We start from the raw sequence: 127,682 nt of genomic DNA, 5'->3' as shown, positions 1-127,682 counted from the left end.
GTGGTTTCTGGGAATGAAGGAGAACAAGTAGGACAGCTCCAGGGACACCATGTGGAAGAAGGTCCTGAAGATGTGTGAAAAGGGTCCTGCTGGGAGGGCTGGAGGTGGCTGTGCTGCAGGGGCTCCAGGGCCCTGGAAGGGGGTTGCAAGCCCATCACAAAGGCTCAGTGCAGCTCCTGAATCTATGCCAGTAGTGGATAGGGTGAGTTCATGGTAGGAATTTAAAAGTATGGAAGAAAAAGGAAGCCTGTCCTGCCCTCAACACCAGGAAAGCTGCTTGAGTTTTGGTGAGTACCAGAGGCAGGTAAATGACTTCCATAATCTGAGATGCCTATTCTTCTAATATGAAGAAGAAACTCCTCTTGGAGCTTCAACCCAAGAGTGTAGACTCTTCTCCTTTACATGTTACCAAGGAAAATATGCCTTTTGTTCCCAACTGAATTAACTTGCTGCTCTCCTCGTCCCTCTGACTGCGGCTCTGTCTACCTCAAGCATGCTCAGTATCCACCCAAGTCTCTCTTCCTTCACACTTATTAGGATTTCCACCCAAGTGCCATGCCCTCAGGCTGTCCAGTTCCCCACATTTCACTGTTACAGTGCTGGAGCAGCTGCTGAGTTCACTGCACAAGTAAATAGTGGTGATATTTGCTCCTGTCAGTTTTTCTTCCTGTCTCCCCAGGATCCTAAGTCAATATGTTCCTTTTAATTGCATTTTTTCCTTGCTTGCTTTGCGGTTTATCATCCTTACCTGGATGAGTGTCACGCAGCCACATTTCAGAGGACATTTGCTATATTCACAGCAACTAAAAAGATTTGAGAAAACAAGGAGAAATGGATAGTTTCTGCCAGCTATTATGGCTTTATATTGAGAAACTGGCCTCTTCCCTTTCATACCACTTGAGTTCCTGATTCTGGCCGTGGATGGTAGCCAGCTGTTGACTTGTCTATTTGGTGGCAAACTTACAATTTGCTCCCTTAAGCCTATACAAACAGATATGTTCTCAGAAGATTAGGCAGGAAGAATGTGTTCCATTAGGGATAGAAAGTGTGATACAGCTGAGGAGTGCTATGAAAAGTTACTGATCTCCGTGAATCTCTGATGAGAAAATTCTTGATCTGCCCTTCCCTTCTGAACAAAGCTTTTGTAGGAATGAACTTCAGAGCCCATCTCATCAGTAATGATTATTTTCTACCAGCAGCAGTGCACCTCATTAGTGAATGAAATAATTGTATAAACAGGCTGTGTTGATTTTTTTAGGTCAGAAGCTAGCCAGCAGGTCTATCCTACAAGCAACAACTAAGGTATGATTTGGGAGGAGAAAGAGGGGAAGGCAAAAATCTTGTCACATGGCAGGAGTGTATGTGTGTGTGTTTGGGGTTTTTTTGCAGTGTAAGCTGTTACACCTCAGTATCTCATTCCATTTCTAATGCATGTTGACAAATGACATGTTTATTTTCTGAAGGGATTTGATGTGTCTTCTGGAGAGTCTTCAAAGGTGTACTCTTCTGGAGTACTGCTGTATCAAAGAAAGTATTAGCGGGTGTTTGTCATCTGGGAACTTGCCCTGTTCTAGTACAGAAGGGGTTTTAAAAGCATAGGAAGCTTTCTGAGGACAAATGCTGAGTGTCCTTGTCCTAAGGAGTCTTTCCTAGACAGAAAAACAGGAGTGTTGGATGCTGTGGGAGTAATTCTCATCAGTAGTCTCTTAGCCTCTGCTAGATAGAAGAAACTTTGTGAAAGGCATGTATGTGATAACCTCTTTATGGAAAAAGTTAACTTCGGATGCTTAATAGTTTTAAGTGATATATGCATACAGGACTGTATTTATCTTAAAAAAAAAAAAAAGGAGGGGAAGAAGATGGAGACATGAATATAGTTGTTCCCATGTAGTCCTTTAATACAGTTTTAATTACACTTAACTGTGGTTAAATGATGCAGATATTTTAGGGCACGTATAATCAGATCTTTTAATGTGGGTAATCGAATTCGTGTTTTTACTACAACCATCCTTAGTCTCTGCAGTACAGCTCAATTGGTCATTTGGCAGGTACTGGGCGTCTGTTAATGACAGTCTGCCTGTTTAAACAAGAGCATGCTGTTCTAAGCAAATTAAATTTCTCACTCTTCCTTTTTTTCTAATAGAGATTGATAAGGCTTATAGGAGGATGAAAATCTGTAGTATAGCGATTTCATAAGAGTTGGTTTCTGGGTCCTCAGTATGAATGAACTAGAGAGCAAAAACTTACCTACTGTTGGATCTGCCATTTGATCATTTCTCTAATGTACTTGGATTTCTACAATGGGACAGTGTCAATGCTACCACCAAAATACTGTTAAAATTTCAGCTCTAGCCTTTGTTTAAATGTTGGTTGTTCAGTGGCTCCAGGAAAGATCAGAGACTTGCTTCTGCTCTTTGTAGAATAGTCTTTGTCTCTAAATACTATTGAAAATGTAATTAGGTATGTCAGTCAAATGGCAGTAGGACAGCCAGAAACAGAGATGTGTGTCTTGGCAGATCAGTGGGAGAGGGAGAAGTTCAGTCCCAGTGTCCCCATTCCAGACTAATGTTCTCTGTGCTAGTCCTGAATGCAGCCCTTGAGAAACAGTCATGATTTGTCTTTGTGTTCTGACATAGCTGTTCTTTCTGCTTGCCCATTCAAGAAGTTGTACAAGCCTGCAAGGGTCGTGGAGATCATGAAGAAGGTGTGCCAGATCTTATGGGAGGACCTGCAGGAATGGAATGGAGGTGATTAAACGTTGATGACATGACTTCTATAAAGCCCACATTCTTTAGTGGGAGGAAGAGGATTTTTCAATAGAGAATGAAAGTAAATCATCCTTTTCAGATGTATTAGAATTACTGTGTCTCTCTGATCTGCTTGACAAGATGCCTAGTGTTTGGACAGATCTCAATCTTTTTACGAATATGTACCAAAATGTTAATGCATTGCCATCTTTGCATGTCATATTGAAACTGTAGGCCAGCAGTGCCTCCTCATTTTCATATTGTCTGGGTACATTTTCTTAAAGTAATTGAAAGCTTGTTTTATAAAGAAACAGTGGAGAGGTTTTGTCCGAAGTCCTTTCAGATACACGCTTTTTAGAGAGTAAGCTTTAACGTAAAGTGGATAATGTATTTCTGCAGAAATTCCTTATGGGGAAATATTAATGTATACTTCTAACCCTGTGATAACCTAAAGCAACCAAGGCCGTTTCCAATTTTTTTTTCTTTTTATCCAGAACAGGAAGCATTCCAAACTGTCCTTCAAAACCACCATGTTCAGAGCCTGAAAGGTTTGGCACTTTCCTTCCTCTGTAGGGGATCTTCCATCTGTGCGGCAAATCGCTGTGTTCAGGGTTTTTCACAAAAAAAAAGAACAGCAGTTATAGAACCAAACTTGCACAGGGGAAGGGGTGGGTTGGGAAACAGGGATGACACCAGGATCCTTGCTTACCACCTCTCTCATCACATGATCCTTTTATTTGCATAATCTGACCTGGTCACTTGACAGCATGTCAGTTACAATATCTGCAAACCATAGTTTGTTTATAAACATCTGTATCACATCAAGTCTAGATGTGACAAATTTTCTTTGTGCTTGGGATTTACATTGGTTTAGTGAAACCAATGGTGTCATAAATGGTCAGGTCTCAAGAACTGACAGAGCCTTTAGCTATGAATTTGGTCTTAAGCTGAGCTCTAACCGAGCTAGGGACAAATTCTGAGGCTATGCCCATGCGTTCTGCAGTACTTGAGCAGAAGAAAAACCCGTTTCTTCCAGCTCCCAAGAGCAGCTGCATTTGTGTTTCTACCTGGTGCACAGCTGCTCATATTTATCTCCTCAAGGATGGCTCATGGAGTTCTGCTTTCCATCTTAAGGGAAGATAGAGGTCTCCCTGTATGAAAACTGTACAAAGTGAGTTGGGAGCCCCTAGAACAGACACCCTCAAGCATGCTGTAATTTAGGAATGGGAACTGGTAGAAGGAAAAAGCAACTGAAGAATATAATGGTAAAAGTAGGCATTCTTGTTCTTCATGTAGTACCTTCCTCATGCAGTACCTTTTCTTAAACAAACACTCATCAGCAGTGGGAGGAAAACAAATGTCAATTTCTCTCCGCCCCCTAACTTACAGTTTGACAGCGGTTTTGTGAATTAGCCACAAGTTTGGCCTAAAAAATATCTTCTATCTTAGATCGAAGTGTGCAGTGTTTAATTCCTAAAGGACATGCTTAAAATTCAGTTGTGGTTTGTCAGGTCACTGTTCTTTTAGACATAAATTTAACTTTTTCTCACAGATATTTCTCTAAAAGCTAAAATGAAATGGGAGAGAGAATTGGAAATTAATTATTTATGTTTCTTACAGATTACACTCTTTAGTTTTCTGAAGGGTGCAGGTGTTTCCTCCTTAGCTTCTGCTTTTAGCTCGTAGTTCACTATCTGTTGGATGTTTTCTCAGGATCACTTACCTCTGAGAGTACTCCAGATAACTGGCAAGAGACCAGAGCAGAGAACAGAAGAGGAAGTGAAGTTTGTAAAAAGCTACTTGCAGGAGATAGAAAGCTCTCAAAGTTACAGCTCAAGATTGAAGTTTCTTCTGACTGAAGTGGTTCACTTTAAATGGTAAATGTTTTTTAATAAACAACTTTTTAATTGTTGGTTTGGGTGCTACTTACATTCTGAGCTCACATCTAATAAAAGCTAGATTGGTAATCATGTATATTTGCTTTTATCTTCAGTGCAGTAGTTATCTTCTGAATGCAAACTGGTGTAACAACTCCATGTTCTTGGCTGTTGGCAAAGCTGTTATCACATCTGAGGTATTTTGCATGTGGAAGGAGATGAAGAAAGTGGGACTTTTCTTGACCTTCTGCTGAGAACAGATGATCTGTGGAAAAAGGGCTTTAACAGTTTTAAATCATTATCTTCACAATAATTTGGTGGGTGCACAGGTTTTTCATGTCAGGTTCTAGTGCATATCTAACTTTGAACGTAATACAAGCCATAAAATTACCTCTCCCTGGCCTCCCCCTGTTTTTTTTTGCCTCCTACCACTGTACTCATACTCAGCACTTTTTGGGAGTAGGGGAATTGTTTTAATGCTTTCTCATCTACCACTTTTCTGCCTTTCTCTCATTGCCTTTTTCTCCCATCCAGAGCAGCACAGAAACAAAAATTTCTCTTTTTAAAAAACTGCTCTATCATCCTCAGTTTCCCGTGTTTGGGGATAGATTTCCTCTCTGGTTTATTGTGCTGGAGGTTGATTTCTTGCATGACTGAAATGTAAGATGCCGTTACTTTTTGCTTGAGGAGGGGGAGATACTGGCGTGAGCTCCACTGCCCCCTTCACTCCAGAAGTTCTTGCTGGAAGCACTTGCAGGTTCTGCTTCTCCACCTGCATCTCCACACAGGCCAGCACAACTGTAGAGCTGTGCTGATGAAAGCAATCTTGCACTACATGTACCAGCAAATTACCAGTACAAATAACTGTCCTTCTCTGAATCCAAGTCAGTCTGTGGGTCTGCTCCATTGTGCACCCTACAAATGACTTTGGGCACAACTCAAAGGGGAGCACTGGAGAGGGTCAGGAAGTTCTTAATCTCCAGCTTTTAGGTTATGCTTCTCTATTGGGCACAGGTACCCAGTTGTGAGTGGCCCTGTGCAGGATACAGCTTGTTCCAGGCGGTTTTGCAATGGACCCACTGCAGGACAGCTGAGCTCATCAGTGAAGCTGGTTGCACCTCTATGAAAGCATATTTAAGAAAGGGCAAATGCTGCACAGCAGAGAGGAATGAGACAGAAAGTGAGAGAAACAGTCCTCTGAACACCAAGGTCAGAGAAGAAGAAGAGGGAGAAATTGCTTCAGGTGCTGGAACAGGTATTTCCCTGCAGCCCACGGAGGATCCCATGCTGGAGCAGGTCGAGATTTCCTGAAGGAACTGCAGTCCATGGAGAGAAGCCATGCAGGAGCAAGCTTATGCTGAAGGACTGCAGCTTGTGGAGAGGACCTATGGTGTATCAGGGGAAAAGCATGAGGAGGATGGTACAATAGAAAGGAGCTGTTACAGACTGACTGCAACCCCCCATTCCCCTTTGCCCTGCACTGCTTCAGGTGGCGGGAAGGTAGAAAGGTTGAGGGTTTAAGGTGTGAAGTTGAGCCTGAAAAAAGAGAGGAGCATGAGGGGAAGGTGCTGTTTTAATTTGTATTTTTCTCTCACTATTTTAATCTGTATAAATTGGCAATTAATGAAATTAATTTTACTTACATGGAATCAAGTACTTGAAATTTATATCTGAACTCAAGTCACAGTGGAAAATATTGTTTTCTCTTTAATCACTGCAAGCTGTTATTGCCTTTGATTTTTTTAAGCAGGACACAATGGATCAAATTAATTTTTAAGAAGTTATTCTGTGTGTAGAAAGGAGTACACCTTGTTTGAATCAGGAGTTGCATTTTTGAATGTATTCTGGTTAGGCCTTTCAAGTTCTGCTTATTCACCTTTTCACTAGACTGAATCTCAGCTGCAGAGTCAACCCAGGAACAGGTCTAATCCATTACATTTCTGCTGGAGAACGCTATCAGCTATATTTTTACAGGTTTGAGCATGGGTGAATCATTCTGAGGAAAGGATGCTGCAGCTGTAGGTTATACTTTATCTACTTCAGTAGTGTTGTTCTAACAGATATTAAGGATGTGGCATCTTCACAGCATTATATCTAGCTGTGCTTCAGAAGGGGGCAGAGTTTGGGGTCAGTGGCATCTTTGGTTAAAGTAATATTACAGATTGTTAATACTGCCATTCAGGCTTTTTTTCAGATTTCCCGTTGCTATAACTTAATTTCTTCAGGGGAATTTTGTCCATACATTCCAGTGGTCATGCTGTCTCTGGGATGTGAAGTATTGTAGCCTTGTTTACTAGTTAGAAAAGATTTGTTTGCCATTACTTAGATGATTTACAGAAAGGTTAGCACAGTTGGCTGTCTAGATAAAAAACAGTTTTCCAGAGACAGAATTATTTAAGGCTGCTGAGAAGGCTTAAGATGATGAGAGAGTACTGGCATTTTGAGGAATTGGAGGGCAATAAATTTTTGATTTTATCATTGTTGAATCATAGCATTCACCAAGAGTGGACCCCTGAAGCAGAACTTCTTTTGCACAGGTCAGCAAGCGTTTATCATCTTTGCCCACAGAGTAAGAAGTGAACTAGCATTATTTGCTACCTGACCAGCACTTACTCAGATTCCTTCTTGCTGTTTTAGAATGAATGATTAACCTCTCGCTACAATTTCCCAACCAAATATTTTGTCTGTCGTCTCTGTGATAAGCTGTGTCAGAAATTTCTGAAGAGCAGCAATGGAAAATATTGAGGAAAGTCTCAACAAAGTCTGTATCACGAAGAAAATGTGCACCAGAAGTAACTCCAGCTTTTGAAAAGCCCATAGAACATGTTCTTAAATCCTGGAGCAAGAACCAAGCTGGCATTGTACACCTGAGCACACTCTTATCACAAGTCTCCAAAACTCTCTCAGCAGCACCCGCACAAGTTTGTTCCTGGTCACCCTGAGCAAGGAAAGAAGTCTGTTTAAGCCACATACAGTTAAAGTTAATTTATAGTGTCATTTTACCACATCCCAGTTTAAATGCATTGCTTGAGAAAGCAGTTTAAAAGCACTGATGCAGTCAAAAATTGAAACTCCATTTTTAAAAGTAGAAGTTGGAAAAATAAATCTATGTTCAAGTTTGTAGTTCCCCCTGTTTTGCATTAGAAGGGAGACAGGGGAAATAATATTGCTACTTTCTTATGGCTATCATCCCTCCAGGACTACTGCTGTAAACTTGGTCATGCATACTGTTTTTTTCCAGTGGTAATTTACTTTTCATTTTGATAAGGAAATGTATCTATGTCCTCAACCATTTTCACCTTTGTATTCTTCTGTGGAATACACCTTTCAGATGAAATATTGAGAGTCTTTTTAAGATTCTGATACACTTTCATGTTTATATAACCATTGAATACAACTAGGAGTAAAACTGAATAAAACTATTGTCCCTCTTTCAGTTCAGGTGCTAAGTTGTGTGATGTAATTGGTATGATATGTAAAGTATGTTGGTTGATTGCAGCTGTAATAAATGGTGTGATCTTTGTAAAATTTGTGCTTCTAGGTATTCAGGAGGTTGATACTATTGAAATGTGGTAATCAGAGCCATAGCACTGTGTTCTGAACATTGCCAGGGTAAGCTGATTAAAGTTTTCCATGAAACATGAAGTAGGGAGTAGGCATTTCTGGCAAGGTCTTGATTGGTCTTAAGGGTTATTTTTGTAGCATTGGGCTTAAAGATAAGTAATCAAACCATAAAGACATGCACTTCCATTACATTAAATCTCTTGAGAAGTTTCGAGACCTACTTATATGTGCACCAGGTTTATGCCAGAGAAAGGTCTGTCTGGTACCTTAGTGATGTCCCAGAAGCATAATGATCCTGTAAAAAGTGATCCTGTAAAAAGTGATCCTGTGAAAAGGAAGATAGCTTGAAAGAGATGATTAGTAGAGGTTTTCCTGGACTATGTATATGTGAAGCTATTTGTGGAGAAGTCTTATGCATGAGGAACACAGGGCGGGAATTTTCCTGTGCTTAGATGGGAATCTGTCCATGAGCTTAGCTGAGATTGGGCCACTTGACCTGTGGAGGCCCCTCCAGTATCAATTACTCTGTTCAATCAGTCTGTGTTGTCAAGAGGTTACAGAAAATAATCTGTATGTGTATAGAGTGAACTAGCAAGATGGACAAAGTAACTGTAGCTTCTGATTATTGCACATCTTTATTCTTCCACTAATGCAGTAGTAATTTATTGCATAGTATAAACTGCAAGGAGTGTGCTGTGTTGTGCAAGATATATTGATGTAGGCTTTAGGGTTTTCCATTTTATTTGACCCAATTTTGTGCATGAGCAAATTAACATACTTCTAACATGCGGCTGTCTGAGGAGAAAAAAGTTATCATGAGAGATGTCTATTTAAGCATACCCAGAGAGATGCTGAAATCTCTTACCTAGTACCTTGAAAAAAAAAAAAAGAGGTGATGAACTTTAATTGTCTGGAATGTATAAATTCACATGAGACTCTGCAAGAAATTGGGGACCTAATTATTTACAAATGCTAGGCATTCGTAATGTGGGTGCTTAAAGCAGCAAAACCACCAAACTGATCTGACCTGTTTTCATCCATTGTGAATTTTGCTTCTGCTGTAATAGGTAAATTTGATAGTTTTTGTTCTACAATACTTTAACAGAAAAATATTCTGTTTATTAAATTCTCCATAGATGCTTAGCATGTCTAGATATAGGCCAGGTTATTGCTTCAAATCTAAGACAAACTGGTAATGATCTAGTGACTTGTTTACCCCTGTGGTGACAGAACCTAGTTTTAGGTTGGTGCCCAGAAGTAATAATGCCTGAGAACAAAAACTAGTGTTAACTGATACAGCCTTCTTGAAAGTTTTGCTTCTAAAGACAACTTCCTGAATTGCTTTAAAGCATGCTAATAGGAAATGTGAGGAAGTTTTTCTTGCTGCGTTCATTCTCAGGATGATAAAGGTATGCACAACAGTGTGTGTACTACAAAGAAGATAAATTGACAGTTCCTCTGTTCCTTTTGAAAAAGAGACTTCCAATAAAGAAATTAAAACAACGATTTAATGTAGTGAAAAAGAAGTAATTATTTCCAAATACATTGTTAATCTGCAAAGGACTTGTCCGCAAAGTAGTATTAACGTCAAACATTATTTAGAATGATAATTTAGAATATCCATAGTTATGTTACTGTTTTTATGTTGAAGCAAGCTAACCATGAACTGATAGGGATAAAGAATAACAGGATACTCTTTGGGGATATAGGAAGGGTAACATCCCTTGCATTTCATCCTGAAATAATCCAGTGCTGACAACTTTCAGTGGCAGTTTATTTGACTAAATGGGCCAGTGGTCTGACTAATTTCTGCCAGAAAGGAATGTTAACATTGACTTAAACTACTAGCACAAAAAGTACCATTCTTTTTGGTTTTTTAAATTTTTAATTTTCTATCTTTATCTGTATTTACTTGACTTGGTGTTTCAATATATTGTATGAGGAAAGTGGGCAATTTTTTGATTTTTGGATGGTGGGTTCTCATTGCTAATTCAGGTCTTGAAGTTCTAATCTGCATTTATGACATTATCACTTATACAGAGACAAGCAGTGTCAGACAGGATTACAGAATTAGCACAGAGTGAGGCATTCAAAACCATTTCTGCTGGCTTTTTTTAGGTTTTTGTTTGTTTTGAGTGGCAGTAGATAACTGACTCAATAATAATTACAAGGTCTTTAAGACTACTCTTTCCTTGGAAGGTCTATGGCATGCTGAAAATTTTTTGTCATCTACAGGGTCAAATAAAAGAGATAGGCTGAAGGTGCTGCTGTTTGGAAAACAGTAACTACAGAGCTATTGAGTTTTGGCAGGGGACACAACCATCATCCCTATATCCCGCAGATGAGAAAACAAGGAAGGAAATAGAAGATGGATGCGAGCCCTGTTTTTCTTCTAGTTATCCGCATATTAGATCAAAAGACTTCTAGGAGAATGAGTAAGTAGTGCTGCAAGAGAAAGCAGAGGTGGGAGCTTGGTGATGGCAGCTGTTTGAACTCCTCTAAGTCATCCAGCTGTTTCTGTGGGAGTGAGAAGGTACTTTTCCAGTCCTCCTTCAGGCTGTTTGGAAGGAATAAGTTTTATCCCAGACTGTCCATTCTCTAGGTCTTGGCTTTAGGGGGGAGCAGGTGTCAGGCGATGGTCACTTAGGCCAACAGATTATGAAAGGAGGTGGGTGTTGGACAAGTGCTCTCTGCTCAGACAGCATTAGTAGCAGTTCTAAATGTTGCCAGTTCTTTGTGCGGCAGGTTGCTCTGTATGCATCGAGAGATAGCAAATTTAGGAAGTAGCTATACTTCTGGAGGCTGCAAAAACCTTAAATTTGTGTGTGTATGTATAGTCTCACACAGCATACACACATATATAATTATGTATATAATTTTTTTATCAGAGCCAGTCATTTGTTGATAATAACTTGCTATAAACAACTGTTGGCATGAAGCCGTTTTCAGTCATCCTATAAAAAGCAGGTATCTTCTCTTCATGTGACAGTTCAATGAGACAAGGACCTTAGAAACTGTTCATAGTATGTATAGCTGACCTACACAGTCGTTTAAAAATACATATTTCCTGAAGTATTAGATGACTTGCTTGTGTACTGCAAGAACTTTAAACGTTTAGCGTGGCTGTTACCTTGTATTGCTGCTTCTGTGCTGAGCAGTCGGTCATTGAAATCTACATTATAAATTAGTCACATACTCAGCAATTTGATTTTTTTTTACCTTTGAGTAGAGAATATATAATCCAAGCTGTTTTCAATCTGATATGCATTATAGAAGAATTAGAGGGTTTGTTCTAATTAAATATATAAATTTAAGAAATGTTAATAAAATCAGTAATGGCTGTGGTCAATGACAGTTTTACTTCAGTGAATGTAAAGCCAGACCCTAGGAAAGGGTCTGAATGGTTTGTGAATCTTTAGTGTCTCTGCTGCTTTCTCCAGCCAACATCAAAAAGACGTTTTCAGCTTGTATCAGCTGGTATCCAAGCATTACTTTGTTCTGCAAACAGATCGAGAGAGAGGGGGATTGCAATGGCATGGCCCATGCAGTCATAGACAAGAGATGAGGTGATACATGTAAGATATAAGAAAAGTAGCAATGAATGAAGGAAAGGCAGTGCCAAACTTCTAAACGTAGATGAGCGCTAAGCAATACCAACATTATTAGGCACCCCTTCTTCTGGAGCATCTGCACTGCTAGAATTGTGGTTATCTCAGCCTGACCTGACCTGGTTCTCCCCATCAGCTGGTTTCCCTGCATTTCACCTTTTGTGTCTTTCCCTGCTTCCAGAGTGGAGGAAGGAGGGCACTTGACCTCTTCCAGTCTCCCTGCTCAGCACCATTCTGTTCTTTTCCTAAGAACGTGCACAACAGATTTGCCTTGTGTGTGTGTCATTGGAACTCTGACCACAATACAAGTGCATGAAGATAAAGCGTCTCAGACTGTATGAAGGGAGAAGCAGAAGTTCCAGTACTTTCAGTGTTACTTATTCTACAACTTGCATCATGGAATGAAGTCTGTGGCCCTCCCAGCAAGAATGGACTAGTTTTCCTTTAGTAGAGACAGACTCTTCTTGCACTAACAGTCTCTTCAAAACCGAAACTTTGTAGTGAGTTTCATAGGTGCTTGATCTTTCTGGAGTATTGGTAGCATGAAAGAATACTTTTTCCCTGGTGGACATGTCATGTATGTCAAGGACAAGGCTTTGATACCAAAGACAGGACAGCAGACACTAGTGCAGAGGAGTCATTGGGAAGTGACAAACAACTGAAATCTGCAATACTGGACTGGACTACAGAGTTGTGGCTTTCCCCTGAACAGGGGAGAAGGAACTCTTAACTACTGAGCAGTAGTGTGAAGGTTAGTGTTGCTTCTACTTAATATTTTGGCCAGCAACTATGTGTAGCTGAAGATCCATTTGACCTTGCCTGTCTTTTGTCAGGAGTTTTGCTTCATTCTGTTTGACACTCTTTGCTTCCTCTGTGTTTTGAGAGAATTGCTTTGCCAGAGAGAGAGACTGCCTGGGCCCCTGGCACAGCATGAATACTGTGGTCAGTAGAGCACAGACATACAGGCTTTTTAACATGTTTGTGCTTGTCACCTCCCACCTCTAAAACCACTCCCAAGTGCCACCAAAAAGGCTGTCGGCTGCATCTCTTCTTCTTTCGCTCAGTCTGGGAAAGGAGACTTGCCAATATGCTCTAGATGTAAGATCTAAACCCTAGCGGGGGTAACCCCTTTCCCACTCACATAATTCACTCAAGGGACAGCATTTAGGTGTTCTTGGGGAAGGGGAGCTCTTGCACAAACAAAAGAAACCTCTGTTTTGCTCCCGAATGTGATAAAATGGAAGTAGTGACTAGAGAAAGAGGGTCTCTAAAAACCCAACCTGAATTCTATAAAGGATTATTTCACCCCCCTGTTATCTAAGTTAGTTCATTTCTGTTCTCCTCTTTTTACCTCCGTGGTGACAGTGCTCTTTTTTGCAATGAGCACAGTGGTCTCCCTCCATGGCCAGAATCATCATCTTGCCAGATTAAGCTGATGACCAGGAGGGACTTCTGCAATTTGTACCTATGTTTCATGGATAAGGGTGTGAAATAAGATCCTGCCTTTTCCTGTCCTGTGGGTGTGTTTGCCTTGTAATTCTTAAGGTGCCAGTGCTTAGCTATGTGCACACAACTACCTTCAAGGATTTCTTTTTTTCCAAAAATGAAGAAAAGGGGCAGAATTCCCTCATCTTACTGATATTTCCTTACAATATTTGCTCTGTTCCTTTAGGATGGCAAAGGTAGCAACTGCATTAATCCTTTTTGATACTAGAGGGAGCTCATGGCTTGAGCAGTCAGAGTGAAACATGATTATCTTGGACAATTCTTGAAGAAACACAGATGGGAAGTAAAGTGGCATTGATGACTATAATGCACCTTTTTCTATCACTGGCAAAACTCGACGGGCTGAATTTATCTGCTTAGGAAATTACACACGGCTTTCAGAGACACTCAGATAATGAAATGCTGTAGCTGCAATTTCTTCTATATCTGAGCACCACTCTGTCATGGATGGATTTATGATCACAGCTTCCTCTGAGGAAATAAGCCCCCTCATATTCCCATTAATATATGGGGGGCTGTAACACGGGGAGCACTCATGGTAGTGAAGCTTTCAGACTATAGCTGCCATAGCCACTTCAGTCAGGCATCAGTCTTCTACACAGCTCGGAAAGCACCACATAAGTGTTCTTAAGAAGTCCTGATGTGCTGCGTTTCTGTGCTCAGCCAGTTCCTTGAGGTACAAATGCAGACCTGTCATGATACCTTCTTGCCCACCCTAGCAAGACTTCAGTTGAGAGATGCTGCTGGGTGGATAAAGCTGAGAGATATGCGTCTTAAGTCTCTCTGTGTTGTGCCCTCTCTCCAGCTCTGGCTCAGCCACTAGCAGTCATGGAGCTGGAGAGAGGCTACAGGGCTGAGCTGTGACTGTCCACTGTCTCAGGGTAGGGACAAACTGACAGCAGGCATCTCATGCACATTCCCATGAGATATCATTCAGCAAACAACTGTTCAGTGAGTTTGAGGCAGTGAAAGGCAAATACAACTTGGACTTGTTGTCTTCTCTGAGACAGTGAAGGCTGTCCAGCCTGGTGGACCTAAGGCATCCCAGAAGCTCCTCAACAAGATGATCAGCGATCAGTAGGCTGTAAAGAAGGCTGTTTCTTACTGGCCAGAGGTGAGGAACAGCTCACCAGGTGTCCACAGAAAGCATTAGCCAGAACAGAAGACTGGGAAAGGAAGCTGGCAGGATTTGTACTCTGGAAGAGCCCTACTATGGCAAGGAAGTGTAGAAAGAGCGTAAGCAGCATGACAGTGTTGCTGTGTGCCGGGGCTGGATGATCAGAGGAGAGTGCATGCGCATGCGAAGAGATGTAGGCAAGTGCACTGTGTGTGTGTATATATGCACAAAGAAGTATTCCAAGGGGAATTTTCCAAAGCACCCAGGAGGACACTTGAAAGCTCAAGGTAACATCCTGAAACATGTTGGCTGGCTCTTTTGCCACCTCCCTGGTTTTCTGCACTAGGGATCTGTCACTGTAACAGGGCAGTTGAGAGCAGAGTAGCCACCAGAAGCTGGGGTCTTTGGAGGCTGAAACACAGCCACACTTGAAATGGGCTAGTTTAAATATCTTAGGTAACATCACTTTGCATAATCAGAGCAAATTTAATTTACATTACAGCCATTTAATCATTCAGAGTTCTTGATATGTGGACTTCTAATCCTAGTGAGCATTACCTGTATCCTGTTTAATTATATTTCAACAAATCCTTATTCCTTTCAAAGTAGCTCAGCTGTCATTGTGATGCTCAGTGAGGTTACTGAAAATGCTGGGGCAACAGCAAGTGGGCAATAATATCCCTTCAATGCCTGAGACAAAGCAAAATTAACTGCTTTGCTGAGTTTTGGCAACCAGGGCTCCATGTTAGAGAACTGGTTGGAGAGGAACCTAATGAAGTTCAACAAGGGCAAGTGTAGGGTCCTGCACCTGGGGAGGAATAACCCCATGCACCAGTACAGGTTGGAGGTCGACCTGCTGGAGAGCCACTCTGCAGAGAAGGACCTGGGAGTCCTGGTGGACAGAAAGTTACCCATGAGCCAGCAATGTGCCCTTGTGGCCAAGAAGGCCAATGGCATCCTGGGGTGCATCAAGAAGAGTGTGGCCAGCACGTCGAGGGAGGTTCTCCTCCCCCTCTACTCTGCCCTGGTGAGGCCACTTCTGGAGCACTGTGTCCAGTTCTGGGCCCTCCCAGTTCAAGAGACAGGGAACTACTGGAGAGAATCCAGCGGAGGGCTACAAAGATGATGAGGGGATTGGAACATTTCTCTTATGAGGAAAGGCTGAGAGACCTGGGGCTCTTTAGCCTGGAGAAGACTGAGAGGGGACCTTATCAACAGTTACAAATATCTAAAGGGTGGGTGCCAAGAGGATGGGGACAGACACTTTTCAGTGGTGCCCAGTGACAGGACAAGGGGCAATGGGCACAAACTACAGAGCAGGAACTTCCATCTGAACATGAGGAAAAACTTCTTTATTCTGAGGGTGACAGAGCACTGGAACAGGCTGCCCAGGGAGGCTGTGGGGTTTCCTTCCCTGGAGATATTCAAAACCTGCCTGGACATGATCCTGTGCAACCTGCTGTAGGTGAACCTGCTTTAGCAGGTGCGTTGGACTAGATGATCTCCAGAGGTCCCTTCCAACGCCTGCCATTCTGCGATTCTGTGTGTTTGTGCAGGAGCAGATCTGCCCGCGAGAGGGCGGTGATGCACAGACGCACACTCCAGCAAGGGCTGCTGGTGGCTTGCATGAACACAGGCTTCTAATAGCCTTCTCCTACACGAACTGTTCCTCTTCTAACTTAGTTTATTCTAAATGTGAAGTGTTTAATGCAAGATTAACAAGTGTAATACCACTGGATGGAAGTGCGAGGCTTCTTTGTCCCTTTCCAGTTCAGGGGTGAGAAGTGTTCAATGTCATGACTTTTCTCTTCCACATCAGCAAGGAGGGAGCAGTGTTCTTCTGAGGGGCTGTTGGGTGCTGTCAGGCCAGCATCAACATAACTGGGAGCCTTTAGCCTGCTCTTCACCATAATAGTCACAGTGGGAAAAGTACAATATATCACATAGGAAGGACCATACAGGCGGGCAGATACTAGATATGACACAGAATAATCACTCAAATGCAAGTCACAGTAGGGGGATTTCAGTGGAACATTACAGCCAGAAACATGCTCTCCTGCTGGAGTAGATGCTGTTCAGGAAACCATACAAGGGGGCTCTTGCAAAGGGCTGAAGATGAGAAGGCATTACTTCATAGATATCTGGGTTTAATACTACAGTTTTCCCAACATTAAGTGCTGATGATTACTATGATTGATAACTCAGTCTAGTTTGTGGAATAGAAGATACTAGGGTGCAGAGGGCTGAAGTTTTTCTCCTCAGTATCTTGTAACACAAGTGCATAAAGCTAGACTGCTTTGCTCTTAAAGGATGCAGTCAGTACTAAAACATGCTGTTGCTCTCTTAAGGTGTCACTGTAGAGCGTCCTCTAGCTAAGGCAGTCATGTTCCTTTATCACCTAAGCAGTTCATCTCTATGAACACCAGTAGTATCTATTTAGCTGGATTCCTTGTAAGTTCTGTCAGCCTTCTTTTTCTTCTTTTTATTTGTGCCCTGACAATAGAAATTTAAATGAAAAGGCTGAGACTATTATAGCACATACTATTCCGGGTTTACAAAATGGTTGATCTTGATCATGTTCTTGGATGTACTCTGAACATGAGTACAACGATAGATACAGGGAGTAAAGAGGATTTTTAGCTCTCAGGACAGTATTGTATAGGAGTTGCAAGCTATGGGGAAACTATACCTGCAGGTCACATTTATGCTCTTGCTTCTCATACCATAGAGAAAAAGAGCCTTGAGGCTGCTCTGACTTATATCTGACTGCAGCTGCACCTGAATGGCTACAACATTAGCCAGAGATCTGAAGAATGCAGCACCAACGAAATCTTGCTTCTTTCCCCACTCTGCTACTTGTTAATTAAATAGTAAGATGAAGAGTCCCTATAGAGGAGTGTAGAGGCAGACACTGAAGGTCTGGCTGTAACTTCTGTTCTGAGGAGAAAACAAGAGCAAGTTTCTAGCAGCAGCAACTAACAATAGCCAGTTGTTAGAGACATTTTTTTAAATTAGAGTCAGCAGATTACATTTACGAAAGCTCTGGCATCTTAAACTTCTAGATGGGATCAATTTCAGGTCTCTACACAAACCTTTCCAGGGGAGTTGGGGCAGGGAGTCATTGTTGTATAACATCTGTTCACTGATCTCACTCCAGCTTTGGTATTTTCTTCTTACAGTATTTGCTGCCCAGCAAGGAGCTCATGTAGGCTGCACCTATATTGCACTCGAGCATTGCCTTGTGAGAGATTCCTGAATCTGATCTGGGGGCTCCACACAGTTGTGCTGCTATGCAGAGGGACTGGCCTAGGCTGTGAGTGCAGGATGGCTGTTAGCACAGTGCCACAGGTAGATGAGTTAAGTGCTGTGCAGCACTGAGGTGTCAGTATTACTCCCAGTCCCAAAGCTGGTAGGGTTGTCACTGGCTAGGTTATCTCTGCACTGAGCTGTCTCTCGTAGTATAGATACTTCTCTTGTCTGCTGTATTGAAGGCTTCACAAGGAGAGTGAGCAGTGTCCTGAGACCAGAATCAGGTCAATGACCATAACTGGGAAGCTGGAGAAACCATAGACTGCACCAAAACAGGCCACAAAATGCCAAGAAACTGTGGTGGGACCAGGACAAGGAGAAAAATGGGCCTGGAGCAAAGGCAGGCAGGGAGAGTTCATAGGCAGGGAAAGCAGCACAAAGACATGTCAGGAAATGCCAGTACTAAACATTCAGCTGCATCCCTTAAGGCTGCCTATACCCCCATAGCATGGGGAGACTGAACACAGTGCCCTGGTGATCCCAGTCCTTGGAGCGTTTGGATACAGAAGCCACATCAGACTGGTCAGGACATGAGTTCATGAACAACTTAGTTTCTCTGTCACTGTCAGTGTAGAGTTTAAGTGTTCTCAAATGTATCCTCACAGCAGCATTCCCCTTTCTGAACAGGGAGATGGAAATGTTGAGACAGAAGCAGCTTGCTAAACTCGCACAGGCATCCCATGGCATGCCTGAGGAGCAAAAGCAGAAAGTCACCACCCTGATCTGGCCTGCCTTCCTGCCTTTAAACCTTTCCAAATGCAGCTGCATGGACAGCCAAAAATGTCACACAATTGCTGCTGTCTCACAAGAATAGTAGCCTTGGTCTACCTGGCTGCTAAGCGGGTGAGTACTTCTCCCCTGTACCACTCTCTCTGGCCAGAATGAAGAGCAGAGGGAAGGTGCAGCAAGTGCCAGTTGAGGGCATTAGAGGGAAAGGCTTTTGCTAAGCTGGAAAAGCAAGACCTGTTTTGTAGAGAAAGAAGAGCCGAAAGAATACTAAGACAAAGCAGGGAAGTTACATTGAACTAAACCGGGATATGCTTGCAGAGATTAATAGCTGCTTCCTGTCCCGTATTTCAATACGTCTTCTGCTTGCAGTAGTTTGCAAAAATACACAAATTATTTTCTGGAAAGGTATCTTTTACTACTACTTACTCCTGTTCATTTTCCTCTGGGTTTCAAGGCACAGGTGCAATTGAAAAAATGGCTCAAATCTACGTTAATGAGCTCAAACACAATTCAGGGTGCAATCCAAAACTGCACAGCCAATGCACACCGGTGCATTGTTTTAGTGTGATTCAGATCATATCTCAGTTAGACAGTTTAATTAAGGTGTGACAGGGTAACAGGAGTAGAGTGAAGTAGAGCAACCTGGAAGGAATCCACTTACACTCATTGTCTGTTAGCCTCAAGTACTAGCAGAATTAATACGAAAAAATGAAGGAAAAACTTGGGGGAAAATATCCCTGTACTAAACTATAGGTGCTAAAGAGCAAATCTAAATAGAACTGGCTTGGGGAGGTCCAGTGTAGTCATTCCTTGCTCCCTGCAGGAGCTATACCTGAAGAATAAATTGGACAAAGACTTGCTGACAAGGTGATGACTCTCAGACTGAAGCTTTTGTCCCAAGACCTTACTTGCTGTGTTCCCATCTCTTTCATAGTAGATGCCACTTCTTCAGCTGTACTATTCTGGCTGAATAGAAAGAAGAAGAAGAAATAGACCCACTAGCCTCTCATCGCCCATCCTATCTCCATCACTGCTGCGAGCTCTCCTCCCTTCTGCCACAGGACCATCTCATTTCAGCCTGCCATGCACAAGCTGCTCACTGAGTTTTCCTTCATGCAGGGTCTCAAAACTCCTCTTTCTCATAACAAATTGCTTTGTCTGCCTTGGCCATTTCTCCTTTCCCATGCTGCAATTGCTGCTTCTGTGGGACCCGTATCTTCTAAGCCATAAATTAACTCCTTTTTTTTTTTTTTTTTGCACCTCTCCATTAATTTCCTCTTGCTTTGGATATCTCAATTCTCCCTTCTGAGTTGCTATTTTGGTTTTGTTCAAATATCATCTTTGTTTGCAACACAGCTGACTATTATTTCCTGGTGTCAAAGAAGGATGATATTTAAAAAGACACTTACAAGGCAAAACCCGCACCAATCAGAGGCCAGGTCGTGTGCTCCTAGTAACCCATTACTTTATGTATCAGTGTGTTAACTCCCTCATTTAGATTGCAAAATTCATAGGCAAAAGCTGTTCCTCTGTATATTTTTAATTGATTATTCTTCTAAAAAGAAAAGAGAATATGAACAGAAATCACAGTTTAACGTGAAGAATGAAATGCCGAAAATAGGACTGATTTTCTGTTTCAGAAGTATGATCCTCCAGACACTTCAAAAGAGGGAGAAGGAATACCACTGATCTCAGAGCACTGCAGTAAGTATCCACTTCCCAGCTCTGCTATGGCAAGAAGGATCTCGGGTATTGTTACTTAATTTCCCTGTGACTTAGCTCTCTATATGTAAAGGGTGAGTGCTCTCTCTTGGACTTGCAAGGTTGTTCTGAGATGTTTTGACCCTATAGAGATGAGTCAGCATCTATGAAAAGTTTCTTTTGTTACAGGAGATGCAGTTACTGGTGAAATGTTGAAAGGAAAAGGCCAAAATTATGAAAATCTTAAAACTACCAAGCCCTCAAGAAACACGAGTGAAATCATGCGTGGAGTCTGTTTCTTCAAAACAGTGTCTTGTGGTTTAAGAAGTGAGGAATTTCCACATAATCTTTCTTCCTCTGCTTATGATAAACCTTTAGCACCAGGACATTTCTAAGGGGAGAGGGCTGTGTGGGTGCCTGTACAAAGAAGTTCATGATGCCATACCTCAGCTGAATAAACCCATTTCTCATAACGAAAGAGGCAGCACTGACATTGGGTGGCTCACCAGTGCAGCTCTTGAGCCTGCTTACATGCACACATACAGGTACAAAGGCACGCAGGTGCTGCTTTGTCTCTGCAGTCCATGGGCTGGCTGTATGGTACCACCATCCATTAGGTCGTATGTCATTTGAAGGTGAGGTAGAATAGCACAATGCCAGGGTTTGGCTTCAGTAAAAGACCTGCACAAACTTGGGGGAATAATTTCCTTTTATTGTTCTTTAATTTCCTTATTGGCTAAAAATGAGTCTAGCAGTTCTTCTCAACCTTGTATCCACAATGCCTGTCACGCTATAGTTGAAAAAGGCTATATCGTTCATTATTCATATATGTGTGCATCATTACAGTTCCCTGTTTGAATGCTGTCTTTTGCAGAGACCTCCTGAGACCTCTTGTCCACATTTCACTGTTTAAGTGACCAGCGTGCATCTGACCCTGTAATATTGCAGACTGCCTCAGAAGCTGGCCCCTTAAAACTGGTGTCTGAAGATGGGGACAGTCTAGGAGCCCTCAGAAGAGTTCTAGCTGCACGGTCCTGAAAGTGGCTCTGAAGGATTTCAGATGGAGGTTCATGCTAGGTTTTGCCTCAGTCCATCTCTCTATCACGAGAAAAGCACCCACACCCAGAAGGTAGGAGACATTGGCCTGTGCTAGATCCCAGCTTGCCTTCTCCAGTGGAGCGGGGAGGGGAGGCTGCTCCGGTCCTGCCTTCCCAGCAGCATCTCCCAGTCGCAGCTGCTGGATAATGGACAGCAGCCCCAGGTTTTGCTGCGAGAACTTAATCTGCACTGTCATCCCTCATTACTGCCACTCAGTGCCGTCATGTCCAGCCATGAAGGGTCACAAGATGACATGAGAGAGGTCGGGCGGGGGGTGTATAAAAGGGCCTGGCAAGCACTGGGAAATACGGAAAGGCTAAAAAGAGAACAGCTACCCAAACGATGCTCCCAGCGGCTCGGTGGGGATGGGGCTGAAAGCGGCTGGGTTCACACTAAGTTTTCCTGAAGGTCACTCTGCAATATGGTAACTCCCAGCTCGGCTGTCAGTGCCCATAAAGGCAGCTCTCCTCACAGTGCGGGGGTGGGGAAAGGAAGGAGGTTTGTTTAGAAGCATTAGCGTGCCCCTCCCCCGGCCCCATTAGTGGCCCTTATTAAACCAACACAGACAAAGAGCAAAGATGCCCTCGTTAATGGAGAGTCTCCGATAATTACTCTGGTCTGCCGCTTCTTTTGGGGCCTGAATGGCCTTTGAATAATGTTTCTCTTGCTGTGGTTGCAGACAATACCCTCGCAGACTGCTTTAAGCGGTGCCAATCCCATTAGCAGAAGAATAGCAGAGCTTTCTGGTTGTGTGGGTGTGTGTGCTCACCGGGAGGACAGGGCTCGCAGTGGGAACGGGGCTACGCTGCCCACTCTTTCGCTCACCTCTCTTGCCCTCCACGGCCCAAGAAAGCAAAGCAGGGAAGTGCTGGGCGAAACTCCATCTCAGAAACAATCTCCCTATTTAAGCAGGGCCTGAGCCAGGGGGCTTGCAAGAGCTGTGTTCCCCTCACTGCAGAAGCACAGAGATGGGCATGTCTGCTCAACAAAAGGGAAGGGAAGAGCTGGGAGGCAGAAGACCTGCTGGACTGAAGAAGAGGAGTGCCTCCAGCCTTTCCTCTTGTTCCCCAGGCACAGTTCTCCTCTTGCACCCACACAAGACACCAAAGGGGAGGGAGGCCCAAGAATCTCCAAAATCAGAATCGGGCTGTGCTGCTGTGATACCGTACAGAGGAAATGAGGTGACAGTCATCCCTCTGCCTCCAGTTGAAGTGGCTATACCGCCCAATTTTGGGAGGGTTAATTTTGTGCTGCGCACCCCAAGCAAGAAGCTAATTAGTGTGTTCAATAGGTAGCTATCAACCAAACTTGGAGTTGGAATAACTCTACCTGAGCCTTTCTCTTTGATCTCCCCTTCTGCATGATAAGTGAAAATAGTGTATAGCTGGACTGGCTGTGGTGTTTAATTTAATCATCTGATGATATTTGTTTTCACAAACATGAACTCAAGGAACAATTATCGGAAAGGCTTCATCTTGTGCTGAACGTGCCAGTTAATGGCCTTTCTGTGAGGTAATAGCTTCTATGTAGGGAGTCAGTAATTAAAATGTGTGAAAAAAGGCCCCTTCTTCAGAGGCAGTGGGGAAAGAAGTGGGTCTAACGCTCAGCTGGTGTGAACTGGCAAGTCTGTCAATGGCCGCAATAAATGGGCATTGCTCCTTCCACATTATATAAAGGATGTGTCCAAAGGGTTCTTGAGTTTCCCATTTTGAGAAAGATGTTTGGTATCTTATCAACAGGAGCCAAACTCAGGAATACATGGTACAATGATCTGGTCTTTGGAAGATGATTCTGAAGTACTCATGGGAAATGTTCAGGTCTAAAGAAGAGCACTTGGTCCTGCAAACTCTCCCAACAAGGAAAGCAGCTAAGTTAAATTTCTAGTGTTAATAGAGTAATTTTCTCCCTTTTTCGGTGTTAACTCTCTGGACTTTCAGAACCATAATCTGAAAAGCTAAGAAAAAGCTGACATTTGAGATGTTCCAAGTAGAAGGAAGATGACTTCCTTTATGTCTTCATTGTGTGGACATATAGGGCATGATTTGTTTACTTGTACAGTTGACTACCAGATGGCTGTATGCACACTGTTCAGGTTTGGGACATATGTTCATGGTTGATGAGCAACAGGGACAAAGCTGGAAGTCAAGCTGTGTGGCAGGTTCTGTTGGACAGCCACCACCATGTCTTTAACCAGTATATCCTGCTTGAAACAGCTCGTGATTTCATGTTGAGGGACGGCGATATGCTTAAACAATGAAAATTGCAAAATCTGGAACTTGCATTCTTAAATATATATAGTAATAACAACAAAAAATTTTCCAAGGTTCATGTTTCTTCAGGATTAGAGCATGTTATCCTGCAGCTTTGAAGGATAATGTTGATCATTTATTCTTTTCCACTGGCACACAGACTGCAGGAAGAAAAATCTCTACCAGACTAGAGGAAGAAAATGTAGTCACCTGTTCTCAGATTCAGTTGTTTCAAGCTGTGGTAGAGGGATATTTGATGGATCACAGATATAAAAATGTGACTTAGAAAGGGGATGGAATCTCTTCCTCCTGTCAATAAAATGGTGACAATTGTTTATAAAGTGCTTCTCGGACAGAATGGAAAATTAAAAACTTGAACCCAAACTGTTCCCTAGCAGCCAGTGTACGAAAGGTGCATGTTAATTCCATTTTGCCTAGGAAATGGAAAGTGTTACCCATGCCAGTAGCTTTGCAAAGGGCTCCCAGCAAATAAGAACGGAGTTAGGAATATCTAGAGCTGGGAAAAGTGCTCTTTAGGGGGCTGAGAAGGACAAAATTAGTATCAGCCTCTTTCACTATATGTTCCCCCTCTTTCTTGGGGGAAGACAGTGTTTCCTGCAGATCCCACCAGTGCACAAGGCAATGCTGCAAGGATGGGGGGGGGTCTTGGTGCTGGCTGGCCCCAGGGAGGCACCTGGCAGGGCATGGAGCCCTGGCAGGAGGTGCCTTTCCCAAGGACCCCCATGGGACATGCTTGGGCTGTAGGAAAGAGAGGGGGGCAGGATTAGTGCCTGATTGCACTGGCTGCCTGGGTCTTGACTTGGCTGCTAAGACAACTGCGATTGTTTTGGGCTCATGGCACGTGGTTGCTGTCCTTCCAGATTTATGGCTGCCAAGTGTCTCTGGGAGTCTGTTTCTGAGCAGAAGGGTGACTGTTCTTGAACAAGGCCTCTCTGCTGTCCTCCCCTAAAAAGAAATGGCATCTATGCCCTTCTGCAGCCTGAAATTACTTTTCCAGTACAGGTGGAAAGTGATACATGGGCCACCTCTCGGAAAACTATCTTGAGTATGAGTGTAATGTGAAACACAGGCAATTTCTCTTCAACACAGCAGTGAAATCAGAACCAGGGGAGGGATGGATTTTTACCCTTCTCTTTGACTGCAGTGCACAGTGCCTACCTGCTCTCCTCCCTGACATTCGTGTCCCTGCAGGTGATGGACCAGTGTGCCCTGTGCCTCCCGCATTAGTATGCTGGGCCTGGAAGGGGAATGCATAGTGCATAGTTGTCAGCGAGGCATAGTTCTGAAGCATCATCAGACCCAGTAGTCCTAGAGAGCCTCTTTCCTTCCGAGAAGCCCAAGAGATAAATGTCTTGGTGCCATTTGAGAAAAGGCTGGATGGCAATAAATAACATGGCAAGGATGATACCACCTTGTCCTTTGAGGGATCGCAGTGCATACAGTTGAATTAGAATAAAAAGACTGCTACCCAGTGAAGAAGCCATTCATCTTTAGGAGCAGGACTTGAAATGTATGGTGCTCTAGTAATACATTTGTAAAGGCCAAAATTAATTAATTAATTTTCAGCCAGATAGACTGGTACTTTTTGTTTTGCCAAAGGCTGTCATTCATTCTTGCTGTCACTGAAATGAGATAACCCATAAAAACACAACTTTGTTACTTGTGCCAGTCACATTTTGCTGTGTGAGAATGAGAAGAAAAACTACTGATGGATGGTAACCTAACACCTGCCTCTTGTTGTGGATTGTGAATCCTCTTTATGGACTCAGTTCAGCACCGTATTCTTGGGCAGTTACATTTCCGCACTAACCTGGTCTCTGCTGCTCAGCGCAGCACCGCTGACTCCTGAGACGCAGGCAGTGAAACAGCACAGCGCCCGTGATTTCAAATGTGTATGCGGCGCTACTCAGAATTGGTCTGCATACACCAGACGTCAAAATCCAGGCACATCCCTAATCTACGCATGGGTATTTCTTGCCATGAGGTTATTTTTACAGGACACACATTGTTGGGTGGGGTGCCATGCTACACACCAATGGAATAAACGATTTGTAATTGTCTTGTAAATTTTTGTTTTCTTTGGGTAACAGGTTGTGCCAGAGATCTTTTTGCTGCCCCGTGGCGATACGAATTCACACGCCGTGCTGCTCCTTGCAGCCTTCACGCCTTGGTAAGTGTGCTTGCACTTGGGATTGTTAAAAGTCAGTTTTCCATCTCTCCTGAAGTCAAGTATCAGCTCTCTGCTGATCTGAGCTGCTTTAAACAGGGGAAGGTGCAATTTTACCCCTTATGTTTACATAGGAAACTCTGAGGTTTTTCTAGTATTATTTTTTAAAGGGAAATAAGAAGCTGGCGGGTTACCGGGACACGCGGTGACCGCCGAGCCCTCTCCCGCCGCCACCAGCGCTGGCGCAAGGCCACAGGGTACCCGCGGCTACCGGCGCCGCCCGGGCGGCTCTGCCCGGGTCTCCCCGAGCGCCGGGTCTCCCGGACGGGCGGACGGCGGCGGCGGCAGGAACCTTGGTGCCGCGGAGCCGTTTCCCGCGGCGGCCGGGACGGCTTTGCGGCAGGACGCGGCCCCGCCGCCCGGCAGCAGCGCGGCGGTGAGGAGGAGCCGCACCGCGCCGCGCCGTGCCGTGCCTGCGCGCCGGCGGCTCCGCGCCGCGCCGGGGGCGGGCTGGGCTGGGCCGGGCCGGGCCGGGCCGGGGAGCCCCTCCTCGGAGCACAGGCAGAGCGCGGCCCCCGAGCGGCAGGTAAATACTCCCTTTGGTCTGTGGTCGGTGCGGGGCTTGAAGCGTCTGCGAGGTTGCCCAGCCGGGGCGGGCTTCCCGCAGCCTTCGCCGCGCTGCCCGCCCGCCGAGCGCGTATGCGGGCTGTCTGCGCGGAGCCGGGCGCGGCTGTGTTTGCATTTATAGCACAGACACGGCTGTGGTCATGTGCCCATCTGGAAAGAGACGTTCCCGTGTGCATAGAGAGGCCCTGTGCTTTGGTTTGCCCCCACCCATGGCCGCTCAGCAGGAATTCGCGCTGCTCCCCGTCGGTAGAATCCAACTCCACTATGTGCAGGCACAGCGTGCAGGCATCGCTCTCTATTTCAGTAGCCCAGCGTATGACATAATGCTGTGGTCGTCTTACATTGCAGTAAAATTGCTTCTTTTACGGAGCAAGCACCCAAACACAGCCAGTGGAATTATACCTTCTGGAATCACATAGGCCCAACGGGAGACTATCTGTTATGTGGAAATGTGCGTTAGCTGGAGTATCAGCAGAAATGATAGGATCACTGGCATTGCAAGGTAAGATAAGGAAAGAAACTCAAGATTAGGTTTGTGTAAGGAATCATGACTTGGTTCTGCTCTGTGTTCTGTTCTGCAAATGTGCACTTATGGCCCAGGTCCTGCAAAGATTTACAGACAAGTCTAATTTTAGGCCCTGCATAGTCCCACTAAGTGACTACAAAAAGTCACAGTATGTAAGATTAAGAAAGCATCTGAATCTTAGTAGGACCAATGCTCATATACCTTAAGCAACAGTAGTTCTCATCTTGCCTCTTTCAAGGCTTATTTATCAAAAATTAGTGAATTAAAAATCAGAAATCTAAAATGTGAAACAAGGCAGTAGGGGAATGAAGGATCTTATGAGTTCATAGTAGCTAGATTCATCATTGCTGCAAGACCATATCAGGCTGAAGTCGTGTCAACATTTCAATTTCATCAAGTGTTTTGAGGTTTCTACTGGGCTTCTGCTAAGATCTTCTGTAATAAAGTTATATTTCAGTTTAGAAAACAGCAAGTGTTTGTGCAGAGTGGTCATGTGACTCTGTAGCGGTACATGTGGTTACAGCCACTCTGCAGGGTTAGCTGTGGTGGCAGGGCTGCCAAGACCTGAGGGTGTGGGTTGCTGTTGTAGTTTGCCGAACTTCAGCATTATTTGGATCATTGCTTCCTTTCCTTCCCCTGACCCTCTTCCCTGGTAATTAATGTGCCAAGCCACTGTGGTCCTGGCTGTTTGAAAAACAAGAGGCAGGCTTAGTTTGAGGTTCAGAATGAGTTTGTTATTAAACACTGTATTTCCATCAATGTCAGCATTCAGCCACTAATAGTTATGGGAAATCCATGTCTCACTGTAGAAAGGTTTGTACTGTCCCAGCTGAGCATTTTGGGTACCATGTTTGCAGAGAGGAGTTGACTGCAGTCGTGGTTCAGGGCTACTCAGAAAGCTGTATGCTGCAGTGCCATGATCTCAGGAAACAAATGTCTCCATAGTTCTTGTGGGAGACGCTGTGTTTCTTACCTTCCTTCTGGCTTCTGGGGCAATGGCAGGTGTTATTTCCAGCTGTGGGGTTATGCTGGGCTGTGCTGGAGCCTGATCATTACTTACTGCTTGGTGTGCCTCAAAGACACTATCCTGCAGAGCTAGGTAAAAATTAATTGTGTAGTCTGGCGTAGATGGTGAAGGATTCAGTTGTTATATGGCTATTTATACCAGCTAGTGCTTCATCTAGAAAGGTCCCAAAGTATCTTTTGAGTCCTAGTTATAAGGAGATAAATGTCTTTCTTGGGCAGCCCCCCTTTTGAATGTTCTTCATTGCTTAAATGCAGCCATCTCAGGGTGCAGCAGGACATTGCTGCGCACAACAGCTGGAAGCTCAGCAGTCTCTGTAAATGAGTTGGGAGGAGCAACATCCCCAAGTGTGCCTTTTATTTCTGTTCAGAACTCACAAGGACAAACTGAAAATGTCTTAATTTCTGATCTCTTTAAAGAAAAAAAGTCAAGCTTCTAAGGGATGTATGTTTTTTCCGTTCAGTGTAGTTCTAGGAATTGTGGAGTGGGGAGACTTCAGTTTGCTTTAACCAGAAATCTTGATTTAAAAAAAAAAAGTTTTATCTCTCATGGCATATACAAAGTTTCCCCACATCCTGGCAACAGACAGGCTGGTACACTGTGGCAGATACAGTTAGAATATTAGACTGTGTCATGTTGTTTGTTGTTTCTTGAATGTCCAGTTCAATCATGTTTCCTCTTGTACTGGAGGAGGTTTGCATTGCCCCTCTCGGATACCCTCTTCGCAGCCAGTCTCTGTACTCTCTGTGCTGAGCTTGGGAGGTAGCAGGCTGTTTTGTGGTGTCTGTCTGCCTGACAGAAAAGGCAGTTCTTGTAGTCGAGGGCAGAATGTGAAATGCAAGTTATATGACTTTAGACAAACCTGTATACACAAAGCAAATGAACCCAAGCATAGAAATCATTCACCCTCCCTTGTGTCATTATTTGAGACTGCTCAGGCCAAATCACTGCACTGCTTCATTCTATTTGTCCATGTGGATTTTGTGCCTGAACTGTAGGTTTGAGGTGTTTGCATCCAGACGATGTACAAGGGCAGTGCTAGGACTCGGGAGAGTCTCTGTTCCCCTATGCCTGATGTCCTTCCCTGAGGTCAGCCAGCCAACAGGCAGCAAGTGCAAGGGTGTAGTCTGGATTTTAGCCTGATGTAACCCATGAAGATGCCCACATGCTGATGGGTTTGGCTGGCCAGCAGCCTGGGCCGTGTGTCACCATCGGCTAACTCCCCTCCGGTCAGTCTGCTTTGCCTTCTGTTCCTTTTCTTGCCAAGGGTCCTTCATCCTTCCTGGAGTCCCAGTCCAGCTACTGAGATTTCAAGTGGTTAGTCATCCATGGGAAGTGATACAGCCCCTCATTACTCCGTGGTGCTCCCCAGCCAGGAGGGATGTGTGTCAGTTGGCTGCGAGGCAAAGGAGTCAGTGATAAATATCTCAGGAGAGCTGTACAGCAGTCAGTCTCCAGAAGAGAAAAGCTTTCTGTGGTCCGTCTTCCTCACCTCTGGACACACTTTGTTCTGGTACAGCAGGCTGTTGTGTGCTTTTCAGCTTTGAGTTTCTTGCGTTTTAATTACTGTTTCTGAAGTGCAGTTAAGTTAAAGATAATGTATACTGTAAGCACTGTTTATTATTCATTACTGTGTGCTCATCACTAGATGAGCTGTTCTGTAGCTGTGATGTGTTAGTTCTCCATGGGGCGGGGAGGAAGGATGCCTGGGGAGCTTCCTTGTTAAAGGCGCTGGGTAAGATCAGCAACTGGGGAAAATCTATGCTTCACGGTGCCAGACTCATGTGTCATTGCTAAGGGTCTGCTTCCCCTCACCAAATATGTTGTTCTTCCTTCCTGGTTTCACCTCTTCATTTAATCTTTTCCTGGTTGGTTTGGTTTGTTTTTTTTTTTTTTTTCTGTAGCATGGAAGAGATTGCTGCTGTCTCTTACCTTGACTGCAGTTAGGCACCACGTTAATTGCAGCTGTTCCTGCTCTGTGCCTCTCCCTGGGTCTAGCAGACAGGATGTGGGAGCTCTTCTTCACTGATAAGTGTTGGCAGTCAATTTCGTCCTTAAGGGCAATGAGACTATAGCAAACAGGTGGGTTTGCAACATGGAAATGGTTACGCTCACATTCACAGTTATCTTTAGTGCCTGGCCCTATAGCCAAGCATTCCTGATCAGAAAGCCTCTTTCTCCAGTTTTTGTGAGCTTATCCTGAATATTGTCAGGGGTTTTGTGCAGGAATATCAGTCAGAAGGTATTTATGTGAGACACTTTAAAATTGGGATCGTCTGAAAATTTTAAGCAATTAATTTCTCAGTTGTGTGTTGGGGAAAGAGGCTTTTGAAGAGGGGCTTTAAAAACGTGATCTAAAGACAGTTATCCAGGCCATGTTGAACCAACTATTGACTGTCATATGGCAGCCTCTTTGAAACTGTGATGCCCTGTTCCATATGAAAAGCTTCTTGTAGTTTTATCTTCATTGTGAGGCACTGTAAATTTCATCCGGACATTTAAATGATGTATCTAACAGGCTTATGTGCTGTGTTGCTCACTTGGTGTACACAGCAGTAGGTCACCTGGGGTTTTGGAATCACCTGGGGAGAAGGCTTGCCTTGTGCTGGGGGAGCAAAATACAGCCAGGATACGGGAAATTTTGATAGTTTGCATAGGGACAGTGTCCCAGCTGATGTTTGCTCACTGCAATTGTCCCTTATGAAATTTCTAGTTATCAGTTGCCCCTCCAAATTGAATATGAGAGGCAAGCAGGGGTGCAGCTTTCAATCGCTGCTCAGAGAACTGGCCACTGTATGCATGGGATTCGTAACCACTAGGAGTATAAGTGTTTTGAACCAGGACTGCTTTTTGGTTTCATGTGGATAGCACACAGTACAATGGATATGACTGGGGACATTGTATGCTGAGGCTTTGATCACAGCAGCTGTGATACTGTGCTTCCTGTAGAGCTAAGGGAGACAAGACTTCTGGCTGGGAGAGAGATGTTGATGCCATCATGCTTTGAAAGAACTTCTGGTCAGAACAAGATGGAGAATGTTTGATGAGTAGGCCTTGCAATATTGTAAATAAATAAAGCATCATCTGCTGTCTAGTTACAGCAGGGGGATGCTGGAAAGAGAGCACGCTGCAATACCTTGCATTGTGCTGCCACTGTCAGTTCTTCAACTTTTTCTGCAAGCGTTCTGTACCAGTGATGTATAGAAATGCATAGGCAATGGTAGAGACTTTGTGTGTGGCAGTCAGCAATCCGTGCGTCCTCATTCTCTCTTCTGCCCGTTCAGGTATGCTCACCTGACAAGTACAGCTCAACTTTTTAACTAAGAGGTAGCACTTAAGTTTTCAGTTTCATAAGTTTTTTTTTCAGGGATTCTGCACAGCAGAGCCTGGTTTTCAGGGACTGTCATTGATCTAAGTATGTCCCATTTAGATTCTGGGCAATACTTGGCTGATGTGACCCACATAGCTAGTCAGAAATCCTTGAGGCAGCAAAACCCATAGGCTGTGATTTTTCAAGGTGCCACTGGAAGACGTTCAGGTCACAGGCTGAGGTGGCTCAGACTAACAGGCAGAAAAGCTCATTAGATACTAGCTGCTCCAGCCCTAGTGGATTGTATTCAAAGAGGCTGTACATCCATCTTTTGTTCAGATGACCTGTTGTTCAGGCTGGGCTTGTCACAGCCCATAAACTGGACTGTAGTGGTCCAGGCCTACAATATAACAGAAATAAAGGTCTCTGACGCTGCTTGAATTTGCTCTGCTACCAAATTGTTACACAACTGAAAGAACATCTCTTTCTGTTTTCCTTGTTGGCATTGTATTTTCAGCCTGCAGGTGCAATGCAGCGAGAGATAAGCAGAGCTGGTTCCCACAGCAGGTTCCAGGGTGCTGAGAAGGGGATTGAGCGAGCTCTCCAGTGGTTGAGGCACCCCTGCTCTCTATTTGCATACAGGTAACTTGTAAAACTTCTCTTGTGCTCTTGAGATTAAATTCTCAGAAACACCCAAATCTTTGCCAGGAATTTGAGCCTAAGAGTCATTAGGAATCAATGAGACATGGGGGACTTCTAACATTATTACCCGCCTTTTGCTGTCTTTTGCTGTCTGAGAGCTCCTCTCGTTTATGCATTTCCTCCTGAACACGTTGCTTGTGAACATTGTTGATCGTTCTAATTCTCTTTCCAAATACAAGAGAAATGGAGAAGTCCGTATTTATCTGCTGTATGTCACTCCCTGTTTTATCTGTCTTTATTACCTGTGTACTGAAAATGGGGTTCTGTGAGCACCAAACCCAACAAGTCTGCTTATGAAGTTTTGTGATGCCTCCTATTCATACTTCCTGCTTTTCCTCTCTGCTTCCCTGTGTTTTGACATCCATATCACACTAACCACTTGTGGTATGGCTGATTTGGAGAGACCCATGTGCTGGCACTGGCCTCCTAGAAATGATAAGGGACCGAGTTTTGTCAGCTTCTCCCTTAGCAGGAGGGTGAGTTTGGGCCTCTTTCCTGTCCAGTGGTGAACAACAGTTCAAGAACTGCATCTTTAAGGACACTACTGCTTTGTCACATCTAGTTGAAGTTACCTGTACAGTTCAAAAGAAAGAGAGAGAAGGAAAATAACTGGCAGACAGGCAGGTGGCACAAACCCTGTTTCCTTAGGAAACCAAACTGAAAGGTGCTTCTTTTATATAAACTTTTTGGATGGATCGGTGAGCTAAATGGGTCTCTTCAGTCACTGGTTCCTAAACACATTCTGGCTCTAGCTTTCTGTCCTGCCTGAGGTAAAATGAACTGTCCTGAACATAAATGTGTAAGCTGGAGGTACACAGCGAGTGCCTGTTGTGGTGGTGTGTATCACCTGCAAGATTGCTTTCTACCCTTGTCTTTTCCATGCTTTTTGCTATGTGATGCCTGGATATTTTCCCTGGCCTGTGAGGATCCAGAAAACCACATCAGGAAGTTAAATGATCTCGTCCAGTGTATATTCCATGGCATTTGTTGTCTGTCATTTTTCTGTGCTGTCAGACTGTACTGTCACCTGTGTTAAGTCCTTGTGGCTTCTGTAAGGGAAGTAATCTTGACTAAGCTGAACTTTTGTGTTTCACGTGGCATGACCAGCAGTCCTTGCTGTTTACCTCAGCCATATGAGTAATGTGGCCACTATGAAAGTAAAGACTTTACTCGTGTTATAAGTGCACATTAATTATGTGACTGCTGCATGTTCATGGACAAAAGCTGTATCTGCGCTAGACAGAGCTACTGAAAAACATGTTTTTCAGCTACTGCAATCAATGTATCCAGTAGTTTTTGCTAAGTACAACGCACCGTGTTCCTTCACCTTTTTTTTCATTAAGTTCCCAGGGGCCTGGATGAGCTGTTAGGTTTCTGCTTCCCATAACAAATCCCTGCTTACAGTTGCATGTAGCTTTGGCAGTCTTTAACAGTTTGAGTTGATGCTTCTATCCTCTTCTCCTATTCACTGCCTTAGGCTGAATGTCTTTGGAAAATTTCAGGTGTTTCCAAGAAACAATACATAAGGCAAAACATTTTATAGTAATTTAAAAGGAATTCATCCTATCTTATTGTTTGCCTTTTTCCTGCTTTCATGTCAAGGAACTGATTTCCATTGCTTTCCCTCCTGAAGGAGATTCTGATAGAGCTGTTTACTGCCATATTGAAGTTTGCTTTCATTTGGCACCAAATCTGTGCAGAAGTCTGAATTAAATTTTTGTTGAGTACCGCTGTCAGAACATGTCAAATTGTGTTTATGGAGGATATGTGATTGCAGAATCCCAGTGCTATTGGGAATTACTGGCACAACTCTTTCTTTTATCTAAGGAGGTTCTTGGTGGTGTAGGAAGGGATGAGCTTGCCACCATTGAGATCACCTCTCGCATCTTGCTCACACTGAGCAAGGCAAACAGACTAGTTTGGAAGGTATGAGTGCTGCAGTTTGTGAACAGTGTGATGCAGGGGCCTGTCATCTTCTCATGACCTTGTGATTCAGCATCTTACTGGATATGAGGTCAGTTTGTAGTTCAGCATCACCACACATGGCTGCCGACACTGGATAGCTCCAGTCTCACAGGATCAAGGGAAAGGTGCAGCCACATGAAGCCTCCAGCATTTAAAAGTGAACATGTTAAATGTAAGTGTCAATTTTTTCACCTTGCTTTCCACCTTTCCTAATGATTTAAAATAAAGAACAGAGCAACATTGCCTCTGCTACTACTGAAATGCTTCAGTGACATTCACAAACCCTTCTGGAATGATTGCTGCTCCAGTCCCTTGAGTGAGAGCGAGGCTGTATTCTCTGCCAGACCCTGTGAAGCAGCATCTTTGAATGGGACAGCCTGTAGCTTTCACTGTTGGCATATGATGATGTTAGTGCTGGTTTTGTTCAGGTGAATGCCTGTTGCAGTTTTGCAACGTCAAGTTACCATTCTTGCTTTAGAAACATGCCATAGGAGGGTGTAGAGTAAGTGGCCAGGTTGCAGCACATCGTGTCCCTTAGCCTGTTCCTTGAGTTCCCCAGCTCTGAGGGAGCAGAACGCTCTTCTGGGGTTGCTGGCAGGAATGAGCTTCAAGAGTGAACACCACGCTGCATTAAGCTGACAATGCAGATGTGCCCAGGATGACTTTATTTCCCATTGCTCTCAACTGGTACAGTTGTACAGCTTTGCAAAGAGTCTGTTCCCATACTGTTCTGTTTTGAAACCACTACAGGTCTGTTTTTTCAGCCCTCTGGTTGCGGTTCTGGCTGCACCTTCAGTGTCTTACTCTACAATTACTTGTTGAAGCTGATTCTAGTCCTGGTTCACTATGAGGCTAGTTAAGTGAATCCTTGCAAAGAGATAAGGGGAGAAAGATCCCAGTGCAAAGGCTTGAAGTTTCCAGAGTTACGTATGTGATTATTTACTGCTTTTGAAAGTTAGTTACTTGGAGTGGGTTTGCAGAGATCATGGTCTAAACTGATGATCTGTTAGCAGGGAGGGTGAGCTATTGCTTTCACACACAACTGCGTTATGGCTGGCCACAACTGAAGCAGGGATGGGAGGAAGCCAGCAGGTGATTGCAGAGGGGGTTGATTTGTACTACAGGATTCTGTGCCCCCTTCTTGAGGGGCTGCTGACCTCCTTCCTCCCTCTGGCTTGCTGTAGGAGAGGGTGCCTATTTAAATGACTTTGCTAATAGAAGTTAGGCAAATAGACTGTTCTGGGCTAAAAAAACAACCCCAAACCTTAAAGGGAAGTATTATCTGTGTTTGATGCTGTTTAATAGATGTGTTTTCCTGCTAAGTGTAAATCTTCATGGGTCTTGGTAGCACTTCAGCAGCATTCACAAACTAATGAGCTGCTAATTATCAACCCTACCCAGGCTAATTAGTTCTGTTAAGAGTGCAGAGCTCTGAGCTAATGCAGCTTTGCTGCTTTTAGGACTTGAGATGATGTGGTCAAAACAGGGATGTAGATTTCTGACTTTGGGCTGTTCTGCATGTAACAAACTCTAGGTACTATGATCTCTCCTAGCAGCTGTGAGAGCTGTTCTCCTGCTAGCACAAATGCCCAGTCTCCAAGTCCCAAGAACTGGCATGCATTTGCCTGATTTCCCCAATTTAAACATACCTACCATGTGCTTCCCGCAAGCATGGCAGCACTGTGGATGGAGCTTCAAGAGGGAGGGGTTAGAAGGCAACAGGCTTGGTGCAACAGAAGTCATCAGTGAGACACCCTTGTGTTGCACCACAGGGAACAGAAACCCACCTTCCTTCCTCCTCATAGGTGTGAGCTCAGGTGGATCAATACAGCTCTTCAATAGTTCTAGCCCTAAAGCCCTTTACTATTACGTTTTGCCCAGCGAGTCAGTAGCTTGGAAGTAAAGATCTGCAGATTTGTGGTGTTGCAGGATATGGTATATTTTTTTTGCTGGTAGGATGCGTTGTCTTCCTGGGGCTTAGGTTGCCACATGTTTTCACTTAGATTCCCAGTGATATTCTAAGAGAGAAACTCTATGTGCAGCACTCTGCAGCAGCCCAGTATCATTGATTTATTAGGAAAATATCACAGTTATGTTTATGTAGGCAAGTAAGCAAGGCAGCTGCTGTTTGGTCTCCTAAAACTGGGAGTGCAAGCAATCTGGGAGAAAAAGGCAAGCTATTTGAGGCTGGTTGGCCTGGTTTACTAACCCTTCGTTTCTTGACTTTTTCTTACAGCCCCATGGGATCCTGTACTAAGCATTCCCTAGGTGGCTGCGTTTGTGATGTTAGTCAGTACTGCCTCTCAGTGCAGTTTTCTAAAGCTTGGTTAATAAATGGCGTCACTTTGATTCCCCTTTATCTGGTACCCCATCCTGCTCTCTGCAGGTTCCAGTTCAAGAAGTGATAATACCTGGAGTTCACACAGAGTGAACAACAGAAACCGCAAAGGGGTTCTTCATACACAATAATGTTGGTGCCAAATGAAGGAGAAGGTAAAATCAAGGGGACTCTGAAAGGAGTGATGTGATTAAACATAATTATCTGGTTAAAGGCCCTTACTGATGTCGTGTTTTGCTTTGCATTACAGGTACTCTCCATCAGTATGAACTTATTTCATAGAGGTACTGTAGTCACTTGATCAGCGGATGTTAAGTCTCTTATCTGAAGGTTGATTTGGTTCCTTTCTACCACTAAGGATTGTGATTGGTGAATTTATTTACCCCACCACCTCTAAGTTAATGGTGTGCCAAGGACAGATGTGAAGCAGCTCTTTCTCTGGATATCGATGTGGTATCTTCTTAACACATCAAGACACCTTGGCAGCACGGGATATGGAGGCTCTTGAGGTTGATGACATTAGCCCTGCCTTGGAAGTGACTGAAGACTTTTTCAATAGTTTTGATACTAAGCTTGAAAAGACTGTGCAGCCCTCTGAGGTGTACAGTGTACAGGAGGTCCCTGAACTGGTTGGGCATGAGGTATTTGATCAGATAACAGAGAGCAGGAATCTGAGGAATATCGCTTCCTTAGCCAAAAGTAGCCTCATCTGGGATCACTGCAAAAATGGCCTCTTGGAAACCAAAGCTCAGACAGCATTCCCTGCCAAAGACCAGCGTGTGGTGCAGAGGGGAACAGCTGCTGACAACCTTGCTTGGGCAGGGGAAGGGGAGACTGCAGCTTTTAACATCTTCAATATCTGCCAGCGGAGGAGAGACAGGCCTCGCTCGGTGAATGACATCCTGGTGCAGAATGAGGAAGCCTCCGCATTCAAGCCAGGACACAACAGGTCACGCTCTGATATCAGCCATGTAAACTGGGGAGTGGTCTTCACGGGCACCTCCTTGCAGCAGCCACCTGCGCCTGGTCAGGACAATAACTGCACTCTGCTCTCCTACCTGGCATTGAGCAAGGGAGAGGACATCCAAGGAAACACAGGTTTGTGCTGGTACTTTGTCATTTCTGTTGATATAAGGACTTCCCTATTTGTTTTTAACATTTATCTTGAAAGAAGAAATGCATGTTTAAAAAAAAACAACCCGAAAACCAACTGTGAGCTAGCTCTTAGGAGGATGGAAATCACCATGGCTCTATTGTCTTTGGTATAGCTCTGTCTGTTTGTGTGTCTAAGGATCAGGTTTTAAACCAATCTTGACTTCTGTTCCTTTCATGGTTTGAAAAACTGAGCTTGTTTTACTTTTTGCTTCTATTTTGTTCAGTTTGACCTGGGAAGAAATAATTTATTTGTTACCTATTTCGGATCATTACCTTACCTTACCTTACCTACCTTTTTAGTTCCTAAACTAAAAAAAACTTTGAATGCGAAAGCTATTGAGAGAATGGCAAATCCAAACAAAGGCAGTTTTCATAAAACTTAAAAGGCAGCCATTAGAAAGAGGACATACAAAACTTTACTGTGAGGCCTGAGATCTCTGCCCTGTTTCTTTAAGAAATGCTGGCTATTCAGTCCATAAACAATTAACAAAAACTCAAGCATGCAATTTGTGCTTGTCAATATTAAGGCATCTCTGCCAGCTTTGTATGGGGTACAGGAAGTCTTGTTATCAGATTGAGGCAGGCGTCTCCAGTGAGCTGTATGAAGTGATGTTTCAGCAAGTGATACTTTTTCCTTTTCCTTTCTCAAGCACTGCACTGGAAGAGGTTGTGCTCAGGGCTTTGGAAACACTGACCCTGTGTCTCCATCTCCATGATTTATTTTGTAGATGCCAGAAGTGGACTGGGCAATTATGGAAAAGAAAAGCAGCTAGTACGACAAAAATTTTATAATCTAAATAAAGGCAGACTTAACAAAGGAATTTAAAAATCAAAGGGTTGTGAAAGCGTGCATGTGTGTGGAATGGTGGAATGACTCCAGTTATGAATAGGTATCCTGTTTAGGGTTAAAACAAGCTTTTTGGATTAGGTTTTCCAGAAAAGTCAGCTATTTTGGAGCATGAAAAGCAGGTGCCTAAATGTTTGTGTATGTGTGCATATATAAATACAAACATATATAGTATACAGGTATACATATATATATACACACACGTATATACACAAACCTGTAGGTTATTGTGTTATATTGTGACATAGTTACTGTATGCCAAAGAAGGGTGCTCTCGGTTGACAAAGGCAAGTATATCTGGTGTTACTTTTGTTTAGGGTGATACATTGCTTTCTGTAGAGTGGGGTCTCTGTTCTGTGTCCTTCCCATGGAAAGGATGCAGAACAGGAAAGCACCCAGAATTCTGGAGACAGAGCTCTTGGTTTTTGTCAGCTGTATCTTGGGCATCTCATGGGTTTAACTTAACATGTAAAACCTATATATGCCCACAGAAACACCGTTACAATGGAGCCATTAAAGGTCAATACATGTTCCTGATAGCGTTTTAAGCTTAATCTTTTTGGCCCAATTTTCCCACCCATCCCTTACAAAAAGAAAGGGGTTCTGTTACTTACACTGTTGATAATAGGAAATACCTAAGCCATTCTGTACTTCAAGACCTGTTTGCATACTTATTCAGTGAGAGTTGCTGCAGACTGCCACTGGATCCTCAACCTGCAAGAAGCAAGTCACCAGTCCAGCTGGTGCTGAGCAGCAGAGTCCAAGGCTGAACTGATCTCCAGTCCAGGGCTCAGGCAACTGCAAGAGTATGTTGAGGTGCCCTAAAGCATTGCATCTCTGTCTGAGGTGAAGCAGATTACATTCCCCTGTCCCTTAAACACAGACGCAAGACAGTGTGATGCAACTGTTCATAAAGGAAGCAAAATGAAAAATGGAAGTAATGATTAAGATTTTTCTTTCCCTTCTGGCAAACAAAGAATTTTTCTTAGGAACTGCAGTGCTGGGATGTCATTGCTTCCAGCGTCAGGGACTGCATACTGCAGTCTCTCCCCACTCCTGGGTGAGAGTCTCTGGTTTCAGAAGCTGGGCTGTCTGCAATGTTGTCCTGCTTCAACCCTGGTCACACTTTAGCTGTTCCAGTCCACTTTGCTTAGAGACAGTAGACTCGAGGGAGGTACACCAACCTTCTGGAAGCCTTAAAAGGGCCTTGCTGTGTTCAGAGTCAAGTCTATATCAGGACTTCAAACCAGTGCCTAGAACAGCTTGATAGAAAAGCTTCTGTGATATAACCATGAGAGGAAGAGAAAGGACAAGAAACATGTTCTGTGTACAGGTGGATATAGCTGTGGGGTTCTTTAAGCTTGGTTGTGTCCAGGATACAGTCACCCCATCACAGTGTGTACCTAAGGTGTGCTGCCTTGGTAGAAGCAGTGGAGTTCAGTTGTACTCTTCCCAGCCCCTCAGCAGGCATTTACACTGTTTAAATGTAGTTGATCCAATGAAGTTTTTCTTCATACAGAAAAAGTGAACAAACTGTGTTAGAGTGTGATAATACTCTTTATTGTTATGATTTCATGTTAAACAGTTTGTAGTTGCAAGTTACAACTGTGAAGACCTCCTGTCTGTAATTTGTAAAGTATAGCAATATTAGCACTTTTAAGAAAAACAGAAGTTGAGAGATTTCCATGAGGAAAACTCTTGTTTTTAGACTGTCTGCAATAGTGCCAGGCCTACCTGTTCTACAACTTCTCTGTGGCACCAGGAACAAGTCCCATTGCTGTGCTCAGTGCTGCCAGAAGCGTAGGTCTCCTCAAAATGTCTTTTTACATAAGAGACTCAGTATGGTCAAGTTCTGGGATCTTGGAGGTGAACCAAGGAAGGGAAGGAGATGGATTAGTAGGAGCGGGTGAATAACCTCTCCTAGTACTCACCTGTAGCCCAGCAGCAGTCAGTACCTCTAAAGTGCTCAGACCACACTTTTTCTGTTGCTTTTTGCAAAGGTGCAAGGCGTTTGTCAGTGCTTGCTGTGTGCGCTCCAAGAGCCTTTCTGCATGGGATGTTTGAAGGCAGGGCTGCCTTCCTTGAGGAAGGAGAACTTTGGTGCTCTGAAAATGCACTCTTTTCACCTGTTTCCTTAACCTGTTCTGTTCAGCCGCTGTGCAGGTTTTAGAAGGTAGCCATGATATTTCTTCACTCTGTGTTTACAAGAGAGCCTGCCATAGAGTTTGCTGCTACTGTGAGCTGAGCTGAAAATAGAAAAGCAAAAGCAAGAAAGTAGGTGTTGCAGATATGTGTATCTGGGATTGGTAATTATTCTCCACAAAAGACTGAAAAATGTATTTTAAGGTTGGCTAAAAGCTGCTGCAGTGGTTGAAGGGGTCATAGTGGCCGCAGCCTGAGGAGACATCCCTTTCCAGGGCTTTAATACAGATTAAACGAATGCGTATGAGATACTGAGAGCAACTTCAGCCACTCTGGTCAGTCCTCATTGTGGTAAGGGACTTCCCTCTGGAGCCTGCAGAGGTCTCCAGGTCTCCCAGTCCTCCGAGGCTGGCCGAGTTGCTGCACGGATTAACGCTTCACAATTTTTTTTTCCTTGTTGTCATAGTATATTTATTACTGTGAGCGTTCCTGCTGCTTGCTTTTTTATAATACAAATAAAATGAAACTGGATCCTTTCTGCGTGCTGTGAAAGTGTCTGAAAAGAAGCTGTGCCTTTTGGGGCAATATCTTCTTAGGCCTGCTGGAAAAACAGTGTGCTAGACAAGAACACTGTGCTGTGGAGCTAGCAAAGACGGAAGTTGTAAGCAAATTCAAGGCAGGGTTTTGTATTTCCGGGCATATGGCCTGGCAAACAGAGGGAGAACACTGCTTCTGTAGTATCCAGCGAAAGCTTGCTTAGATCATTAAAGACACAATGTGTGAGCAGTTATCTTTGATAGTCATGTGGATGTTTTCATTCAAACACAGCCACTCCCCATACTGGGTAGCTGCCTTGTTTGCCTGCCATGCCTATGAGCTTGGGGAACTCCAGAGCTATCATTGTGCTGAGCACCCGCACACTGACAAACTGTCCTTACTGCAGAAGCTTGGCACCTTGTGCCCCTCTCCAACAAGCAGCTGTGGAGGTACTCGGCCAGCTCCATTGATTTTGGCAGTATGCTCTGTCAGGAAGCTGAGCCTACAGGGTGTTTGCAGCATTGTGGCATAGCAAAATAGACATATAAGAGAAAGGTGACTGCCTTAAAACTGCCCAACAGGCCCAAATTCTACTGTGTCTGATCAAGGCCAGGATCTCACCTCCTTCTTTCGACTTACTGGTTTAAAAAAAAAAACCTCCCCCCCCACCCCCTTAACATTTTTTGTCTGGCTGGGAGCCTAGCCATCATTAGAGGCACTTTGAAGGTAAGATCGTGTACTTGGAGTTTCAAGAGGGGCCCGGGCCCATCTTCATGTAGCTCTTATACATGTTACATACTTTTCTATTTCTTATACATGTTACATACTTTTCTATTGTGTTTTTGTAGAGGCATGACGTCTAAATGTGTATTTATGAGCAACACACCACTTATTCACAAACTGGGGACTGGGGGTGATCCTTAAGTTCTGAGGAGTCATTTTGCAGTGCTGCTTTCTCTTATTCTGGTGACCACACAGACTTTATGGCAGGGTGTTTCTTTGTTTGCCAGATATTCTCACCTTTGGTAGCAGTTGTGGTGGCTGGTACTAGCTCTGTGCCTGTGATGTTGGCTCTTGCAGCATTTAGTAGTACATATCAGTGTGCTGAGCAGGCTTGTGATGCTGTGTCACAGAGCAGCAGGCAGCAATGCCATCAGTTGCCACTGTTGCCCTGCTCTGGGAGGAGCTGCAAAGACAGCTAGCTGGCAAGGGGAGGTGTGTCAGGTATGGGAGCTGCTGCAGAGGTGGAGGCAGCCAGAGATCCCGAGAGGTGTGAAATATTGTGGGTGTGACTGGGGGCCTTCACGCTTCCCCTCTAGTGATGGTCAGGTAAAGCCTAGCTCCTGACTTAGCTACCAGGGAGAGGTTTGTGAAGCCTAATTGCCATTTGTGATTTTGCAAAAGACCCCTGTAGCACTGTCTTTTGTCTGTGGTATGTAGAAGCTACACAGCCAGGGAAGACCAATAGGCCATTAATTGCCACTGGGATGGCAGAACATTGTAGGTCTGTGGTGGTGTGCCATCTGAGAGGCAGGTGTGTGGAAACAACATTTCTGCATCTTCCCCTCTGGAGAGCAGGAAGCCTCAAACCACTTGGAAATAATCCCAGAGGGATCAAGCCAGTTGGAGAACTGATGCCCCCCACTGTGGCCAGTTTGTTTTCAGCATTAAAAGGTGGTCAAGAAAAAGGTAGCTGCACTGCAGAGGTTTGTGGCCTTTCAAGATTTGAGGAGGCAAAAATGTTATTTAAAATAGAATGTGAGTTGGATACCCTCCACTGTGGGGGTCCATAAATACCTGGGACTATCTGTGCATCTAGCAAGAGATAATACCTCCTCCCGGGAGATTACAGCTTAAATACATCACACAGTAAGGACAGGGAGGGTGAGTAGGGACAAAAAGAGGTGAGGCACTTTGCCCAAGACTTCACCTGACTTCAGCTTATCTGCTGGATGATACTTCCCCACTAAACCCCCTGGCTAATTTGGTGAGTGCAGCGCTTGTTCCCTGCAAGCTCGCTCCTGATTGCTCCTTGGGCTTGGGCACCCTCCGAGCTGGAAGGGCCATGGGGGGCTGGCAGAGAGCAGCAGCAGAGGGGGCTGAGTGGAGAAAACGTGACCTACGCCACTCTCATGCCTGGGAGGCTATAGGAGGGTGCAGAGTGATGGAGACAGGGAGTGCTGTGGGAGGCGGTGGGCGAGGCTCACATACAGTGGATGAATTTGTAGTGCAGCAGGGTTACAGTAAACAGCACTGATGAGTTTGATTGTGAAGCTGTTCTGGTTGGGAGGGTTATTCTTTATGGAGATTTGTTTCTGGAGTTGTGACACTCCATAAAGCTAATGAACAGAGTTTTCATCTCCTGGGCCAGTGATGATTGCTTCCAGTGATGTCATGATGACTTTCATAACTGAATTTTCGGGTTAGTCGCCATCATTCCCTCAGTAGTGTCAGCTAACTGTCCTAATGTGAACTGACTAAGTTGTCGTAGCTTTGACATCGCTTTATACCCTTTCTTCCTTCTTTTTAAAGCTGAATTCAGTGAATTTATAAAAAAATTTGCGAATCTATCTTCATTTGATATTCTCACTTCTTTTGCCAGTGCTGCTGTTTTATGCAACTCCTATCTGGTAGTAGGTAACTGTCTCTTTCAACTCATTATACTGCCGTCTCTCCCAGAGTTGAGTCCTGCTCTCTGTTCATCTTGCACTTTGACTGAATCCAGCCTCTTCTCCACTGCCCCCTTGGCACAGGGACTGTGTCAGTGTGCATAGGGTGATGATGGTCTGCTCAGCAATATAGGGTTTGCTTGTTGTGTCTGCAGAGTAGCAAAAAGCATTGAATGGAGTGACTGGGTGACCAGGATCCTATAGACTTCAGTTTCTCCTATGTTTCTCGTACAATGCCACACCCGCAGGGAAACACATTAAGAATAATTTGTTCAGGCTCTTTATTAGTCGGTTTAGGCAGCTCATTCAGTGAAGAGCTTATTTTTGGTGAACAGCTAAACCAACCTCATTAGCAATGTGTAAATCTGAAAATTAAGAGTTTGCAAGTTCAACATTTTCAAAGCAGGTTTTGCTTTCCCTAAGCTTAAGGAAGATGAAAAAGAGTGAATGCCCTTCTGGTGGGGAAAGGTACTGTTTCTTTATATAAATTAATGCAAACTGCTACCTAGTTACAAGTCCCATTGCTGTGGTGGTCCCTTGAAAAGAGGTGACATTGGGAGAAGAAGCCAGATTTGGCTCCAGGACAGCCATCTGCTGGAAATTTGTCAATGCCATTATTTCAAGAGCAAGTGCAATCAGATATACTTGCCTGAAAGAGATATACCTGCAGAGTCAGATGGGAAGATAGGTGGGAAGAAAAGACTGTATTTTGAAGTAGGAGGGAAGTGGACGTTGTGGCTCTGAGTCACATTGGCTGAAGCACAGTTTGTCCCTGATCTAGCAAACCTCACCAAGCAGGTGACTAGCGCAACCCAATTGGAAAGCATTTTAGGTCCCAAAGGTGTCTGCTAAGTTCTATGGAAATCAGAAGGGAGGAGTGTTGACAAAACCCTGTAACTTGTGGTCATCTCTTGCTAAGCATTAGAGAATCCAGAGAGGAGTGCCACCTCAAGAGACAAACCCCTCAGAAACTAGGCATCTCTGCTTCTGCTCTTTTCCAAGTTACTTGGTATTACTGTAATCAGAAATGCTTCAGTGATCGAGAACAGGTTAAGTTTTCCTGTCATGCCGACAAGGACACAAGTACAGTCAGTTGTTCAGGAGCATATAGCTTCTGGACATGCTGAGACAACATTTGGGCTCTCTTCTGCAGTGCTGGTTGCACGAACTGCCTCCAAGTGCAGAGAACGGTAGGTGTGTGCAGGGTTCGTAGCCAGGACAAGTGGGCAGTTCCCAAAGGAGAGGAGAGACACTGAGAAAGATACTGCCCTGTTCCCAGTTGCTGAGTCTCTCTTTGTTTCCCTCTGCCTTCTTCCCCCTCTTCCCTTGAAATTATACCTCCAAATGGCTCAGGCGTGTGTTACTGTGATTATTTCCCTTATTTCTACTCTTTCTCAATTTCCTCTCCCTGTCTCTGTAGGGAGGAAAAGAGATGCAGTTTCTGTTTGGAAGTTGGGTGGAGAGATGGTAACATTTGCTCTCTGAGTGGAAAAGTATTATCTGGCACATTGCATGTTGAGGAGATAAAGGAGCAGAGGGTTGTAAGGTGTCTGTGTATGTGTAGCATATGGATTCAACTTTTCTCTGCCAGCATCTATTGCCCTGAGCTGAACAATATGAGGCATTTGAATTTTAATCAAGTTGGTTGCTGGTTGTGTCCCAGTTAGAGCAAGAGCTAGTGGAGCCGATTCATGGGAGCTTGAAGGGAAGGAGTGGGGTGAAGGAGGGAGAGGGGAGTGCCTCTGTAAAAGGCAGGGAGAGATAGCCTTTCTCTAACTCAACAAAAGACAAGCAAACCTGTGTGCAGATGAAGGAGGGGTGGCTGGGGGAAGGTTATGAGTTGCCTTATTATGGAGAAGCTTGAACTGTCATCTGTACTTGATGGAAGCGAGAGAGATTGCAGTTGGAGCTGCAGAAGCGCTGTCTCCCTGATTGGATTAATAGAAAGGGAAGATGACTCTAGAATGGCTGCCCATTATCTGCACTACAAAGGGATTAGTGTGGGTTTCAGAGAAATTAATGGCTTTTGAGTTAGCGCAGAAATACTAATGAATGTCAGGGCCAGAGATGTACGGTGAACAAAATTGGTTCTCTTTTTGTGTGCGTGTGTCTGTCCATTTGGGCTATGAAAGTGTGCTTTTTCTGTACCATTTTGAGTTTTGGATCAGGCTTTCAGTTTTCATATTTAGCTGAAATACTTCTGAGCAACTTATTTATCTGAAAGGTGTAGTTATATTGATTTATTTTCCACCTCTTCAGACCTAGTGCCAAAGTAGCAATTTTTAAGTTGTTACGATTTTAGTCATATATGCAGGAAATATTTGTAGGTAAAATGTGAAGTGCTTTGTACATGGTGTTAAATGCAGGCTCCATTCTGAGTACATGGGTGACGAGGGAAAGCTGAGGCTGAGCTTGCAAGGCAAAACCTAAGTGCATCCTTTTTGTTAATGTGGATGGGAGGTAGCATCCTTCCTCCATTTTTTAACCCCCATGAGTTTTGCATACTCACATTAAGTATATCAAACAAATATTTTTTTGTGGACATTCATTAAATTTAACTGAAACTCGTTTACTTAATCCTTACAAATCCTTGAAGTTGGTCTTCACTGAAAAGCTAGCCAAAGCTTTTATGCTGTTGTTGTCCTGAATCCTCCTCCTGCCCATACATGACAAACCACGGCAGTGCTTTCAGCCAAAGACAGGAGCATCTCCTTAGACTGTAGGTTATAACCCAAGTTCTGCTTTCTCACCAGTTGGTATCAGAAAGCCCCTTGGACAGTAACTAAATTCCTCAAATACTTACAGTCCCTGAGACTCCTTGTGCCCCCCCATTAGCTAGTGGTGGTGAGAGCCACTTGGCCAGCAATCCTGGCCGTATTAGCTGGGAAGCACAGTACCTGGGGATGCAGTAACTTCTCTACAGGCTCATCTTTGGCTCTTTGTTTCCAAGCTTTGTCAAGCCTAGATGCTTCTGTTCTCTTAGCTCTGCGTTGAAGACATCCTGGGTATACTCGGAGGTGATGATGTCTAAAACTTGTTAAAGCATGGTCTGTTAACATGAGTGGTGACTGTTTAAGCTGAGACACTGAAGATATTTTGCACTGAAGACTTTGCTGTCTACCCTATCTGTCTTTCAAAGGTTCTCAGCCTGAGGGCAGAAACCGTGAGTGAAACAGCTCCTGTATTGCTGCGGTTTGTAACGCTGGGTGTCAAGGTCAATTGATGCTGATTTTGTTTTGACCTAATTGTGCTGGGCAGTGGATGAGGAGCTGTTCCCAGGTGGCTACCTTGCTTCTGTGTTGGGAGTAGCATTCTCCAAGGGAGATGGACAGCCAGAGGCAGAAACCTCTTCACTTCTGTCTGTTAATTCTGCCACTGTTTGTAAGTCAAGACCCATCGCTGGAAAGGTGAAGTAGAAGTCAAATGGGAGTAAGAATTTGTTCCTCAGGGCTGGATTGTTTTGGGGTGTCAAGTGTTAGAGTCAGTGCTAGAGTGTAACAGCAAATGCCACTGAATTTATACAGGGACCAACAAAAGTTTCATAGAGCCACATGTCCAGCCCAAGGTGAAAATATGGCATTTCCATGTATTAATGGAGGCTGAACCAGTGCAAATCAGATTGGAACAAATTTTGCGTGGGAACCTTTTTCAAAACTCAGAAATGCTGTAGATAATTCATTTTAAATTCATATCACTTTGGTGCCCAGAGTGGCTCGTGTATGACTGTTTTTTTTGTGGATGAAGAAAATTCTACCCAACTTCACCTTGGGCCCAGGTTTGTGAAAGGATCTGCTCCAAAGCACTTGAAGTGCTGAGGTATATGTGTTTGAGTCTCGGCAGCCTCTCACTTTTCATTTTTGGTTGTGTCTGCTGGCCCTGAGCCTGATTCTCGTAAATCAACAAAGCTCCTCTCTAGTACATGGAGCTGTGCAAAATGTCCTGGTCCTGAGTCGTGCTGAAGTATGGTAAGGAACTGCTGTCGCTGGTCTCAGTTCTCCATTCCCCGTGTCCAGGGTAAATCCGGTGCAGTGCCTGGGTGCTGGCAGCAGGGCTGTTCTGGCTGGTTCCAGCAGTCCCACCATGGGGCACAGCTGTGCCTGTCAGCTACAGGTGGGGCCTCTCTGGCAGAGTGGGTTTCAGAAGGGGCAAAGCAGTGCACGGCAGTGTGAGGAGTGAGGAAAAAAGTGTCAGGAGCAGGCCAGGTTAAGAGGAGGAGAAGGGGCTGTAGGGTCCAGGGCAGGGGTTCCCCTGCAGCCTCTGGTGAGACCATGCTGGGGCAGGCATCTCCCTGCAGCTGCATGTGGGACCCCGTTCTGGAGAAGATGGAGATTTCCTGAAGGAACTGTGACTGTGGAGAGCTTATGCAGGAGCAGGGATGGCAGCCCCTGGAGAAATCCCACGCTGGAGCATGGGAAAAGTGTGAGAAGGAAGCAGCAGCAGAGAGGAACTGACCACCACCCCGCCTCATTCCCCTTCCCCTGCACTGCTTGAGACAGGGGGGAGGTAGAGAGTCCATGTGTGAAAGCATGAAGTTCGGCTTGGGAGAGGAGGGCAGGAGGGGAAGGTGTTCTAATTTGCATGTGTTTCTCACTGTCGAAATCTATTTTAGTTGGCAATAGATTACTTGATAAAGTTGTACTCTTCTGGACTAGCTTCTGAGACACTTGCAGTGTTTTGTGCTCTGTCACTGTTCTCCTCGATAATCTCAGGAAAATTGCTTTGTTTCTATGTCTCTCTGTTTCCCTGTCCCCTTTTTGTAAAGTGTTTTGGTACCTCTGCATAAAAAAGTCCTGTATTCATGTTGGCTCAAATGTAGAGTCAGTGCTTGAGTTTGATAATTGTAACATATTGAGTGAAGGCTATTTCTGTGATACTGTTCTCTAGATGTATCGTGTATGGGTAGGAGAAATGTATAAGCCAGAAAGACGTAGCAATTTGAAATGATTATTTAAAAAGAATTAATGGTAATGTTCTTATTTTGTTTCCTCCAGAACACAAGCCGATGTTCCCAAATATTCTGAAGAAGGGATACTTACAAATTAGAAGAGACGATGACAGCTACTGGCAAACTTGTTATGCTGAGCTTTCGCCATACAAACTATACCTGTATTGCTTGGACAGTAGTGGCAACCAGACTCTTCCCACCGTGTATCCACTCATGCATTTTCAAAGAGTTACTGTTACTGGTTGCATTGAAACCAAGGTGGTGGACGCTATCCTGTCAGACAACTCGCAGCTACAGCTGAAGGCGGAGTCCTCATGGGAGGCTTTGGACTGGGGACAGAAACTCTGGGAAGTGGTGCGTGCTTCTGTGCCTGCTTTCACAAGACAGCAGGATAAACTGGAGAATGTGCCAAAGCCTGAAAATAACCATGACCTTTCTCAAACGAATGGATTATTAGAGAAGCCTATGGAGCTCTTCCTATCCATGAATTTGACTGAAAACACTAAAGAGTACCAAAATATTCTCAAATCAGGGACACTTTATAGGTTAACTGTCCAGAATAACTGGAAGGCATTTACTTTTGTCTTGAACAGGTCTCATCTCATGGCATTCCAACCGGGTAGGCTTGATGAAGATCCATTGCTGAGCTACAACGTTGATGTGTGCCTGTCGGTCCAGACAGATACTCAGGATGGCTGTGACTCTTGCTTTCAGGTCATTTTTCCTCAAGATGTCCTCCGCCTGCGTGCAGAGACCCGTCAGAGGGCCCAGGAGTGGATGGAGGCACTGAGAGCAGCAGCCAATGCTACTAGAAGTTTAACTCAGAACCCACAAGTTACGCTTAGGAACAAACCTAGAGATCGGCCCATTGGAAACGATCTTAGGAAGAGCAAGCGTCAGTCTGTGACCACCAGCTTCCTGAGCATCCTGACCACGCTGTCTCTAGAGAGAGGGCTCACAGTTCAGAGCTTCAAGTGTGCAGGTAAGCAACCAGGCTGCAGCATCTGCACCCCATCCCCTTTCTGCAGGAAAAGAAAATCACTTGGAAGAGCACTTACGTGTTTTAGTAGCATACGGCCGTTCCCTGGCTCTCACTATGGCCATAGACACTTTGGTGTGTTAGCCTTTATTTGCTGTCTGTAAAATGTGGAGAAAAGCCTATGGGATATTCAGGGATTCACCTGCATTTGATGAGCAGTGCTGAAACTTTAGATCCTGCACATACAGTGCTACATGGGCCAGGCTGTTTTCTTGATTCAGGACACTGGAAAGGTGATCTAGAATCAAAGGGATTTGAATTCTGGATACGATGCAACTTTCCAACTTTAAGCACTTTTGTTTCCTTTTACTATTGTGTCTCCTCCAAGTAATTTTTGGAACTCAGTTTCAGCTCTGGGCCTTCCAAAGAGACTCCTCAAAGCATATATGCTTTCCTGAAACCTGTTGTTTGGTGACATGTGTTCTAGCACTGACATTCAGGCATGAGCTCATCTACTGAGTTCTTCCCTTGACGCAGGGCTGAAAACTGACCTTAAGGTTCTGCATCTAATTGTAAATTTCAGTTCATTTGACTAGTCCTAGACAAGATAATGATTTTTATCCAGTTTGGGAATGAAGTGAAAATAGAGAGGACCCATGTGAATGCAGTTTGTTGTCCTTTTAATGTAGCAAGGGCACCTTTGTGGAGCAAATTTGGGCACCTTGTGCCTAAATTACACTTTCTGGCTCACTTTAGTTACGCTCACTTAAAAATTGTCAGCTGTATCAGAAACAGCTTTTCTGGAGGATTTTCCTCTTTTGTTATGGGAGCTGTGAGGGTCCTGCCTCCTCCCCACTCTGCTGTGGAGTGGGGGTCTCCTGTTGGTCTGGAACCACACATGGCTCTGGGGGGGCTGTGTGGGCCCAGGACCTGCTGGCTGACCTGAATCCCTTCCAGGGGAGACCTGGGCCCCAGAAGTACTGGCTTGCCCTCAGAACTTCCTCTGAGTGCAGCTGGGTTTGACCCTCTCAGGTAGTCACTTATAGGTGGTGTTCTGCTCACCTCTCCACAGTGCATGGCACCCACCTGGTAGCTGGAGCATCGTGAAAGGTTGGCCTCACTGCAGTTAATGATTTGGTCATGATATTTGGGCTTCTGCCTGAATTCGGTTCTGTTCTTGGGCAAAAACTGTGTGACTTCATGTCAGTTTTTCCTGGGAGTAATTATGTGCCAAACTGCTGCTGAAGCTGAAGGTGCCTGGGTCCTATGATAACTCTGATTACCTGAACACTGTTGGACAATGGTCATGTCTTACCTTTAAGGGTAGTTGTGAGAGTGAAAACTGCAGGGATACTCTGGGAATGGGTCAAGTAAGTACCCCTAAGATGGATCCAGCCCAGTGTGTTACCCAGCAGAGGCAGCTTTGTGAAACTCAAGAATATAGCAGAATTAAGAGCCTCATTTTAAGATAATGTCCCAGAAGACATCAAAACTTTATTCCCTTCCCCTAATTTCTTTTAATTCAAAGCTCGGTAGAGGAAAATTTTGTAATTTTGCTTCATCCTCTGACTGAGATCCAGGAGTTTCAAGTGAGCATTTCCAATCCTCCTCAAAAATAGGATCAGGCCCTGGGATGGCAACAAAATTCACATCTCTGTTGTGAAACAGGTTTTAGTCTTGCATTATGTAGTATGGAGCAGACTTTTCGGTGGGAAAGTGTGGATTTCCTCTCCCAAGCACAGGATGATTCATCTGCACTTGCTCATGTGTTCCTGACAGAAATAAGGTGCTCTGACCCTGTCAGGGTTGCCTGGAGTCTTTTCCTGATACGCGAGGCATTCCCAGTGCTCCTGTGGTCTCTTTTAGTCTGCAAACCTGAACAAACGCCCTTGTGCAGAGAAATGTGAGTTGTGGAGGGTCTGTGAGAAGCTGGCCACTGGGATTCCCTGTACCTGAGGATGGGGATGCACAGCACTTACTGTAGGAGCAGACCCTTTGCCATCTGCCCGAGACCCTTAGAGCTGGTCTTTGAGAGTCGGCTGGAACTTGTAGCTGTTACCATGGCACAAAGAAATGAATATTTGTAATTATAACTGGGAGAAACTGGGGAAACTTGGCTGGCTCAGAAAAGTTTGTGCTGAGGGGACTTTGGAGGCACACCACCGAGCTGAGACTCTCTCCTTGTACCTTGCTCCCTGCAGGCAGTTTGTGCTGTTCCCCAGCATGGGCTGCTGTTTAACCTACGGGGCCTGCTGTTGGTAATTACAGCTTGCAGGCATTGAGAGTGGTTTTCCCTAGGGCTGCTGGGAGGGGTAAGCTTGGAAAAGGATGGGGAGGGGGTAGGAAGAAAAGTTTTGCTGTGAATTCTTCAGCCATTTAGTGCAAATTCCTGTAATTACCGTCTTTGTGTCCTGTCCCAATGGCACATAATACAGCAGAAGCCTTTCCTAATTGAGACCTTACAGGAGGTACAAATCCCTCCTTTGTTCGGCCTGACAAATTAGTGCCAGAAAGTGGCAAGGTCCGAGTGGGAATCAAAGGCAAGCAACACAAAGATGGAACTTAAGGCTACAGTAATAACCCTCTCTAGTCCTGCAAGGGTGGGAGGGAAGGAAAAGTAATGACCAATGAAAAATGAAGGGTTTTTTTTGTTGTAAATTCCCTTGACATGACAGCACCTCAGGGCTGCTTTATTTATTTAGGAAAAGTGATTAAATAGTAATACAACAGGGCAGACCATTGTCTCTGCAGCTACCCCCCCCCCCCCAGACCCCTGCTGCCTTGGCTAATTGATTGACAATGAACCTCTGATAAAGAAGGTTGTTGGGAGGACCTGATGGGGACAGGGGTTTGGGGTTTTGGTTTTTTTTTCATTTTCTCTTTGCAGTCTTTGTGAAGTTCCCCTCCTCCCCGATTTTTTTCTCTTTGAAATGCCCTCTCCATCCCCCTCTCCTTTCCTCCCTCAGTAAAAGCTTTTCGAGGGACTGCTCCCAGACAAACAGCTGACACTCACAAGCAGGTAGGGAAGAATGCGAATGTCTGTGCCTCGCTATTGACGAGTTTATCTTGGAGACTGACTAGCACTTTTCGACTCATGGTATAAGCCAGGGTGGTGATGTCAGATGTAGTCATGGGGCAGGGGGGACAAACTGTTGATACACTGGAGTCAGAAGGGCAGCTTGAAAAAAAAGTGTTCGTTCTTGATCAGCAGATATAAAAGCTTTTCCCTGCATTTCTCGTTGTCTTACTGTGGAGGGCAGGGCGTTGTTTCTTGCAGTTTCCAAAAATGAATGAATAGGCCACTGGTTAACAGTGGAAAGGCACGGTTTTATAAACACTTTTACCTTTGCTGCCATTATTTGTATTTTTTTGGCTTGAAACAGTAATACAGTGGGGAACATGGCATTAACGAGAAACTACTGGCACTGGAATGGCAGCCTCCTCTGTCCTTTGCATGTTCATATAACTGCAAGCTTGATCTTACCCTGTTGCTGAGGTACAACAGTGTTCCCGTGGGAAGTGTTTGGGGCTCTGAGCAAGAGTGGCATTTGTGAGCGTTGATCTGCTCAGGTGAGACTTTGGAGGGACCTACCCGTTGTCTTCAAATGGATATGAAGCAAAAGTTGGTTGTAAGTCCAAGCTGGTAAATACAAGGTTTTATGAGTCATTCTTTAATATGTAGGAAATAGGAGACATGCATCTCATTAGAATGATCTTTTGGGGGGGGTGTGCGTTGTTATTTTTTATGTCTTCATTTCACATGGATTCAAGAGAAATCTCCAAACTGTTCGCATTACTTCATTTGGAATGAAGTGGCTTCTGTCAAAACATGCGTTTTGGCAAGAGCAACACCTTGCAGACAGTGGTAGCTGGTTGTGAGTACTCCAGTAGCTGTCCTGTCTCCCTGTTGGGCTGCCTATGAGCTCCTGGGGAAAGGCAGGCATTTCTCCTGGAGTTACTCTCCTGGAGGTCTGTAAGGAGCAAATGTCCTCAGCTGCCCTTCACTACTGCTATTCTCTTGGCATGTGCCTTCATGTCTCCATAGTTGGGGAAGACAAATGGCTTCTGCCTTGGCCTCCTGTTTTTGCATAGCTCCTGTTCTTTTGATGTCTATCTTCCTTTTCACCTTTTACTTTTTCTCTCCTTATCCTTTATTAAAACAAACATTTTTTCAGAGAAGTCAGTTGTGTCTGCCAGGACCTCTTGTTGCTTAGACAGCAAGTCCTAATGGATGTGGGAGTTTCTGCCTTCTGCAAAGTATGCACTACACTCTTTTATTTATCTGTGTGGCTTCACTTGCTTCTCTTCTGGGGTGCCTTCTGTATTTTCCTACCTGCTTTCTCCATGTCTCCTCACTTGCCAAAAGGATAAATACTGCTATTAGGGCTCCGCTGACTTGGCTGGCTGAGCTGAACACTAGGTGTGGAGAAGCCAAGGTTAGTAAATGGGCTATTTCCTGAGCTTGCAGCCCTGTCTAATTGAGCAGCAGGAGAAAAGCTGTTGGCTTTCAAGGAGTCATTCTGCCTCTAGTGCTGTGATCACGTGTGTGGATGGGGGACAGTCCAGTGCAACATGCCCAGCTAGTGCAGCCTCTGCTGTAGCTCACCCCACTGGTCTGAAACCAGCCCCTACTGTAAAAGTAAAATTCCTTCTCCCCCCTCAATGAAAAGAAGGTGTTTTCCTAATAGATTGCAAGCCAGCAAGTGTGATTTAAAAAAAAAAAACTAGCCGGGTGTGATGTTGACTTTGTTCAACTTCTCAAAAAGCCATATAGTTGAAACTTCTCAAATCCAGATATTTGAAAAGCAGGTGCTCCTTCCTTGAATTTAGCAATACTTTGTGAACTGTCATCACACCAACACTTATTTGTAGCATGTCACTGAAATAAAAATACTAGGGGACAAATCTTAGCAAATGTACCACAATAATAAAATACCAGAAGGTCCTTTGGAAGGTTGTCAGCACTCTTGTCACATTTTTAGTCCCAAATAGCAATTGTTCTCACCTGTCCAGGGCTTTTAGGATTGTGCTTTCTAAGTGCTGTATATATTTTGTGCTTGGTTTCATTTCAATTGATCTCTTTGTTCCAAGACTTTAGCAGCTTTTTGCCTTACCTGTATTTGAGACTCTGTAAAATCCCCTGAGAATGTGCTTTGCACTGTAAAGGTTTTAGTGTTTAAGTATCTTCACTTTAGACCACAGTCCAGCCTTGTATGTGCCTTTCAGGCCCTGTTTCTATTGATTCAAAAGTAAAACTTCCACTGCTAACAGTGGTGTTTCTAAACTCTTATTCTTTGCTAGCCAAGACCAGCTGATAGAAAAAACATCTTCCATGTCTAAATTAGTATTTAGAAAATATGCCATGTCTAAACAAGGCCACTGACTTGTTGGGCGGAATGGTGGGAAGGTTTCCAGACAGGGATGACTTGAATTTGTATAGCAACGAGTACTTAACTTGCAATGGAACCTACGTGTTTCAGAACACAATGTTGCTGGTCCACAGTGCTTTGCCCTGTGGCAGCTCTTGTTTGGGGAAAGATCAGAAGATACCACATGGTATCTCTTTTACTTGCTTGAGTTGTTTAAACCTGTTACCAGTGATCAGTTATAATCACAGAACCCATTTAATCTTCAGCTGTAAGGTGACTGAGCTCTTCAATTAGTTTTAAGATGGCTTGACTAGGGGAAATGGCAGTGAAAACTGTTGGCTTTGTCTAAGCTAGTAGAAGTTAAGTCCTTCACCTTCCTGGGATTTGGCTGGCACCTTCATGGAGTGAGATTTTCCCCTTCGTAGGATTTGGTTTGGAGTTGGCCTGCTGCTGCCCAGAAGGGTGTTTTAGATGCGTACTTGGACAATTCAGTGTCTGTCCTGCACCTGGTGTGCATGTTGCAATCCTCAGCTGGTGCTTTACTGACTTCATTGCCTCAGCCCTGCAGGCAGAACAGCTGATACAAATGTCTTGTCTAATGAATCTACGTATTTCTCCTGGCAGGTTCAGAGGACCCTTGTGCTGCCTGTATGGGGATAGGTGACACCATCACTCTAATCTGCCCTTGTGAACAGCTCTGCAGGTTTTCAGTATGTTCTTTTTTGTTCTTTTTCTTTCCATCACAAATAAAATATTTGTGCTTATTTCTTTTACTGTTACAAGCCCAATTCTGCTGTGAGTAGGCATGTCGCTGCTCTCAGTGTAGGCTCTGTGTTTGTCCTTGGCTATGCCTTGTTTCTTCCTGGCTTGTAGGTGCTAGATATGAGTTCCACTGCCCGCAAAGAACTCTTGGTTGCTAGGGGATTTTTTTGGTCCATTTATTGTGTGAAGCCAGTCTTGATGAATCTTTTGGCACAAAGTTTAAAAAAGATAATGGCAAAACCAGGGAGCCTAAATGTCCAAGTCTTACCCTTGTTGGGATGGAAGAAGCTACATTTGGACAAAAAGAAGTGTTTTCAGACCTGAAAACTCGAATGCGTACGTGCGTGCTTTCTCTCTCTCTCTCTTAGCAAACCAGGTAGCCTTCAGTGTGAGTAAATGAGTGAGCAGTGCAGGGGTAAGTGGTCTTCAGACTAACTGCGGAGCAGAAATGAAAACTGAGTTGAGACTCTTTTTGCTAAATGACCTGGCCACAGCTGAGGACGCTGGCACCAGCATTTGCTCTGATCACTCTGATCACACAAATGGCTGGCCTGCTCTTTGCCCTGTTCTCTTGTCTACCTTCTCAGTATATAAACCCAAGCATGAGTGTAATCAACTGTAGGAATGGGAATACTGTTATTAATTATGCTCAAATTATCTACTTACTCCTAGCTGGCAGACTTGAAGAGCTGGCCCAGAGAGTATGTTCAGTTCCCATCTCTGACTAAAGAGCTGGTGAATTACTGAATCCTGCCAATAAGTCATTCCACAGGAGCTTCCATTCCCTTCTGTCAGGCAGTCCTTCAGAGTCTCAGCAAAGCATCAGATATTGCAGGGAGTAATCCTATAAGGGCATGGTAGTGGAACAGCACATTAGCTTGAGGTATACGATATTCTTCCTCAGCACTGTTGTCCTGGGAATGGGGAGAAAGGAGTTGGAAGTGTGCACTATGAGAATGCAAACTGGCCATGCATTAAGGATTCACAAACTATAAATGTGTGTGAAGCGTGTCTTCATAGCTGTTCATAATTCCCTTGGAGCAAGTTCTCTGGCAAGAATGGCAACTTGGCCCTTCTCAGCATTTGACACTGGAGGTAAAAGAACCTATACTCTGGTGAAATTCAAGTGGGGAAATCCAAGCAAATAAAAAGCTAGTTTCCAGAAGTATAGATTTGTTGCAGCCGTTTGACACACAGGTAGTATTTTTTGGTCCTGATTAATTGATGAAATGTTCTTGACTTATATATGCAAAGTGCAAACTTACACTTTGACATTGATGTTTTTTCAGTGTTAACATTTGCAGGCTTAACTATTATTAGTTTTATTGCAAAGGCAGAATTTAGCTGTGTAACCTGCAGCATGCTTGTATGCTATCTTCTTCGAAGTGTTAAGTGTAATACAAACATGCAGAACGTTGCCTATGCATGTATATGTGCTGTCATCTGGCTTGTTTCCACCAGTGATTTTTTTTTTCTTGATCATCTTCCTGGAGAGGGTCACAGCTCTGTGTGATCAGCATGACTGACGTAAAGGTTGTTGTTTACTTCGCCTACCCCTAGCAGTCTAAATATTGGATGTCTACGCTAATCCAGTCTTCACTGATTGGAAGATAGCCTGGGTGCTTAGGGGATGATTCATCTCATCTGCCTTGGAGAGATCCTCTGCGGCAGTGTGCCTGTGAGACATCACTAGTAGGATGGGATGGGTCACTCTCTGGAGTGGCCTGTCTCCCCAGCCCAGGCTACAGCCAGTAGCCAGCAAGCCTAGACTGGGTAGGCTAAGTTAGCTGAGCTGGATTGTGTGAGACGGGAAAGGCAGGGCTATGCATTGTATCTTCAAGTGGCATTAACAAAGATGTGAAGGCTGATAATTCAGGGCTTAGTCCTGAGCTCCAGCTAAGAGTCAAGGTTTCCATTGACTCAGAACAGTTAGTCCATCGTTTGGAGTCTGTTTTAAAAAAAATGAGTCTGGGAGTTGAGGACTAGTGAACCCTTCCTTATTTCTGGAAAAACTGATCTAGATTATCATTAAAGTGGAATTTGTACATTGCTGTCATAAATAATGGTGTCATAGGTTGCTTAGATAATTATAACTGGATAGAGTCAAACTCACATGACTTCAACAGGGAAAATTTTCTGCCTTTAATCTGTTAAGGTTTTTTTGTTGTTTGTTCCTTTTTTTTTTTTTTTAAAGTCTGCAAGCTTGTAAAAAATGTAGGCAAAGTGAGTCAGACTTTGCTTGAAGGTTTATGAGTTTTTGATTATTTCTTCAGAAAGAGAATTGCTTTGGAAAAAAAGTAGTGCTGGGAAAAGGACAAAATGTAATGCAAATTCAAACTTGGGTAGGCATGAGGGAGAACTGAGCCAGATTGTTAGTGTGTCTTCCTGGTGAGTTTGAGTTTTCCCATGGTGCAGTGAGCTGGAATAGATGCACAGAAACACAAGGCCAGCAACGGAAGTAATTCTCACCTTCTCTTTCTGTTTGTGCTGAGCAGCTAGAGCCATGTTGTATGTCTGATCTGAGACTGAAAATTTGTTGCTATGCTCCTTCTGCTTAGTCTGCTTTATGGCTTTATCAAGCTGAAAGCCTTTTGAAGTCTGGGTCATTTTCTTTTCTTCATATTGTGTGTTGTTTCTAAATGAATTAACTTCTAAGCTAATCTGTCACAGATTTAATTATGGTGCACAATCACAAGGGAGTTGCCTTTTTCTGATACCGAGCAAGGAAGTTTATTGAATAAAGAAAACAGTTGTGTACTTCATTCTTGTTTGGTCTTTGTTGCATTATGGAGCTATTCCAATCTTTTCTTGCTAAAAGATTAAAGATCTGGATAAAAAGAATAGTTGTGTGTGTCTTCCTTGACCATAAGAGTATGCAACACCTTGCAAGTGACAGAAATGGTGTTTTCCACACTTTGCAGAAGAGGAATTGTATTCAAGTGTCTTGGATTCCTCATCCATGCTATCCTCACCACCACCTTAGGTCAAGGAGAGAGACTTGGTAGAACTTTTAAACCTTATCTTCCTGTACTTTTCTTCCCAAAGTCTTGGCACTTGGAGATGCACCTCTTGATGTTGATACTTCTGCTCTGCTCACAGACATGTTGTTGAGAGAGGTCTTGCTGCTATTTTTTCTAACTGCTATTTTCTTTGCTTGATTCCAAGACTGTTTTGTTATATTTTCTGTGATGAAAGGTTTGAGATTACTCCTTCCCTCACTTTGCTGACAGTATACTTACAGCTACACTTCTTCCCTCTGTGGCTTGCTCTGTAACATCCTTTAGGTAGGGGTAATTTGGGGTAATAGTAAATATCACAGTGTTCTGCACTAGGCTCAGGGTTTGCCAGACCTTTGTACAGATGTTATATGGATAATATTATGTGTGAGCATTAGGAATAGGTGAGAGAGGTTTGGTGAAAGTTGTACTGCTTTTTTCCCCACATCCTGTGGAAGGTGCTTTCTCTAGCTGTAGGCAAGTAAGTGTTTTCTCTGCAAACATGAAATGGTTCCTTCCCCCACCCTAAACTATTTGTTGAGTTGCATTAGTGATCTCTGAGGTGGTCAGCCACATCTGACTGTCTTGCTGGGAGGGGTGCTTAAGAGTTTAAAGCCAGGAATCAGTTCTAGCTTTGCTTCTGGTAAACATGATGACAGGTTTATGTACCTCCATGTCCAGGTGCAGGATTTCCAAGGGCATTGAGCCACAAGCTATTCCTTCTTCCTCCTCTTTCTCTCTCACTCTTGCTCTATTTTTTCCCATCTTAAAAAAACAAAGTAGCATAAGTGGTCTATGCCACAGAAATATGTTTGTCGCACTACATCACTTTGAACTGTGTAACATCAAAGAAAATCAGTGCTTTGATAACTTGATTTGAAAGGATTGTAGAAATAGCCGTCATTATGAATCACAACAGAATAGGAATGGAAAAGATGGTGATTTTCAAACAGCAAAGCTTGTAAGGCAAGGGAAAAATGTAAGGTGGTAGGTGCCAGTGCCACATTCTCATCTAAAATACCCCAACTTTACAACAGTTATGTAGCTTTGCAGGATATGATGTACTTGAGGATATGAAGAGGAATCAAAGATACTCTTTATAAAAATGTGTTTCTGAGGAACAGGGAAACCAACATGGGCTCAGAGAAGGGCTGGAATAAGGGAGAAAGCAATGCATGCTGCTCAGGTAGGAACTTCTTCTGCTTTCTCCTCTTTATAAAACCACCCTTCCTGGAGGGAAGGGCATCCAAAGTGCTTGCTGAGACCCTCCTCACTCCAGAGACCCTCGGTTCTTATGGGCTGGATGTAGGGAGGAGGAGGAAAGCCCTCCCTGAACTTCTGTGCTTTGTCGTTCCTCTCCTGAGGAAACTCTCTCTGTGGACTAGAATGAGTTTCTAGCTCTAGGAAGTTGCAAGAAATTAGGCCTTAAAATGGTGAATTCTCAACTGCAAGTGTTTTCATTTAGGATGATGGCAATTCAAATTGGAGTTTAGCTGATTCTTGCCTTCAGTCTAATGGGTAGGAGTTAGGGCACTAAGACAAACTAGCACCTGTGGAGTGGCAAGGAGTGCACAGTGGCAGTTAAGTGAAATCAGTGTATCCTGTCCCACCCCTATCCTTATCTCCCAGATGAGCAAGTGTTGGCTAGTGGGGAATGTTTATAAAGTTTTCAGTGGCATTGAAGTAGGAGATTCAGTCTCATTCAGACACAGCTTTACCACTAACACTTCATCAGCTGGTCCAAACACATTGAGCTAGAAAATACTACATGTCATTTAGCAGTCTCTTTCATCCAGTGTGAGGTGGTGGCTGTGTGTAATGAAAACTAAAGTTGGAGCCAGTTGAGGTATAAAGATGGATGTTTCAGTGCTTTTCAGTGGTAGGAAATTCAGAGACAACTAGTGAGGAAAAAGATTCAGACTCTTCACTTGTTTTAGCAAGGCTGGCACAGAAGAACATGCTGTATTGAGGTACTGCTAACACAAACATCCTTTCTGAGGGCTTGTTCCTATTTAGCTTGGGAAACAGGAGTGTTCTCTTTTGTGGGTTCCTTTGTCTTGCTCCATGAGGAGAGGAGTGGACTTACGTCTCTCTTTCATTTCCAGGGGGGGCAAGATTTACCTCTGTTGCACTTTTAAAAACATGGGCTCCATAGCAACAGTGCAAGTATCTTCTGCAAGCATCTTCCAGGGCTACTAGTCAGATGAATCTCGTGTCAGACAAACAGGACTGGTATTTCATGTCTCATCAGCTGTTCAAAACCTTCACCTTTATGTATGAATGCATTGTAAAATTGAAAGAACAGTTCTATATGTACTATGGAGCACTGAAACTGAGCTTACTACCAGGTGCGCCTGCTGACTTCGTCCATAACAGCACACTGAAGCAGAACTACATGAAAACTCCTTAGACTAGTTAGGAAACTGCTTTTTAAAAGAGAAAAGAACAGGAAAGGAAAGATGGGAAAATGCGTGCTTTGCACTGAGGGAAGTATGAAGTTGTTGACTCCTAAATCCTGATCCCAAGCCACAGTCATAGGTTAACTTTTTTTGTAACACACTGCTGAATTACTTGAATTGACTTTACCCTTTATAAAAGGCATGCCTGCATTCTTTCTGCCCTAAAAATAGTGCTTTGCAAAAAGTTCTGCTAATATTTACCATGCAAAAATTATTTCTACAGTGATGATAGTTTACAGTCATAATGTTTGTATTTTCTGTTGATTATTAGCTAAGATGAGATTACATTTTTGCATTACGTATGTTGAGTTATACCACTTGAGTTATGTGTTTATACTTATGCTCTGATCTTATGAATGGTAAAGGAGGAGACATTAACATAAATATCATCGGAGACACTAACGTAAGTATCTCTTTCATCAACTGACCTGTTTCTGTATTTGCCTTTTTCAAGAAGCTGCATATCCTCACTTCAAAAAAAAAAACGGAGGTGGGAGAGAGATGGAGACAGGACATGTCCCACACTAATTGACTTGACAGTGTATATTGCAGAGAATCAATGGCCAAATGGCTCTGGAGTGTGGAAGAGGAGGAAGTAAACTAATTGTATTGGTCAAGCTATGCTAATTATTTTGATTAGAGCAGAAGGGATGTGGTAGCATCAGCTGATGGGGAGAAGGAGGACTTGAATTTATGCCTAAAGTAGTTGAGCTGCAATCTCTTCTCAAATCAGGATAACTTCTGCTGGAGAAAGATGCCTTCCATAGGAGAAGTTACATAATTACACTAAACAAAATCAGTTACAGTGATAAAAGCAGTCAGTCAGTTGACTTCTGCCTGAAAAATTCAATTTAACCAATACTTTTGCTGTAAAAGTGATGTGCAAGGATTCTGCTAATCAGCATTACTAACCAGCTCCAGCAGAGATCGTCTGAGCATACAGCACATGCTGGAGTGGGGCTCTGGTGCTAATTGTTTCTATAGCTGTCATTGTCATATGGGGACACTAGCATTTGAAGGAAAAGCAGAAATACTGTCATGTGTGCTGTGTCAAAGAGGTGTTAATAACAACCACAGACATCTCATTGTATCTTATCCAAACATTTTTAGCCTGTCTTCCTGAGCAGGTTGTTTAATGTGACTATGCTGTCTTCAGCGTTCCACTCTTTAATTATTTGAACCTGTTGGCTCATTTTAGCCACACTGGAGAGAAAGACAGAGGTGTCAAATACATTGAGTTTCTATGTGTTTTGTGAAAACAGGTGGTCAGGTGAAGGAGAGCTCTGCATTAGTTCTTTCCAACTCACACAGCAGCTTTTGAATACATTGTTTTACCCCAGGGACTCCACACAAGAGGGCATGGGAAGAGGCATGGGATCCAGCTGTGAAAAAAGTATCAGGCAGACCTCAGAGCTTGTAAGACACAGGATAATCCAATTGTAAGGAAAAAAAAAACCTGCAGGAAACTGAGCTGTGTCACTACTGCTAGTCAAGGACTACTCATGCTCAATGTGACTGCTGCTCACAGTTGTTATTCATGGTCTGACTGTGGTTTGCCTTGGCTGTGCTAATTCTGTGACTGAATCCTACCTGCCAAGTCAGCATCCCTTCTGGCTGTCAGAAGGAGCTGGCTTGTGCTCCTCCAGGCAGCCAGTGTTGGCCCATTCTGTTATGGGGAAAATGGGAGCTGTCTGGAGCAAGTGCACAGTACTTCTGTGGTCTGGTGTTTTCTGACTAAGCTTCAAGTTGTGGTTTTCAGATGGCTGTGGCTTTTAAATGCTGAGTGTCTCAAAGCTAGTCTTCTGCCTTTTTTCTTGAGAATCCTTTGACTGCTCTCTGAACTCTTTAACAAAGACGCCCAAGTTAGTGTATGCTTGTGCAGCACTAGTCCAAGAATACTGATATTTATTAATCCTATTTTTAGGGATTGAGAAATGGCTCATTGGCAAAATAAATAAATAAAATTTAAAAAGGGTCTCAAGAATGGTGAATAATATCTTACTGCATCCTGAGTGTGTACCTCCTGGCATGGTGTACCAACCCAGACTTTTTCCGCTCTCTCTTCTCCAGGCTGTCAGCGCTCCATAGGCTTGTCCAATGGGAAAGCCAAGGTGTGCAGCTACAGTGGATGGTATTACTGCAGCACCTGCCACGTGGATGACAGCTTCCTCATCCCTGCACGGCTAGTTCATAACTGGGACACTTCCAAATACAAGGTAATCTCCCTGCAGGTTGGCTTGCTAGCAAGTGAACTGAATTGCTCTTTAGATAGAAACACAGACATTGCTACAGGTTGAAGGTTACAGGCATTGACTGCTGATACTGTCATCTTTGTCCCTCTTGCCAGAATGAGCCATGTTGTCTCAACAAGACAGATGTTTTTATAACAGTTTTCCTTAGCCAGGCCTAAGGCTTTCCTCCACAGGAGCAGCCGTGCTCCTCTTTCTTGGTGGCATTTTTTCCATCATTGCTGATCTGTTTGTCTAAGAGATGGGGAGGGACAGAACACTGAAACCGCTCTTTTAGTCCTAATCTTTGCAGTTATTAGGCCCTTGAGGAGTATTGGTTTCGTGAGTACTAGGGGCTATGAATTGACACTGCTTGGTGATGGATACTAAATTGTGGAAATGCCCACAGGAAACTGGCATACCCAAGCATGGTGTTCGCAAGGTCCAGTATGTCCTATCTCTTGGCATGAATATTTCAAGGACGCTCACTGGAGGGACATTGCTGTAGTGCGTGTTTGGACCAGACAGCCAAAAGTAACATAAAGAAAATATTCTGTATTCTGCAATCATTCACTTACCACACAAGCAGCTTTTCTAAAACTTCCATAATCTATTTGCTGCTGCCTCAGTGGCTGGTTGCTAGATAGGAGGAAGTGATTACCTGCCTCAAAGCATTATGCCAGCAAACACAGTAGCAGTGTTGTTTTGCCATCTCGGGGAGCGTATGTTGAAACAATAAAAAACTCATAAGGCATCCACACCATGCTAGAGCTTCAGACCTAGCAACCACTGTTAGGAGAGGCTGTTTGATGTTTCGCGTCTGCGAATATTATTATTATGGGCTATTTGAAAAGGCAAAAAGTAACCAGTAAATGCCCTATTAGAGGAAAAACAACTCTCTTGAAGAAAATTTGTCAGACAGAGAGATTATTAAAGGGTAGCCAGAGCCTGCCATCAGCAAAATGATAGTCTTGTGCTATGAAATGCAAGATTCTTCAGAGTTACAAAGCTCTTATGTGTGGAGATAAAAACCTGTCCCTTTCCTAGAAGCTAGGAATGTGTATTTAAGAGTTCTTTATTTGGATGCTTTTACCAAGGACTAAATTTGACAGCCCACAGTAGTTTAGGTAGCCCTGATATGGGGCAAGTGGATGGTAAGGGAAAGACCTCATATCAAGCTATCAGTAATACTGCCAAGAAAATAAACTGTTTTGTTTTCTAAACCTGCAGGGTAAAAGCTATGCTCTATGCTCTGTTTCCTGTGGTCTTGGTATAGTCAGCTGAGGCACAAAAGGAAACGAGACTTTCAGTCTTAAGCATTCATTGAAAACTTAATGTACTGTAATCTCACTGTAACAGTAACAAATTATCAGTCTGCACTTATTGTATATAGGCAGAGGTGTCTTGGGAGCACAAGCAAATTCCATGCAGGTACTTTACCAGTCTCTGTGCCAAAGTGCTCAGAAAGGTGGATTTAAGAAAGGGACACCATCCCTCAGGTGGGAAAACACTACAACATCCCCAACTATTAGAGCAGAAGCTAAGGCAGGGAGGGAAGGTGAAGAGGACATCATATGCCCCAGTGGCAGTGTGACAACTGAGCTGAGATCACTGGTTGGATCTCCTCCATGTATAGCATTAAAGTAACAAGTAGGTCTTGTTACTTTTGTGAAATATTTGGGGTTTTCCCCTTTCTGTTCAATTCTGCATACATGTGCTTTTATTTCTGTCCCTGCTATACCTCTGTGCGAACTAAGCAGTACTTTTCTGAGGTAGAGCACACATTACTTTTACATCTGCATTTGCTTTCTCCATTCAGAGATGTCTGATGTCTATTTCTTCTGTATGATCTAAAAGTCAGCTTACTGCTGGCTGCTGCACTTAACAGTTATAACAAAACTGTGATTCCTTAGTAGTGTATCGATTGAATGTGCTGATTTGGCAAAGGCAGATATTTTGTCCCACTTCATTGAGGTGATCTTCATAGTAATAATTTTCTTTGGCCTCATTTTAAAGGAAGATAATTTGTCAGCATTTCACCTCCCATAATTGGCTAGTGTGTCCACACAGAGCTCTGCAGCAACATCCCAAGATGCAGATAAACAACAGAGCTTCTTGTAAAGGCCCAGCCCTGCCCCTCACAGGTAGTGCAGCAATACCTGAAAGTGAAGCTTCTGCAGTGGTTGACTTGCTTCTGGCCAGACTCATGGCATACCCCAGAGAGGTCCTGCAGGAAATAAGCACGTAACACATTTGATGGTCAGTACTGAAACAAGGCTTCAGTCTTCAGAAGCTTCTGCTTCACCCAGACTGAAATGTGCCTGTTGGTCCACCAAATGGAAACAAAGTGAATGAAGAGTTTGAAAACCTGCTTTCCTTCCCACTGTCACCTTTGCCCACCTCTGCAGGGGTTTCTGGTGTCTGTCCTATCTGTCTCTGGCAAAGCAAGCACTGATAGGTACTCTAGGACATGAGCTTTTATGATGGTACAGTGTAATTGGGCATGTTTCTCTTTTATGTTTGCTAGACATCTGAGCAGTGGCTGTAAACTAAACTTTTGCATTAATTAAGTAGGTTTTGCAAATGAAGAGGATCTTATCTGCTTTTGGCAAGACAGGTCATGAAAAAACAGAAGCAGTAGAAATCTGTATAGTAGCGTCTTCCCATATACAGGATCCTGAAAAACAACAATGCACTTAACACCTGAGAGCATGTGGGTAGGAAAAGAAAAATCCCCTTGGCTGCAATAAAAGCTTTTTGAAAGGACTTGGCAGTTAGGCATGTTTCTTCTGTCATAACCAAAGCAGCAGTTCAGTCCCCAAGTTCACTTTTTCTCCCCTGTCTCCCTAATGTTTTCATATTTGTGTTTTTCACATGTTGGCCTGATGGGAAAAGAAAAGAGGCAATCTTGTGAACATCCTTTCTTCCTTTTATTTAGGCCAACTGTTTTCCCCATTTGCACGCAAAAGCCAGTAAGTATTGCAGTTTGGTTCAGGTGGCTTCCAGCCTGCACAAAATGCCAGACAAAACCAGCAGGAAATGGACTCCCTGTGCCAAAAGGCTTCAAGGGAGGCTGACTTCTGGTAAATTGAATTCTGAACTGTAAGTTTGCAGCCTCTAGAAAAGAAAGATCTGGAAATGTTAGCATCCATCCTTGTATGACATTTAAAGCTAAAACCCCGTTGCAATTTGCATGTTCTCGCACCTTCTGGCTTATTTAATAGGATTGTCTAGTCTGACCAGTAAAATTGGCCACTGTGAGTATGCTGGTATATACAGAATATTGGCTGGTAGCAAGCTGAATTATTATGACTGCCTGACCCTTCCCATTGTAAGACTGCATTTCAGCTTCTTGTAACTTTGCTATTGGTTGGCAAAGCGAGTTAATGTTTTACATGACCTGTGTACCTGTGTTGGGCATGCAGAGTGAACTGACACCTACCTATCAACCAGTGATGCTGGGCGAAGCTACTTTTCCTGCAGTCAACACTCCTCAGGTACATTGTACTGACAAGGAAAGAGAATAGGTTTGCTTTGCTTCTTTCTCCTCAAAGGCTGCATTCAGACCATGCAGCACCAGAGCGGCACAGTAATATTTTGTCATCATGGTGCACTGGGGTGACTGCAATTCTGGCATCTTTTTGTTTCTGTACTCTTAATGTTGCAGCCTCGGGAGGGTTGCCCCATACACAGTACAAGTGCGCACAGGCGTGAGTGTAGTACTTAGACAGTAATCACCCTCTGGTTCCCAAGACAGCAGGGCAGGTGGATGAGGAGCCCGTCACTTCAGCAGGGGTATAAAGCAAGGAAGTAAGACGTCACTGGGCACCAGGTCCTCCTGGTGGGAGGTGCTAGTCGCTGTACCAAGCATTCATGTGTCTCCTGGGGAATCACTGAATATGTGGCTTAATTTGCCAGTTGGTGGAAGAGGGATAGTATGTACTATAGATACGGCAGTTGTCAGGGGATTACTGAGATATTACAGCCAAATAGTTTAATGATTGTAAAAGCAGGTTGCTTAATGGCAGTCTCTTTTGTGCACTGCAGTTAGCATGTCTAATAGAACATTAACATTGCTAGTGTTAGAAAACTTGACATATTTGGGGTTTGTGGAGTTTTGGTTTACAAAATCCAAGCTGCCTGTGCTGCTCCTTACACAGCATGTTACCTGTGCTTCCATTCAGGCAGCACAATTGCTTGTACGTGCATTATTAAACAATAACAACAACAAAAAAACAAAAGACAATAAATTAGTGGAATGTTTAATACCAATAGGTGAGATAGTTAGTACAGCTTCAGGGCCAGGGAAACCTGTGAAGTTATGGTCTGCTGTATTTAAAATTACACATTGTTTTATCTGTGTAATTAGTTATTGATGGGAAGGCTGTCCTTGGCATTATTTCTTATATTTTTATTATGCACTCTGAAAAGTTTGCATTTGGGGCTAGCTTTCCCTCTAAGTAGCTAGTGACTGCTGTAGCTTATGACTTGTCCTGGTTTTGGAATTGTTGCTATTTATAAAGATGTATATTGCTTTCACCTAATTCCTACCTTACAGCACCAGAAGGGAAATAATATCCTGAATCTCAAGAGGCTATGGTGTGCCCTTTCTCCTTTTGTCAGCCTAATTCATCCCTCCGTCAACTCAATGTAAACAGTGATTTAAAGGTCTAGGGCGACTAATTGAGTTGTGGAACGAATAGTATTTCTGTAGTCCTATCTTCTCTTTTCCGGCTGTGATAAAATGCAGAAATAAGGAATGGGAGGAAATTTGGCCTTCTCACCTCAGATACAGGAGTATCTTTTCTAGTGGGAACAAAAGTCCCACTAATTTATCAAGATTACAGTAGGTCTTTGCAGATGGAGATAGAACAGAGCACTATCATGAAAAAGGCGTAAGAAAAATTTCTTGCAGATGAAGCATTGGGAGTGCATATACCAGTAAAATTCAACTTTATTTATCTGTATTTAAAAAACCACAACAATTTGATAGATATGCTTCTGGTTATTTTCTTTTTACATAATTTTAACCATACTGGCTGAGCATGAAACAAATGAGAGTAGTACTTTACACTGGAATTCTATACCCTGGGATAGTACAATGTGATTGGATTTGCAGTGTGTCTGTTTCCTTTCCTAATGTTGTGCTTTGCCACTTGCCTAATCACTTGCTTCTTGCCAAAAAGAAAACAATGAACAAACAGAAAAATATTAACAGGGAAGAAACTTGGTAATCAGTTTTTAGACTTGAAAAACATCTAGTAAGCTATGTTACCCTGCAGTGAAAACGTGTGGCTGCAAATATTGCCATACTTTGGGTAAATAAGCAATTATCTCAAACACTCAACTTTGATGGGCTTGATGAAGTCTGACTTGGCTATGAGCAGAGACAGTTGGATCTCTCTCAGCTCTGTCTTCATCTGTAATTGCTAACAGAGTAAGTTTTCAGATGTGGAGAATAGCTGACAAGTTGCAGAGGGGAAGATCTGCTTAAAAAGAGTTGGGAGGAAAGCCTAGCTAAACCAGTTGCTTTATTTTTCAGGTATCAAAACAAGCCAAAGAGTTCCTGGAGTATGTTTATGAGGAGCCATTGATTGATATCCAGCAGGAAAATCCCATGTTGTACAAGCATGTTGAACCTCTGGCAACTGTTGTCCGCCTGAGACAACAGCTAAAATCTCTCCGAGCCTATTTGTTCAGCTGCAGAGCATCAGTGGCGGAAGATCTGCGTAGAAGGTAAGAACCACAGGCAACATACAGCACAAAGGTGTAGTTTCCTTGTCATGTTGCTTTTCTTCTTCTTCTTTTTTTTTTTTTTTCCCCCCTCGCAATCTGGTTCTGAAGGTGTTACCCATTTAGAAAGATGACTTCCTGGGCAGTGCGGTTATCTACTGCCAAAGAAAATGGTTTTATAGGGTCTGAATATCTGAAGTTGTACTTGACAACTGTTAGCCCAGGGGTCACACATTGTGGTGAGCATCTTTTACTCCTCCTCAGGCTTCCTGGCTGTGCGCGAGTATTTTCAGTCAGGTGCGATACTTCACGCTCCCTGGCTGTGGTAGCCACTGTTGGGACCTTTGAAACACCTCACAGTATGACAAAGCATGAGAGAGGCCAGAGTCAACCATCTGTCCAGCGCTTCTCGCCTCTTCTGTGATACGATCTCACACAAAGGCGGAGGCCAGGTGTAGTCCCCAGGCACATGACCCAGCATATGATTTATGTGACACCATAATTATGCTCTTGCTCAGCCACTCTTTTCCATCCATGGCGTGGCTGTGCTGAGTGTTTTGTTTATTGGAATACACATGGTCACAACACAGCAGAAGATGTTTCATACTGAATTTTCTGTGGTGGAAACGGTATATCTTAGTCCATTCAGCTGCTGCTGCATTTTGCTAACAAGCTAAAAATGAACAATCTTCTTAAAACCGTCAAGCCACAGTTGTGACCGTAAAAAAGCCAAGTTATTTTTGTCATGGATCTCCGAAAGAAAGGGGAGATGTCTCTGCCCATGCCATACTGTGAGGTGAGTGGCTCCAGGCACATACAGCTGACCTGATGGTAAATGCATCTGTAAGCATTTGTATCCCTCAAGTTTGTAAGTAAGCCAAGACTGTAAACGGGAAAGCCACTGCTTTGGAATTATGAGCTGCCAAAGGGCAATAAAGCAGATCAGTGACTGTATTTTGACTATGGTGTTTTAGGGATGGGGTACCTGAATTCTCCGGGAGGGAGAGGAGACTGCACTAGTGTCTTCATACTAGGTACGGGGTGAGGCAGTCTGCTGTTCAGTACATCACCTATGTCATTGCTTTGATGAACTACCTAGAACACTAAGAGAAGGATATAGCAACAGGTTTCTGGAGGGCACTGCTCAGTTCTTGTGTCAAACCCACTCGGTGTTAGTATGTGTTTGTGTCTTACTGCTCAATTCCTATTATTTGATAGGGCAGCTTACAGCATTTTAAAAATTAGGATGATTTTTCTTTTGTTCTAGAGGATGGTATTATCTTGCGCAGCTGTTTTGCTATTCAGCTATAATAACTTTCCTATGCATCCTCTTCAACTTCAATAAAACTAAAAGGAGAAAGAAATTTGTGAAGGCTGCCATTCAGAAAAAGTGGCAGAAAAGAAATTATGCTTTCTGATTAATACTGAAGAAAAGAATGCCCTGATTAAAATAGACAGGAGGAGGCACAAGACTGAATGGACTTGGGTAAGAGAGTGAAAGAGGAGAGATCAAAGGAGGCCTAAGCAGAGTAATCAATGGACTAGAGACAAAGGGATGACGGAAAACGAGGAGAAGGAGGAGATTCAAAGAGGGAAGGCATCTCAGGAAATTAAGATTTAATGAAAAAAACAGGACAAAGAGGGAGCCCAAAAACCTGCCTCCAAGAAGAAGAGGTGACAAGTGCTGAGGAAATGTAGAGGAGAGAGAATGGACAAAAACTAGCACAGGAATGTGTGCATCATCTTTTCTTAGGGCAGGAAGGAGAGAGAAAAACCTTCCTGTATCACAATGAAACACCCAGAATGGCAGAAGGGAAACTGGAAAATACTCCAAATGCTCCCTTTTCTTATCTAGGGGTTCCTTCACATTGTCTGCAGTTAAAGCTCTCTGGTGGAGAGGAGGACGCCAGCCCAAGAAGGGTTTGGTTTTGTACTAGGGAAGCATCTCCAGTTTGGTAGGACTTGTTAAAAGTGTTGTAAAAGCCACTGAAGGAATGTACAAAACACAGCTTAGAGTCCAGCAACTTGGTCTGTGAAATCTCTGTTGGCGTGGGTTTGGTGCTCAGATCTGCCCTAAAAGGTTTGCAGAGATGGAAAGGAAGAAAAGTCCTTTTTCCAGAAGGAGTTATTCCTTGCTCAAAACCAGTCCCAATGGCTTTGCTTTCTGCATGTAGTATCACAGTGTGCAGACATTCACTATCAATGTGATGGGTTTATATAGCAAAGCATAGAAGTAAATGAAGAAAACATGTGATTTAAACTTCTCTTTGGCTCGTCACATGGGCGAGTTGCAAGAAAAGGAGGAGTTTAAACAATACAGTAAGACAGCGTTCCTAAATTTAGTACTGTTTCCTAATTAGAAATGAAAGGCTGGGGGAGAGAATCCAGTTATCTGTCCTGCTTTAAAAACATTCTTTTTCTGCTCGGTCTTCACCTTAGTATGTGAATGACTATTAATCACCAGAAAGTGAACACAGCATCTTGAAGACCTGTCAGACCCGTATAAACAGACTGAAACAAACTGTTACTATTGCTGTCTAGGGAGAACTAAAAACAGACTGATTAATTGTATTGGCACCTTGCTGCCTTTGGGACACTGATAGAGCCTGCCTTATTAGGGAAAAGCAGATCACTCTGAGGTTTCTTTTATTAATACTATTTGCATTATCATCTTCTTTAAATCTATACCTTGCTCTTGAACCTAGATCGCAAAATGAAGATGGCAATGGAGTTGGAAACTCTTAGTGTCCTCTGGGAAGACAAAACTGTTTACAGTGCTTACAAGTCACTTTTTCTGAAGAATTCCAGATGGCTATAAACTAGGTTACTTCAGGATCCAGTTGGCTTGAATGTGGAAATGTTATTTATAATGCTTGGTGTGCATAGATAGGTACTTTGGGAACTTTGAAACTTGGCATCTAGCAGAGAACTCAGGGCTGAACCACACTGTGAACTTTCAAGAAGCAAGTGATTAAGTAGAAAGAATGGAAGAAAAGAAGGATGAAAGGAAAAGTAGAAGAAATCCTAAAAGTAGCTAGAAGGCTCACCAAGAAAATGGTCTTCATCAGTTACAATGATTTGTTCTCACCTGTTGCTCCACTGGATTCTGAGCTCATTTTATATTTGCAAGGGAAAAAAATAAAGGAACTCAGACTTGGCTGGGAGGAGAAATAAGGCCCTCCACCGGTGCATATGAGCAGCGTTCCTCCGAGATTAGCCAGCTGAGACTCTGAGCCTGTTGCTGAATGCCCTGTTTTACAAGGGACATTGCTATGCTTAGTTTGCTGTGGCTGTCACCTCAGTATTACAACAGACATAATTTGCCTCAAATGACTTTACTCAACAAGTTCTTACTTGTTTTGCTTGCCTTGCTTTGTGTGGATGCTGTTCAGGCAGAAACATACAAGACCGAAACCTAGAGCCAACATAGAATTAGTAAAAGTGGAGCTGTACAGATCCCACCACCATCTGCAGATTGTGGGATGATGAATGAATGGCACAGGCAAACAAGATGGAGTCAATAAAACTGATAGCTAGGAATGAGCGAGAATCTGAGTCCATTAAATAATGAGGTTATTCTATGAAGCTGTGCTGAATGATGCAAATTTTATTCTGGTTTTGCTTTTTTCTGTTTGTCTCTAGACATAAGCTACGCTAACAGTGTGTCTGTATGCCATAGCTTCTTTTCCTCTGTTCTTGTCATGCCTGAAGGCTCTTCAGGTCAAGGAATTGTCAGAATGATTTTTTGCGAAGTCTTCAGGCACCTCAATATCTGTTGTAGGGTATGCTAACTCAGGTCAACCCTGGAGCTCTCTCTGGAGGCTCTGCTCTTTCAACTGTACACCTGAACTTGCAGTTCGGGTGTTGCTAGCCCAGATATTTTAGACAGATGGCAGTGACACAAGGTAAATGTTCTGCAGCCTGTTCCCTTATACATTAGTGCTTGTTGCAGTGCCCCTGCTCTGTAAGTAAATCTTCTGAATGGTGGTGAGAAACTGTATGGAAAAATTGCCCTCTTGTTACTCATCTCTGTCTGATACCATTTGTCTATCAGTTCCAGAACAGAAATACATCGGGTTTAGCCTAGAAAAACTCCAGTGCTGGATGCATTACTTAGCGTCTTACAGGAAGACCAAATTAGAGCTTGCTGTTGCAGCAGGAGGTTAAAGGTACACCTCCAGTGCTGCAGACATGTGGTCCTGGCTGAGCCTGCCGGTCTGTCAACACGATGCGAAACAAGCCCAAATTCAGTTATGCTGAACAATAGAGTCCTGTCACTTCCTACAGTGAGGCCTTAGACATATCACTTCTGACACAGGAGTAGATTACTTTCAAAATATTTGTGTGGCAATTGGGGAACCTGTCTAAACACATCACAGGAATCCTGATTGATCTTATGCAGTCACTATACCACCAAATACCACACGTATGTGAGGCTGGGGCTATGTCATCTTTCAGACCAAGGACAACAGAAGGTCATTAAGTCATGTCCAGACTGTCAAAGGAGACTGTTTTCTCCGTATTCTTTGCAATGGGTAGGCCATTTGGAGAGTGGAAAATCCCAAAGCAGGAGAACAAAGACACAACTTGGGAAAGCAGTAGAACTGCAAAAAGAAAGTTTGAGCAGGAAAGGAACAGAAGGATGTGGTGTTGTAGCACTCGGGGCTCTGATTTAACAGCAAGACCAACAGAAGAAAATTTGTTGCATGGGTGACTTGAGATAGGGTGAGAGAGAACCCAATTCAAAAAGTATATCTGGATATCCTGAGACGATCCAGTCTGAACAACACCCCAAAGTGAGGAAAGGTGAGAAAATAAATGCAAAGAAGTGTGCACGAGTCATTTGTTGTTCTATTTAGATCCTGTGTGCGTGTAGTCACTGCAGTAGCTGCAAGAAAGCATGCCTGTTGATGGAGCTCTTAGAAACAGACCACCTCTTTGCTTCAACTCTTGTGTCTTTTTGAAGAAGTAACTGTGCATGCAGCGTCCTTACAAGTTAACATCTCAAAAAGCATTTGACTAAAACTGTAGGGGATGGGGGGTGGACTTCGAGCTTTTGTTTCATCTAGGGGTAACAAACAGCTGGAGCAAGATGGCTGCCAGGGTGAAGTCAGTACTGCTGTCTGTTCAAGCCAAGAAGCTTAAAAGCACAAGCCGGTGCTCTGCCGTGGTAAGCATTCAGTTGAGGAGCATGCCAGGGTCTATGTAAGTTTTCCAGAGGGCAGGTGGGTCTTTCAGTTCCTGTTAGCATTTTCCAGTCTAGGGACACATCTACATCTCCTTGTCAAATAGATGAGTAATATCAGACATCTTTCAAAATGGTGGTGTCCATTCATCTTTTGAGACTAGATTGCTTTAAAAAACATGATTAAAAAAATTCCTATTAGATGTGGACACAATGTTAAATATGACTTGTGCCATTTTTATCCCTGTGTTTTTATATCAGAACTTCCATCAGCAAACTGCAAGAGTTCAGAAGTGCCTGACAAGAACAAGAGAGTATTTTCCTATTCTTCATTTCAGGTTAATTGGGAGATCTAAGCTGTTTTGTTTTAAAAATGAAACTCTGTGCCTCTAATTCTCTGCATCCTGCTTTTAGTAACAGTGGTACTTGATTCCTGAGTTTGATCTGTAGTAATTCTTGTCTTTCACAATGTTACCATAACCTTGCTCAAGTAACCACAGGGGAGAGAAAGTTAATATACTGCATTTTAGTTGAAAGTTTATATGCTGGTTCAGGATTGCTGATGGATGATAAGAGTAACTGTTATATTATAGGGATGCTCACAGGCAGTGTGGGCTGAAGGTATTTAGGAATAGCTGTTCCTAGAACGTAACCAGAAGAGTGTTCATACCTCACAAATGTGAAATGGTTCACAAATGCTTTTTTAGCCAAACCCATGGAATAGGAAAAATCATTAATCTGGTATAATACCACAAGAATTAAATAAATAAGTGATGTTTTGTTTTGTTTTAAATTCATTAATTTATTATTACCTTTTGACTTTCAAATAACCAGGTTTCCCATGGCCCCACTTCCCTGAGTGATTTTTTTGGCTGGAAAGCTGGGGTTCTCCTCTCCCAACATACTTCCACGAGCTGAGATTTCCAAGGAAATAAAAAATCAAAACCTTGAATAAAACTGTAAGAATTAACGACACTGGAAAAAAGCCTACCTTTTCTCCTCACCTCTGATGCTGTTCTCTACCTTAAATTAACAGATTCCATGTCAAATGACTTGAAAAAGAAAACCTAGCAAGAGGTGTTATTTACCCTGCCACGTATATTTGGGGTAACTGGCAATTCACTGATATCCCTCTGTACTTTTTAAATCAAACTGAAAAATTTGAGCTCCTGTGAATGAGATCTGAGCGCCCGCAGCTCCTGCCCATGTGCTATGCACACAGCTGCAGCTAGCTGTTGGTGGTGTGCGCTGCAGGGACTTCAGAGGTCCTCTTGCCCCTTCTCGGGGAGGGGGCAAAAAAAATATGAGAGCAGGGGTAATCAGCCTGTGATTGCCTGTCAGCTGCTTAATTTGCAGTGTGGTGCAGTAGCTTGAAAGTAAATTGGTGGTGGTGTAAGTTGCAGTACCAGGATATGAACTGTGCTGGCTGAGGAAATGGACTTGGTACCTGTGGTGCTGTGCCAGCTGTGGGTGTAGCAGCTTCCTGCAGAGGAGTGGGGAGGACGTCTGAATGTGGCTTCATGCTGGACTGGTGTAGCTGCGTCTGCCATGAGTCAGAGCTCAGTCATACAATTCTCAAGCTGGTCAAACAAGACACTCCTGGCTGGCACATAAAATCATGGTGCCAGCTTCCCCTCCCCTCTCCACTCCTGTCCTAAGTTTCAACAGGCTTTTTGGTACAAAAGAGACTTGGTTGTGCCCACCTGCTGGCTAACTTGATTTCTTTTGATTGCGCTGTAAAAAGAAGAGTTTGCTCTGCTTATCACATTTGTGCTTTGGTTATAGTGTCAGGCTTGGGCAGATTAATTGGTTGTAGCTTTAGCAGAGCTGTCAGGGTATTTAACCCATTGGAAAAAAATTACCTAAGCTGATGATAAACAGGCTTTAAATGCAGAGCAATTACTTAGTGCTAACAAAGCACCATGACTACACACTTTGTCCAAATGCAAAAAGCAAAGTCTTATCAGTGGTTCTGTTTGCAGGAGGACACTAAAAGATAACCTTTGTTTGTGCAAATACTTACCTGATAAGATCATCCGAAGGGAACGGATGAAATTTCTGGTTCCATCTTGCCTGAAGGTTATGCTTCAGATTACAAAGTATCAAACAAAAAAGAATAATAATCACAAACTGAGAATGCTCAGTTCTCTTTTTTAGTTGGACCAAAAGTCTCCAACGGAGACCGAGGGTTTGTTTCCTGCTTTTATTCCTAGCACATAACAATAAAGCAATTTAGAGACCTTTAACCAGTAGGACTTTGGATTTCATTGTTCACAGGAACTGGCGGAGCTAGAGGGCCAGTTAGCGTTGAACTTGGTTTGTTCATTGCAGGCTTAACCCTGACTGGTAGCCAGGGTTTACAGCACAGCAATCCTGTGACTCACAACTGTTCTGTTTTGCATCAATGGTGAAACTGGTTCGGGAGTTTCCAAACTGTGAAAGCTTAGGAGGTGCTTTTAGTGGGACGTGCACTCGATACCATTTGCCTCTCAAGGGTCACAGGTCACATTGTGAAGCAGCAGAAGTTTGAGTTTTTATTCTGATGAGTCTTAACATCTTGCATTTGACCTCTGTCGAGCTCATGCCAGGTTTTTTGTGTGTTAAGATTTGACTGAAAGGACACTGTTTATTGAATGCTTTTAATTGACCGACTTAAAAAAAAAATCCAGTTCATTATAGCACATCGATCAAAAGTTTTACAAAACTGATGTCTTTTATTTTGTTTTCAAATAACTTATCAGAGATTTCCCATTTAGTATTTGTAAAGGGCCTTTATATCAAGGGGAAAATAAAATGCAAGCACCTGTTGCGGTCTTTTTGGATCAAAGCCTTATATTAACCCATACATGCTCAAAGCTCCATCTCATACAGAGAGTAAATACCTATTTTCTGGTGAAGTGTTTCTAAGTGTAGTTATCCTGTTCTGTGGTCTGTGTGAGATTTTTAGATGTGAATGTGATTTTTAGGTTGATTTGGATGCCATGTAGTACTTTGTCTAGATACTAATGCAATGGCATGGTGTTTGTGTGCGTCCCATCTCGCCTGCTGTACTCTACTGACTTTGGCTTCCTTTGGCCACTTTCAGTTGCAGTTGACAGAGGGATGGAGATGGAAAAGAGATTACGTTCCTACTAGTTACAGGAGAGGAAGTGTCTTGGTCGAGAAGCAGGAGAGTCTGAATTAGTCCTGTGTGCCCTCTACTGAAAAAGACTTTATATAAGCTATCACCTCATTAGGCCTAGAGAACTTGTGCAGACAAGCAAACCCTTGGAAACCAGCTGTTATTCGTTTTCGGGCTCACTGGACTACTTGGTCTGTGTGTATTCCCTGCCCTGACTGATTGCAAATCTGAAACTGGACCAGCCTTACTTACTGAGGGTTTTTCAATGCCTCAGTTTCCATAGCAATGGAAACTTGAGTGCCAGGTGTGTGTGTGTATAAGTTTCTTGCATAAGACTGGAAGGACAGTGCCTACTTCTTTTCCTGGAAATGGATTTGGAAGGGAGGCATGTCGGATGCTGGCTGTGCAAAGCTGCTTCTGCAAACATATCTCAGGGAGGGGGACAGGTACAGCGAGAGGACTGTCACCAGGGGCTCTGCTGGCTGAGACCCCCTGACAAAGAAAGTCCCTTCGATCATGGGTTTGCTTTTCATCTCCACACTTTTTATTGGGAGTTAGAACTTGCAGGAAATAAAATGCAGTCCTTGAAGGCAGGGGAACGTGATGTTAGTCATCGGTATTAGTCGTTGACAGTTTCTGCCTTATGGGCTATTCAAGCTATTTCCTGCAAAAGGAAATCTTTCATTAGCTAATTATTTTCCTTAGCAGTGCTGTAAGGGCATCAGCAAATAATATAGTTCCTGGGAAAGCTACCACACTGTTTGGTGGCTGCCTGTGTGATCAGGGGAGAATGGTGGGGAAGTTTTAATGAAAGAAATTTTGTCAGAGCTGAAAAATACTTGTGGCTTTGAAATGCTTTTCAGAGTTGACTCCTTAGCAATCAAATTTAATAAATCTTCTATGTGCAAATGAGGAATCCCAATGTCGTATGTTTGATACCTGGTTTTTGAATGTTTTCTAGTAGTCTTTGACATTGTGCCAAATGTATTATGAAGATGTGATGCAGCAGAGCCACTGAAACATGCTCACCTCTAATAGGGGTGATGGTATAGCCTATAGAACTGAAAGGGCAAAATGCAGTATCCTAGTGAGACTGCAGCTGAGAATTAGGTGGGTAGAGCAGACATACTTGGTGAGTCAGAGGAGCAAGGACACAGTCCTGCTCCAGAAGAGTGCTGTGAGATTGGCAATGCCAAGTTCTCAGTGCCTTGCAGGCAGGACTCTTCCCCTCCCACCCCAATAAAGCTTAGATTTTTTCCAAAAGTACAGAAGGAGTATGAGACTTTGTACCACTCACCTTAACAGCAGTGAAAAGTCCTAATCCCTCCAAGACAGCTTTGAAAGCATCAGTTTAAGACAACTAATGGAGTAGAATGAACTGAGGTGCTTCCATTATTTCTTCGATTCAGTGTTCTGTCAAAGGTTGCAGCTGGTACTGTTATCCCTGCTGATCTGTGTTTTAGCTAATTATGTTGTCGTCACTTCTAAAGCCTCTTCTCCGAGTTCCTGTGTACTTTCTCATTAGTCTTATGTCATGATCATGTAAGTTCATATTGGCTTTTCAGTATCTTTGATTTTTTGAACATGTCCAATGGTCTTTCTGTTCACTGCCATTCAGTTCTACCATTACAAATAAGTCTTTGCTAGAGCTTTTTTCATGCATTTAATAATATCAAGAATTTTGTTTCTGTATTGCCTCAAAACTACATGATTGTAATGTACGAACTGAGTTTACAATTTCTTCTTTAAGCAACACGTAGTGTGAAATAGTTGCATCTGTTGAGCTATTTGGTTACATTTTTTGCAAGAGGGATGTGGTTCTCCACTCCCCACAATACCTTAGCATGGTGTTACATTTGTTCTGTGTAGATGGAAAAAAAAGCTGGTTGGCTGGTTGTTTCTCTGTGTGTGAACACAAAGATAGATATTTTAATTAGATGCACTTTTTCTCTTCCTGACATTTTTATGGCAGATACATAGGTTTTCATAAACTTTTCTTGCTAATATCCACTTACCTTTACAAGGTCCATTTTTCTCTGTAATGTTACTTTAACCCAGTTTTTAATTTTGCTGCAAGTCACTCTAATTAGGACATCCCTACTCTGTTCAAGTTTCTGTAATTTAGCTTTACTGATGAACAGGTCTGTCAGTGGATAATCAATGGTCTTGCCTGAAACCTTGGTTTATGTAAGGAAAATATGCCTTTCTCAAATAAGTCATTAAAGTCTATACCAATACATATATTTCTGTATGCAAAAGAAAATTAGTATCAATCAACTTTATGCTGGAAGAACAGTATCTGCATGACATTTTTCCTGATATAGTTATTTCAGTTACAAAACTGTAAATTAATCGTTACAGCTTTCCAGCAGACCAGGAATCTTGTACTAAAAACTGTAAGGAATATTTTTCATGTGTAGTTTTTTGGTTTTATTACTGGGTTAATTATTTAAAGAAACTCCTTCTGCGCTCAGGATGAGTTTTCAACAGCTGTAAATGTTGCGGTATATGCTTACCTGGCAGTTGTAGAATGACACTGGCACAGCATTCATTCTTATTGTGGAGTTGTTGTGCCCATGAGCAATGCTGTGAAAGTAGCTGGTGCTTAACAGGATGACATAATTCCAGTTTCTGATAAGCTCTCTCTCTAGAATCATTGTTCTGCAGTCTTCTGGTGGGGAGAGGAAATCTTTGAGTTTCCCAGCCAGGAAGGTGTGACACATCCATTTTTCTCTTTTCCAGGATCTTTCCCAGAGAGTATCTTCTCCAGCAAATCCATCTTTATTCCCTTGCAGACCTTCAGCAGGTAGGTTTCTTCAACTAATTCTACCTGTTACACTCCAAGCCTGTTCTCATTTTCAATGCTAATTGTACATTCCCCCTTCTAGATAATCGTAGCATAAATAGCTTTACTTCCAAGCCATCTCTGTGGTTTATTGTTTAATGTAAGAATGGGTTAACAGAGGCATTGGTTAGGGATGAGAGAGAGAAAGCCTAGAGCATGTGTTGAAATGGGGCTGGAAAGAGACTGCAAAAGAAAACTGTAGTTTGCAAAGAGAACTTTGCTGTGAGAAATTTTTCATCTGATCAATGAAGGCTCATCTAAGGCTCAGCTCGCAGGTGACAAGTAGTGTTTATTTCTTTGCTTGAAAGAGCAGTTACTCAGGAGTTTATGAGTTTGTACAGTCCCTTGTGCAACATGCTTATTTCCAAAGTCTGCTAGCCATTACCACAAGGGGGAAAAAATAATTTAAAAACCCACAAAGACCTTAGGAAGCCTGCTACACAAAGTTAAGCCATGCAGTGTTACTATGACAGACGTGACCACAGAAGAGGTAATGTGCCAACAAAATGTGTCTTTGCATTGATATTGATTGAACTAAGCAAGCACCTTGCAGTATATCTGCCTGAACAGCAGAATTTTATTACATACCAGATTAAACAAGAAGATTCGACAAAAAGAGAGGATAGGGAATCTAAGGTGAAAGTGCTGCAGCACTCAGATGCACCATGGAGGAAGAAATGAGGTAAGATGTGCTAGCTGACCTGGGCACATCTGTGTTCACAATCTAATGCCATTGCCAGTGATATGTAAAACACATTATTTTAAGCTTCTTCCACTGATGTTTGACTTGTCTAGCAGTGCCTTTTCTGCAGGATAAAGGGTGGCATAGTCAGTTCTGGATGCTCAATTGACACATTTAAGTCGAGGTAGTTCAGATGCCCCTCAGAGCTGGAGACTACAGAACTGCAAGAAACATGGCTTTTGTTGGCTGTTGAAGTCACAGGATGGAAATGATTCCATATATAAAATAAAAAGGGCATTCATCTGAGGTCTAAAACTGTTTCCACATCTTTTCAGCATGTTCTGCTATCTCATCTTTAATAATCAAGCCAGGAAAAAGCAAGCTACTTAACTCCAGAGCTGCAGTCTCCCTGGTGGGCCTGTCTATTAGCCCCCAGTGCTTTGTAAGCTGCTTAATCAGTTCCTAACATTGGTAGTAGCTGTTTTAGAAGCAATCAGCAGCTTATCAAGCACCCTGTGGGAGGGAAGGAGGGTAGAAGTCACAATTCATCCATCGATTTAGCAGTTCCCTTTAGCATGTTTCTTTGTGTTTGCAAGACAACTTCTCTTCCCCTGAGGGCCTCAGCCCCAAACTTATCATATTTAGAGGCAATATAATTTGATTACCATTTCTGCTGGGGTGGGTTAAATTGCATTTGCCTTTTGATCTAGCTATATCGTAGTTGTCAGCCTGGAGAGGGTTTTCCACATTTCAGAGGCTCCAGGTTTGATATTGGATTGCCTGTTTTTGTCAAAGTGGAACCAGAGTAGAAAGGGGAGAAGGGCCCTATTGAGAAAATGAATCCAACATGCAGAGAAACACTAATACCCTTAAAGCCCCTATGTCCTCCCTGGTTTGCCCCTTACCACTGCTTTTTCCCAATTGTTCATCATTTTCTAGTGACCTGTGGATTGGGTGGGTTTTAATCCTGAAAGTTTCCACTTCTTTTGATTCCTCTGCTATTTCCTCATATCCATGGGCTGCTTTTACACTGTATCCTGCTGTCATGTAGATTATGTGTGTTTGGGGAATTAACTAAAAGGTTTATTAAAGATTAATGGAAAGATAAGGCATGGTGAGTGAATTAGAAAAGCAGAGAGGGGTAATCTGCAGATATAAGCAACCTTTACCCTGGTTAGTCCCAGCTCAATTCTGATTTGTTTCCTAGCAAAGTTCTCATTAAAGATCCTAGAAAACATGGGTTGTTTCCTACCAAGCAGCTAAGTTTCAAAAATGTGGTATGAGGGTCTTCTTAGGTGCAAAAATGTTGAAATGCCTGTTTGCCAGTAGATGAAGCAGCATATAATACTATTCTAAAATGAAATCCAATTTAAATATCTTTCTAAGCTTAGCCGAGCTCCATCCCTAGACCTTGGATGTCGCAGAGTGCTTGAGCTATCTGATGATCTGAGGGTGGCTGTCACTTGGATCCATTTGGACAGGACTCTACTGGGGAAGACCTTAACTGTGAGGCTAAAAAGCAGAGTGCAAAAAATTGAAACAAAATGACCTTAATTTTGGAAACTTATCAAATCCTGGTGAGATAGTGGTTTTGCTAGAGTACTTTACTCGTTAACAAGTGCTCCTAGCGCAGATGTGAATAGGCCTGACCTTTAACAAAAGAGACAGCAAGTGATGGTCTCTATTTGTATATGCATGTTTATTTAAAGTAAACACAGACACACCTGTGTACTCCAGCAAGGTTTCACTGCAGACCAGGGCCCCAGAGACTACATTAAAGTTTACAGCAAGTCTATCTATGGGCATTCCCATGGGGTACATATTCTTAGAATCCTCTTGTCATTGTTGTGGTTGGAGATGTTAGCAGATGAGATAACTAATTAGGTGCATTCAGATATAACAAGCAGAAACACAGTGTGACAGCTTGCCTATTCTGTCCTATTGGCTACACTTGTTTTCCTTTCCAACCCTCTGTGGTGTCATCTGCCCAGACAGTAATCTGCTCTGCGTCACCTATAACACCACTGCATCTCTGTTAGCCAGTTTATCTAGGGCTATTCCAACCAATTAAAGCATTAAAAAGGGACACTTCCAGTTGTTAGGAAGCAAGTACTCACTCCTGAAATTGTTGATGTTAGCAGCCGTAGTACACTGGAAAAATGGACTGCTGTTATTTATGTGCAGTTTAGTCTCTGGTGGTGCAGTCACAGTCCAAGGTAGCTTCACCCTAAACCTGCTGGAGTTGTGAACTCTGTTCTCGGCTGACATTACCAATGGACACATCACTGGTTTTCTGGACGTGTGGACACAGTACATGCAAGCTGGAGTTAAAAACAGTCCATAGATTTTGTGTGACTATGGAGCTGCTTTTAGTGACACTAGCAGTTTTTACTCTGTTAAATATTGATTTGGACAGAAGCTGACTCAGCACGACTCTTTCATTTCTTAGGAAAAGTAATTCTTGCTACTTACACTAGGTTCTATAATAACGAGAGCTTTTAAAGTAAAAGACTTGAAGTGGCTGATGTGACAAGTTAAAAATTCAGGTGCTTCATCCACACAGAGTTAAGTAATATCTTGCATGGAGTTTTTTATGTTAAATAGCAAGATATACAAGTGTACAAAGATTATTGCAGTGATGGTCTTTACTGTAGAAACACTCTTAATCTTGGCAATTATTTCATCCTGGTTATACTTTCCCCAAAAGATATGGTAAAATAAAAAGGATCCACGTAATGTCAAAAATAACTGGATGTCAAGGATGGAAATTGTGAACAGGACAGGAGGTTTAAAAAGATGGTGATTTGAAGACATGTTTACATGGGAACACTCAGGGAAAAAATATTGAAGTGACAAAATATGGGCATTTAAAATGATGAGTTGAATTACATTGAATCACTGTGTAAATACTGTTACTCAAAATGTAAGTGGCTTTCATTTGGTTTATCTCCATTTACTTTGGAAGCAAAGTGAGCTAAATTGTATTAAGACCATTTTCATTCTGAATGTGTATGTCCATACAGGGATTTAATGTACTGTAATTTATCCATTTTAACATTGTAGACAAACTAATCCGTTAAAATTTAATTAAAACATCCATTTACTTCAGAACAACTTTCCTGACTATCTATGTGTAGATGAATCTACAAACAGTGTGAAGAGCAGTGGAGAAAAAGGATGAACAGGAGAGCCCTATTCTCACAATAATATAGCACGGGTCATACAGTGAATGTGAGATATGCATAAAAATCCTTAATGGAAATGCTTCTTTGCAGAACGCACAGCGAGCATGAGGAACTTAATACCACAGTAATATTACTGAGGCCAGAAGTTTATCATCTTTGAGAGGATTAAGTATCCATAATGAGAATGTCCACAGTTACACTACGTCAGATAAAGAGATTATAAGGTTTCAGAATAGACATGTTATTTACTGAGGGGATTAGGAAGATGTCTTCCCTATTGACAGGTGGATCAATGATTTTATCTTCTTCTGATATGTATAGTACTGATTACAGCATCTGATAAGGTTTTGGACTAGGTGAACAGTTGGTCTAACAGAAACATTCCCAGTATGAAAATCTTCGTTTCTGTTCAAGATTTTGTGCGTATGAGGTTCCCAAACAAAAATGTGCAGGATAAAACTTAACTTCAATGAAACGTAAGTTCCACCTAATTTAAGCCTCATGTATTGTTAGATCAGGATTAGGAAGCCTTAGAAATGCCAAGAAATTGTTAGGTCTCATTCACTTTTCCAGGCTTTTAACTCATGCTGTACTTTCATCATACCTCCTTTTCCAATGGCAAATTTGGGTCCTCCTTATATTTTCCTAGACTGAGATGGAGGAGGAGATTATAGATGCTCTTTCTAGCATTTTTGCATGTGCAAAACTTTAGGTTGATTTAGACAAGTTGTTTCACGAGTCTCAACAATAGCAAGGACTGCAAGGAGATGTGGACTTCTTTTTTTGCTCCTTATGTGCTTTTTTTTTAGGAGTAAAACTTATTTTCTGATCATTCAGTCCTCATACAACTACTGAGGAATGCTCAGCTTAGATTTGTAACATACAGCCTGATGACTTTCAGGCCCATCAGTGGTGGTGTCCTTGCCCAGCAATTCCTTTTTATTCATGCATAAAAAGGATGGGATGTGGCATCTAACCCACATGCCTGTGCTGGTGAAAGCCACTACTGTGCATGTGGCTATATTGATTTGCAGAACTGGGTTTTGGCTAGTATACTTTGGGCTTGCTCTAGTTTTAGAAGTGGTACTGGGATAGATGCATGACAAACACCCCCCCACGCCACCCCTGCTCTTAACAGATACAGCCATACCTGTCAAAGCATTACTGCAAACTCAGTTATATCAATGAGAAAGTCTTTTGCTGTCATTTGTTTCATTGAATGATTCAATATAAGCTGTATCAGCTTAAACTTTTATTTACCGAAGAGGTTTACTGATGTAGCTATACTAACAGATCCTTTTAAGTTTAGGCAAGCCCTTTTTTCACTTGATGGGCAGGAGGTGGCAAATGAGAAGGAGAATTAGGTTTTTGGTAGGCCTGACTATGCTGAGATGGCTGAAGATTTGTCTGTTGCAGTTCTCTGTGGGAGTTCACTGTGCTCAACAAGGGCAGCAAAGTGCCAGGCACATCTGTGCCATAGCTGCCACAGTTCAGAGTTCAGCACCGTAGCGAAAACATTGATTGACATCCCCAGCCTGCCAAGCAAGGGTTGACACAGCATGTATGACAGATGAAAGTCCTGCAATGTGCTACTACCAGTGTTCAGCTGACCACAGAGAAGGTGTTGCTAAGAGTAGAGCTGGTTTAAAACAGTGGTGGGTTTTAACTGACATGCCAGGTATACCCTGTGCTCTTAAATATTTGGTGGGAGGTAGACAGAAACAGATGGTTGTGTGGGGAGCTGAGACACATACACATTGTTAGTTTGTACAGTGGTCCAGTTCTTATCCTAAGACACATGAGATCTGGACTGTCTTCCCAGCTTTGCTGCAGGCTTTCTCTGGCACACAGGGCAAGTAATTTCTAATGGGATTAAGGTAAAATATGTCCCACTTTACTACATGTATGTTTAAAATAGGCATCCTGAGCACAGTTAAGTTCGAAAGAGGGAAACCAGCACTTCAGAGGGGTAGTCCATCTGACCTATGTTGTGCAATTTAAATACATGAAGATTTTGAGACACTTAGATGATTCTGTACTCTAACTATGTAAACATACATCTTAGACCATAATGACATGATGCTAATAGCTATCTTTATGTCCTTCCTTTTTGACTTGTTCCTGTACGACTGTGGTAACTGTATTAGCAGAAAAGTATGAAAATAGTCCTAGGATGAGAAAAAACCACAGTATACATTTCCATAAACATCAAAAGGTCTGATAGTAAAACAGCAATTAAAGAGCTTGTATACTTTCCTGTGGCTATGGCTCCTTTATCACTCATTTCTGTCGCTCCCTGGAGTGTGCTAGCACTGAGCTGCCTTTCAGCAGAACACGAAACTTCAGCTTAGCTGATATTCCAGGTGTGTGTATAATTCCCCAAAGTGCTGACAGCTCTACTTACATTAGTGGTAATAGCAATGATCTTACTGGCATTTCCTTTTTACCACAACTCTGTTGGTGAAGGGAGTTGCTGTCATTCAGAGTGGCTGATGGTCAGGTGGAGAGCATGGCAGAGCTGGCCAGCCTTGTGGGGGAAGAGCTGGCCAGGAGCGTTTTGGCAAGTGGCAGCCAGGAAGACAAGTTCATCTGAGTTAGGTGTGTTAAAGTCTTGGAGGCAAAGGGTGGAGATATATTAAGATTGTTAATAGATATTTTTAATAGCAGAACTGGGTTTTGCACTGCTTGAAACCAGAGTTTTCAACAGGGCTTATTAAATACATGTGGTGCATTTCCATGTGGTTATGTAATCTAGGCCACTAGGAGTTTGTGTGGCTTTTTAGAATGAAACTCTGTTTAAAACAACCCAGCAGTGGTGCCAGTGTCTCAGAGGAGTTGCTGAGTTGAGATCTCCAGAGATATTTTAATTTTTTCAGCCCTTAGAAGAGGCAGTAGCAATATAAACTACCCCTTTTCTAGTCTTTGTGCTAACCAGCTTTCTTTTGTTCTTTTTTTACTGTGCAGAATGAAAGGCCCAGTACTGGAGATCAGGGCTAGCAGTGTGAAAGATTATGCTCTAACCTCATAGCTGTACTTTACATAAAATCTCTATTCAGGAGAGGCAGCTGGACATGTCTCAAGGAATAACATCCCAAGAAACCAAATTTCTTGAGGAAACAAAATACTGTCTCAGGGCTACCTGCTTGGATGAGAGAAGAAAAATTTTTTTAGAATTTTTAAAAAAAACATATCTTGTATTCACAGAGGTTTTTTCAGAGCAACCCTAGCCATTTTCTTGGTATGTTGTTTTCCTGTCCTAAAATCCTTCAGAGCACTTCTCCTTAAAATGCCCTGATCCAGTTCTGAGCAAGGCAGGAAAGTTTCTAATTTTGTGATATCATGCATGAAATGGTGTCTTACTCAGTGGGCATGTAGAGTCAGTTAATATCTCTGCATGCAATTGCCTGCTTAATCTTAAAAAAAAGAAAGGGGGGGCGCGGGAAGCACATACATACTCTCTGCCTGAATGCATATTTGCTTGTGTGTGTATTTCAAGTCATGTATGTTTTTAAGCTAAGGAAAGTGCTTTCTGTTCTCTACCAGCCAAATTCCTGGTATTCTTTCAACCTTGTTTGATTAAAACAGCCTTTAACCTTTGCTTGAATATCCATTTCTTAAAACAACCTATAATTCATCCCTGCAACAAGATTAGGAGAACTTGGGGTGTGACAAAATTGACATGTAGCTGCCTGGAAACCTTGTGTGGAGGAGAAAGGAGGAGAGATGATTGAAACACAATGCGTGTGAAGACAGAAGTTGTGGGGCTGGAGTCTTGTTACAGGGCTGGCTGTGGAGCTGGCACAAGTGATTTCCAGGCACATTGTTTATACTGAGACAATTCCATCTCTTTCTCACTTGTGTTAGCTGCTGAAATTTCAGGCTTCTCTTCCTTTCCATGAGAGGAATTGGGGATGGCTTGGAGGGACCTTGTCATCCTCTCTGCCTCCTGCTATAAATTCACTTGGACTGTCACCAGTTTGTTCCTCTCCCCCAGCCAATGTAAAACTGTCTTCACCTTGCCCCCTGCTTGTATGTGCTTGTCACAGATTATCAACATTTGCTCTTGACTTTGTTTTGTTTTTCCACCTCTTCCCAGTGCCTATTTTAGCTAGTGACTGATTTGTGGAGTATCACTTTAATACCAAATTAAAGTGCAACATGTCAAGTGGTCTTGTTTGGAAGGACCACGAGCAGCAAATGGCTCTTCTGTCAGTGTGGACGACTGCCTGGCGCAAAGAAGTCAGAGGAGCTTGTGAATTCTGTTTATTAAAATTCTCTCTCATTTCTACTTCAGTTTGATTGTTTAGTGGTTGGTTTTGTGGGGGTTTTTTTTTGGTTTTTTTGCAGTCTTTATCACCAGGTTTCCTTTTGAGATCTTCTCTGCCCTGTGTGGGTGATGAGTTAGCACAGCACAATGTGGCTGTGCGATGTTGCTTTGTCTGTTTGAAGGCCAGTGATGGCAAAATGATGTTGTGTGTCAGAGCCAGTACCTTGCACTGGTGTCAGCAGTGAATGAGCGGAGTCCCTGGCCTCACCCACTCCTGTCCACCCAGCTGCCACCTGTACCACAGGCTGAACAGGTCTTTGGGACAGCCAGGGACCTGCAAAGGCTATAAAGGGAAGAGAAGGAAATGATGGGGTGGTATCACTCTTACTGTCGGGAGCTGGGATTGTGGCCCATAGCATGACTGTAGCAACACAAGATGGGGCTTTCACAAAGTTACTGCTGTGTTCTTTTTTAATTTGTTTTACAGCAATGCGTAGTGATGATTCTAGTGTGTGTGCACACAAATGTTCTTCCCTTAACTCGCTTCCAATTAAATAAACAAGGCAGACAATCTGAAAGAGATGACTGGGAGTGAAAATGGAGCAAGGAAAGCTGACCAGACCAGTATATTGCACAAAAGATGGGGCAGAGCTGAGATCTGATATCTGCCTCCCTGAGGCTTTTACCTCATGATCATCCTTCCTACTTCCATTTCCCTTTCCTCTGAACTAAAGATTAATTGCGCATTGAAATCATAACAAGAATTCGCAGTGTTAAGAATCTAGTGAACGGAAGGGAAAAAATCCTCAAGGAAATTAGCAGTCCACGGGCATTGTCTGCTCCCTAGATATAAATGACCAGGAACTTCCCAGCCAGGGAATATGTTTTCCTTTCCTTTTCTCTGCAGCTTGCATTATGCTTAGCTAAGCATGTTGCAGGATGCTTGTCTCCAAGTCCATGTTTTCATCACAGAAATCCTGACCCTGCTGAAATCTGTTGCAGGGCAGAGATTTCATTTACCCTTTGCGCTTTAATGCCCAGTCTCCACACTTAACGAATGCAGAAAATATCTACTTTTTCTCCAGTTAGCTAATAGGTAAAGGAAACCATTGTATGTTTCCTGCATGCCGATCTGCTTTTGCTTCTACTGGCTTGCGACAGAGATCACCTGTGACAGAGAGAAGAATGCATCAGAAAATGGTTTCTGAAACAGATTGCGCAATGTAAGGATGGGAGGTAGAATGTGAAACAAAGGTAGCTGACTGCAGCAAAAAGATATCCGAGGCAGGCATTAGGAACAACTTTCTGTCTGTTTTGAGTGCTGGAGGGTTGTGGGATCTCTGAGAAGTTTTTAAGCAAGTCAGACAGTCATCTGTATGGGATAAACCGGAGGTTTCTAGAGGTGTTTATTCTAGCCCTATTTTCTTAGATCATTGGTAGTACTTTCAAAAGTGTATTTCTCATCTGTCCTGGAGGTGAAGAAAGATTACTGAGTATTTAGTCCTTCTCCACAAAGCTTCCACCAATGGAATTTGGAGGATAGTGAGCACAGTGGTGAATCCAAGCTGATCTGTTCGTAAGATTTTATTTTCCCTTTCATTCAGTCCAGGGAGCACATTCTCTGTGGTACTCCAAAGTCTCGGTGAAGCTGGAGTTTACCTCTTGAGCTTGTTAGCAAAAGGCTTGATTTAAGACTAGCTGTGTCTGGAGAGGCAGAAAGAAAACAACCAGGAAGAGGCAGAAACCTTGTTTTTAGAGGATGGTGAAAAGCTGTGCATGATTGTTGACTGCTCCTTCAGTTAGCTTCCTTCTGCCAGACATGCTTGTGACACTAATCCCAATAATTAAAGTACTTTCTATCCTTTCAATGTATATAATTGGGGATGGTGAATGAGCTTCATGTCTACCACCCCTTCTATTTTCTCAGTGCCTCTTGGCCTTTTCATGTCTCTTCTGCATTGCGTCAGTGCCTCCTGGCAAATTCTGTCTGTGTCTGTCTCAGATAGGGCCAAGTGTGTGTCTGTCCTTGAGAAATAATCATAAATTTTGTTCTGTCAGGAGGAGAGGCCCGGACAATCCAGTTGAGATTTGAACCTGTAGTTCAAGGTGTTTTAGGGATTTCATATCACTTAACCCATCCCCTCCAGGCTTCACTTGTGTCTGACATGTAAATCAGACTGGAGGAATAAGTGGAACAGATTGCTCAGTGCTCCAGAAGAAGGTTATGAGGCAAACCTGTGTCTTTAAAGAGAGTGCCTTCTAATAAATGTTATCTGCAGAGAAATACATCAGCCCCTACATAAGTAGTTAATGTTACTGCTTCAGTGTTGGCTTATAAAACAACTTTATCACCTCTATGGCGATAATGATTAACAAGCTGATTTACAAGGGCGGGGTCACAAAGCCATTTGACAAATTTAGCTTGTCTCACAGCGGCAGTGATACAGAACCTGAGTTTTACAGTATTTTCACCACTTTACCTGGAATACTAAACCCTGGTGGCGGGGCTCTTAAGCAGAGCAGTAGCAGCCGGTACTGTATGAGGATAATAACCAGGGTTGCCTCCTGTGCTTCTGGTAATGAGGAAATTACAGGTCCAGGTCTGAGGATTGGGGAGAGATGGGGACATTTCTAGCTCCCTTCTCAGTATTTATTCACTGATCACTTGACCACAGTGAAGTGACAGTGTTCCTAGACATGCTGTTACATGATGCCTGTGGTTGCTGGCTGTCCCTTGGGTCAGAGCTAGCAGAATATAGAGATGTGCGTAGATTTCTCTTCCTTCTCTTAGGTTCTGGACGGCTTCTGTTAAAATATCCTTCATTTGTTGATTCTCCATTATCTTGGATCTTCATACAAGATTTTTTTTTTTTTTTCTTTTTAGCTGCTTCTGGTTTTACTTTTATTATCATATGTTGGAAATTACTCAGACCAGCAAATTTAATCTAACAATTATTTTAATCCAGAAACCCTTGATGTGGTTTAACATACTGTGACACTTTTCAGAATTTGGACTTCTTAACCTTGGCAGTTCCTCACATCAAGCAGAACAGTGTATCTGAAAGCTCAGCAAGCTGTATTCCCTTTGCCATCTGTCTTGACAGTCCTCTTGTAGGTGATCAAAGGTATTTATGATCTCTCTGCTATGTAGACATCTTCTGCACTTTTAAAACTTGCTAAAAGTGCACAGACAGGGTAGGAGATTTGATGACCCTCACTCAAGTTCACAACATAGACTCCTTCAGGGATGGAAATCTTACTCCTTACCTTTTACTTCTTAGCTAGCATTGCTGATAGGAGCCCTGCCCTCAAAACAAACACTCGCTGCCCTGAGAAATGTCTGAAAACTGTACTGTTTTTTCTCTCCTGTCCAGAAAGTTCATAATATCTGATAGAATTCAGTATTGATTTATGTGGCTATGGTGCAAAGGTTGGTTATTTCTGTGGACCTGGTCTAATAGGTGGGCAGAAGACCTATGGAGGTGTTACTGAAAGTCATAATGGATTACAGCTGACTCATTTTGCCTTCTATTTCTGCACATCTGCCCTCTAGTTCCCCCTAAAGCTCTTGTAGAATTACCTCTTCGGGAATGACAGAGTCTTAGTTTGGAGGGGAGTTCCATGCTTAGCTGTTCTAATCAATATTTGATTGCTTTTCAGTGACACCCAGTCAGAGGCTTCTATTATGTCTTTTCCAATTTGAACAACCGTCAGGGACTGGAACAAACTGACTAATTTTGTATTGGGTTTTTTTTTTTGTGCTTTTTTTTTTTTTTTGTCTTGTTCTGTTTTCCAAACAGAAAGTTATTACAAGCCATGAGATTAGGTTACCATCTCTCTGGGTTAGAACTCTCAACAGAGACGAGAAGTTCTACCACTGTTACCTTGGCCACTTTCCTAGTTGGGTTTTTAATATGAAAACATATATATTGCAACACTGTGCTCACTACATTGTTCTTCCCTGAGACTAGTTTGTGCAACCCGCCTTCATGCTGCTAGGTATGTTCTCATACAAGGAGTCTTCATTGACTGAAAAGGGAAGACAAAGTGACTTGACTTCTCTCTGCTGTGTGTAATGGGCTGGGGCTTTGGACCCCCTGTACTGTGCTGCATGGGAGGAGGAGATTTAGGCGTAAGGCTTGGGCTGAGGAGTGGAGGCCTTCAGAGGCAGACTTTTTACCAGCATTGTGCTTGACCCGGAGAGCTCGGATGAGGGATGGGGTCAGAACAGAGCTGTAGCTCAGCATGTGTCAGAAGTGAGGGGACCGCCTCTCCTCTAGTGCAGGGCAGCATCGTGGGCTCAGAAATGTGTCATGAAGGTGGAGCACAGGCGTACCAGTGAGAGGCCCCTGGGCAACATGTGCTGCTTCTGGAAGCTGCCTGTGAGCAACAGCCCTTTTGTGCATGTAGTGGGCCGCTGAAGATGACTTCTCTTCTGGTGGAGGATGCCGTCATCTATAGCCTTTCCAGTTTTTATTCTCTGGAAACAGCTGGCTGTCTGCTTGTTTCTGAAAACATCACCTTGATGGAGTGAGTGAACTATGAGTAACTTCCAGTCTTTGGATAGAAGGATCAGGAAACCTCTGAGGGCCAGCAGCCCTCCTGACACTGATCACTTGACGTAGTTAAACTTTGACTGATCACACATTGCCCTCATGATTATATTAATGTGATGTATCCAATGGGATTTCAACTTATACCACAGCCCCTGCTGCCTTTCATCTTCGTCTTCCTGCTGAATCAGGAAAAACTTAACCCAGTGCATGTGTGTTGTGTCTTCCTGCCACCCAAGGCTCTTGCAGACATTGTCAACATTGGCTTGCCTGTGAGCATTTGGCATCCTCGTATTTCCCCCCACCTCACTCATACAGAGTGTAATCGTGTCTTTGGATTTATACTGCTACCCAACTGAACAGTAGCACGAAGACATACAGAGAAGAAAGCTTGATTTATGTTTATTCATAACTTTGACTTGTATGAAAGGCCTCTGTTCTAGAAATCATCTGAAATAATTCCCCCAACATCCCTTTGGTGCGTGTTCAGATACTGTGTACCCCTTCAGTTTCTCCCACAGCTGCAGACAAGTCTCTGCCTTCCCCTCTTACTTGCCAATATCATCTTGGCTTTCCTGAGTCAGGTGCAGGAGGCTGGGCAGCGGGGAGGGTTGCTGCTGCTGCTGGTTCTCCTGGTTTCTCCTCTTCCTCCTGAGCAGCCCTGGCACCTGCAGCCGTGCTCTAGCCAGTGGGATGCTCCATGCAGTATGGACAGGGAGCCTGTACGAGAGACTCCTCCAAAACATAGTTTGTCCCATTTAGGGTGGGAGATACGTGGCAGTTAGTGTAAAAAGCAGTGTTCATTTTGTTGGTTTAAATTGTAAGTGCTTTGAGGGCAGGGCCTGTCTTTTATGTGTGTACATGTGGGTGGGTATTTTTTTACAATTCCTAATGTGAAACATGCAGTAAGGAGCTGCAGTATGCAAAGCCATCGCTTTCTGTCCTGTGGTAGCTTAGAGAGGTGTTTTTCCAGATCCATAGAGGTGAACAGTGGTTCTGATCTGAATGCTGGGTCTATTCAGAGACACAGCTTGCTTGGGGCCTCCAAACAAGTATTTTCCTCCCATTGTCACCAAGCAGCATACCCCAGTATATTTCAGGTGCAGCAGTGGTAAGCTAACTAAGAGCATGGCCAGAATCCTTTTGGGATGGGTTGATTGTCCAGTTTAGGAAGAGAAAGCTGCATTGCACCCTCCATCAACTGATGATGAGAATGCCATCATCAATCACCTTTCACACTTAATTTTGGACAGCGAAGCAATTGCTTGCACTATGAAGAATTTAGATTAGAAAACAGACCTTGCTTTTCAGGTGTGCTGTAGGTAGAGGAGAATCTGAACTCAGCAAAATTTTGTTTTAACCTTGATGCATCTTTTTTTTTTTTTAAGGTAGGAATGTATATTTAAGCCTTTGCAGGTGCATGTTGAGGCTGTATTATGTTACAGGGATAAGTCAATGGTGAAATTCTTGGTTTCTGTTCCTTTGTCTTACTCTTAATGCAGTTTTGTGCTAAATTTCCACATTTCTTATGAAATGTGATGGACTCTTCTGCAGCTTGTAGCGTTTGGTTTCACATTTTCTCTGTTTTGTAAGCTTATTTAGTAAGCTCATTTTGTAAACTGAAATGTCCTTAGTAAAGGTACAAGTCAAAGCTTAGGAGTGACTCCAACAGTGAGAACAGACATGTGCTGAGTTAGACTGCATGGGGACTGTGCAGTCTCCGTCACTGAAAGGCTTTGGTAACAGATACAACTGTAAAGAATGACATGGATGCTACTGGCTCTGCCAAGATGGCCTCTTAAGGTCTTCCGCACCGCCCCACCCTCTGCCATGATTTCCTTCATATCCAGATAATGCATTACATTTAACACACTTCTATTCTTCAATGACTTGTGTTTCCTTGAAACTCAACATCAGATTCCAGCGTCAACTGGGAGAACATCCTGGGACTTTGCCATCATGGTTGTGAGATGTCTAAACTGACTGACCCTATCACAAGAGAGTGCTTAGTCACAGGAGAAGTTTTGGCACCTTTGATTATGTGTCCTCCAGTCCTTTTCCCAAGCCAAAAAACACTCACTGGGGAAGCATTACCATGAAACTGCTCTTGGAGACAGCAAGTAGAAATCTTCGTTTTTGCTTGCCAGGATAAATGGAGATTAGGATTTTATTCTTATTAGCTACAAACACGAATGAGAGAAGGCTGCAAGGAAAAGTGGTATCCTGTGCACAGCCTTGAGGTCTCTGATGAAATAAAATGACACAAAATATACAGATGCTAAAAATAGTGATAACATCAGTTTGATGTTGCATTTTGTCTTCCTCCTATAATACAGTAAAATGACCTGTAATTCACATTGCAAAATTGGCATGCACGGCTCTGAAGACAGCATCTTCACTGAATGTCTGCAGTGGTCAGAGTTACAAGCCAGCCCACTACAGTGCTAGGACGAGCCGTACAAATAAATAAATAAACAGGGACAAATAACACCAGCTCCTTGGAGGCAACTGCCCACTCTCATTCTGTCTTGCTTAGGCAAGTGTAGGAAACCTTTTGTGCTTTGTACAGACTTCAGTTCACCCCTGGTGCTTAGGAAGTTAACAGATTATCTTAATTTTGTTTATTACATTATATAAAATGTGATTTTCATTCAGAGATTTAACTTTTAAGTCCTTGCTGACAGTGACATTAGTACAGACTTAGAGGGTTTATTTGCAGCTCTGTCTTCAGCCTGGCACTTTAAGCTGAGCTCTTGTGGCCTGTCAGAGGTGGTTTCTGTAGCATGAAAATGCTTTGGAAAATATGTATATATTGTGGTTTATTTATTATCTTTGTATGTGTATTTCATCTATTAGTGCTAAATGTCTTTTTAGAGGGTCGTTGTAGCAGTGTCACTAGCTTGGTGGTTTCACTGTTTCTTTCCTCCTGTTTATTGAATACTATCAGCTTTTGTGTCTTTCACCTACTCCCAACTTGTTTGGCTTTCAAACCCTCTATAACTCTGGAGTCTGCAAGCAAAAAATTTCTCCCTTTAAAATGAAAAACAAAAGCCAGCATAGGGGAACTAAACTAGCTTGTGACCATCTGTTAGAACGTTAGTAATATCATTACCTTGAACTATAGCTTAATTTTCGTATTTCATGCAGAAGCTTCTCTGCATTGTTTATATTCTGGTTGAAGGGGATCTTCCTATACAGGATGCAATAGGAACGTCGTTTTTCCTCTAACACGAGCAGATGTCCTTTCTGCAGTACTAGCAATAACATTGCCACTTCCTGTTGTTGCAGATGTTGTTAGCAGTCTAGAGGTAAAAGCAAAGAGGGGGCAATTTCAGCCCATGCCATTCAATGCCATCAACATCAACGCTACCTACACACCTCCTTTTGCATGTGTACTCTTTCATTTCATAGTGGCTGTCTCTGTTAGTGGACAGGAAGTGGCCTTGGAACACAAATTTATTTCCTTTCTAATTTACATAAGGGAGCAGTGCCTCCAAAATCTCTGTTTTTCTTCTCTGCCTTGACCTTTGCTTTCTCTAGATACGTTTACACTAAGCCCACATTGCAAGTGGAGCATTACCATATTTAGGGAAGCAGTGCCTGAGCTGAATCTGGCACACGTTTAAGTGTGAATCTCCCCACTCTTAGGTTTCATGGTGCAGCCCTGTGCAAGTCTTCAGTTAGCAATTATTGCATTCTTTTTCCTTTTTATAGGCAGTCACTATCAAATCCTGTGACACATTTCTATCACTAATCTGGCAAGCTGCCATTCAGGCCACAGGAAGCCCAGGAGAGAAAAATATACACTTAGGGCCTTATTCCATCTTCATTATTCCCTACACCAGCAGAATTCCTTAAAGTCTCTGGAAGTTTAATTTGAATGGAAAGTATTTTGCCTGAATAGCACCCCTTATTGAGACATTGTCACTGAGTCACAAGTTTAGATGAGTGTTGTGGCTAGTAGTTTAATCTATACTGCATGGCTGTTTTTTCACACCAACACAGGGAGTGCTAATCACGTCTAATGGTCTAGCAGGATTGTCTGGCAGTGAGGGACTTCTCGATTTGAGAGCTGGACACTGAAGAGAAAGAGAATTTATTCATTTTGGCAATGAGGGGAATATTGTATTTTAATGACTTTCAATGGGAGACACAACCTTACTAAAGGAGGAAAGTCAGGATTCTGTTCACAAAAAATATGCAAACAATTTGTGCTTTGGAGGAGAAGGAACAAAGAAAAAACTGTGATTTGTACATAAAAAATAACAGGAAATGAAAATCATAAATGTAAGGCAGTATCCATAGCTGTCAGTTAGATGGTAATATGGAAGCCTTAAACTCTTTTCCTATCTACTTTTTTGTGCCTTAGTGTATGAATGCGTTGTTGTACTTAAAATGACGACTAATCTTTTGTGGGTTTGCCCTATAGAGACTTACAGAGTGATAGTAACTTTGGTCTTTATGTTTGGATCATTGCCAGTTCATCGCCTACTATTATGACTTGTGATTTCATGGAGCTATAGCTGTTGGGAAGTAACTTTCCTGTTGTTTTAACTAGCAGCACTTAGCTGCATTTCTGTTTTAATAAATATTGTCTCTTCTTCAGGGAGTTCTAGTTATTTTTGGGGGGTTCATTCACTATTGTCTTCTCCTCATTTCAGGTTATTGAAGGAAAGCTGGCTCCTTTCTTGGGGAAGGTGATCAAGTTTGCCACCTCTCATGTGTACAGCTGCAGCCTTTGTAGTCAAAAGGGTTTCATCTGTGAGATTTGCAACAATGGAGAAATCCTTTACCCCTTTGAGGACATTTCTACAAGCAGGTACTGTAATGTCACGTATCATATCCTTGCGGGTTCTCAGCCTCGTGACATCTTATTTAAATTAACTAGGGACTGGAACCCACTAATGCACATTTCTGGGCAGCTGCGCTAGATCACTGGTCCAAGGAGGCTACCACAGGCAGACTTGGAAATAGATGGGAAGAGCTACTTCCCAAAGCCCTGTAAGTCTCAGAACAGCTGTTCATAAAGGGAAGAGTCCCTAGTAGTATCACGCAGTGTGATTTATCCAAAGCTCTTCTGAGTTTGCAAAGTGTCCTGAAAAGCCAAATGAATTCTCTAAAGTGATCACAGACATCTTTCTGGTACCTGATGTCACTGGGCCCGTGATATACTGGGATTGTCTATTATAAAACAATAACCGTCTATTCTGAAATGTTTTCCCCATGAAATGTTATGGCTAATTCTCTGCTTTCTGTGTGCATACTCCTCTGTGCCTACATATGCAAGATTTTAATTTTTTTTAGACGACATTGCTGTTCTCAGGTGGCTACAAAATAAATGTAAGTGTATGCCACTCTTAAGCTAAACAAAAGAACCTTTATTTCACATTATACGGAGTACTGGATGTCGGATCAGGGACAGGAGTGGCATGGAAAAGCTAGAAGCAACATGCAGGAAACCAGAGCAGACTTGTCAACGCGGCAGTGTTACTACTCTTCTTAAAAAACGTCCTGGATTTTGAATAAAGTGAGGGGAGGATGTTGTTGCTTTGGTTTGCGTTTTTTTTTAACTCAACAGAAAGACCGTGTATCTGACAGCACATCATTCCTCCGTAGATAAGTACTTTTCTGGCTATTTCAAATACAGTAATTTTAATTTGTCCTCCAAAGTGTTCCATTGAAGGGAGAAAAAAAATTGAAGAGCCACCTTTGGAAACAATCAGGACTAGCCTGTTAAAAGGGCTTCATTAAGAATCTGTTTCCCCTGCATGCACAAAGATGTTAAATTACAAGTAACCAAGGACTACTCTTTGGGGATTTTCAGCCTGACCCGAGTTTCAAAGACTGTTTGCATGTTCTTTTTCCAGACTCTCATTCTAAAAAATGCGTTGACAAAGCACTGGGCATGAGCTAAACAAGGTGTGCAGCTGAGCTCTATAAATGGTTTTCAAGAAAGAATATATTTAGGGTGAATGGTGAGATAGGCTGAGTTAAAAAGAGAGACTAAAATGACATAAAACATGAGATGTCTATTGAGACTGTATAAAAGGCAATTGAAGATGTTCCCAAAAGATTGATGAGAATGTGTAAGAGCATTTGGGAAAACAGGTTTACTTGAAATGTCTGTGCATTTGATTTGTCTGGGGGATTTTTGGTCACAAAACATTGTTGGGTGTATATTGTTCCCCCGCCCTTCAGCTGAGATCAGACATACCTTGCCATTACAGAGTTTAAAACCTTCTGGAATCAAACAGTATTTGCTAGCAGTTCAGTGAAAGCCAAAAGAAGCTGATCTAGCTCCTGTTTGTATGTGAATTAGAAGCCAGAAAGGACTTTTGCTCATGTTTCACAAATGTGAAGTCATGGTTGATGTCATGCCAAAGACAATGGTCTTTGTTAATGATTTTAATTAAAACACAATCAGCATGAAATGGTCTCCAGTATTTCTCTTTCTTATTTTGTCAGAGGTCATTCTGCTTACTCCTTTTGTACTCGTTATCACTAAACCTTGCTTTTATCCCCAGCATCTTTCATTTCCCTTCCTAGTTTCTCATCTCATTACTGCTCATGTGGGCACATGCACCTCTCTGAAACTAACCAGATTATTTCGGTTCCATATTTTTGCTCTTTTCTACCTTCAGGCTGGAGGCAAATCATGCCAACAGAGGAGCTTGTGTGTTTTACTGTGCAGCTCCATCAGCTGCAAAGCAGTGAGAAAGCGGCCAGGTAGAGGGCTTTTGTATTTGTTTCCATCTCTTACAGATGAGAGAGATTTCTGAGGTAGGTGTGTTGACCACTACAATGACAAGTGTAAGGTGAGGTGGCTAGGTAGAAATAGGTAGATGTACAGAGTAACCTGTGGCAGATGGAATGGCAAGTCACAGAAAGTTTGTGTGAAGACTTGCAATTATACCTGAAATTTCTGATGACGTGTTCAGTTTTCCTTGTTAGTTAAGTGTCGTACAGAGCTCTGAGTAAACAGTTAGCTCAGATTTGTGATTTAGTCATACTATTCTGAGTCCACAATGTGCACTGAGAATTGACTATGATTCCCTTTCTCCATCCTGGTTTTCCGGAATTGATGTCTACAGCTTAGTATTAATGTTTTGTACTCAATACTAGACTGCCAACTATGCTGGCTGTAGCTGCTGAGTTAAGGAGGGAAGAGCAGCTGAGCTCTGAAGACCATGTTTTTCCTTCTTGCTTTTGAATGTTTCTCATTCACATTTGAGCATACTACTAATTCTGCCAGCAAGCTGGGCTGTTAGGTTAGAAATATTCAAAAATGGGTGCATGACAGCTTTTGCAAACTTCACCTCTCTATTGAATGTTTGAAAAGTGAAGTCTGTTTGTGTGGGGAGGGTGTGTGTCTGTGTGGAGCTGGCATTTGTTTTTCTGGCTACCTCCCTGACCTTTCTCACTCTTTGGAGAGAAGAGTGACAGCTGTCAGTCGGGCCATTACAATTCCAAGGTGGTTCTCGGCTGGCTATTACCTTTCCATCTTCATGGTCTCTTAGGTCAGCTTTGAGGTGGAGAGATTGTTTCTCTCCAAAATATTCTCAGCTGTTTCTGGAGCAGTCTTCAGTAGGAATTTATGAAGGATGAGTCTTCTTTAAATAGATACAGCTGAGAGAAAAGGAGGGCCCCTGTTGAGGGCTGGGGTTTCTCTTTGGTCAGGTTATTTGCTTGAGAGTCATTTTTGTCAGTCCTTGAGCAAACAGAGTGAATACCTGGGTTATGCACTCCTCAGGGTTTGAATACACATATATTACATACCCTTCTCTCACTAATCAGCATGACACATTCCTTTGTCGGCAAACGGTTCCAAAACAAACACAATCAGTTCACTTAATTAGCGGGTCTGTGGGCTGTGCTTGGCAGGCTCTTTACATCCTGCTCAACAATACAGCGCAAAGGTTTGCTGTCTTGAATGTAAGGGTGGGCTTACAAAGTCATAAGCTTTCTAATGATATTTCCTTTCTGTGGCTTTTCTTGGGAGGTGGCCATTCTGCACAGAGCTTAATGAAGGTTGTGATTCAGTAGTTAAACAATTTCTTAAAAACTGTCCCATCCTTTTGGATGCCTCTTCCAAGTCATTTTGATTCCTCTGTTTCCCATTTTCCTCTTTTCTGCCTTACCTATATCTGTGTAACCGTTCATCAGGGTTCTTTCTACGTTTCACAATTTTGGCATCTTTTTGAAGGACTTTAAATAATGAGAACTGTATTTAAAGCCTCCTGAGTTAATTGCATGTTTCATGAAGCAAATTGCCAGCTAATGTAAACTCTCACAACTCTGCTTTTGCTGGAGCTCCGGCAACTTAAACAATCTAAGCATCTACCTCCTGTTTTATTTCTTGGACTAAATTTGCCCCAGACTTAAATTTAGCAAATAAACATGCAAAATTATCCTATTATTTCACTAATTTTATTTTTAGAAGTGTTGTGAAGTGACTTTAAATATCCCTGGTTATAAACTGGGTTCTTAGAGTTGTTCTTGCCCATTTGTTAGCAGTCAGGCACTGCCCCTCAAGCACAAGTGACAAGAAAATGCCTTTGTAGTGGTACTATTGTCTAAAATATGTGGCTGTATTTATTTTATAGCCTAGAACAATTTTTAACAAGTTTTAAATCTTAAGGAATACTGAGAAAATACCATTGGAACAAGAATAGAGTTATTCATTAAAAAGGGCTTTCTGTCCAATTAGATAATTAAGTAATTATAGTTATGGTTAACATTATTATATGCCACCCAGTTAATAAAGTTTTGGGTTTGCCTGTGTGACAGCATGCTAGTGACTACTTTCACAGGCTATTTGTCATGTTTTGCTGGTAAAGCTACTTGCTTGGTTAAGAACTATTTAGTCAATCCCTTGCCTTTTATGTGGTGACTATAGATGTACATGAACCATAGAGAGTTGCTCTTTTGTGTTCGTATTCATTTATCAAGGCTAAACTGTTTTCACTTTGCGAAGTTAATTTGTTCTGCAGATCAGTTAAGACATGTAGACCTTTTAAGATACAAACCAGAAGACCCAAGTTTAAAATAGATGTGCCACAGAACAGGCTTGACTATATCAACCAGCTTGGATGCCTCTATAATCTTTGGCCACCATCCTGATAAGACCTATGAATGTACTTAACTTTATGCATAGTGAGAAGTCTTACTAAAGGTTCTGGGGCTGTGCTTAGCTTTATGTGCATGCCAAAGTCTTTGCAAGTTTACAGCTCACTGTGTTATGGATGCTGTGCCACTGGACAAAACCAGCTTTGAGCATTTGGGAGAATGTTAAGAAAGATATTAGGTGGAGAGACTGAAATACGTAATATAGAACATTTCCAGGGAATACCTTGGCACAGGTCAAAGGCATCAGTCAAAGCACATCATTTTCCCCTCTTGTTTTGATTAGTTTGTTTTATGCTAGACAGCCTTTCCCCAAGCCCAGTTCACCTGAGCTGTGCTAGTAGTTTAGTACCTAATTTTTGAAACAGCTTAGCTTATCAAATGTTGATAGTTGGTTCAAAGCACCCCAAAGTGATCTGCTCAATGCTTTATTTAAAGAAAATTAGGCACCTAAGTAGATGTTCTCTTGATCATTCAGTTTCACCTGAGTCTGTCAAAACTGGTCAAAATCTTCTGGCCGAGATCTTCTAATTTTTGTCTGTGCAGGGTAGCGCAGTAATGTTATCTAGAATGTGTAAAAAGAAAGAGATAAAATATACTGACTTTTTTGATCGTTGTATTTTGGAACTGAATTAGCTTTAGAGGTTGGTTTTACCTGCCTTGTGTCAGAGTGGTATTAACTAGATTGTTCAGCATAAAGGCAGATACTTATTTCAAGTAGGAAGGTCTCTGCAGTGCTGCCTTGTGCTCTTCCCCACTGGCTGAGCATGGCAGCCGTCACGCTTCCAGTTTCTGTTCTGCAGCTTCCCAAGCAAATTCCCCTTTGAAAATAGGCTTCTCCATCTCCCAAATATGGTTGCTTGTAGACCAGATAACAGCTTTTCAATTGCTTTTTAGCCCATGAAAGCCAACGCTGCAAACTCTTAAGTGCTCAGAAATTCTAAGATTTCCTTAAGAATCTTGTTTATATACTTACTTTATTTTTTTAAGTTCCTTTTTTTCCATCTTTGGTCCAAGTAGGCAAATCTTCAACATTACAGCAGAGCTACAAAGTCCAGGTGCCTTTGCCTTTCTCTTTTATTAGAAGCATAAATCCTGGCTTAATCACAGGATTTCCAGACTTGAGACTTATAGAAAAATGTAAAATAGTAGAGTCAGGCAGTCAAATTATAATGGTTGAGGTCTGTGTTAATAGTGCTGTTAATAGTATTTCCTGACTTTTTGCTTTTGGGTCTTCAACCACCACTTTATGAACACAGTTCATTAATAATAGGAGAGGTAGAGGAGCAAAGTCCAGTTCATGGTGTGGTAGCTAGTAGAGGCAGAGGATATATGTCTGAGCAATGTAAACACTTGAATCTCCGTGGCATCTCAGCCTCTCCAGTTATTTGCAGGTAGTGGTTCTACCATGGGTAGGGCTATTCCTCTTTCCAAAGTAAATTAGCTCCACTGACTAAAGTGTAATCACATGAGTTTCAGATTAAATGTTTTAATACTGATTTTGGGTCCCTTTACTGATTTTTTGTGAACGGCTGTGTACAGGCCACATTACTTGGCTTGGGATCTCTGAACTTAGACAACTCGCAAAGTGCAGTACTGAAGTTGACAGTCAGTCCTCAGTTCTCCGGCTGGATGCAAGTATGGAAGTATAGTAGATAAGCGTAGCATAAATCCCCGCAGCCACATCTAGGGGGGAGCTGAGGACACACTTCCCTCCTTAATCAGGAGCCACAGAGGGGTCTAGGAGCTGCAGGATCCCTTTGCTCCTGCCTGACCCCACTGCTGTGCTCTGGTGCAGTAACTCAACCTGTGTACACAACTGTCACAGGATGATAGCAGGTGGTTAAATCAAGCTGTTCTTGTTCAGCCCCAGCCCATAACATGTTGTTTTGTGGGCACCCAAAATGAAGACCTCTGGGTCTAGCAGTGGAATGGTTGACACTGAGACTCCCTGCCGCTGGTGGAGCACTGGTGGTTTTCTCTCCAGTGAGCTGTCCACTTTCCCCCTCATATGTGAGGCTTTAATATCTCTGTCTACTTTCCACATCTGTTGGATACAGTCAACCTTGGCAGTGGCTGCTGGCACAACAGATGAGGGGCAAGAGGCTGTGCAGATGGGGAGGCAGCCATGGCAAGCCCTGGGCAGCCAAGCCAGGGTAGGAGCTTATTTGCTTATCTTCCCCCGCTACCTTGGGGCACTTCTCCAGCACCTCAGTCTAACCCATGCTGAGTAAATGGGAGTGGACCCTGGTCTGGCAGTTTACATGCAGGGACACTGGGTAACATGTCATTCAGCCATCCTGGGGTGGCATTACTAGAGCAGCAGTGGTGGTGGTGGTCACAGACGCTGCATCAGGCTGTGTGTGGGCTGGTCCTTGTGGCTGTATCAGAGGTGTGAACCACTAGTGCTCTACTTGGTGTGTCCCATCAGTGCAGGCTGGCGGTCGCTGTACACCCCTTGCTAGCTCGCCCCTTTGCATCGGTTCCCGCAGCGCACAAGCTGGACCGATGGTTGGCAGTTACAGTTATTTCTGCTGTTTCTGTACCCTCCGGGCCCAGCTCAGGACCCAGCCATGCCGTTATAAATGAGGAGTGTCTTCAAGCTCAGCTGGCATATCAAGTGTAACCCCCGTCTGATGAGCAGGTATATGGAAAGCAAAACTATGATTATGATTTGAATCACTGCTGGCTCCCTGAACACTGAATTAATCATTTAGAGTGAATTTCAGACATGTAATAATTTGAAGGGCTGGGTAGTGGGCTCTGCTCTAGTTTTGTTTGGCCTTTTTTTTCCTTCTTCAGAGGCAAATTTTTCAAAAGGAAGTATGAAGTATTAACAGTTTTTAAGTATGGTATTTAAAAAAACCCACCTGTGTCTAGTAAGGACCGTAAGTGTATCATACAAGGCATTATCTTAACAAGCTCCTTATAGGGACAAATCAATGTCATATTAGTGCCAAGTTTCTTCCATTCATTTACTACATGGGCGTCCCTCCCTAGGCAGGCTGCTTGCTTTGGTTCCTAGGCAACTGTAATAATATTGCTGCACGTGTGTCAGGCGTTGATTGCCTTTGGGGCTTTTCTTGTGTTATAAGTGAACACAGGCTAGTCCATTTTCCTTTTTGTGTTCTGCTAAAGTCTCTGAGAGTTTTGAAGGGCGTGTCCGTGATATTCACGGCTGAGCAATTCAAAAATAATTGCAGACAGGCACATGTGCGTAGCTTGGGATTGTGATCATGCTGGAATGCCTAGGCAAGGCTTACTTTCAGCTACTGTAGTTTGCTTTTTGGGGTTTTTTAATAGCCAGGTTACAGGTGGCTTAGTATTTTGGATGCTTGGTGAATGTATAGTGTCACCTAAAGAAAACATAATGAACTACCCCACTTTATCTTGTTTTCACTCTGCATGGAGGGAAAGAAAAAAACCCAAAGAGTTCTAGTCAATGAAGGGTTCAGCCCTAAATCAAATCCGTACTGAAATTCCTTTCAAGGGATTACTCACTTGAGCAAATGTATGCAAGGTCTGGCACAGAGAAGTGGGGTTTTTAAAAAAGTGAAAGTTTGTGTATAAAACTACAAGAGAAAGGATGGTGGATGAATATGGCACTGCGGTGAGTCAGGGGAGCTCTTTGCTCTTCTCAGCTCTGCTAAGAGCTCCTGGCTGACCTTGAGCAAGTCAGTTCACCTCTTGTTTCCCATTTGTGAGGTGGGAATGACGGTGTATCTGTCATCCACCATTTGTTCATTTCGGGGGTGAACAGCATAACCATGAGCTGCTTTGATTCCCCACCTGGTGTTTGGAAACCAGACCGGTACAGCCCATGTGCATGGTACTGAAGCTGTCCTAATAAACCTTGCTTGTCCCAGTGGCTTCATCCCAACAGTCGCGCTGGTCGGTCTATCAACCTGTAAGGTTCCTAGGAGACAAATAGAACTTTCTTTCAGATGACATCCTGGGCCACCAGTTGATCATCCCTGGTTTATTTTGTCTGCTTAAGGTGGAAGGTCTTTGAGACCTCTTTGTGTTGCACCCCCTCTCTTTGGGCACCTGATCTTACCCAGGGGCACCTAAATAGTCGTGCAGTACACAGAAGAAATATGAGTATAATCAATTGGTTGTGCAGAATCTGGAATTACTTGAGCCATAAGCCTGTTAAATACATGTGGGAAGCATGAAAAGAAGTTGCTGGAATTTACAGTTTACCAAATATTGATACATATATGTTTCAAGTGCCTAGACTTAATAGGAGACACTAACATTGGCATTTCGTCAGCACACAAGGAGTGATTTTATGCTTTTAATGTAGAAAGGCTTTTCTTTTGTAGCTAGTAATGATAATAAGAGCATTATAATGCCTGGCTGGCTGTGGAGAGCTTTACCCTTTCTCTTTTACACTTTTCAGTGCAATATAAATTATTTAGAGGATTGAATAATTCTCCACATTTTCGTTACTCTGGTGTTCAAACAAGTAAAACATCCTTAAAACATAAACCACTCCCTATAGTCTCAACAGAAATTGAGTTGGTCAGGAAAGAGGAAAAAAAAGAGAGAAAATGCTGAAATAGAGAGGAAGATATTTCAGATGCCTTCTTAGAAGACTGAAAGTCTGTGTGAAAAAAACATGCAATGTTCACCAATTCTTCAAATAATGTTTGAAAAATAGCAAGATGCTGTTAATGTGCAGTATTGCAATATCATTCATTAAAGAAGGAAACATGAAAGACCTGAATGGCTATGGGCTCATCAGCTTATTATCAGTGGTGTATAGAAGTCTCACAAAAGATGCAGGGACTTCTTGGCCTCTAGCGAAAGAAGAAGCCAGGATTCAGAAATGTTACCTGAACTGTGAATTACCTATGACAACAACAAGGCTTGAGGGAAAGATAACGAAGTGTAGCAAACTATTACATGAGCATTTTATAGACTACAAAATGTATTTTTTCTCCAGAGAAATAAAAGCATTTTGGAATACTGAGGCTTGAAAACAACAGTAAAGAAGAACCATGAAACTCACACGTGGAGATAAAAGTACATGTCAATTAAATAAGCGGCAATCTGCAATATTCTAAGAAGGAATATAAATTTGGTGCCATTTTTGGTATCACTGAAAAATTTCTCACAGTAACATTAGGAATGATCAACCAGTTGACATTTCCAGGGTTGATTTAGACTGACTGTATTTGATAAGATAAAAAGCAAAGCTATAGATGGCTTGGGGTAGTATAGCTCTATCATTTTAAAGAGAGTAACCTGCCATTTGGACAAAGGCAGAGCAAGATCAGCATTGCCCCCCTGCTCTGGTGACTGAATTTGTTTTGCAGTGAGGGGATACAAGCATGCAGTGAAGGCTGACCCAGGTGTCCTCTCTACCTGTCCCTACAGAGAGCAAGAGGCAGCTTTGTTCTCCAACTCAGAGCACTGTTCTTCCAGGCTGCTGTTTTATTGTCATCTGCGCCCCACGGCTGGGTCTGGGAGTACATCAGCCTTCATCAGAGAAAGCAGAAGATACGTCTTCAGAGTGACAGTTGGGGGTGGGGGCACCAGAATGGACCAGCGATGGTCATGATGGCTGCTACTACAGTGGACTGTGAGATCCAGGGTTGGCTGTTTGCACTGCCTCTGGTTAGAGCCTGACAGTGTGGGGTCCTGGTCAGAGCTTCAGCTATTGCACCAGCTGTAATAAATAACAGTGCAGACATTTCTTCTCCTTCTTTTCGTTCTGAGTGATGTGAGAGGTTTGTTAATTTTTTCCACTGGGCTTGTTTCTGAAAAATGAATTTGTATTAATTTAAACACTATCAATCTTTGTTTTCTCTGCTGATGGCCTTTGACTGGGGAGAGCGGGTATGTTGGCTCCTCTCATCCTGCTCCATCCATTTCAGCAGCAATTTCTGATAAGTTTTGTCACCTCTGTGCATACTGTGGAGAAATACTGAGCGAGCATAGGGAGTGGCAATAGGAGAGTACAAAATTACACTCCTCATCAATCATTACCCTCTAGCAACTTCCAGGGCGCTGTAAATTGCTGACTAACAGGGGAGAATTAGCTTGATAAAATCACCATTAGTGTCAGTTCAGAATGATGTAAAGTTTTAAAGATACTGCTGTCCTCTCTGTCTCTCTCTCATCCATTAGCGTGTCTATTAGTGGAGATCCCAGTCCAGCAAAGCACGTAAGCACATGCTTAATTGTAGGCAGATCAGTAATCCCGAGGAAATCACTGGAATATGCATCCTAAGCACGTGTTTATGAACTTTACTGGATCAGGGCCATAACACACACTCTCCGAGTACAGAAATGATAAATATCTCTGTGTGAGCCAGTTTCTTGATTCAGACCCAGATTTAGACTCACTGGCTGGACTTAGAAGTGTGGCAGTCAAGTTTTACTGCAAGAAAACATAGAAGTTAGTAGGTAGACAGCATTATACTTAGCCTTTTTAACTCTCCTTTTCTTACTTGTTGTTTTGTTATCAGTTTATACTAGCTAGAAATGTGCCTCTAAACCTCTGCATAGCCTTCTCAAAGCTCTGCAGTTAGTAAAATTTAGACCATTTTTGGACCCATGCATAAAACTTGAAGTGTAGCCAGATCAGGAACAGTTTTTTAGAAGTCACAGGTGAGATACAGATGCAGCTAATATAGCTAACAGGTTTTATTAGCTTATGGACTTCTCTCAGTATTACCAGACTGCATGCCAGACACTACAATTTGCCTTATGGCTTCTCAGAGTTTGGGGTTTGTTCCTTCATGTTTTCAATTTTCTTTACTATCTTGAAGATAAGAACCTTATTTCTAAGAGAGGGGGAAAAAAAAACCCAAACCCACAACAAAAAAGCTCAAAGCAAGCAAACAAAAAAAATCACTAAAGATATAATGATGGATGGTTGGATTTTCATATAGTTATTTGACTACAAGAGCTGTGAAAAAAGGAAAAGTACAAGGCATTTCAAGACTTCCCACAGAATCACCATGGTGGCCAGTGCTCCTCATTTGTATTTCAAAATTGCTCTAAAGTTTGATGTTTTGTTGCTTTCATTATTTGATTATCCAACTGGAATCTATGACTTTGTACCTCTGACACTGTCATCCTTTTATTTTTTTTCATTTGGTTACAAAGCTGTAGTGACTCAACAGTTAATAGTAACTACAGATAGTTATTTGCATTGAAAGGCTGAGAATGTCCAACTTAGTTGTAGCCCACTCCATGATCACCAGATGTTTCATTGCTCCACAGTCATCTGGAACTGGGGCTTGATCTGCTGTAACATTGCCTTCGTTGCCTCAGAATGCCCCCAAAGTAACCCAGTCGTCTTGTTCAAGCGGTTCATTTGTTTGAAGTCTTAATATAACATTTGAGAACAGAATAGCACAGCTTTGAGTGCCAGAAGCTATGATTGTGTTGATCTAGTCCGATCTTACACAGGACACAGAGCAGAAAATATGGCCTACCTCTGTTTCATTTTTTACTTTGTGGAATGACTTCTCCTGCTGTTGAAGTGGACTGTACTTTACTCTTTGCAGAACAGCTGGCCACTGGAACTTCAATGAGGAAAATGTCATATCTTGGCTGTAGCAAATGCTGAAATATATCTTAAGGAAATGAATACTGTTACTCTTCATTTACAAACTAAAGCAGCAAACTTGTCATTCATAAAACAAAATTGATGTTTATTCTGTGACAGACCTGAATGCTAGTTAGTAAGAAGATAAGTGTTAATCCTTCTAAAAATTCTGTCTGAGAAGCAGAAGTGCTGGGACAAATTCTCAGCAACTGCAAATGGATGCAAGCCAACTTATTTTAGTGGTCCTGAGTAGCTTTACACCAGCAGAGGTGTGGGCAAGCCAGTGTCTTTCACAACTCCACTCTTTTGAAACATAGCACTCTTTGAGCTACCAGAACTGTTTGAAGGAATATCTGCTGCCCACGATCCATGTGAAGCCCGTTGCATGCTCTGGTCCTGTTTTGTCATTCAATTTTGACACTAATTTGTGTTTGCAGGTGTGAAAACTGTGGTGCTGTCTTCCACTCTGAGTGCAAAGTGAAGGCTGTACCATGCCCCAGGTGTGTGCGTAAAGAATTACAGAAGAAGCAGAAATCCTTCTGGAGGCAACTGAATATGGACGAAAACATCGAAGAGTCTTGCAACATGTTTGAGTTGTCATATCAGAACACATGAGTTCCTTAAGGCAGTGGCCAGCCTGAAGAGAATCCCTTTCCTAGCTGCCAAGTCAAGTGGCTTCTCAGTTTAGCCAGGCAGAATTCTTTTTGCAAGATAATATCTGACCTTCTTCATCTGTGAATAGCAGCTGCCAAAGCGGCCATAAAGCCTTGTTGGCTTTGAAATACCAATGGCAAAACTGCATTTTGCATTGAAGTCCAGCCACTAGCTCTCAGACAAAATGTGGTTTAGTTGAAATGCGTTAGATCTAGCTAATTAAGCACCCAACTTTTTCTTTTCCACCTCTGGAGAAGACTTTTCCTCAAGGCAGAAAATATTTGCTACCATGACCACGTTGTTTTTTATGTTGTTCATTTAGAATTCATGAATCATTTACTTATTTATGTGCATTATTTATTTATTATTAGCCTTGGCAGATGTTCTGGTGAGGTGTTTCACAGAACCCAATAGGGCAGGAATGATTTTAAACGCGCCTGCCCCCTCTGATGTGGACATAGCACTCCATTTCCTCATGTTTCCAGAGAGCTATTTTTAAAGGATCGGTACATTTACATGTCATTCCTCCCTGAGGAAAGAAAAGTATCTCTCATCAAAACTTATTTGGGGTGCTTGGAAACATAAGATGCAGAATAATTCTTTCAGCTATGTTTATATATTCGTAACCACCCCAGTGAACCATTCTATATGCAGATAAGCAGGGGACTTGCTACTGGTTTTGTTCAGGCTGCGTGTATCGGTTAAGCTCTGTTACTGAAGTTCATTGGTTATTCTTGATCTATGTGAGGCCACATCCTCATTTCCAGTAACATGATGTTGGTTTTGACCTCCTGCTAGTCTCACGTTTTAAGACATTTTAAGTGTCCACATTGGTTTTGTTTTCATTTCGTGAAGTTTACTTTAAATGTTTCTCTAACCTGAACTTGTTAGACTGGTAGTCAGGAAACTGGTCTTGCCCATGTTAGTTAGAAAATACTTACAAAATTGTGAAACACTAGTTGGCTGTGTTCATGTGCAACTTGTGTCCTGCGTTCTCTGCGAGCTCTAAGGGATTTTATACTTCTGTAGTGACTTCCGTGGTGGAGAGTGAAGTTCCTGAGGTATGGTTCTGCTCCACACACCTGGAACACAGGGAAGTATGAAACACAGTGAATTACATATATCGTGAAAAGGGTGTACATGATGGCTTTAACTGGGGAGATGTGTGTCATCACTGGCAGTATGTTTGATTCATTGCAGCTTCACCTCCAGTGACCACTTAGAGATTGTCATCCCTCCAGTCCACATTCTTAACTCTTTCCCCAGACCCTGCAATAATAGGTGTATTACATACATATGAAAGCATCCACATATATATACACACACACATCTATATACAGAAAGCAAAAATGGTTTCAGGAGAAAAAAGACAGTCACACGCATGTGTATTTTTCCTCTCCTCTCACATAGGTTTGTGAAAGTGCAGAATAGTGATCTTTGCTTCTTATATAATCTGTAGGCTGTTGTATTCAAGGCAGAAAGCAGTCTTGATCATTGAAGCACTTCACTAACTGCTGAAGTATTTTAAATAAAGGAATAGGGTACATCGTGCTTACATTAGAAGGTGGAATGCTATAACGAATTGCCTTGTACTGGAGTATAAGTGGTTGCCTTTTCCAGCCTCCAGTCAAAGAAACTAGCTGAGTCTGAGCTTTCTCAAATTTGAGTGCAACTACTATATATATAAAAGCATGTTTATATCTGTATACATTAGACAACTAGTGCCTTTCTTTTCCAGAAGTCCTTCTTTCAGTGGGATTCTTTGGAAGGAAGTGAGGGTTTTTTCATGTTCTTGGCAAAGTAGTATAGGAATTCCCATATTTAATAAACTTTGTGAATCATATACCTTTGTCACAAAAATTAATACTTTCCCTACACAGCGATGTCTCTGTCTCAGCTCACTGTTCCTCATGTGAAATGAGTTGCTTTCGGCTATCATTCTTGAAGATATAATGTTCCTTGCAAGTCCATTCCCATGTGAAGAATTCCTTGCATGTTCACAAATGCAAACACTGGGGAAGTATTGTGGAATTAGTCATGCAAACAGGAACTGCAGTGGTGCTGGCTGAATAAACAGTACGCTCCTGTGTTTTTCAGCATGTGTCACTACAACTAGTCCTGTGGCAAAGCCAGTAGCTCTGAAACTGTCAGAATCTGGCAGGTACTATTTTGAATTAGTTCCAGACATAATGGTGGATCATTAAAGAAAAAAAGGTGGTGTTTTTCATATCATCATGCTGTGGTATTTAAGCAGCCTTACAGTGCTGGTTCATGTCCAGCTTGGTTTAGAGAAGGCTGCTTGTCTGCACTGTCAAAAACCCAGTGGAGTCAAAGTATCAAGGTTCAGACATTGGAGACTATTAGTTACTTTGACAGATGTCCTGATTTCCAAAGTACGGGTCGTGTGTGTGGTTAGATACTGTAATTGAATTCTGGAATAACAACATAGCCAGCATTGGAGTTACTCTAGATTTGTACAGGTATTACAGAACAGGTTTTTTGCTAACGGAGATTTCCAGAAAAAAAGAATATGATGTGAGCAAAACCACTAGAATTAGTCACGCGTCTGGAACCACTGCCATTACTAATGGCAAAGAGGAAAGCGTGTTGTTACGATATGCCGGTAGTGCCCAAAGCTTTATGTAAAAGGATACTGTACAATACAGATCAGATTAATTTCTTTAAAATCCAGTGTTGTTGTAAACAAGCCAGTTCCTAAATTAGATACACATTTATTTCTACTTTGGATAAGTGATATAGCGTCTCACAGTAGCTATAGGAGCAGACTGTAATGTGGAAGATGCTTTCCTTTCAGGGCTGCCTAGCTCCTATCCAAAAAAAGTTGTTCCATGTGAACGGGTAAGATAAAGTCTTCTGTCACTGCCTTTTGTAAGCATAATGAAAGGCTTGATCCTGCCCTGAGAAGGTGCCGATGCAGTAGGAACAAACCCTATTCATTTTTCAGGACTGCAAAGCAAAATAATAAACTGAAACTACGGCTCACGTTACTGACTCTCGAAAGACCCAACTCTAAAAGGACAGTTTTCCTGCAAGAGCTGTCTGCTAGCGGGATACTCAGCCTGGGGTTCTGTACATTGTTTGGGTTTCAGACAACACTGTGCCCTTGCATGGTTGCCTCTGCTGTACTAACAGTGCTGCACGCTGATCCCCACTGCTACTCATTTCCCATTCTGCAGCCCGTAGCCTGCGTGTGGCTCTGCTCTGCAGACTTCCAGGTGGGCACCAGCTGGAAAACTACCTGGGGTCTTTCCAGATTGCATAACTCTCTCCCTACACACACACAGGTGAAATTATGTAGTTTAGTCTCGTCCAACCCATGCATGAAATAAATTTGAACAATAGCATTTCATTGTGAATCAAGAATAAAACGTGCTGTTTGTCTCCTTCACAGAGAAGGTGCTTTCATAGCTGACGGAGGAATTGATCTGTACATCCAGTTACTGGTTTTGCTCGTACGGGACTTGTAATCAGTATAGAAATAGGGTGTTTCACTGCAGACTGTAGCCTGACACTTAGAAACTTCTCATCTCAGTTTGGTTAGTCTGAGATTAAAATAATCTAGGACACTATAGAGATCCTTAGTGAAGTATCTTTTCCTCTTTACCCTGACCCTTTAGCTTTCCTTTAGTGGGAAGAAGGACCTACCTAGGGGATGCAAACCACAATTTTTTTATATTAACCTATAAAAAGAGAAATTTAGATTTCTTCTGTAGAAATCTTTCTATTGCTTTTTTTGGTCTGTATTAGGTGACGAAAAATGATGGGTTTGTGATGTGACACAATATCCTGGCTGGCACATACCTGTATGAGCTCATTGCTGGGAAGATAGGCATTGGCAGTTGTGAGGGTTTCCTAGGTAAGTGAGAAAAGGTACTTTTTGGTGAGGAACTTGAGTTTTTCACAATACTCCACAGGCCCTGATGGCCCTGTTAGGAGTGAACCATCAGGGTACCTCTAGAGCTTCTCTTGTCAAGGCTTTTCTTAATATCAGGATGCTGTGTGTATTAGAATGGATTGATGATAATGTCCTGAAAGACTTAAAAAAAAAAGCAGAGGATGACTGTTTGCAATGAAATGGGGTAGCTGCACAGTTGTATTTTGCTTTTTCCCTGTAGCAATGGAAGCCACTGAGTTTCCCCAGCTTCCCAGGGTCATGACCTGGATTGCAGCCTACTGTTGTTTTGTGTATAAGAATTGTAATCAAATAATCATCATAATCTTCTCTCTTTTTTTCTGCTGCTCAGCTGCAAGCAAGTGTCCCCCCCTCACTGTCTCTATCCCTGTCTTTGCTCACAGTGCTGAGCCTTCAGCTGGACTTCGAGCTTCATAGCTCATTGTGTTGCTTTTAAACCAGTCGAGTCTGATCATTTTCTCCTTCGTAATTTGCCTTCCAATTTTCCCTTCCCAGTAGGAGTGCCTTACAGTACTGTATATTAGTGTCTATCTTCCTGTTTTGGATTTCCTGATTGAATCTGCTGTTCGATTAACTTGTATGCCTAAACTGAAACTCTCCTGTGGCTGCACATGCTGTTTTGCAGGGGCAGCTGAGTAAATCACTTTGCTTGTTCTGCCCTCATGAAGTGAGCTCTACAGGCTGCGTATACCAGCTCTGAAGACACCAAGCTGCATGGGCACCCCTCACTTTTGGTCAATTTGGTGCCTTAAATTTTCAAAAGTGAAGAGTTTTATCAGGAATGCTCTGCTGTGAAGCAGCATGCTTGGCATTGGACTCAAACCCCTTGCTCATGGTGGTTTCCGTCTTGCTAGGAGTGGTGACCATGAAATTTGTTTACTATCTATTCTTTGAGAGGGAAATACAAGAGAGGACAGCATGGAGATGGCATTGGTTTTTATTACCTGTATTTTGCAGACTGTCTGGACTTCTCTTCAGCCAGAAATGCAGTTGTGCGAGACCTTCAGGAGCTGTGCATATATAACAATGGGCATTAAAACAGGATCAGGTCACATGCAGCTTTGCTCCTCCTGGAACCACTGGCCAGCCCACGCCACTTGGTGAGGGACTCCCATACAGCGCTTCCTACTAGCATACACAGCTGGGTCCGGTGCTGTGGGAGTGAAGGTATTTCCTCAAAGCTTAATTTTAATGCAGCCTAGTTCCCTGAAGGCTTAACCCAGTGAGGGTTTAGTCAGCATTACCTTAGAAAGAGGCTTAACCTGCTTAAATTTTAGAATTATTTGCTAAAGTATGTGGCTAACTTTTCCATCGTGTGTCAGCCCTGGGCACATGTCCATACTGACTGAGATTTTTTAAGTCCACATTTGACACCAGTAGCAGGAATCCCATTTGACAACGGCACTGCTGTTGCTGCATTTTAGCAGTGCAGTGAGGAGACAGCCTGGATGATAACGTGCAAAGTCCTTCTTTACTTGAAAACCCTGGTGTGCACACACTGGCTTGGTTCATGTCTTAAAATGCCAATTTAATCCAAATTCCTTAGGGTGGCCATTAATCCAAATCACAGAGATGCCACTTGTGGGCAGTATCAGAGAAATCTAGGCCTGGAAAGCTATCAGCTACCTAGGACCAAAGTGTGTTAGGCCTTGTCTACATGCACAAGCGTCAGTGACTCAATTATTTCTTTATTTGTGTCTAATACACGGGTTAAACCAATATAAATCTTTGAATACACGGTGTTGTTTTGGTGGAAAAAGGATTTGTTTCAGTTTCACTTATGCACTTGTCTACAAAGTTGATCTTGCTTAAACTAAAGTGTGCTTTCAGACTGATTTTTAATGGCATTGGTACCTGTGATACCAGGTTAGCTTATACCAATCCCTTCTATACGCCAGCTAAGCAAAAGTAAAAATTCATGAGCAAAATGTGTGTTTGAAGGGGTTTGAGTGATAAAGGCAGCTTCCAAATCACCTTTAGTTCAGTTGAGGCTGTTAGAAGCTGGGGGAAGCCAGGCGTGAGCAGCAGAGCACAGTGGCTGATGCTGTCCCTGGCAACCTGGGCTTTCCTTCCTGATGGAGCACCAGCTCACCTGCAGCATTTGCAATGGATTTTAACATCGCTGGCAGCGCACCCTGAGTACTGGGAAAGTGTTACATCTGTGTGCTACTCTGTTAAATTATGGCAACATCATTATGTGTGTTTCATTGTTCTTGGGTTTGCGTTGTGTTTTTTTTTTACTTTGGACAAGGATTTTTTTAAAGTAATCTGCAACTACTAGGCAATAGACTTAATTTATTATTGATATGTAATAATGTTATAATTTAAATTCAGTAAGTTGAATTGCTTGTTGACACTTGAGCAGGGTTTATTTGGGTTCACTTGTGACAGCATCAGAGCACCAGTCCCTCATGTATAAAGGCAACTCTCAATAAACACTAAAAAAAAGTTACTTGTCCTTTTTAATTTGCCTTCTGGTGGGTACTGCACCATGGGTAGGACAAGCTTTGAAAGAGTGCTAGTTTCCTTAAAAATGCTAATCTGCTGGTGAAAGTCTTCCAAGTCTAAGCAAATTATGATACTGACTGTTCCTGGGTCTGAGCCAGCAGGTCTCTGGAAATACTGTCAATGACTGCATCAGGCTTTGTGGGTTTGGATTCCCAGTTAAATCTCTTTAAGTGTGTTTTGAAAGCCACAAATGCCTGGCTTTTCAATGGTGCTGACCCCCAACAGCTCCCAGGGGAGCTTACTGGGACCTGTAGTTGTCAGGCACCTTTGGATACAGAGCTTCTGGGAGGCACGTGGGAGGCATGGGAAGCAGCTGCCCACTGTCTGGCTGTCACATGGACCTCTGCCAGAAGGGTCCAAGCTCAGGGCCTTGAATTCTAAGTAAGGGAGACATCTCCCAGCTGAACTGAAGGGCTGGAAGGGTGGGATTTTGCCCATGTTGTAAGGGCTCTCCAACTGACAATTGCAGGAGCAGGCATGATTCCTGCTCTTCTGGGCTGCTTCTTTTCAGTGCACCAGCTGAGGAGCTTCTGCAGCTCCCTGGAGCTGTGGATTTAGTGACTGCAAGGGTTGCAGCACTGAGCTGTGGTGGAGCTCATGGGCCTAAACCCCCTGCCTGAGGGCTCCCCCGAGAAATCCACACCTAGCTCCATGCTCTTGTGGCCTTCGAAGAGAAGGGTATAGCCCCTCCTTCACTGTCCTCCTGCCCTTTCTAGGAAAAACCAGAAGTCCACCAGGAATGTCAATCCTCTCTCCTGCAGGAACCTTTGGACTTCATCCCTGTGATGAAATCAGCTACGAGCAAGGAGTTAATGTTTGACCAGGACCACACAAGCTGCACAGGAAAACCATGTGCAAGACTTCTCTTCCTCCTTATTTGCTTTACAAGGTGAGCAAATCTAGTTATGGTATCTCCTTCCCTTTTCACTGCCACTTTGCCTCCTCGCTTCAGCCTACAAGAGATGGTGGGAAAAAGCATCAACGCAGAGCAGACTGGGGGATCTAGGGAGCCCTGGGAGGAGCACTTTGGTTGGGTTTTTTTCTGTCCTGTGGCCGTATTTACACAGTGGCTTCCCTCCTCCTTGCCCCTTCCCAGTGTGTTACAGTGTATGAAACGTCACTGAAATGAGCTGCTGAAGGGACATTCACCAGTAGCTGTCATGGACAACTTGGGGATGGAGTTTCAAGCAACATTTCTTTTGGTGTCAGTCAGGAGCTAAAATGGTGGGATTTTTCTCCCTGTTGTACATTGTCATTACATGAAAGCTGTGCCCTCCGGTGACCCTTACATTGGCAGCCCTGTTCTTAACTCCTGCGTGCACACCCCCAAAAGCCATGCTTTTGGGGTTGTTCTGTTAACCATTTGTGTTAATTTATCAGCTAGCCTTTAATGCAGCAGGCCACAGAAAATACCTGACAGACTGTGAATTGCAGCATCCTCTCCAGGTCCACTGGGAGACAGTAGCAAAGTGGCATTTGTTTCTGATGCTGAGCAAGGAGGACAGACTGGCACCCACAGAGTATCCACCCACCTTGTTCTCTTCATGGTTGATACTCCTCATGCTGGTGGGACAAGTCAGTGTTTTATAACCATATAAGCTTGTGTGTTTGGGAATGTAAGATCATGGGCAAATCTTATAAACTCTTAGGTCCACCAGCCAGTCTTTTGGATTTTGTACTTTGACGTTCTTGTTGCATGTTAAACGCTTTACAAAAGGTTGAGTCAGGAGAGTTGATCATCTTCTGTGGCCAAGACCCATGAGTGATCTATGGTTCGTATCACCTAGGCATGACAAGCCAAGCTCCAGCTCTTCTCTTAAAGGTCAGGGCAGTTCATTTTTAAAAAGTTAACCTCCTAGCTTTTAGACCAAAATTAGCAGTATTTGGTTTAATACAAGAAGTTGACTGATTTTCTGAAAGGTGACAGAACTGAAATGCGGCTTTTCTTCTGTGAACACACAAGTGACAGTGTCTGCAAGTTTATGAAGTCCTGAGGACACTGTTTAAAGTAAATGAAATGGTACAAGCTTCTTGTCTAGGACTTTACTCCAGGCTCAAGGAAACTTTTTTTTTCTTTCACTTTTTCCATAATGTGTATGATAGAATCCCTATTACAGTAATTAATTAACCCAAATGGAGGTAACTTCCTCCTTCTTTCCTTAGGGACGGAGAGGGACCTTCCAGGTCTAAGGCTTACCATACCTTTTCAATGAAAAGCATGCTGAGGGCAAACAAAAATATTCTGGAAGTGTGTGTACATAGCTCTGGACTGTCTTTTAAAAATAGTTCTTGTTTAACTAAATACTCTCCAAAATAGTGGTCCCATCTAGAGGCCTGAGTATTACCACTATGGGAAGGTGGTGAAAAGCATCTCAGATAATCAGGTGTCACAAGTAAAACCAGACAAAGTCTCCAAGGCAAGCAGGAGTAAATTCCAACCATTTTAAGTGTAGACAAATATAAAACTTGGAGTTGAGGCTGTAAACATGCTAAAAAGTCAGTCCACTTTTTATGATAACTGACTTTCGATTTTCTGTAATTGAGTTCAACACATTAGCCACAGACATTAAAAATGAAGTTGTGAGGCTCATCTGGAAAGCAAGAGAAGTCAGATAAGAGCTTGTGTTAAGGGCTGAACTTTCATTGCCATTGAAAGTTCTGAGGTATTTATCATGTAGGTACAATATGATGTATTTACAGGGGAATAAGAAGGAGTTGTTAGTAAAGTATTGTTTAAAAATAAGAAAGTGCAAGTTACTGAATCTGTGTAAGAAAGGAATAGATGTAATCAGTGTGCATGAAGCAGTTCAGTCCAAAGTGCTTTCATAGCACTAAAGATTATAAATTAATCTCATTTGTGACTGACACTGCAGGCAGGTACCTAAGGTGCAGCGACTAAGTCATGAAACCTGATAAATGTCTCTATTGAATTGTGCCTTGCCCTGCAAGTGATCCCCCTGATTTCTGAGAGCAGGGATACAGACTCCCACAGGAGCAAGGCTAGGGTGGAAAAACTGAGACCCCAGCACGATTCTGTCATCAGACGTTGGCACACAATTGCTTGTGACACTGGTGGATGTTTTTTGTTATGTACATATTGCAAATTGTCCCATTCTGGCTTGGACTCTGCACTTCTGAAGAGCACTCATCTCTGATTTAACAGACAGCATGATCAGTCCTTTAAGTGTATACAACCTCTGCTGACTCCAATGAAAGCTGCAGTTAGTGAAAGAAGCAGAGCTGGGCTCTCTGTTTAGAGGCATGAGCTGTAGCAGTGTATAAAATTGGCAGATTCCTTGTAAAATGCATGTGCATCTAGCACAGAGTTAACCCTGGATGATAACAAGTAAAAAAGGGCAAAAGCATAATAAAATATGGGTCTCTACTGTAGGTATTTATGCAATATTGACATTGTTAGCTATGCTTAGAGATTTATGTCAAGTGTTACTGCGCTGTCATAAAACAATAAAGTACTTCTGTGAAGGGCTTAGGGCAAAGGGGAGGCAGAAAAGTCTCACTGTATAAGGCCCTCCTCCAGCACCCATGGTAATCCATGGGAATGTTTCCATAGCTGTCGGCAGGAGCTGTGTGGAGGCCTGCTAGGGGAGGGTGAGCAGAAGCCGTACATTTACTATGTTTAGAGCAGGAAACTAGTGATTTTGTCTCGGGGGATATTGCCACTGCCAAATTTTAGGAGCCTAACGCAGCTGACAAGTCCACCTTGCAATCAGAGGAGAGAGATGATGGTTCCTCCTGGGAGCAAGGATGTATCTGAACTGAATTGTCCTCTGGTGTTTCATAGAAATGCTGACAAGAACCCATAAAAGCTAAGAGATGACATTAAGAAAGATACTGTGCTCAGGGTGGCCATGAGGTGAAAAGGACAAGAGTCTACTGCCCCAGGGCTTCTACACAATGTACCCTGGACTCGGCACACTTTCAGCTCTAGGCTGTTGCAGCTCTGCTTCTCACGTTGGGCTCGCAGTAGGCTTCCCTCAACATTTTGGCTGCAGGACCAGACTTTGCAGCTGAGCTCAGTGTTTACATGTAGAGGACCAAACTGAAATGCCAGTCCCAATCAATCAGAGCACCAGGGAGTTTAGATCCAGGCACAGTGCCTGCTTATCCATGGGTTTGCAGCTCCAGTTTGTCCTCGCTGCTCATTGTCTCTGCTTTTCATGAGGTTATGGCAGATTTCTTCTCCAAGCCATTCTGGTACATGGTACCTGTTAGTCTTGCTGCAGAAAGCTCTTCCACTAGAGGCGGTTCCTATGTAGTTGTTCCCTGGTTAGATCCTACTGCATGGGAAGGTGTTTTCCTGCTTTTTCCCAGATGCAGAAGGTAATTAATTCTTTTCCATCAAAGCATTTAGCAAAAGTGTTCCCCACCATAGCAGTCCCACAACTGTCCTGTGAAGGGTAGGAGAGTTACCTGCTTCCTGACCCTGCTCTGGACAATGCTTCTCAAAAATCAGCCAGCTTCAAAAAAGAGAAGCATCTCTGTCAAGAAGGGACATTTCAGAGCCCTTCAAAAACCAGAGTGTTGCTGCCAGCCTGGATTGCCTTGCTTTCCCTGATACCTTCTCTGAGGGAGCTGATATGAGCTGTTTGGAAAACAGGTGGGTAGGTGTTGAGCGCTTCAGCATCTGACCCCACATCTCTCAACTGTCTGAATTAATTTTTGAGCCTAGGCAACTCGATGAGTCTTCCATACTTCTTTCTCAGAAGTATGGCCTGTTTTTTGTCCCAGATTTTATCTTAAAAGCAGTGAGTAGAGCTGAAATCTGTCCCTCACTCGTCAGATACATCAGCCTCCAAACTTCAGGGCTAACTTCACACGGGGACAGCTCTCAGATTTCGTGGGTTCACTCCAGCTGAATCTCAGTGCGACTGGATTGGTCCCTCCCCCTGAGTTCTGGGAGGTGTCACAGTGGCAATAGACAGCCTCAGTCCCATGGCACCTGATGTCCCTTTCATTCCTCCGGTCCTCAGCTCAGCTGGTGCTGGAGGTGTTGCCCAGGTGCATTCCCCCTACTCCCAACAGCACTGCTAGCTCCTACTCCGTAGGACTACTACCTACCCCAGCAGAGCACTGTAGGACACCCCATCCTTGTATCCCACTGTCTTTTTGCAAAAAAAGGTCTTTTTAAGCTCAATTCAGTAAGAGGTGAGCACTCTTTCTCATATGTGTACCCAGAGCAGAGCGCTGCAGCACCAGCAATCCCCTTGGCTTTGTGTGTGATCTTTTCCCATGAATATCTCAGTGGTGTCCTCATCACATGAGCTCTTCAGCCTCTGGGATGGTGAAACAGCCTGGGACATTGAGATGACCCTTTTAGTTTGCACATCTCTTGCTCTGCATAGCTACCCATTACATTTTTTCACTTTACCCTTCTCTGTAGGAATCTGGGGGGGACCTTGGAGCAAACTGCTCAGGACTGGCAGGGACGTGCACACAGGAGAGACGGAGAGCAGAGCATATTTCTTGTTCCTCACACTCCTTTTTATTGACCTGCCTCACTGATTGGAAAAGACCCATGTCCCCCCCACGGCCCCCTCTTCCTCCCCAGCCACACAATTGTCGCCGCCAATTAGTGCATTGTTAGGGCACACAATGGCGCTGTGGCCACTGGAATGGGCTGCTTTTGTGCGTCTCCAGTCGGCTGTAGGGGCAGTCAAGATTCATTTAGGGCCTTACACAACATGGACAGAAAATACTATCAGAAAAGCAAAAGCGGGAAAGAAAAAGGGGGAGAGAGAGAGAGAGGTAGCAAGGCAGGGGGGTGGGCGGCGGGGGCGGTGAAGTCTGCTATTCAGGGGTTAGCCCAGCCGCATGAAAGGCCCAAGAAGCAGTGCCACATTGAAGACGCCCCTTGGAACACAAAAAGGAGCCAGAGCTTAATAGTAATTAGTGGGCAAACTGCAAAGAGCGCCATGGCTCTCCAGTGAATTGTTCTACGCTTACTGCCACTGCTGCCCCTTCCCCCTTCCTGCCGGATCCGGACGGGAGCAGCTTGGGGATGGGAATTGGCAGCCCTCCTTTACCCACCACGCTCTGGGGAGGCCTCATCTAGCTGTTCTTTGTGGCAGGTAAATTGGATTTTGTTCTCTCAAGCTTGTAGCAAATTACAGGAGGTACTTTGCAGCCAGAGCAGGGCACAGGGATATGGTTTTGGGATCAGCACTGTGCCTATGTCAAGGACCTTTAAAGCAGCCCTGTCCCTTTTGCAACCTGGCACGACACACCATACAGCTGGGCTATGCTTGTCCACAGCCTGTCCCTCTTCCCTTAGCAGAGCTTTGGAGGTCACTGGTGGTGTTCTCTTCTGCTTCTGTTGTTTCCCTCTTTGCTTGTAAAATAGTCACCTGTAGAGGTTTTTATGATCTGTTTAGGGAAAGGCCTGGTAGAAACTGTCAGCTCAGTAGCAGTCAAGAATCTGCTTAGGCTGATGACCAAACCTTGCCCTCCCTTCTTCACGGAAGTCTGCACAGTGCAAAGAGCACTTGCATTCACCCCTTTCCCCTCATTTCTGCACCAGCTCTCAGTCACACTAGGGCCTTCATTGGTACATATAGAATTTCTTAAAGCACATTTTGGCCCAGCACGGCTTGGGCTTTCCTTGGGTAGCTGCATTAATGTGCAGCTAAATATGTTTCATCTCTACTTCTGTAGAGATCAGCTTGTTGCTGTTATCAGTCTCAGCTCATCTCCTAAACTGCTCATACTAGGTTTACTCAGGAGCTTATGAGCCCAACAGTTAGCTGTGTCTTGTCTCAGGAATATGCCAAGTTGAAAGATCTGCAAGGCAGGTTTGACCTCACTTAAATGTGCTTAAGTATTGAGGAGAAATTCAGGCATCTTAGCCCAAATGGAAACTACACAGAGACACAAAATTATGAATAATTCCATTTATGTTGTCAGGGAATCTAAATAAAATCTATGAAAGAACACTGCAGGGCCTGGTGGTTACTTCGTTGGCTCTTCTCAGTTAATGGATGTGCGTTTCGGCTGTCCTTGGATGCAGGGGTGCTGGAACAGGTGCTGATCTTAAGCACAACCACACATAACCCCACAAGCTTAAACTGAGCTCTTGTGGATTCAGCTCAGTATAAATTAGATCAGACACCAACTGACCAAATTTAGCAGTCTCTGCTGGAAATGTTTCCAAACTGCAGCACATGAAAGCGATACACGCACACACACACGTACAGTTCTGGACCGCTGTCTTTCTCCTGGTAGAGACTGAAAATACCTCCTAGTTTCTTCTGTCAGCTACAGGTACATCACTTTCCTTTCTCTAAGATACCCAAGCAAGCTTAGGAAATGCAGTTGCTGCTCCAGTACCAGTCTTTTTCCACAACCTGGAAGCCACAGCCACTCTGTATCTCTACAAAATAGGTTTGATTGTATTAGAACAGTGAAAATAAGATTCACAATCAAGACTTTTGGTCCACCCAAATCCCATCACAGGTTTTACGTGAGGCTGAAGGCAGCACAGCAGGCATCAAGGACTCGGCTGGCTTGCTGAGGTGGCTCCTGCAATGCAAACATGATCAGGGAGCTCACAGTGTACGTGTCTCACAGATTGAGCTGGTTGAAGGCACTGTCTCACAACACAGAACGTGTCTGTCTCTCACCAGCCACAACATGTTCTCTCTCTGCTAATTAGCAACATCCCTGACAGAGTCTCAGCTGAAAGGATTACACTGTCTTCTCACCTTGCCCTCCCCCTTCCTCCTCCAAAGAGGGATGTTTAGTCCTGTCAGGATGCAGCCTGGCTGGCCCAGGTAAGGAATTGACCTCGTTACCCTCCAGACTGCCCCTCTACCAGAAAGGGATTTTGTCTCCAGGACAATGTCTGGCCCTGACTGAATGGATGCTCAGCCTTGCATCCCTGCAGTGTAACACCAGAGGTTGTCAGCCTAATATGCTCTAGTGGAATGGAAACAGAGCAGCATCTGCAGCAGGAGACAGAATGGTCTTTTTCCAGCTCAGGACTGAAGGCTTGATTTCCCAGCTCTGTGTGGCCATAAGTCAAAATCACTGAACTTTTATGTCTGCAAAAGCTGGGAGAATTACCTGTCCTTTCTCCCATTTTTGTGTTCTTGGCTGCTCAGCCTGAGACCTGTTTGTACTGCAACTATATTCAGCACCTAGCACAGTGAGGGGCAAATAATGAAGTTGCGTGGTTGAAGCTTGAACAGTAATTTCTCTGAATGCACCCAGTGGGGTCCTGTCTACCTCATGACAGTGTAACAGCTGGGGGTCTGGCAGTGCCAGCCTGTGGGAGGCGAGGAGAAGGGCTCAGCTGCTCCCTTGTCCCAAATAGTGGAACAGTTAATTTCACCAGCATAAGGGAAATACATGCAAAAAGCTGAACCAAGCTACTCCACCCTTTTCATGCCCTAAGGAAGGTGCTGGCCTGTGTGAACCCCATCTTTGCAGTGGCTGTGCTACCATTTTTGTCAGCTGGTTGCTTATAGAAAATCAGTTTGATTGTATCAGTTTGGTAAAAAGAGCCTGTAAGAGGACTACACAACCTGGTCATCAAAGATTTTTGGCAGCCCTGCGCTAGCACTTGTGGAAGGAGTGAAAATATTTTGGAGCACTTCCTTGCATCACCAGGACATATCCTAAGCAGGGTAACATCATTGTGTACTTGATGTTGCGGCACATAGCAATATGGTACCAGTTTTAGAGAATAGATTCCTTCCTTTGCCCAGCAAATCTCTTCTCCAGTTCTATAACACTAGTCCCTCATAAAGCTATTGCTATCTAAGATTGAGCTCTGTGGATCACTTGCTTGTGTTAACTCTTCAGGTCTAATGCCTGAATGTGAAGGTTCCTAGCAACTTCCTTTCCAAAATCACTTTGACCTGTGTATTACATTATCCTACGAATGACTTGCAGAAGGAAGTAATCCAAACATGTGTAGTTCCAGCTAGTGCTAATTGCCTTTTCATCTGTTTCTGTCTCCCTTTACTTGTGTCCAGTAGATGTTGATTATGCAGGGATTTAAATCTGTATTTCAACATAATTTTGTTTGTTTGATGTGAATGACATGACTCACTAAGCCTTAGCTCCAAATATTCCTCCAGCCCCATGTCAAGTACTTCAAGGATGTCAAAAGCAGATGTGGATGAAGTGCCTGGTCTTAGCAAGATATGCCTAAAAGGTCAGGGAGAGGGCATTATTTCAGGAGGTGTCTGGCCTTGATACTTACTGGTTCATGAGAACCTGAAAACACAGCACATGTGTGTTGCATATGAATTTTCTCCTTCTATACTATTGATGAGTGCACATACAGGATAAAGCTTTCAAATGTGTGATTTTTGATTGCCTCTGATCTTCAGTAGGCCATGTGGCATGTCATAAGGGAGTCCAATTTCCAGAGGACAGGTCTGTAACAATTTCTGGAAATAAAGATCCCTTAAGGTTGCCTCAAGAGGGTCGAGAATCTCTGCATCTGGAAAATTTTGATCACAGCATCTTGAGACATTAGTGAAGAAATGCAGTCAAAGCGGCTTATGTGTTTGAAACTTGTATTTTCAGAAAAGCCCAGACTGAACTTGAGCTGTTCTGAACACAGGCTGAAGTCACTTTTAACAGTAACGGTTGTTATCATATGTTTTTCACCAATTCATAGAATTTTAAGGCCAGGAGAGACCACTCATAACCACAGATGTTCCCACAGCAGTTTCTTTGTAAAGTCTCAGTTCAGCAGAGACAGAAAGTTTCTTGGAAACATTTCCATTTTGACTGACCAACTTTGAAAGCCAGGCGGGACCTAAGGGGCAAGCGCTCACCAGGCTGATGACTGGCTGAATTCTGCCCAGTTTCCCAGCAAGCTCCTTGCACCCCAGGATTTCCTTGTCCCTCGCTCCGGGACCTCCCCCATCCTGTGCTCCCAAGGCCTCCTCAGGCAGGGGGCTTCTAGGACTTCTCCGTGTTGCGACAGGAAACCTCCTAGCTTTTCCTGATGCTGCAGGATTTCTCAGAAGTACGGGCAGCTTGCCCTGTTTGGCACAAACTGATGTGTTTTACATTGTTTTTTAATGTTGGAATTTTCCACAAAACAGAAATTGCAAGTTTCAGCCGGCTTCAGCCCAGGCTGCCTGAGTGTTTTCTCCAGAGGGTTTTGCACATTAGCCATTACAAACTTGCATCCTAACTTCAAAGTATTTCCTCTAACCTGTCTCTTTCCTTGCTGGATTAGAAAACTACTTAGAACCTTTGTCCCTGGAAATAAAATACTGCAAATGTAACAGATAGTATTTTAATTTTGATGTGAAACAAGCAAATAGAAACAAGGTTCCAAAGGTTGTGACCTGAGGCAGGGCAGGGAAAGCATCATGCCAAAGGTGAACTGCTTTGAGCAATTTCACCCTCAAGGTCTCTCACAGCAAAGGAGAGGGCAGGAAAAGGAAATACCTATTTAGAGATGGCATTGATTGGAACAGCATCGTCTGAAGATAAAGCAAGCAGTAATTATTCTATATTATTATTATTTCATAGAGGCATTTGATAGTTCCCATGTGTGAGCTGGCTTTTGTTTTACACATGTGGTCAGAGTCAAAGCTGGTGTAAGCCAGCACCAATCTTTGCTGGGCAGGAAGCCATGCTCCTTCATGCCTGCTGAGGAGCCTGGCCAGGGCTTAGGGTTCTGAAATCTGCACCAGTGTTCAGAAGCCAGCATTTATATATATTGCATGCGGGCCCCCGGTAGGCTACAGTGGTGATGGTACCACCTCACATGCACATAGAGTGTTAGATGTGCCATGATGGAAACCACAGCTTCATGGCTGTTAAGGTCACCTTTGCTGGACATTCCCATCAGACAGGTCAAAACTCGGGTGGCTTGTGGGAAATGCCCTGCTCTCTCAGCTGGGAAATTGTCTGAGCTGCTCAGACCATTAGAGTGGCGAGCACTGGCCCCTTGGTCAAGAAAAAATCTCAGATTTCATGCTTCAAGGTTGCTCATTTGGCAGCTTTCCTGAGAGCTCAATTCACTTACAGCTATAAGCGTACAAATGTACATGTGGTACAGTCACCCTG

General features: G+C 43.1%; 1 protein-coding gene and 1 long non-coding RNA gene across 2 annotated transcripts; both read left to right on the top strand.

The window, feature by feature from the left end:
* Positions 1–2,644: 2,644 nt before the first annotated feature.
* LOC147415475 (uncharacterized) lies at positions 2,645–4,509 on the top strand. Its single transcript, XR_015183511.1, has 3 exons — positions 2,645–2,747; positions 3,242–3,295; positions 4,461–4,509. It is a non-coding gene; the product is annotated as an uncharacterized LOC147415475 (long non-coding RNA).
* Positions 4,510–36,657: 32,148 nt separating this feature from the next.
* On the top strand, positions 36,658–110,161 carry PLEKHM3 (pleckstrin homology domain containing M3). Its single transcript, XM_009957424.2, has 7 exons — positions 36,658–37,283; positions 48,527–49,462; positions 63,116–63,261; positions 68,816–69,009; positions 80,055–80,118; positions 97,506–97,663; positions 109,969–110,161. Exons 1-7 carry the CDS (start codon positions 36,680–36,682, stop codon positions 110,144–110,146), a joined length of 2,280 nt encoding a protein of 759 aa, XP_009955726.1. The 5' UTR covers positions 36,658–36,679; the 3' UTR covers positions 110,147–110,161.
* Positions 110,162–127,682: the final 17,521 nt, after the last annotated feature.

This window comes from Leptosomus discolor, chromosome 5, assembly GCF_034619465.1.
Source record: "Leptosomus discolor isolate bLepDis1 chromosome 5, bLepDis1.hap2, whole genome shotgun sequence".
Lineage (NCBI taxonomy): Eukaryota > Metazoa > Chordata > Aves > Leptosomiformes > Leptosomidae > Leptosomus > Leptosomus discolor.
Note: the sequence above shows the minus strand (reverse complement) of the source record. Positions and strands in the feature narration are given on the sequence as shown.

Coding starts and splice junctions, on each gene's coding strand:
- PLEKHM3 (XM_009957424.2), top strand. CDS start 36,680: ATGGAGGCTCTTGAGGTTGATGACATTAGCCCTGCCTTGGAAGTGACT. Junction 49,463..63,115: donor TCAGAGCTTCAAGTGTGCAG/GTAAGCAACCAG, acceptor TCTCTTCTCCAG/GCTGTCAGCGCTCCATAGGC. Junction 63,262..68,815: donor GGGACACTTCCAAATACAAG/GTAATCTCCCTG, acceptor TTTATTTTTCAG/GTATCAAAACAAGCCAAAGA.